This window comes from Mus caroli, unplaced genomic scaffold (assembly GCF_978045245.1).
Source record: "Mus caroli unplaced genomic scaffold, Mus_caroli_1 scaffold_9, whole genome shotgun sequence".
Classification (NCBI taxonomy): domain Eukaryota; kingdom Metazoa; phylum Chordata; class Mammalia; order Rodentia; family Muridae; genus Mus; species Mus caroli.
Window position 1 is genome coordinate 122,570,399 of NW_028227264.1, and position 144,179 is coordinate 122,714,577.

The 144,179-nt window shown below is 43.1% G+C and overlaps 1 protein-coding gene across 5 annotated transcripts; it reads right to left on the reverse strand.

The window, feature by feature from the left end:
- Window positions 1-24,563: 24,563 nt before the first annotated feature.
- Window positions 24,564-109,384, reverse strand: Mon2 (MON2 regulator of endosome-to-Golgi trafficking). 5 transcript variants are annotated; one of them, XM_029482364.2, is made up of 35 exons: window positions 108,878-109,384; window positions 98,458-98,521; window positions 91,438-91,565; window positions 90,899-91,030; window positions 86,707-86,836; window positions 83,314-83,408; window positions 82,579-82,704; window positions 72,885-73,079; window positions 70,221-70,345; window positions 69,687-69,823; window positions 68,570-68,723; window positions 64,976-65,202; window positions 63,551-63,632; window positions 62,596-62,780; window positions 61,583-61,695; window positions 59,364-59,468; window positions 58,973-59,053; window positions 58,820-58,893; window positions 58,646-58,736; window positions 56,556-56,657; window positions 55,443-55,553; window positions 52,729-52,904; window positions 50,491-50,653; window positions 48,662-48,955; window positions 47,354-47,552; window positions 43,824-44,446; window positions 38,798-38,941; window positions 38,228-38,245; window positions 37,816-37,944; window positions 36,425-36,615; window positions 35,256-35,316; window positions 34,298-34,421; window positions 31,018-31,225; window positions 27,831-27,913; window positions 24,564-25,240 (listed from the first exon to the last, which is right to left on the reverse strand). In XM_029482364.2, exons 1-35 carry the CDS (start codon window positions 108,986-108,988, stop codon window positions 25,077-25,079), a joined length of 5,145 nt encoding a protein of 1,714 aa, XP_029338224.1. In that variant the 5' UTR covers window positions 108,989-109,384; the 3' UTR covers window positions 24,564-25,076. The 5 variants fall into 5 exon arrangements, with proteins under 5 accessions (XP_029338224.1, XP_029338223.1, XP_021029395.1 ...); XM_029482363.2 differs by having other exon boundaries at window positions 63,551-63,635; XM_021173736.2 differs by lacking the exon at window positions 38,228-38,245.
- Between the last annotated feature and the right edge of the window lie 34,795 nt (window positions 109,385-144,179).

The window sequence follows — 144,179 nt, forward strand, 5'->3', positions numbered from 1 at the left end:
CTATCTATATATCTACTTATTTATCCAGATAGAGTTGGATACAACCATATCTATCTATCTATCTATTTATCTATCTATCTACTTACCTATTTATCATCTGCCTGTCTATCCATCTATCTATCATCCTACTTATATAGCTATCCTAACTATATATCTTCCTTCCTTCCTTCCTTCCTATCTACCTATATAGCTACCTGTCCTCTATTTAATGTGTATTAGTGTTTTGTCTTCATGCATGAACATTTGTGCACCACCTTCATGCTTGGTGCCTTCGGAGTCCAGAAAAGGGCACCAGGCTCCTCTGGAACTAGAGTAACGGATCATTATAAGCTGCCAAATGGGTTCTGGGAGCCAAAATCTGTGTCCTCTAGAAAAGCAGCAACCAGTGAGTGCTCTTTATTGCTGAGCCATCTCTCCAGTTCCAGGTAATTCATAAGTGGGGGAAATTTAAATTCAAGTAATTATCAACTTTAATTCCACCTACAATATGTATGTGTTGTTGTTGTTGCTGTTATTTAGTGTACATTTCTGTATGTGTGTGTATGTGTGTGTGTGTGTGTGTGTGTGTGTGTGTGTGTGTGTGTGCGCCATGGACCACCCATGGAGGTCAGAGAACAATTTACAGTGGTCAGTTCTCTCCTTTTTACCATGTGGGTTGAAGGGACCAAGCACTGCTCACCAGGCTTAGAATCAAGTGCCCTGACCCACAGAGCCATCTTGCAAATCCCATCTACAAAGTTAATTTCCTTTTGCTATGCTACCTAACATTCTGGACATTGCAAGATTTGGACATCAGGGCACTCACACTCTGTGGACCACAAGTACTGTGGACCTCATAGGAACTATATGCTGTCCATCTTTCCCTAGTGTGCTGGTTAGTCTTTGTCAACTTGACACAAGTGAAGGCCACTGGGAAGAGAGACCTCGATGGAGAAAAACGCCTCCATCAGACTGGTCTCTGCAAACATTTTCCTGATTAGTGGCTCATGTGGAAGGTACCATCCACTGTAGGCAGTGCCACATCTTAGCAGGCAGTTTAGGTTCTATAAGAACGCAGGCTGAGCAAGCCAGTATAGGGCACTCCTCCATGGCTTCTGCTTCAGTTCCTGCCTGCAAATTTCTACCTCAAATTCCTGACCTGACCTCCCTTCATGATGGCCTGTAAGATGTAAGCTTAAATAAGCCCTCCCATCCCCAGGTGGCTTCTGGTCATGATGTGTCTCGCAGCCACATAAGACAAGTTAGGGCGTTTAGTGATCTTGAAAACCAAGAACTATGAATGTTGGTTGTTTTCCTCTTAAGGGTGTGCTGGGAACAGAAGTAACTACCCCAGCCTGTCCTTTTGCTTACAGACGAGTACCAGGGAAATCAGGAGCATTAATCATGCAGGATTGGCTCCTCAACAGAGTTGTACACCTGTCTTTCACCCAGAAGGCTGAGAGCGGTCCTAGTTAATAGCCTGCTGACCTGTACTCTCTGTAGGGCCAGGCCGCATGCACACGCCCCACACTCTCCCTCCCTAGACCTTCATGTTGAGCACTGTTTCATTAGAACTCATCCTTAGATGCCACATGTACTTAGCTTGATGATTCTGTGATGACCGAGACTATACCAGACCCTTCTGTAGGTAGGCCCTCAAGCTTCAGGATCTAACCTTATGGAACAGGTCACATGTGCTTTGCAAATGTGTTTTGACCTAGCCATACCACCCTAAGCTTTATTGTGTGATAATTGTCACCGGAAAACTTCCCCCCCCCAAAGGTGTACCATATGTACTATGTCTAAAATAAACTGCCCAGTGTCAGACTCTGAAAGTTTGAGCCAACAGTGGCTATGGAGTCATGTTGAATTGGATCTTCTTCTTGCCTCCCATTTGTAGAAACCCCAACACAAACCAAGGATGAGATGATGAGATGGATTCATTATTTTTTAATAAAAGGGCATAACTTCAGCATGCCACCTGGCTCCTCCCTCCCTCTTCACACCAGCCTGGAGTGTGGCTCTGTGTCCTGGCCCTGGAGGAGCAGTTTACACACCACAGTCCCAGGGGCTCAACCATTTATTCTGGTCAGTTCAGTGATGACTGTAGACTGGAAGGCTGTCATGCAAGGTGATTCTCAGCTATTTATTTGCCCCCCTTTAAAGATTTGTTTGTTTATTTATTTATTTATTTATTTATTTATTTATTTATTTATTTTTATGAGTATACTGTTGCTGTCTTGAGACACTCCAGAAGAGGGCATCAGATCTAATTACAGATGGTTGTGAGCCACCATATGGTTTCTGGGATTTGAACTCAGGACCTTTGGAAGAGTAGTCAGTGCTCTTAACCACTGAGCCATCTCTCCAGCCCATTTTTTGCCTCTCTAGTCAGTGCCACACAGTTGCTGCAGCCACTGTTCCCAAGCCAGTGTGGTCTCAAGTCACACATTGATTAGACTTCAGTCAGCAAGAAATGTCTTAGACCGGCTGGGTTTGGTTTTTGTCTTTCTACAAAGTTGACATCAAAACCTAGAAAGACTGAACTGAAATGATGAAAGAGTCATTCTCAAAGAGAATAATAATTTCTGCTCGTTGTTTCTCTGAGCTGTCTCCTGATTATTACTTTAAGCTGGTAACGAGTGCTATTTCCCTGACTACAGAAAACCTCCACTCAGAGTCAGCAATGGTAAACACTTCTGCAGGATACAGAAGAAAGCAAAGGGAGTGAGAGAGAAATTTATGGGTGTATATTAAACCAAAAAAAAAAATGCCTTTTCGAGTACATCAACCAGCAAGCGTCTGTAAACCACCTTCCCTGTATAAGAACTTTGGGGGACATATTAAGGCTATTCTCTGTGCTCTGCGGAACCAATTCTCACTGCAGGTATTACAAACGAGACAACTGAAGATGAATTCACCTGATGCTGTTAAATGTCAGAGGGTCATGCATGGCCCCCAGGTTACCTGAGGCTAAAATCCTTGCCTGCTCTTGTACAAAGGAGCTCACTGGACAAGCATCCAGGTGCCTGTAAGGGAAGCAATATTGATGGACCACCATGCAGAAGTTCCATTGGTGAAGGCCTGAACTCACCTCCCTGGTCACTAACTCCCTGAACAGCATTAATGATCTCCACTTCACAATGTAAGACTTGACTGGAGGATCAGACTGACTCCCTGAGTCCCAGAATGTAATTTAAATTTGTCCCTTGTAATGGGTGTGTGTCATTTCTTCGAAAATGTTGCCACAGGGCTAGCAAAAGTCTTGATCCCCCAAGTTGTCTCCTGAGCTAGACAGACAGACAGACAGACACACACACACATAGAGTAGCATGTGGGCCTCCTTTGCCAGAGCAGGAATAAATAAATGTAATTGAAACAAATAAACAAAAGGAAGCATGAATTATTTAGTAAGAAATGAGCAAATAAAACAAAAAGACAAAGAGGGAAGAAATGAACTGAACAAATAAAAAGATATAAAATAGAAACAGGGAATCACTCAATCTTGTACAAAAATAGCAAGACCAAAAAGGTTCTCTGCACACAGGGCTTGCCAGGGAAGACTGGAGAACACTGCTCTGCAAAAACTCAGATCTCTGATTTCCCATTATTTACTTAGCTCTTCCAGATCACATTCTCTGGGGAAATGTGTCCTTGAACTCAAATTCAGCATTTGATCAAACCAATTAAAAACACTAATTAAATCCAAACAAAGTCAAGACCAACAATAGCCTAAATATTAGGGGAAATTCCTTTTGTGACTTAAACTAATTTAGTAATAAATTCATTCCTAAAGTTAGCCAGTCTCTTTTCTATTAAAGCTTTGCAAGCTTTTAGTTTATGGGAAGATGCTAGTGGCAGAATTCAGTTTTCCTGAGAGATTTTGTTTTTGTTGTTGTTGTTGTTCTAGGAATGCACACTGCAGCAGTCAGACACATGGACACATGGTCTAACACCACACAAAAAAACTTCCCCTGAGGTATGGTGGGCCAGCATTTCCAGGCCTCTACAGGGCACAGCTAAGCTGCTGTTGAACCCAGACCTTCAAATTAAGGGGTCTCTCAAATTTATCTTACCTCTGCAAATCGCTAGTATACTTAGGGGTCGCATCGAAAATACTGGTTTTGTGTGTGTGTGTGTGTGTGTGTGTGTGTGTGTGTGTGTGTGTGTGGTATATTCACTAACTCACATCACTATATGTACATATTCATTTTCCAAGAGAAAACAATTCCAGGATGCCCGTTCTTCTCTGTTCTGGCTCCCTTTCCTTCACAAGGCTTTTTCCTTCTCTTCCAAAACTGCTGTGGACATTCATTTTACTATAGTCTGATAAGAACAGACACACAGATTATGGGAGACTAAAGACAAACTCGACTCTGAAATGTCTTGGAGGTTCTAGACCACGGAAAGCAGCCAGATTGTAGCATGGTCTCCCACTTTGCAATGTAGCCCTTAAACAAGGCAGCTGTCAGAAGGAACAGGAGGTCCTGGCTTGGGTAGCAGCTTCAGGGCCTTAGTCAGAGCAGATCAGGTGCTGCATACCGCTGCAGGAAAGATTTTGTCCCCCACCCCCACCCCCCTCTAGCATTATTCCCATCCGTTACCTAGTCCTCCTGTGAGATTTCTTTAAAAAAAAAAAAAAAAAAAAGGTAACCAAATTCAGAATCTGCAGTAAGATCTGGAGCAAGTATCCGGAGCATTTGGTTAGGCCAAAAGGTGGTGGGGCTCATGGGGACCGGGAGGAGTGACTGAACCACAGGTAAAGATAAATGCCACTGACAGTGGAAAAGGAAATTAATGTGCCCCTCCCACTCAACCGAGTTTGGTTAGCCATGTATAATCAGGAGACTCAGAGGAAATAGTTTGTCCTTATGCATGCCGTGTGTGTGTGTGTGTGTGTGTGTGTGTGTGTGTGTGTGTGCGCGCGCGCGCACACACACACACACACACACACACACACAAGCATCCATGAGAGTCCAGGAGCAGGATGAGGAGAGGAGAATGAGTCAGAAAATCTAAGGTGTTAGCCAACTGTCCTGCAGGTTGAATGTGAGAAAGGCCTGCTTTTGAATGACCTACAAGCTAAGACTTTTTTTTTAGAGAGAAGAAAGAAATGAAGAAACAAAAGATTGTAGCCGCAAAAAGACGAAGTGGGAAAGCAGAAGAGCTCTTCTGCCCACAGAGCCCGAAGTCTTGGCCGTCGGACTCTCTGGTTTTAAATCTTTCAGATGTGTGTTCCGTGGGGTTCATAGAGTAACGACCTCCAAGGTGCTCTCTTTGTTTTTGAGGCAGGGGCTCACCGTGTGGCTTTCCTTGGCCTTAAATCCAAAATTTGCCTTCTTCTCAAGGGCTGGGGTTAAAGTAGCGTGCCACCACACCTGGCTTTACTGTGCTTTTTTTAAAAGTTCACTTTACATCCTGGTGGAAGCTACCCACTCCTCCCAGTCCCATCCTCCTATCACCTCCCCTATTTCCTCCTCCCCTTTTCCTTAGAGAAGAGGTGCACCCCCTGCCCTGTTCCCCATCCCCCACCCCATGGGTACCAAACTTCCCTGGCACATCTAGCTGCAGCAGGACTAAGCGCATCCTCTCCCCCTGAGGCCAGACAAGGCAGCCCAGCTAGGAGGTCCAAAATCAGGCAACAGAGTCAGAAATAGCCCCACTCAAATTGTCAGGGGACCTACCTGAAGACAGGGCTGCACACCTGCTAGGAATGTGCAGGACCTTAGGCCCAGCCCCTGCATGCTCTTTGGTTGGTGGTTCAGTCTCCCGGAGCCCCATGGGCTCAGGCTAGATAACTCTGCAAGTCTTTTTTTGTCCCTGACCCCTTCATGATTTTTAACATGGAAATTTTCTTAATAAAATGGACTGATACTTTTACTAATAAAAAGCTTTGTTGAATCCATTACATATATGTATCTGTGTGTTTTTTATCTTACCTTTTTATATTCTCTCCTTTTCCTCTGTCCACACATTCCTTCATTCTTGCCATACCGAGACAAGCTTATTTCACATTCTCTGTGCTGATCACCTCTTGATCCTGGCCTGTGTTCTACATTCCTGGTCTGCACAGCCCTTGCTCTATTGTTTACAGCTATTTACATGCATGCTTCCTTAGATACAGCATGTCCCTAGGGCAAGCGCTGCATCGTAGCTATCTCTCATCTGCTTAGTACACAACCAAATGTTTAAAGGTGAGTTCAGACAGGACCTTGCTATGGGGTCCAGGATGGCCTTGAACTTGTGATCTTCCTACCTGCTCCTCAACGAGGGAAGAGGTCGTATTGAGTTTAAGAGATGAGTGAATTCCTCCATCGTTGACCCCACAGGCTCAAGCAGATGGGGAAGAATCGGTTTGAGTCTGAAGTGTTTCCAATACGCTCATATTTTGGGCACTTGGTGGTGGTGGTAGAGAACTGGAGGGAAATGGAATGTAGCTGGCAGACACGGGCAGACAGGTATTCCTACCTCCTGTTCTGCAGTACCCGTTTCCTACTGGATTCATTGTTAGCATCTGCCTCATGCTCCTGTCATTGGAAATACATAATTCATAAAGCCGCAGCTGCAGCTGCCACGCCTTTCTGCTGGATGGGATAGGGACAGGCCTCTGACACCGCAAACCAAGGTGAGCGCCTTGTCTGCTGTTCCTATGGGTATTTTGTCAGAGTAAAGAGAACAGTAAGGTTGATGGTAGTAGTAGAAACTCCTCCGCAAATATTAATATTGCTAATACCCCTGTAAGACCAATAGGTCCCAGGAGTAATAGAAAATGCCTACATATTTAGAGGGCAAGGTCACGGTTAAATTTACAATCTAAGTCCAGACTATAGCTTACTGATGTAAGCAGAGTAAGAGGTACAAAGGTAAAGTCCGAGGGATGTATACCGTAAAATAAAAGCCACCTGAGTGTCTCTGCATTCAAGAGAATGTCATCTACACTCACTCCTTCAATAAAACGTATGGCTTACTTAACGTGTGTGCGTGCGCATGCGCACACAAGGTAGTAACATGATTTCTGTCTCTAGCAAAATGTAAAATCATGGTTTCCTGTCACCCAAAGCAAACTGCTGGTTCTATATATTATAAAATCATTAGTGCCTCTGTGTTCAAAGAACAGCAATTATTTAATTATTAGACTAGTAACAATGGTATATGTAAGAACAGCTAAATATTTAATAAAAAGTAGCTTATGTTAGTGAGGACCCCACCTACCACACGGATAAAACACATGAAAGGTAATGGAAGATAACATCACTACATAGAAACAGAGAGAGAATGACTACAGTGGGCTATTTACAAAGAAAAACATTCTGACCTTGGCAACAACGGGGTAAACCCGGAGACGTGGTCTGAACTGTTCTGGCCTAACTGCATTAAGCCAGGCACTGGAAGGTAAAGACTATCTCATTTACAGACAGAATGGTGGTTTCCAGGGTCTTCTGTGTGTCTAGGGAGGACATGTGGGCTGACAGGAGGTGTCAGGAAGAATAAACAAACACACAAACAAAACAAAACAAGTATTGAAGGCTGGGGTCGGGGGTGGGGGGGGCACACAAAGTGAAATCCTTCCTGCTAACTGATTAGCTTCAGTTTGTAAGAACAAATTTTAAAGTAAATACGGCCAGAGGACCCACAAAGTAGACCCAAAGATGCAAAATTATTAAGGTATTTTACATAAGCATCCAGTTCAAGTTCTAGACAGTCTTTATTCTTGATTTTGATAATTATAAGCAATGATACTTTGTGAGCATGTACAAATTTCTACTGTAAAATGAATAAGATCAAACTGGAAATATTATACACACACATATGTATATACACACACATATGTGTATACACACACACACACACACACACACACACGTATATACATCCCGATCCCGTGTGGCATTCTGAACTCACAGAAGCATCTGAGGGTCTGGGAAGACAGCCGTGCACACGCACCAGTTGCTTACTGACTGTGTGTGTGTGTGTGTGTATGAGCATGTGTTTAGTGTGTGTATATGAGCATGTGTTTAGTGTGTGTATATGAGCATGTGTTTAGTGTGTGTGTATATGAGCATGTGTTTAGTGTGTGTGTGTATATGAACATGTGTTTAGTGTGTGTGTATATGAGCATGTGTTTAGTGTGTGTGTGTGTGTATATGAGCATGTGTTTAGTGTATTCTGGCATTTTGCCTTGTGCCTGTGGAGGCCAGAAGAGGGTGTTAGATCACCAGGAAGGACAAATGGTTGAGAGCCACCATGTCGGTGCTGGGAATGGAACCTGGATCCTCTGGAAGGGCAGCCAGTGTTTTTAAGTGCTGAGTCATCTCTCCAGCCCCTACTCTGTATAGACTTACATGTTCTCAGTTCTCTTGGTTTTTCTTCAACCACTGGAATTTTGTTGCTTCAAAGTTATGAAAAAGTCCAAAGTTTACAAAAAGTAGAAGAGCCTGACCCTTCCTTGACCCACTGCCCCACATTAGTAAACACAAGATCAAGGTTTTCATTCAGTCTTGGTACACACGTCCATGACACCAACCTTTCACCACTATTAATGGCCAATTCTTTAATATGAACGCCCTAAAAAGATAAAGGTTTAAATAAGGAAGCATCATTATCAAAAATTAACATCAAAATATATTTATTTCAAGCCAGGCATAGCAACATACCCCTTTAATTCCAGCACTTGGGAAGGCAGAGGCAGGGGGATCTCTGAGTTTAAGGCCAGCTTGATCCACAGAAAGAGAACCAGGACAGCCAGGGCCACCAGAGAACCCTGTTTTCGAAAACAAAAACGATTTCATTTTACACGTATGGGCGTTTTGCCTGCTTTGGTGTCTGTGCACCATGCATGTGTAGTGCCTGCAGAAGCCGGAAGGCAGCATCAGATGCCTTGGGATTGGATTTATAGCTGTTTCAAGTTTCCATGTGCGTGATAGGAACTGAACCTAAGTCCTCTGCAGAAGCACCCACTGCTCATAACCGATGACCCATCTCTCTGGGCCCCCGTGAACGCATTCCACACAGTATTCATTAGTCTTTCTACCCAAGTGTCTGACCAAATGACAATCTAAAAAGACCTTACACTATCCTTTAAGTTCATATTCATATGGTTTCCCTCATTTTACTTTGCAATTTAGTTTTATAAGTTAAAACTTAGATTCATTCATTTTCCTGTTTTGCCTGCAGGCATGTATGTGTAACACACACATGCTTGGTACCAAGATCCCCCGGAACTGGAGTTCTGGGTGGCTGTGAAGCACCACGGGAGTCTAGGAATCAAACCCAGGTCATATGCAAGAGCCAGTGCTCTTAACTACCAAGCCCTTACTCTTTACAAATCAGGTTGTTTGTCCAGTAGGATTGTCTAGTGTGGTTTTGCTGCATTAGAAACTCACTGGGCTTCTAGACTCAGTTCTTTATGCTTCATAGGCAGTGGTCTTCTATCGCAAGACCTGGCAGAATGTCTCCCGTATGAAGTGTGAAGACTGCCCGGAGTCCAGGTGTTGTATCATCTGTGAATTAAATCCTACCCACCAGCACTTTATGTAATGGTTCATCTATGAAGAGATCTAGCTTTATTACTTCATTAGCTGTTGTAAATGTTAGCATTCTATCATAATTTCTGGATTATTAAACTGAAATTATTCAACGAGAAAATTCCCCTGCAGGCACCCATACTTTGAGGTTGGGGTAAAGGCAGGATAAATACGGCAGCGGGATCCTTCTCTCCTCTTCTCCAGCCCAGAAAGGTCCGTAGTCTGCTGGTTCCATTAAAATCATGTAACACTCCTGTAGTCTCGGAGCAATGCCTTCCCTACCCCTCAACACTACTCAGTGTGCTATTGCCTCTTTGAATGCTTAACCTTTAGGACAGGCGCTGCAGAGTGGCGCCTGCCTGTACAGCCTTACATTTTCTGTCTGGGTAGAAATCTCCATAAGGCAGCCCGGCACATCTACAACTTCATGACGCTCCTAAAGGTCTTCTGTAAACTCACAAACATCCCTGGCTGTGCCATCCGCTTTGGTGGGGATTTCTTTTTCTAATACAGTCTTGTGTAATCCAAGAGGGACTATACAGCAGAGAAGTTGAACTTTTGATCTGCCAGCCTCGGCTCCCAAGGGCTGAGATTAAGGTGTATGCTAGGTCCAATAAACTTTTAAAATAAGGATGCAATTGTTAACAAAATAAAAGGGTTTTATCTCCAGTACAATCATCATATCAACAGATTCTGGACTGAGGACCCTTCAGAAGTCACATGAGTTGAATTTGGGTTTGAATAAAAAACACAAGTAGGCCAGGGATATGATTTAATAATGGAAGGATGTGTTCTCATTAGCATATAAATACGACAGTGACTTGGAAAATCCAATGTTTCTCTCTACTGCCCAGAGTACATCAGGTACAAATGCAATGTATCTACTGGGATAAGATTTAGTCACTTGTTAAAAGTAAAATGGATGGCTGGGCGTGGTGGCGCAACGCCTATAATCCCAGCAGATTTCTGAGTTTGAGGCCAGCCTGGTCTACAAAGTGAGTTCCAGGACAGTCAGGGCTACACAGAGAAACCCTGTCTCAAACCAAAAAAAAAAAAAAAAAAAAAAAAAAAAAAGTGAAATGGATGAAAGTCTTTAATCCCAAAACTCAGGAGGGCAGAGGCAGGTGATTTTTTGTGAGTTCAAGGACAGCAAGGGGCACACACAGTGAAATCCTGTCTCAAAACAGGAAGAAACAGAATAAGGAATTCAGCTGCGACTAGTATTCAGACAACTCATGCACTCTTAGTTAACAATATGCACGCTTTCAAAAGAAAAAATAACTAGCCAGGTGGTACATTCTTTTAATACCAGAACTCGGGAGACAGGCAGGTGGATCTCAGAGTTTGAGGCCAGCCTGGTCTACAATGTGAGTTCCAAGATAGTAAGAGCTACACAGAGAGACCCTGACTTGAAAAAAAAAAATTAAAGAGAAAAAACCAAAAATGATCTTTTTTATTTACTAGTGTATTTTAGTTATCTTTCTATAGTCTATCACAGTACTATTACACCAGTGTTACATGTTACTAGAGCTTTAAAATACACTGTGCGGATTAAAATAGCAGCCTCTGGATAGCTAGATAGCCCATTGGTAGTTACTCAGACCTTTTTATTATTCAGCCAAGAAGCAGTTGAGAGTGCTTGCCTAACACTACAGCAACTTTATCCAAGTGGTCTGAGCTGCCTTGTGGACAGGGCACATTAGCATCCTAAGAAATCCTGATTTCCACAGTAATATATAACCAATTATAATAAAACTAAGAATTTGAAATCAACTCAAAGTGAGTAGTCTATTTTCAGAAACTGGTAATGAATAGAGAAAACTTTTTAAACTAACACACTTATATTTATAGTGTACACATACTAATATATGTATATATTATGTGATAATACCAATATTAGTATATATATGATATATCATATATATCAACATATATAACTATATATTAGTAAAATTTAGTAAACCTAAGTCACCAATAGTTACCATCTACAGCCGTCTCCAGGATTCCAGATAACACACATATGCATGAGAACTTACTCAACTACTCCAAGTGATAACAGAACTCTGCACAGCTTTTAACATGTGAACACCAGTCATGTAGGTCATCAATGTTTTACCCACCCACATTCTGACTCTTAGTCATTCCAGTCATGCTCTGCTGTCCCTTGGGGGCAGGAATCCAGCTACACTACTTTGCTTCCCTCATGGTGCCTAGCGTGGGATCTGACAAAACCACTCAGTGAATTTTTCACTAACCACACAAGTAACTTTAACATTCTTAATTATTCTGTGGCACCAATGTCTTTTTATATTTTGTGATGCAAATAAATCCTGCTTTTGGATAGCATTAACCTGATGCAATTCATTTTTGAGGATGACGGCTCCATTTGCTTTCTGAATGCAGAAATAACGGGGACTGACTGTTCGGTGAGAGTCTAGTTCCTCCCCTGTTAGGTTATCATGCAGGCGGTGGGATAATCAACACGAGGAGGAAATACAGTTATGAAGTCACATAGCCTTCTTGACATCTGTGTTCTACACTTAAGAGCTATTTGGGGTGGGGGTGTAATCCTACAACACAAAGATGTTTTCCACACCAGCCAGAAGGTAATTGTATGCTAAACTGCCTTATTTATGAATTTTTCATATATACAATTAACAATCAGGGACACTGGGGCATGAAGCAAAACTGTCACCAATAATCTTTTCCACATGGTACATCCAGAACACCCTAACATCCCTCTGCTTCCAATTGGAGATGGCATTTATTTAAATCTCATCGGAATGGCCTATCCACTCTTTGGTTCAGTACTTGAGAAGGGCACTCAAAACACTGTCTTATCCTTCCTATCAATGGCTTTGTACAACTACAAATTACTTAAAGGCCTGACAGTAGACCTTTAACAGAAAAGTTAATTGCATTAGTAAATGTCATCGATGCTGACTGTAAAGTTGTATTTTTGTTAGGTAAACTCACTCCGCCTGTCAACTGTAAAAATAGTTGGTAGTTATCACTGCCACAGAGAATTCAAAAGTGGAAAGCTGATTTGCGTCTACGGAGAGGGAGCGAGAGCAGAAATGTAAGCATGGGGGTAGTCTCCCTTACAGCAGCAAACAGAAACATATGGAAGCACTTATAGATCCCATTATACAAGTATGTTCTCTGTGGGCAGCCTAGTTTTGGATGAAACTTACTTTAAAAGCACAAGAACTACAAAGGGAACGAGCTAGAATTCAGGATTACGAACAAAATTTACTCTCTGTTGTATACAACAGAATCTACTGGCTCACTGTAAAGATGTTAATTAACAGTATGTAGTAGGCAGATCGGCTTCAATGAAGAGTTTTGGAAAACGAATCTGTAGTACAATTAGAATTCTACTATCCATTTCCACCACAAATCAAGATTTCCCATGGTAGACATCGGGCTTACATCACTGAAAAAGAAGTACTTAAGAGTCCTGAACTTCCATTGCCCTATCGAGAAAAGCGAGCCTAAAGCCAGTGCTCAAGTCCTGCCTGAATGCTGAAATTCTTGCGTCTTTCCTGTCCTTCCTACAGTGAGGCGGCCCTATCCTGATTAAAGTATATTAAGGCTGCCTTCAAGGTCTAAAACTAAGCTTCATCAAGGCACTGCATCATTTTTAAATTACAAAAGCACCAGACTCCTATCGAAAGGGTCAGGAGATACAGACTTGCTTTCAACAGTGTTTTCTTTTTTTAGCAAAGAATTGCCCCCCACCCCCCCCAGAAAGCAAACATCCAAGTGCCACAGAAAATTTACTACACTGCATTAAAACCATTATGCACAAATCAAAGAGGAAGGTTGGAAAAGCAAAAGAACTACAACTTACCATCATATGTCTCCTCTTGGAGAAATAAAACTAGAAAATACAAGTTCTTCCACACAGAGTTCCGGGTAGTTTCCATTAATTATCTAAACTACACTTTTTCTACAAAACCTGTACTTTACTAGTAGAGGTTAAGAATCAAATGTCATTAGACATTAATACTCGGCTCTCTCGGAACTCGTACCTCCAACTCTGATCTACTCGCCTTTAATAAAATGCAGACATAGAGAAGCATAGTAACATAAAAGTCTAAGGCTGGCCCTCCCCCACACCAGCATGGCCATTCGAGCTTCCAAAGTTAAACCAAAAGGAAAAAAAAAAATAGAAAAAAACAAAACCACAGCACTCAGTAAAAATAATTTATTTAGCGTTATACATTAAAAAAAAAAAAAGACCCGAATAGTGCATTCAACTATAAAGTCAACCCTGTTTAAAGAGTTACAAACAATTAAAACCAAAACTCTACTTTGCTTTAGGCTTACATTTTAAAACTCTTAAACGAAGCGGTCCTATAGAAACCCAGACCCCTAAAACGTTACGACGTGAAAGTTTGGAATTCCAGCGTTGACTGTTCTGACCGCGACCGCAGTCGTGCATCGCGGAGCCGCTCGCCCACTCCGCCGCGCACCTCGGGAACGAAACCCAACAACAGACAAACTAAAACCCGGCACGAGTCAAAACCCTTCCAGGCGGAAAGTTGTGCCGCGGCTGCCGCGGCTCCTCTCGGGGAGCAAATCGCGAAGGCTTCGCTCTCCCCACGGGCTCCGGAAGGCGCCGCGGCCGCCGCCTCGGCCCGCAGCCCCTGCGGGAATGCGGGGAGCTAACGGTTTCCGCGCCGGCCGTGCGATCCCCGCGCCCCGGAAAACAAAGGGGATCCCCGGCCATTGTCCTCCGCGGCGCTGAGCATCACCAGCACTAGCAAGGCAGTAGCTTGCGCAGTTATCTCCACAGCGGGCAATGTCACAACCCGACCAACAGCACAAACTACTACCTCAGCCAGGGCCATGGTGTGGGAGCCGGCGGACCACGCGGAGCGCAGCGGCGCCTCGTCCTCCTCTCCGCCGCCGGCCGGCAGCGCGCGCGGGGCGCCCCAGGGCGGAGGCTCCCTCCGTCCCTCCCTCCCTCCGGCGGGCCGGCCGCGCCCTCTGCCCGAGCGGAGCTGCACTCACTCGCCCGCCCGCCCGCGCGCGCGCGCCACGCCACGCCGCGCCGCTCCGCCCCCGCCCGCCGCGCCGCACCCCGGAAGTCCCCGCGGACGCGCCCCGCACCCCCCGGGAGACCCCGGCGGCTCCGCGCGCACCCCGTCTCGCGCTCCTGCTCCACTGCGGCCGGGCGAACCATAGAGATCCCTTAAAGAGGCTGGCGCGCTCCCCACCACGTGACCGTCCGCCGTGTGTCTCTCTCTCTCCCCCCCCTCCATCCCCGCCGCCATCTTACATCCGGGTCCCCGCGCCCGCTCTCCGCCCCGGCGAGCCTCGGGCTCGCGGGAAAGGCGGTCACGGGCTGGGGACTCCTGCTGCACGCCGGGGCCTGCGGGGGCCTCGGGCCGGGCTCCGTCCGCTCGGCGCGCTGGGCCGGGCCCCGGTGCTCCCGGCGGGCGCTGTAAAGATGGCGGCGGGCGGGCGAGCCACGTTGTGCCCCGGCCGGCAGGGAAAGTTCCGGCACCTCCTTCCCGCTCCGGCCGCGGCTGCTCGCCGCAGAAACTGGCGGGAAAGCCGTGCCCGGAGAGTCTAGTGCGCAGGCTCGCCGAACGTGGGGCGCCTGCCTTCTCCCTATTTTTAGGCACGGTTTGGAAGAGAGCTGGCTGCAGTAGGGCTTCACCTCCGCGTGGCCCGCCCACATAACTTTTTCGTTTTGCTCCTCTTTTACAGGTTTTTAAAAGGCTTAATTTTTTTTTTTCAAAGTCACTGAGATTTGTCAGATAAAATCCAGGATGTCTTGCTAAACTGGAATTCCACGTAAAGGAATGCTCCTTTTCTACATGTGTAGATTGAGTATACTAAAAGGGGGATGGTATCTGAATTTCAAACTTATCTGCCTATCTCCTTTATTTAGTGTTATTTGGCAATCCCATTAGTCATAAAGTTGCTGGAAATCCACAGTACACAAGACAAATACAGACCGGTTGGTTAGAGAAATGAGTATCTTCGGTTGCAATCTGGGAAGTTTCTCTAGACTTTAATCTCTTTACAGCCCCCAGATCACAAACATCTGGAGCAAAATTTGGTAAAAACATGCGCGAATACATATATTTAATTCATTTTGGAGACTCACCCCACCTCACACCCACCCAGTCCAGTACAATTTAGCACAACAGACCCTGGAGTCAGTACTAACACGAATTAACTTTCACTTAGAAAGTATACAGGACCCAATTATTTGAAGTACAAATTTTCAATTTTACCAACCCGCCTACACGTTTCATACATACATATTCAAACTACCTGCCTGTTTAGGCTACGGACAAGTTTCAGTATTATACTAATCTTAGTATTTAAAGCCATCGCAAATGTTCAGTTATTTCTAATTAATTTTTTTATTTGAGTGCTTGTGTAACATACTTGCAACGAAATGCTAATTTACTGTCTGCCATACTGATACGTACAGCATCTTTTCTTAAACAATAACGGGGCTAACTTGCTGCACAGTGGGTCATGTTAATTTGCGCTATGCCAAGTTAGCTGGCCACTGTAGCGTGGAGTTAAAGTGGCTATCAAGTGTACGTTTGGTCTAAAAGGTAAGTTTCTAACTAAACCTGGTTCCGGTGTTGCACTGCCTTATTTCGGACAAGTCCGACATCAATACAGTCACCCCATACATTGTCCTGTCACCACCAGCATTCTCTCCATCACTACCATCCAAGTATGTACAAATACGTAATTCATCCTAACTCCCCCTTTGAGACATTTTCTCACGATCTAGACCTGGTTTGCTCACAACTTGCAACTATCTTCGTCTGCCTGGCTCTCCAGTGCAAGGGTGGCAGGGTGATGGTGTGCAGCGCCTTCTCCTCTGTGCATCCTTGCAAACACAGCACTCTTAGCTTCTCTACCATCACCTCAGCAGGAACACTAACCCCCAGCTGGTTTCCCTACCCCTATGCCACCTATACTCTACACATCACAGATTTATCTTCCTTAGTTTTGGGTTAAAAGTAAACCTCTGCCGTTCCAAAGTTTTTGGCTTTTAAGGAGTTTAATGATTAGGTTTCAGTTCCTCAAAGCCAACCTCCCCCCTTCACCCCGCCCTCACCATATCAAAGCTCACAGTTGCCAGTTCTACTAAAAACACACACCTTTCTCTTAGTGCTGGAAAGATGGCTCAACAGTCGCTCTTGCAGAGGACCTGTAAGTCCAGCTCCAGGAGACCTTGAGCCTTCTTCCAGATTTCCCAGGCATCTATACTGGTGTACATATCCCTTTCCCATATACACACACAATTAAAATCTTCAAAAAAGAAAAGAGGCCCCCCCGCCATCATCCATCTTTTTTCAGTATCTCCCCACATCCTGCCGTTTATAGATGCAGCATTCCTAGCCATCAAAACTGAAAGTTCCATATTCAGCACCGAGCCTCTCCTTTTGCCCTTTTGAATATGAAGAGCAGTATTAACCTGAAGCACCACAGGGGATTTAGTAATCGTGTGCCTTTCCTCTCTAAGGCAGTAACAAGGGCACAGCCGTGTTGTGGCCACACCAGAGCTTGACTACATCGCCTTCCATTCAGCATTATTTGAGGTAGAAGGTTTTCTCATCTAGCTACAATCTCCAGTCACATGACAAGGAGACACTCAGAGGACCATGCCTGATGGCTGTGCAGTCAAAGACAAGGAAGAGGCTGTCTGTTTCCTCGCCCACTTTCTGAACTGTGTGTTTTATTCCTATCACAACTAAAATCTTGCCAAGGACAGTCACAGTGCTTTCTAAAATTCCTTGTCAAGATATATTTAATAACCACATATTAGTCACTACTATTGATTCCATTTCATAGACAAGAACACCAAAACGGGCTGATTAACTTGCTCAGGTAACAGATTCAGCAAACAACAGGAGCTGAGTTTAGGAAGACTCTTGGCCTTTTAACCACTGTACTAATGCTGACACAAAACGAGCAAAGCCCAGAGGCTTTAAACAAATGCCTTAGACCTGCACCAGTGAAAAAGTCACCCACACGGAGGTGAGCTGGTATACAATTTCTCCTCAGTATTTGAACTTCATGTAATATTTGTGTATATTTTTCCCAAATGCACAGTCGCAAAAACAGTGATTTATGTCAGTAAGATATTAATGCAACGAGACATTTTTGCTAACGACCATTTATCGCCGAAGAAATGGGTCTTCAAGTGAGCCGTGCTGGGTTAGGTCTGTGACTCTAGAAAGTGACCTCTGAGCTTTGCTGTCCTCACCCTAACTTCCTACTATAAGGACTAAAGGAGAAGAAATGCTTTGTTACCCAAGCACTCCACAGCAGCAATTTAGAAGTTACTGCACACTAAATGATAGAGGAATTTTCAAAGCAGGAATTTTTGTTTTTTTCCCTCCTTGCCTCGTGAACTATAGACGTATAGTTACAGCTATATGTCTAGTCAAAAAAGAAAATATGAAACAGAATTTGAGCTGTGGATGGATGGCTTAGCACTCACTGATACAGATGGGCAGTCTCAAAATAGCTGCCTCAAATTAAAAACCACCATCTACACCACCACCACCACCACCACCACCACCACCACCAAACTCTTAAAATATTATAATAGGGTGTAAGCCAGACTGGGGAGCTAAGTATTTTACTTAGCAGGCACAAGGTCCTAATAAGTTCAGAACTGCTCCCCCACCTCCCCTCAATGTAACCCACATGAGGGTGCGTGCTTTCAACCGGACCTTGGGTTTTTAAAGATTCTCACAACTATGTACATTCACTGTTTTCACTTTATATATCAACAGCTTTAACAAGTATCTCTCCATCCTTTCATCTTACAGTTCCTTCCAGATCTACTGTTTATATACATTGGTTGAGGCTAACTAGTAGGACAGGGACAAAACACGTGGGTTCACCTGTGTGAGAACCGAATGCAAACGGAGTGCCGATGCACTCAACGGTTCTAACTATGGAGCGCTGAAGAAACACCTACCCCAGATTACAAAGACTTGGACTGGAAGCCAAGAAACTTTTCTGATTGTGTTGCATAACTGATATAGCTCAACAGCATGGGGATTGTAAGGAACACGTACAGAAACAGTGGTATGGTATTACTTTCGAGAACTGTGTTAGAAGCTAAAAAAGGAATCTCGCAAAATGAGATAAATATATCCAGTCTGACATAAACACCATATGGCAGCTGCCTTGAGGAAGAAGTTGAGTGCTGTGAGCTAGAATTATGACACAGAGGGAGTAAAAGCTGGGGAGAAAATGGAGCTCCCACTTAGGTCTAAATCTTAATATCTTGGTTGCTTAGCTAAGCGGAGTGAGACTGTAACAGTGTCTCTTTCAAGTCTTCCTTATATCTTGGTTGCTTAGATAAGCGGAGTGAGACTGTAACAGTGTCTCTTTCAAGTCTTCCTTATATCTTAGTTGCTTAGATAAGCAGAGTAAGACTGTAACAGTGTCTCTTTCGAGTCTTCCTTATATCTTGGTTGCTTAGATAAGGGAGTGAGACTGTAACAGTGTCTCTTTCAAGTCTTCCTTATATCTTAGTTGCTTAGATAAGGGAGTAAGACTGTAACAGTGTCTCTTTCAAGTCTTCCTTATATCTTGGTTGCTTAGATAAGGGAGTGAGACTGTAACAGTGTCTCTTTCGAGTCTTCTTTATATCTTGGTTGCTTAGATAAGGGAGTAAGACTGTAACAGTGTCTCTTTCGAGTCTTCCTTATATCTTGGTTGCTTAGATAAGGGAGTAAGACTGTAACAGTGTCTCTTTCGAGTCTTCCTTATATCTTGGTTGCTTAGATAAGCGGAGTGAGACTGTAACAGTGTCTCTTTCAAGTCTTCCTTATATCTTGGTTGCTTATATAAGGGAGTGAGACTGTAACAGTGTCTCTTTCAAGTCTTCCTTATATCTTGGTTGCTTAGATAAGGGAGTGAGACTGTAACAGTGTCTCTTTCAAATCTTCTTTATATCTTGGTTGCTTAGATAAGCAGAGTAAGACTGTAACAGTGTCTCTTTCAAGTCTTCCTTATATCTTGGTTGCTTAGATAAGCAGAGTGAGACTGTAACAGTGTCTCTTTCAAGTCTTCCTTATATCTTAGTTGCTTAGATAAGCAGAGTAAGACTGTAACAGTGTCTCTTTCAAGTCTTCCTTATATCTTAGTTGCTTAGATAAGCAGAGTGAGACTGTAACAGTGTCTCTTTCAAGTCTTCCTTATATCTTGGTTGCTTAGATAAGCAGAGTGAGACTGTAACAGTGTCTCTTATATCTTGGTTGCTTAGATAAGCGGAGTGAGACTGTAACAGAGTCTCTTATATCTTGGTTGCTTAGATAAGGGAGTCAGACTGTAACAGTGTCTCTTATATCTTGGTTGCTTAGATAAGCGAGTAAGACTGTAACAGTGTCTCTTTCGAGTCTTCCTTGCACCCAGTCAACGTCACAGTAAAGTAGTAATGCGATTAGGCTACAGTAGTTTTGCAAATAATGGCACGGTTTAAGAGATCTTTTGTGGCTACACTATTTACTGAGTTTTAGTTTAAAATAAAACTTTAGGTAATTGTATTTGTAGCAACTGAAAATGATCTCAAAATTCAGTAATGTTCCTTTTCTTAGTCAAAGACCCCATCATTCCCAGCAGTGGACTAGAGTCTGTCACCACGAGCAACGGTAGATACCAACATATCCCAGATACTCAGAAACAAGAGAGAACACTCTGCTCTTCCATCAAGATTGTGAGCTACAGGGTTTAATTGTGTTTGTGCATAGTGTGTGTGTACATAGTTTGCGTGCATGTATGCCTGCTCACCACGTGTGTGCATGGTGGCCAGGCAGGCCTGAAGAGGGCGTCCTTTCCCCTGGAACTGGAGTTAGATGGTTGTGAGCCGCCATGTGGTTGCTGAGAATTGAACTTTGGTCCTCTGGAAGAGCAGCCAGTGCTCCTGACTGCTGAGCTGTCTCACTATCTTCTAACCTACTGCTTTGTAATAGAAACGCAGACAGAGATGAAACAGAAATGACAACACTCCCTGGAAGCAAGCAGCGCACATATCACCAGGATGTAGTATTTAGATGACATAAACTTACCCACATTCAAAGTGTTTACCTCCCAAAACTGGAACTTCCCCAAAGCCAAAACAACCCTGCTCCAAAAGCCACAACAGAAATGCCTACAAGTTTTAAATACCCCCTTTAAAGAGAAGTGGCACCGTTTCGCTGTTCGCGGCAGTGCAGGCCTAACTGTTCCAAGTTTAGCTACTGAATCCAGTTATTTATAGCAATCCCATTCTGTGTCTTGGCAGCAGAATCACAGACTCAGACATACAGTAGGCAACAGCCTCAAACTGCTTCACATTGTCCTGTTGTTTAAAATGGTAGGGGACTTCAGCACAGTAAACAGGTAACAGTGGCCGAAGTGAAGGCACGCTACAATCTCATAAAATAAGAAGGCTGTCGCCAGGGTCTCTGTCAGAGTCCTCTGAAGAGAGAACTGGCGAGTGGGGATGGTAGAGAATAAAAAGGACTGCAGAGATAAATAAAGGTTAGGAGGAAGTGAGGCAAACTTATAATCTAGACAGGACGGAATGACAGTGCTGCCCAAAGGAAAAAAAACAGTCAGATCCTCTTTGGCCGTAAGAGTGCATCACCACACAGCCCGAGCGAGCCCCCACGGGTGCCACTTTGCCCTCGAGTCCATTCACAGTAAGCATCTGCCTACAGAACCAGTGACTTGTCATCATCACTGTCTGAGACACAGGAAAGAGCAGCTTAGAGGATGTGCTTAAAGGTGAACTGGGAGGTAGGACCTCTGCCCACCACATTGAGATCACGGAGGATTGAGTTCCAGTGAGACGCAGCACCGCTCTGTCTGCTTTCTGAGCGAGGCCTCCCTGTGTAGTGCTAGCTGGCCTGGACTCCGCGTGGGAATCTCTTGAGCGCCGCTGGGCTTACAGGCCTGAGCCACAACATCCAGCTTATCCACACGGCTAAGCCGACACTGCTAACACAGTAAAAACGACTGGATTTAGTGAAAGTCTTCTGAGGGGGGTTACGTGTAAATTAGGAGCCGTCACAACTTTCTTTCCCACTTACAAAAACTGAGCATTAGAATAAAGGCACCACTCTACTCTCCAGAGATACAAACTGTTTAATTCAAATGACCATAAAGGATTAAAAACTATTCCTTCACCATACGTAAGTCAGCAATACAATGTGTCATAGAATTCCTGTTCTTCTTATGAATAACTTAAAAACAAAACAAAACAAAAAAACCCAAATAACCAGTTCAGTCTAATGAAGAGAGCCTTGTAGCACTAAGCATAGTCAACTGCGGTACTTTTGACAAGTAGCTCCAACAGCCAACTCTGCAGGGAAGTGGGAGCACTCTCGGCTCCTGGCAATGCTTCTGAATCCAGACTGGTTTTTGTCTACCTCTGAGGTAGTTTCCTAGAAAAGCCTATAATTCACAATATTCTGAGGCTGAAAATTAATCTATCTTGGCTCTTGATTTCCAGTTCATTTCAGTGGCAGTCACAGGTAAGTATTTCCTGAAAGTGTTCTATTTTAGCGGCCCTTAGCCAACTCTTAAGGATTTGGTTCTACACATGAATTATTCTACATTTGAGGAGAGTATTCAGTGGCGCCTTTTAATGACATGACTGTAATGCGTGTTTCATTACAAGGGATGTATTTGCAATGTTCTCTAGTTTACTAGTTCACTTGCAGCTTTTTAGCTGACCATTGGCCAAATGCTCACCTGGGACGAGGTGGCACCAAATTGACAATAACTATAACATTCTAAACACTGTAGGAGAAGGGACAGATAACTGTTACTGGCTGCTGCGTAAAGCGACTTGGTCACTATGGTAACATAAAGAAAATAAATTCTCCACTGTTTTCTTCTGATGCTCTCTATAATTTAAGGAATGTTGGCTTAATAACCATTTGTGAGGAAACAACTGAGACCATCAGTGTTAGTGTAATAAAAATATAAACAAGTTAAAAGCACTTCTTTTCTAGTTAGACTTAATAACAAGTTTTCCCCCACCTTTGGCACACAATAGGCTTTTAATAGAGGGTATGCAAAATGCATACAGTAAAACAAAACCTTAAGATTAATCGTGAAGAACTGAACCACTACGGAATTGCCCTTTCTCCCTTGATAGTGGTTGTACCACCAGAGCCCAAAGGACGACCTGTGCCAGCAAACAGTTCTATTGAGCCCTCCATGACTGTACCGCTGTAGTACAGCCTGGCGTTCAGTGGTCTAACAGAGGGGGTCAGTGGTGAAGACTCTGAGATTTAAAACTCACTGCACTGAGACGGGGGTGGGGTGGGGGGGCAGTAGGCAATGAAGGGGATTCAACTTTGTGCTTCATGGTGGAGGCTTTTAGAGATTTCCTTGCATCTCGTAACCCCATGCAGTCAGTTCTTGTACTGACTGAAGAACCCAAGTCATGTTTACAGGACAAGGACACCATATTAACCACTCTGAGGCCAGCACATTTCAGAAAATGTAGCCTAGAAGCATGTGTGACCCAAAAGCATTAATGACTGGGACTCATTCCTTGCGGGTTGAGAGGGATTGGGGGGGGGGCTGTTATTCTACCAAGGGAGTGGCCCGCTTGCTTGGCATTGAGACTGGCACTGGTTAGTGCACATTAACACAGTATGTGTTTTTATGTTTTGAACTATACAGCATGATGCTCACTGGTATTGAAAACTAATACTGCATTAGCTCAAATTACCAATGTAATGGTATGCTGCAGAGCCTTAACTCACAGATATCCTTCAGAGGAGAAGAATTGTTCAGATTGCAATTGATCTGTTACTTCTCACGAACAGACACTTACTTTATAGAAACCCATGGCAATATTTTCAAAATGTTGCCACTGTTATTATTTTGATACTTTATCAGTGATAGTCCTATTCTTTAATTCACAAGTGAATATATCAAAATATAAAAAATACACGGCTTGAGTCATTTTTTTACACTTTTAAGAAAACACTGACAGCAGAGTCTATGAAATACCATGTTTTACCTTAACCCTAAGTAAAATAATAAAATAGAAATTCATTGATTCATGTGAGTAAAAATAATATTCCTTCAAAATAGGCCTTGCCACACATATAAAGAATATAGTGCAAATTAAATCATTACATAATTACAATAGCCTCAAAACTGTATCTCAGTGATTACTCAACTCTAACACCTCCTTATAGGTTTATGATTATTTTGGAGAGACCAAAATTTATAATCTTGTTAAAGTCAAAAGCTTTCTAGTGCATTAAAATAATATTAACCTCACCATCACTTCTTATTAATAGCAACAGTTTCAACATGTTTCATGTCTCCAGCACTTGTGAAATAAAATTTTAACTTGGAAAAAATATTGTAACAGCATAATTAATTTAAAAAACTACAGCGAGCTAGGTCAACGTGAGTTTCGTGAGAGGCCCGTGCTCTGCTGCAGGCCTCTCCTGAGGGCAGCAGGAGCTCCCTCCTGAGCACAGCGAGCCTCTGCTCTCCTCCAGCACTCGCCTGCCCTGGAACACGTGCTTTAGACTGTGGGTCAGCCTCATGCTGGTTCCTCTTGGGAGGAACCCAGAAAAGGAAGAACGGAGAAGAACAAAACCTCACAGAAAAGTTTCATGAAGTATAAAGTCATCTTGCCTTTCAGATGTTGAAAGCATAGTAATAGAAAATATGAAAAGTCTTTAAAATTCAGACAGCAGTGTAAAAACAGAGGCATGAAAGTTCAGAGAGAGGCTGAAAGGAGTGAGGTATGACCGGTCATCCTGCTACAACGTGTCTCTGTTACGTTAGGATCTGCATTCCAGAGGTGCAGTCAGCCATCATACCTCTGCTGCTGCACTCCCGCGCTCCTTCTCGTCACCAACAACGCATGTAAACAGCATGAAGCCATCTGTACGAGTACACGGTAAGCTTATCTGCCCCACAAGAAGGCAAATCAGAAGTAGAAACGTAAGCAAACAAGTTTGTATTAATAATAAATACAGCTTCGAGCATTTAACATCATCAGTATTTTAAAATTTTAAATAAATGCAACTATTTTATACAGAACTGTACTATTTATTATACACACAGTCTTATCAGTTCCCTTTGCTCACAAAGGCTGGTTGTAGATAGTATGGAATGTTACAGTACCACCTTGCATAAAATTTTAGTACGATTCTGTACTTGAAAAAGGGTGCAAAACACCAGCCTCAAAAATCTGAATGGAAATATCGTTTTTTTCTTTTTAAAAAGTACATCATTAACACATACACAACAAACTGTACATAAGCTCACTTTTCAGTCACCAACTGAAGACATGGTAGCAGGTGTGATGTAGTGCTCACTGTCCCTCCCAGCATAGTCACCCAGGCCAAGGCTCAGCTCCTCCAGGAGCCCGGGTTAACATGGAGGCTTTTGTATGAATTACTGTACCCAGATAATTACACTATAATTTAAAGAAGGCAAACACAGCTGCCAAGAGTGACTTCAGTAGAGCGTCCTTCCTCTACAAGACTCAGGGGAAGGCGTTCCTCAGGGTATCTCTTCCTCCACACGTGCTGCAGCTGCTCAAGACTCTCCATTTTGAACTCTGGATGCTGGCGGCTGCATGAAATCCTTAAAGGGAGCCAGTGCCTCTTTAAGGGCAGAGCAGACTTCTGAGGATGAGCAGGTGATACACTCCACTAACGTCGGGTATAAGGCAATTACTTGTGCCCAGGTATTTCCATCAACTGCAGTCAAAAAATACAAATAAAAATGTCTCAAAATATAGTGGAGATCACAGTACAGTCACCCAACTTACATAAACAATTAAAAATATAACAGAAATGGTTCTATAAGCATCTTTTAATTTCTTAATTTTATAAGACTTCATGATATAATTAGTAAAGTATGAAAAAGGAAATAACAGAGTATTGTGTACTTAGAAATTAGGTAAGAAAATCAGGGCTGAAGATGGCTCCGTGGTTAAGAGCACTGGCTGCTCTTGCAGAAGACTGGGGTTTGGTTCTCAGCACCCATATGGCAGCTCACAGCTATTTCTAATTTCAGCCTCAGGGAATCCAATGCCCTCTTCTGGCAAGCATTCATGCACAGAAGATAAACATAAGTAAACTCTTACGAGGAAGAGAGAAATGACCAGTGAGGACAGCCGTAGAGACCAACCAACTTTGCAAGTTAACAAAGCAACACAATGCTCCAAAATGCTATTTTCTGCATAGTTGTCAGAAAATATATTGTGCTGTCAAGAACAAATTGAAACCTTTTTATGCACTTTCCTACTCAGCAATGCCCTTGGTAGCGATTTGAATTTCAAGTCACTGAACAGATGCAGCCATCTTACAGAGCTTGCTAGTCTTTAATGCACATCACGAGACTGGGCAGATGAGCCAGCCTGCTTTCCTAACCTCATCCACCAACAGGATGCTCTTCATCAGGTGGGTAGAGTGACCCACCTGAACCAGTAATCTGCTCATACTGAAGTCACAGGGTACTTTTATAGAACCTATTGTTTGTTTATACTGAAATCACGGGGTACTTTTATAGAACCTATTGTTTGCTGGGGTCTGGCCCAGAGTCATGTACACACAAGTGTTATATATACTGCTAATCTGAACCTTGGGCCCTCTTTTTGTTTGTTTGTTTGTTTTTTGGTTTTTCGAGACAGGGTTTCTCTGTGTAGCCCTGACTGTCCTGGAACTCACTCTGTAGACCAGGCTGGCCTCAAACTCAGAAATCTGCCTGTCTCTGCCTCCCGAGTGCTGGGATTAAAGGTGTGTGCCACCATACCTGGCTCAAGAACTTTTTATAATTATTCCATACTTTAGTCTAATTTACTAGGTGGTAACATTCCCCCCCTCGCCCTGCCCCGAAATAAGGCAGAGCGTGGTCACGTCAGGGAACTGTTCTGTCTCAGCTCTTCGGGTTCAGTTCTTACAGCATGTTTATTCTAAAGCCCACTGTGATTTCTGCGGGACTTCCTGACAGAAAGCCAGGTGTACCAGCACATGCCTGTACCCCAGGACTGGGAGGTAGAGGAAAAAGGTTAGTCACTCAAGGTCACCCTCTGCTGAGAGGTAGCAGTTCAAGGCCATCCTGACTTATATGTGACTCTGCTTCCCAGCCCTCAAACTACAAAAAGAATATTAAAGAGACGCATGTATTGATACAAAAGAATATACATAATGTTTAAGTGAAAAATAGACAGGAAAAAGGGGATTACAAACAGGGGATATTGTTATTTATTTGTCTGGAAAGCTGGGGGTGACTGGAGTATGTATTTTATATTTACGCGATTGTGGGAACTGACTTTCTCCTCCTATCATATTGTCACTGAACTCAAGTTCTCAGGTTTGGTGCAGGTGCCCTTACCCAGCGAGAACCTCTGTTTTAAGTTATTTATATGTATATAGCCTACTAAAAACTTACCATCAAATAAATAATAAAAACAAAACCTCTTAAAAAATGTTAAGTCTCCAAAGGCCTCACTTCCAGCAACAACACTATAGTAAGACAATAAAGTTTAAATAGATGTGGAGCCTGATAGCCAATCTCCTGCATCAGGCTTGGACTGGCTATGCAATCCACATGATTGGGACAGAATAGCAGGCATCCTTACATTCTTCTTGATGAAGCCTGCTATACTTTTCTCATCTATCACCATAATTTACGGCTCCATCAAAATAACAAACTCACTTCATCTGTTTAGAGCATAATTCCAACTGCTATGTTTTCTATATTTGTGCATTATATACATGTATGTGTGTGAGTGCATGTATGAGTGGAGGCCAGATAGCACCTCAGGTGTTCTTCAGGTACTATTGTCTTAAAAATAAAATGTTTTATAATTTTTTATCATTGCGTCTCTGATATAAATGTTTAGATTTGCACAGAGTTGGTTCTCCTCTATTCTTATCAGAGTCAGGGTGTCTGTCGCCGAGGGTGTCGCCGAGGGTGTCTGTCAGCCGAGGGTGTCTGTCGCCGAGGGTGTCTGTCAGCCGAGGGTGTCTGTCAGCCGAGGGTGTCTGTCAGCCGAGGGTGTCTGTCAGCCGAGGGTGTCTGTCAGCCGAGGGTGTCTGTCAGCCGAGGGTGTCAGCCGAGGGTGTTGTCTCGTAGGCATACCAGCTTTCAAGTTAATTTTACTGAGTTGACATGACTTGAGTTTTTGTCATGGAGAGGACGGGAGAACAAAGAACACAATGGTGCTACATTCTCACATTTCCCTACCTTAGTGACAACACAAAGGTATCACACAGTGATAACCCTGACAGAGAGGACAGATGTGGAATGTCTTGTAGGACAGCCAAGTTCTCAAGCACCTACCATTCTCAGGCTGGGTCTTCTTCAGTGAGTCGATGAGAGTGCTGACAGCTTTTAGAACAAATATGATTTCTGTCACTTGCTGCCTAAAAAGGATGAGAGATGATTTCCATTAGGATTTTTTAAGATACAACAAATAATTTTTTTCTCCCAAAGTTTGTACAAATAGATATAATTTCAGAAAAATATTGACTACAATAAAATAAAAAGAGGTTAAAATTCTTATAAAAGGCAAACTCATCAAGCTTATAACAATCCACACGTCAGTGCCATGGTCGCTACCTGTCTGTAGTTACCTCACCAAGTCTGATTTGTAGTTAAGCTTACCAAATTATCAGTGGGGCAATTCAATTCCTGAAAACCTGCATTCACAGGGCAGCCCTGCCACTAGCTATAGTTACTTTTGTTTTGTTTTGTTTTGTTTTGTTTTGTTTTGTTGACGCAGGGTTTTTCCTGGGTTATCTTGCTGTCCTGGAACTCGATTTGTAGACCAGGTTAGCCTCAAACTCAGAGATCTGCCTGCCTCTGCCTTCTGAGAGTGGGGATTAAAGGATTCTATAACACATGCTTTAAAACTTCCTACAACATGATGCTTTGTTTTCTGGTTAAAATTAATAGAAATCTGCCAAAGATGAAATGGGAAAGCTCCTTCTAATCCCTGCTCTGTATTTTATACTGCTGCTGAAAGAGCTCTCAGAACTGCAGTGACGCTGGTGTGTTTCTCCAAAGATGAAATGGGAAAGCTCCTTCTAATCCCTGCTCTGTATTTTATACTGCTGCTGAAAGAGCTCTCAGAACTGCAGTGACGCTGGTGTGTTTCTCCTCTCCTTGCTGTACTGTTACGATGACAATCATGAAGCAAGCCAGACATTAATTCTGAGACGGCCAATTAGCGGTATTTAACAATAACCAATAAGCATGTAATGAAGGATGCAAAGATCCCATGGGTTGCTGATACAGATCTGGATCCCACAGGGAGCCTGGCCATCCAGTGTGGCACAGGGCACTACATCAAGCCCACATTCTCCAGGCTGAATTCAAACTTGTAACTGGGGATGACTTTGAATTACTGATTCTCCTGCCTCACTCAGTCTCCTGTCTGCTGAGATGAGAAGCTTCACTAGCAGGCCCTGGTGATGTGGTTTTGGGGACTAAACTGCATCCCCAGACACCAAATGGTCTGTGCAAGCACACTGATGTTGGAATGTCACTTGTAGAAGCACATAATGCTGTGTGTGACACAGAATGAAACAGCTTCATCAGATGACTATAAATCGAGCTGATGACAGAGAGCAGGTAGAGTGGGGAGGCAGCTCAGTGGTTAAGACCGTGGACTGCTCTTGCAGATGATCTGCGCTCGATTCTGAGAACCTACATCCCACGGCTCACACTGCCTACAGCTCTAGCTTCAGGACAGTACACACTCACCCCTGGTTTCTTCAGCCACTTGTACTAATGTCCACATACTAACACATAAATAAAAATGACAAAAATAAAATTTAAAAGAAATATTAAAGAAGCTATTAAATCTTCAACACAATAAATGAAAAAAAAAGATGTTTTCTGAACTAATATTTATGATCTAGTAATACTATCCACTCAAAGCAGCTTTTATCTCTGTACTTTCATGTATATATCAGGAATCAACTTTAATCATGTCCATAATCAAATTACTAGTAAGCTGCCTCAGGATGTTTCGGTATATACGTCTGAAGGCAGAGGCCTATAATTTATGATCTAGAAATTTAAAATTCAAGATTGTAGAGAGTTAATAAGCATTGGTCATTTTTTAAAATGTAATTTTGTGACTTCACTCATCAAATTAGAAAACTGTAAAATAAACTCTAAATGAGTAAAGAATTTTAAAATCTTAAAAACTGAGGGAAAGGCATTCATATCATCCTGGGGAGATCTAACCTGGAACGGACCTGCAGCGAGCAAGCTAGTAAGACACGGGCACGATGAAGCAAGAAGACCACATCCTCTGTCAGATCACTTCCAACTTCAGAAACAAACAAGGGACCATGGCTGATTGGTTTCTACCAGAACCTCGTCATGAGGGGCTCGCTGTCCCCAATTCTTTCCTGACCTGGGGATGTCTGCCCTTTCATACTTACTGTTTCCTTTGACTTACACTCCAGTTTCTACATTAAACAAAACAAAATACACCCCCACACACCCCCACACAGACTTAAACCCCAGTTTCTACATTAAAACGGATATATATATATATATATGTATATGTATACATACATACATACATACATACATATATATATATATATATATATATATATATATATATATCTGTTGTTGAATTCCAGTCTATAGCTCAACTGAGATCAGCCCTGCAGCCCCTGCCACAAATACAAGCTGGATATACAAGAAGGGGTCAGTGTAGGGGCAGGGGCTTTGTTAAACAGATTAGAAAAAACAGATTTAAGACAGGAACAGGTGGGCTGGAGAGATGGCTCAGTGGTTAAAAGCACTGACTGCTCTTCTGAGGTCCTGAGTTCAATTCCCAGCAACCACATGGTGGCTCACAATCATCTATGGTTGTGATGGGATCTGATGCCCTCTTCTGGTGTGTCTGAAGACAGCTACAGTGTACTCATTAAAAAAAAAAAAAAAAAAAAAAAAGACAGGAATAGGTGACAGAAATCAAGAAATGTCAATCAAAAATAACCTAGAAGAAATTAATCTCTTAGTTTCTCTTTATAGAAAAAGATTGTGTTTTCATGCCCAGCCACAGTTCTCATGCAGAAGCCTCTGTCAGAGGATCGACTTTCAGATTCAATATTCTTTAGGTTCGAAAGGTAATATGATACATTTATCACATAGTTTTTTGGTTTGGGTTTTGGTTTTTCGAGACAGGGTTTCTCTGTGTAGATCGGGCTGGCCTCAGAAGTCCGCCTGCCTCTGCCTCCCAAGTGCTGGGATTAAAGGCATGCGACCGCCCAGCTATCACGTAGTTCTTAATCTACAAGAAAGGCCTGGAGCATCATCATCACCATCAAAAGTATTATGTGTCTGCAGCAAAACCTATGAATATTGACTTATGCTGTAGAGAACACATACAGTTACCAATGACCTCAGTTCCATCTAGTTCTCTTAAGAAATCTCTTGGTTTTGAGCAATCTTTGCTACTCATTATGATATCAATGTATTTCCTCCTTAATGAAATGCGTACCTTGGGAGAGGGCATTTTCCACTCAGCCTCTCATCCTCTATGTAGCGATGCAGAACATCCTGCGACCTCTTTAAAAGCACAGAGAGTGCCATTCGTGAGATGTAGCCTTCCTGAGGTGTTGTGACTTTGTTACTGAAGGAAAACTGGAGCAATGTTTCAAAACACATTTTAGAAAATTCTTCTCTCAAACGAATGTCAATCTCTGCTTCTGTAAAATTAGCAATATTTGATTATTAAAAAACGTTAACACGGTGCACATTAATAACGAGCCTAGCAAGCTAGCAATAAAGATATCAATAAGATGAAAGGCACTGATGAACAACCTATTGTTAATAATATTTAGTAAATATCTAGTAAATAACAATTTTTCCTCTAGGAATGTGAAAAGCGAGGCTGCCCATAATCACCATGTTCTTTTTGGTTTTCCTTTGTTTAGAGTGTGTTTGCACATGTGTGCGTGTGCATGTGCATGTGTGTATGTGTGTGCATGCATGTGTGTGCACATGTGCACATGCCACATTATACATGTGGAAGTCAAAAGACAACCTGCAGGAGTCAGTTCTCTCCATGTGCGTTCTAGTGACTGCGCTTAAGGCTTCAGGCTTGGTGGCCAGTATCTATCTGTTGGTCCCAACATTTTTCTCATCTTGTGACAAGGCTATAAAGTGAGTTTTAAGGGCAAGGAATGTCCCCTGGTTGGCAGAATGCTTGCCTAGTGCACACGAGGCTCTGCGTTTGGTTTCTAGGTTCAATCCCCAGTACTACATAAAGTAGACATGGTAGCATGTCGGCAACTCCAGCATGAGAATGAAAAGCTTAAGGTCACTCTAGGCTGCACAGGAAGTTTGGTGCCAGTCATTGAGGTATGCATTTTTGAGGACAGTTTGGGGTATCTGAGATGACACCTTAAACAACAATGACAAAACCCGAACAAACTTCTCAAGAGTTTCATCTAAGTCAAAAGTCACACTTACTGCCTTTTCTGTCTTACTATCTTTTCTCCGTCCCTAGCCACATGTCTTTCAGGAGCATGAGCCTGCTCTGCTCTGGACTAGCTCTTCCTAGTCAACTTCTTTAGCCATAACTGGCCAACGCCATTCTCCCTCAAGTCTCCCAGAACCCTAGCTTCCTGCTTTCTCGGTTTACCCTGCTTCCATGAAGATATTTGGAAGTGGCTTCCTAAGAAGGGATGGAGGAAAATAAATCTTTGTTGTTCTTCTGAGGCTGCCATTACTTTATTGTGGTAGGAGATAAGGCTGGCTCCTAGCTGCTCGAGAGCCATTGTGGGAAGTGGGAACTCTCCTATCCCACCCTGTGTGAGGCAGAAACCCTGGGAACATGACACCCCTTCTGCTAAAGTATGAGAACTACTATTCTATACTCAGACCTGCCCAGCTGTGCCTAGGTACACACCTCCATGGTGAGAACTCTCCATTTCTAGCCACCATGTCAAGTCTTTGAGAAATGTGCAGTTCCTATGAGAACTTGTAGGCCATTTGAAAAGTTGTTGCGGCTGAAAGTGTGACTGATCTTCTTTTTATGGTAAGTATGTGAATATTATGTGATCTGTCTTACTGGGGCCTTTTATCCTTCATTGTTTTGGGCACAGAGTTATCATCTCTAATGTGAGGATATCTTTAGTCTTCAGTAATTCCCTTTTCTATATTTCTGTTCCCTTCTGGAAGATGCAGTTATCAGAGGTACCTGATAAACACCTCTGACTAATTTTCTTTCTTTCTGATCTTAGTTTAGCACAAATTTCCCCACTGGTTTCTGCTCTATGTTCTTGGTCACTCCTGTGGTTTGAGCAACAGTCTCTGGCACTTGAACACTGCACACTCCACAGGCAGAAGTACTGTTGGGGACTCTTAGGAGGCGTGGCCTCAGTGAGGAGGTGTCACTAGGGGTGGGCTTTGAGGTTTCAGAGCCACACCCGACTCCCAGCACACACATGTTCTCTCTCTCAGTTGGCTCCCCTCTAACCCTTGATTTCACTCTCAGTCTCCAGCCTGGGGTTGAGTTGTTCTCAGCTCACTGCTCCACTGCTGTGCCTGCCCGCACCACACTTTCCCCTGGTAGTCTCTTTCACCCCTCTGGAAGAAACTCTTTCTTTTATTTACTTCTTTCTTTTGGCCTTTGCCCTGAGAGTCTGTGAAGTTTGGCCATCAGGTCATGCTAAAGATCCAAGAACCAAGTGATCCTAGGAACTTGCTTAGCATGGGATGTCTTTCTGTGTGTGTTTACAGAAAACTCAAAGGTAAAGCTGAGACAACATGTTCTTTATGCAGTCCTTGGAGTGTGTGTGAGTACCTGCCTTCCTTTCAGTGTTGGTGTGCTCACACCACACACGGTAGGCAGGGCTACCTGGACTTGGTACACTTCACACCATACTTGGTAGGTGGGGCTATCAGAAAACCTGATCATTCAGCCCTTGGAATATTTGTACCTAATTTTAATTGTACTCTATTAGAATATCTACCATTTTAAATGTAAGTATTACATAAAAAATAAGCCCACTTAATTATTTTTCTCTGAAATTCCCATGCTGTGCAGGTCAGTTTTTTGAAATGCTGGGGCGAGTGGAAAAAAAAACTCCACAAAACCCTTGGCTTGTGAAGTAAGCAGCAAGAGAGCCATCTAGTGGTCAAACTGTATAAATGGTCAGGGTAGCTCTAGTAAAGGTTGGGACTAAGGATAGAAAATAACCTGCAAAAATAAAAATGTATGACCTCACAGAAAAAAACCCATTGTGTCATAGTTACTTCTGAGATCTGAATACATGTTTTAATAACCAGAAATTATAACAAAATTTAGACATATTAGAGGGCATAATGAATGGAGTGTGTTCTTTCTCATGACCAAGTTTTTTCAATCCCACACACTCCTTTCTCTAATACTGTGGTATGTATCCTCAGAAATGTTTCCAAGAATGAGATGCCTCTCTAGCACAGTGTGGTACATAGTAGGCACTCACTGTTTGCTCCGTTAAGAAATGTTAAGAAACTTTTTCCCTACTAAAACCAACATTGTAAGTGGCAGAATATTTTTTTTTCTATACTATACTCTTTACAATAATCCATGACTTCAAAAATCTAGTAAATTCTGTCACCATGCGTAATTCATCCGACTGCAGAAGTCCCATGTGATTCACTTAATCAGAGCTTACGTATATGAGCACACCTCCATTTCCCCGTATAACCCTCACACTCTACTTCCCACTCCGAAGCATGACTTACACATGTAACTGTCCTCGGGCTGTGAGCGGCCCCGAGTCACGCACCTGTGAATGAGCACGGCTGAGAGTGGATGGAGCCCTTGTTGAGCATGGTCATCATCTGACCCACGAACGCTTTAGGAATGAGGTTGGCGTACGGGAGGATTTCCGCACTGATGAGCTGAACAACCTACAGCAAAGGAGAGAGAGCCAAATCTACTCTTCCCTGGGAAGAGATGGCCGATTCAAATGAGATTTTCTAGAGTAAAAGCTAAATTTTACTTTTTGAAAAAGTAACGAACCTTCTCTGATCGAAGTAACGTTTTACTGTTACTACAACATGACCACTAGCCTGCCTCTTCATCCATCTTACCTATAAGGAGAGTCAACACTAAGGTTTACTGTGCTACAGTTTGAACATAATGTTGATCTTCACCCAACCACAAATATATAGGAAAATGCTCAGCCATATATGAGACTCACCCACGCTTAAATATCCAAAATTAATGTTAAACTTATTTTCCATAACCAGAAATTATGAACTATGAGAAATTAAAGTCATACTCATTTTTGTAGCATACCGTGTCCTAACATAGAGTTTATTTTATCCTCTAAAGGAAAAAAGAGCTTACATGAGGCTTAAACAGCAATGGCACAGAGGCGAGACTTTGACAATAGCTACACTTTCAAGTCTACACGGGAAAATAATGTATTTGATTTATGTAAACATTCAGCTACCTCAAAGATAACAGATCCAACCTCCTTCTCCAACCAAAGCTTCACAGCTAAAACCCCTCAAGGCTGGCAAGATGGCTCAGCAGGTACTGAACCCATGTAAAAGTGGAAGGTTCCACAAAGCTGTCCTCTGACCCACATATAGGTATATACAGACACACACACACACAGACACACACACACAGACACACACATGTGACCTTCCCTACTAACATTAAAATCTTTACATTCCATTTATCATCCTCAAATACAGTATAAAACACAGGAAAAATTTTCTAAGCTTGCTTACTTCAACATCAATACTTTCATTTCTTTGAAATTCTTGAATAGAGAGATTATCTGGAGGTATGCTAAAAAGAAAAAAAGAAAGACTTGATTTCATTTCCTGGACAAACTGGAGATAAACAGTATTCAATGATAAAATATTAGCTCTTCCTGCTCGGGCTGAGACATTATGGCTCACTTAAAAGAAGCCGCTGTTAAATTACAGTACTTACTGTAAATGATCTGTTAGAATACTCGGAGCGATCTTGAGCTGAACATCTGTAAAACTAAACTTCTCCCGGTAGAATGTATGAATAAGAAAGGCATCGCCACAACTAAAATCACCACTGAGAGGACATCTGATTTTATTTATGCTATCTGATAGTGACATAAAAGACCCTCAATCAAGCCCATTATTATTTTGTAAGACAATACATTAAATTATTTAGAGTAAATATTAGAGAACATTCATAAAGAAAAGGCCTAATTTAATTTTCTAAAGCAAAGTTATTACAGCAAGAACAGATAAGTCAATAGTTCTGAGAGAATCAAGGTGGAGTCTAGACTTTCTGATTCATGGATAGTAAGATAATCACAAATGTGTAGGATATTGAAGTATTAACTGTTTAAGAACAGCTTAAGTATTAAGTGTTGCTGGAATCAGCCAGTGTTTGTAAGAGCTTTGTCTGCATTACTCTCATGTGTCCTCACTGCAGCCCCAAGAACTAAGCAGTATCATCCTAGTCAACAGAAGAGAAGACCAAAGCTGTGCATGCCTAAGAACGCATCTGCAAGCAATCCCCAGTAAGTGCAAGGCTTCAATAGGAACCTTTGTTATCTGACATCTAAGTCTATATAATTTTCTTTTATGTTATATGTATAAAATAGCATCAATGCATTTAGTTTAGAGGTGTAGTATACATATACCTACAGCTAGATGGCCAGCAGGCCTTGTTTTATTTGTACACTTTAAATGTAAAAATATACTGAGCACCAGGTCCCCTGCATCAAGCACTAGTCTTCCCACCACAGTGACAAAGTACCCAAGACACAGACACATCTTCCAGTCGTGTGTGCAGCACAGCAGTCAGTGACTGTCAATGGAGAAAGAGTAAGACCCACATCTGAACAGGTGTAGACATAGTCTCCCATCTCCTTAAAGGCTCTTGCTCCATTTTAGACCAATGAGCTGACCTTTTAGTAAAGAGAAAGTCTTCAAGCGTGCTGGCTAACTCTGGCCACATGCTGTCAAATTTCCCAGAGGAAGCATGCTGTCGGGCAACAGGCAGTCCGATGGACAGGACTTTGAGGAGAGAAGCTACCGCCAGTTTCCACGTGCTTTCAGAAGGGCATGAATACTTCAAACTGAGAGGAACCCTGAGGGTCTGGAGACAAAGTTCAGTTTGGTTAAAATCCACACAGCGACATTCAAAACTAAATGTCAGGTAAATCCATGAAAGCACAGCATAAAGATTTTCACTGAAAGACAGTCAAGAAAGACTGACGCTCCTGGACAGACACACTTCGTATTGTTTGGAATTGAGAACTAGACCCAGGGCCTTCTGTATGCCAAGAATGACCAGTACCACTGAGCTAACCTCAGCTCTAAGAGCAGCACGTGTGTGTTTTTAATTGGACAGAATCTTACTAATGTAGTTCAGGCTGTACTCAAATCACTATCCTCCTGTCTCAGCCTCCCAAGTACTGGGTAACATCTGTGCTGCAACCATAAGCTCTACCACGGCCTCATCTAAGCATGAGTCATTAACTACTTCTTTGAACCTCAGTTCTCTTTCTTTAAAATCACAATAAGGATACTATTACAAAGAGTTTGAACAAACTGTCCTGCTGCGGCTCTCCCAGCAGAAAGCATAGCCCCTAAAGGTCTCCTGTCTGCCCAAAAGAGGCCAATGCTGCCTATGTGTTCCCAGTGGCCAGGGGAGAGGGAACAACCTGAGATACTTTCATGTTTGAGAACTAAAATTCATTGAGTTTTACACTTTACTCAAATGTTTCAATGTACTTTTTCTAATACTGCAATAAATTACTTATGCAAGAATATGAAACCTAGAAAAGGAGTTTAGCTTTAGACTTGTCCTAAAAAAAAAAAAAAAAAAAAAAAAGGAAAGTGAAGAAATAAGGAGAAACCTAGTGAACAAATGTTTAATCTTTAAAGAGAAACCCAAACGTGGTGCTCTGCATATGGCCTCTGGAGACAAGTCTTCATCAACAGTTAAGCCGACTCCACACTCCCTCTGAGTACCTGAGTTCTGAGCTCCCATGAGACTTGAGGACTCTTTTAAGGACTATATCACATCGACCTTGCCAGGCTAGAGGTAGAATTCAGCAGAAAAGCATTTCCTGGCATTTTAGAGGCTCTGGGTTCAAGCCCTACTACTGAGGTACCCTCCCTCCACTCCAAAACATCCCATATAATAAAAAATGTGCTTGCCAAATACAATCCATGTATTTGAAGTCACTATAAATAACAAATGTTCTATTCATTTATCCCAATATACTGCCTAGAGAGATTTCAATAATCTTATAATACCATATAAAATTATAGAGATAAAAAGGTACATTACCTTAATAATATTCTGGAGGACTTTCTCATTCACCACTGCTTTATGACAAGCCGTTTTCTGATACAAATCCACAACTACTTCTAAAGATCTTTCAGCAAACGGTACATAATTCAAGGCTACCCATTCCGCCTAGAAAGTAATATTTTCACATGCAGTTAGAGGGGAAGGGACTGAAGGAAATGATACTGTTTTTGAGAAGGAAGCTCTTTTTCCTTACAAGTTCAGGCCTTGGTTCTAGATCAGATCACATTACATGCAAAGTTTTCAAAAAAACAAATGCACTTCATAAAAAAGAATTCTCATTCAGACAAAAGTTCCAACTACTGGGAAAGCACAGAGAGCACTCTATGAAGACTGGGAAGATGCACTGTGTTGGCAGCAGGTTAGGACAGGTTTAGGAAATTTAACTCACCGGTGCAAATAGTTGGATCTATTGGGATTCCATTGTGATGCAAGACAAATAGAATGAGAAAAATTAATACACATTAGAACTACTTTTCGGACTCTATAAATTATAACTCTCATGTTGAGTGAAGAAAGTCAGCAGTGCGTGCGTTCAAAAATCTACTCTTGTTATAAATAAGCCAAAGGTATAATCTGCCAGCTAAGGTGATGGGATGTATGTAAAATCCAACTAAATTTCACACCAGCAATGGACAACTTGTTTAGTACACACAGATTTCTTCATCTTGCATTGTAGATATCTGCTTAAAGGTAAGATCAGGCCTAGGGGTTTACACCCAATTTGTAGAGTGGGGCTGCAAAGAGAAAGGGTGGAAAGGAGCTCTCGCTTCTGAAGAAACAAGGGAGCGGCAGGGCGGCCTCTGAGAAGGACCCTCTGGAGAGAGAGATGTCTCGGGTAACACTTGTGCTCTGTAAGGGACACCTGAGCATGGAGGAGCGCTTCCTTAGGTAACCACAGTCTATCTCCACTGGAACTCATCTAGAACTTACTACAGAACAGACACAGTTTGTGAGCTACCTGGTTGTACTTGGCATTTGCAATGTGCTTTGTTTCCAGCTGTCCATACTGTGGAGGTTTACAGGAAAACTCTACGAACGCCAGCAACTGGTCAAATATAGCCGGGTACATGATCTGCATGTTTTCTGGTCCAACGCAGATGGCCTGGGAAGCAAAGTGTGAACATTAGGATGCATTCCGCCCTGTGGGTGCTGCACATCCTCCCTGTGGTGCTGCACATCCTCCCTGTGGGTGCTGCACATCCTCCCTGTGGTGCTGCACATCCTCCCTGTGGTGCTGCACATCCTCCCTGTGGTGCTGCACATCCGCCCTGTGGGTGCTGCACATCCGCCCTGTGGGTGCTGCACATCCTCCCTGTGGGTGCTGCACATCCGCCCTGTGGGTGCTGCACATCCGCCCTGTGGGTGCTGCACATCCGCCCTGTGGGTGCTGCACATCCTCCCTGTGGGTGCTGCACATCCTCCCTGTGGTGCTGCACATCCGCCCTGTGGGTGCTGCACATCCTCCCTGTGGTGCTGCACATCCTCCCTGTGGTGCTGCACATCCTCCCTGTGGTGCTGCACATCCGCCCTGTGGGTGTTGCACATCCGCCCTGTGGTGCTGCACATCCGCCCTGTGGGTGCTGCACATCCTCCCTGTGGGTGCTGCACATCCGCCCTGTGGGTGCTGCACATCCGCCCTGTGGGTGCTGCACATCCGCCCTGTGGGTGCTGCACATCCTCCCTGTGGTGCTGCACATCCTCCCGGTGGTGCTGCACATCCTCCCTGTGGTGCTGCACATCCTCCCTGTGGTGCTGCACATCCGCCCTGTGGGTGCTGCACATCCTCCCTGTGGTGCTGCACATCCGCCCTGTGGTGCTGCACATCCGCCCTGTGGGTGCTGCACATCCTCCCTGTGGTGCTGCACATCCTCCCTGTGGTGCTGCACATCCGCCCTGTGGTGCTGCACATCCTCCCTGTGGTGCTGCACATCCTCCCTGTGGTGCTGCACATCCTCCCTGTGGATGCTGCACATCCTCCCTGTGGTGCTGCACATCCGCCCTGTGGGTGCTGCACATCCTCCCTGTGGGTGCTGCACATCCTCCCTGTGGGTGCTGCACATCCTCCCTGTGGGTGCTGCACATCCTCCCTGTGGGTGCTGCACATCCTCCCTGTGGGTGCTGCACATCCTCCCTGTGGGTGCTGCACATCCGCCCTGTGGGTGCTGCACATCCGCCCTGTGGGTGCTGCACATCCGCCCTGTGGGTGCTGCACATCCGCCCTGTGGGTGCTGCACATCCGCCCTGTGGTGCTGCACATCCTCCCTGTGGTGCTGCACATCCTCCCTGTGGTGCTGCACATCCGCCCTGTGGTGCTGCACATCCTCCCTGTGGGTGCTGCACATCCTCCCTGTGGGTGCTGCACATCCTCCCTGTGGGTGCTGCACATCCTCCCTGTGGGTGCTGCACATCCTCCCTGTGGGTGCTGCACATCCTCCCTGTGGGTGCTGCACATCCGCCCTGTGGGTGCTGCACATCCGCCCTGTGGGTGCTGCACATCCTCCCTGTGGTGCTGCACATCCTCCCTGTGGTGCTGCACATCCTCCCTGTGGTGCTGCACATCCGCCCTGTGGTGCTGCACATCCTCCCTGTGGTGCTGCACATCCTCCCTGTGGTGCTGCACATCCTCCCTGTGGTGCTGCACATCCTCCCTGTGGGTGCTGCACATCCGCCCTGTGGTGCTGCACATCCTCCCTGTGGTGCTGCACATCCTCCCTGTGGTGCTGCACATCCGCCCTGTGGTGCTGCACATCTGCCCTGTGGTGCTGCACATCCGCCCTGTGGGTGCTGCACATCCTCCCTGTGGTGCTGCACATCCTCCCTGTGGTGCTGCACATCCGCCCTGTGGTGCTGCACATCCTCCCTGTGGTGCTGCACATCCTCCCTGTGGTGCTGCACATCCTCCCTGTGGTGCTGCACATCCTCCCTGTGGTGCTGCACATCTGCCCTGTGGTGCTGCACATCCGCCCTGTGGGTGCTGCACATCCTCCCTGTGGTGCTGCACATCCTCCCTGTGGATGCTGCACATCCGCCCTGTGGGTGCTGCACATCCTCCCTGTGGTGCTGCACATCCTCCCTGTGGTGCTGCACATCCTCCCTGTGGTGCTGCACATCCTCCCTGTGGTGCTGCACATCCTCCCTGTGGATGCTGCACATCCTCCCTGTGGGTGCTGCACATCCGCCCTGTGGGTGCTGCACATCCTCCCTGTGGTGCTGCACATCCTCCCTGTGGTGCTGCACATCCTCCCTGTGGTGCTGCACATCCTCCCTGTGGGTGCTGCACATCCGCCCTGTGGTGCTGCACATCCTCCCTGTGGTGCTGCACATCCTCCCTGTGGTGCTGCACATCCTCCCTGTGGGTGCTGCACATCCGCCCTGTGGTGCTGCACATCCTCCCTGTGGGTGCATTTGCTCACCCAGACTCTTGAGAATCCCATGTGCTCTGCTGTCTTTTCACACTGGGAACTCAAGCTTCCTAAACAGTGACTAAACAAAAGGCAGCCTCACACTGTTTAGTCAGGTTAAAGATGCTCTTAGTGAAGTCATACTTACTCTCTAACACAGAGGGGCAAGTTCAAGCCTTGTATGACAAGTAGGTGAGACTGGGGTGTGCATCTGACATTTGCTACAAAGACCAGCAGTGGGTCAAGATGAAGCTGACTTCTCTCTAATGCTGTAAGCTCATGGACACAACAGCTGATTTCTGCCCCACACCCGGTCTACATACTCACAGGCATTAGAGCTGAAACATAAATACATCTTTGAAACAATTATGTAGAATGCTTCTAGTGACAGGAATGAGTTTTCAGGTTTGGAATGACATTACATTTTGTTTTCAGAATCAAAGCTCAGATAAATTCCCAGTAGCCACAATGAATAATTGTATTTGTTCTTTTTCTGCTAAAGCAGTTATTCAAAAGTAAACTTTCATGGTTTTCCTTGAAATTAAAGGGTGTGTGCTGTTTTTTATTACCTTCCATGCATATATAACAACCCTGAATGAGCAGTTAAGGGAGTCCAAGAATTTGGAAATTCTCCAAATGACAACATTTTTCTGATAGAAACCCTTTTTCATTCACTTCAGGGAAATGCATAAGCAATATAGCTGTGTGATCTAGTCAGAGGGAAAGTATTGTGGTCTGAATAGGCTTGGTCCCCACACACTCATGTGTTTGAATGCTTGGCCCATGAGTGGCACTATTAGGAGGTGTGGCCCTGTTGGAGGAAGTGTGTCACTGTGGAAAGAGGGCTTTGAGGTGTCATATGTATCTCAAGTTAGGCCAGTGTGGATGACAGTCTCCTCCTGGCTGCCTGTGGATCAAGATGTAGAATACTCAGCTCCTGTGATGTCTGCCTGTAAGCTGCCATACATCCTGCCTGGATGATAATGGAGTGAACATCTAAAACTATGAACCAGGCCCAGCTAAATGTTGTCCTTAATACGAGTTGTCTTGGTCATGTTGTCCATTCACAGCAATAAAACCCTAATACAAGTATGATGAACTACAAACTTATTTTGAGTCATAGAAATTCATGTCCCTCAAACAGTATTGAATGTCAGATTCTGTTAATTTCTCAGCTTATTCAAAATTTGTTTCCTGAACAATGGAACTATGGTTAAATAGATAAAGACTATTGCTTGGTCTGCCTGCCTTCAGAGCAGTGTAGGGGTGCTGTGGTCATGTCCAGGGACAGTGTAGCGGTGCTGAGGTTATGTCCAGGGGCAGTGTAGGGGTGCTGTGGTTATTAGCAGAAACATCACCAGAGTTTCCATCATTCCAGCTGGGAATAAAGGAGCCATGACTAGAGAGTAGGACTGTCTCCTTACAAATGAGCCTTGATGACAGACCATGACTCTCTCACGTCTTGGCTGATTACTGAGTTGGCCTTTTCTCTTAATGTTTGCTTCCTGACATAGTCTCACACTGTAATCAAGGGTGGGCTCAAACTTCATGCAAACCTTCCTGTAGCAGATTTCCAAGTGCTGGAAATGCAACTTTTCTTCTTTTCTTAGCACATTTATACATGTATATGTTCATACCTTGTAATGGGTGTGGAGGGCACAACAACTTTTGGAAGTTCTCCTGCCATGTGGGTCCTAGGGACCATAAGGCTTGGCAGCAAGCTCCTTTACCTGCTTAGCCATCCTGTTAGCCCTTGTTTAGGATCTTGATTGTTATGAACTGAGGTAGCAATTTCCTGGATAATCTAAAAAAATGCTTTTATTTTGATATGGTCTTGCTTCCCAGTCTGGATTTATTCACGATTTTTCATATCTATTTACTGATTTGTTGTAAAAAAACAAGACACACTGCTAAAAATACAGAATTTAAATCTGCAGTAAGAAAGCCACTTTTTCAAGCTCACCCTTGTGTCTTGGCATAAGCTACCCACCGTTCAGAATTAACTTTGACTGGAGGTAGCGGCCACAGCAGCTTCTTTTTTTTTTTTTTCTTTTTCTTTTTTTCTTTTTTTTTTTTTTAAGGTTTATTTATTATTATTTTATCTAAGTACACTGTAGCTGCCTTCAGATGCACCAGAAGAGGGCATCAGATCTCATTACGGATGGTTGTGAGCCACCATGTGGTTGCTGGGATTTGAACTCAGGACCTTCGGAAGAGCAGTTGGTGCTCTTAACCACTGAGCCATCTCTCCAGTCCATGAAGGCATTTTACTTTTTTTTTTTTTTGGTTTTTCAAGACAGGGTTTCTCTGTATAGCCCTGTCTGTCCTGGAACTCACTCTGTAGACCAGGCTGGCCTCGAACTCAGAAATCCGCCTGTCTCTGCCTCCCAAGTGCTAGGATTAAAGGAGTGCGCCGTTTTAAAAATCTTGACAATCTTAAATTTATCCCAAAGTGTACGTACATAGCAATCCAGAAAGTCCTAAATTTATCTTCTGAAATTTACCACAAAACAATATAATAAAATAAAAATCCAAAGCATCCTATTCATCACTGCTTTTACACAAGCACTGAAGTCACCTTACCTTCTGGAGAACATCTAAGGCCGTAAGCACGGCTTCCTGTAAACTTGTCAGGACTGCTTCTGTGTAAGACGGGAGGATGAAAGGAGAGGCATCAGAACTGATGGGGACAGAGACAGCGCTGTGCAGGATGACGCCCAGCTTCTGCAAGTCGGCCATGCTGAAGCCAGCTTTTATGTGCTGGTAGAGGGCAGGGAAGATCTGAATTAAGGCTGTAAGGAAAGGCTGGCTGGGGATAAACGTCAGCTCATCGACAGTGCTGGGCGGCTCTGTGCTTTCAGAACCCGTCCTGTGCCAGGTGTTCCAGGCAGCCCACCAGAGCTTCAGATCTTCGAGTTCGTCAGTCACCACAGGAGTCTCCGAGCTGCATCTGCCAAGCTTTTCTCCAATGGAGTCTGTCCTCACAAACGGCCTGCTCAGGCCTGGGCCTGGAAGGTTTCCCAGAAGGACAGGTACGGGCACACTAACTGCAGGGGTCTCGGGCTTCTCTGAGTCTCGGACAGGGGACACAATCTGTAATATTTCCTGGAAGCTTTTCAGAGCGGCGAGGGACACTTCATTGTTTTTACTGAGTGCAGCTGACTGGATGTGGTCAAGAAGAACATCCCAAGCTCTTGAGAAGTCTCCTGTATCAATGAGAGGGGGTGGGGTGTCAATCAGTGTCACTGAGCAGATCCTCTCCGGTACTCTGAAGCAGGGTTGCTTTATCTTCTGCTTACACTGACAGAGAAGTCAAAAGCATAAAACTAGGATCTAACATACTAAAACTATGACCCATGGCTGAGCAGAGAGGCACTTGCCACACAAGACTCACAACTGAGCCTCATCCACAGAACCACAATGCCTGACGGGCAGCCTGCCTCCACAATCCAGACACTCCTACAGTGAGACACCAGGTGCAGTCAGGACAGCCACACAGTGTGGCTTCCCAATTCCCTCAAGCCAACCTCCACTTCCACCACTCATGTGAGGCAGAATGCCCACACATGCCCTCCCATACATAATAAAAATGATAGTTAAAAATACCACATCCCGGGCTTGAGAGATGGCTCAGTGGTTAAGAGCACTGACTGCCCTTCCTAAGGTCCTGAGTTCAAACCCCTGCAACCACATGGTGGCTCACAACCATCCTTAATGAGATCTGACGCCCTCTTCTGGTGCATCTGAAGACAGCTACAGTGTACTTACATATAATAATAAAACTTTAGGCCGGAGTGCAAGGCCAACCGGAGCGAGCAACCTTCATTCCCAGCAACCACATGATGGCTCACAACCATCAGTACAGCTACAGTGTACTCATAGGCATAAAATAAAATCTCTATCAATAGGAATGTATATGTTAAGTGGGGAACATACCTCCTTAGAGGTTTTATTTTCTTCTGCCTAAGGAGACTAGAATAAAAATATAGGTGATAAAAGAAGCACTCTCAGCGGCGCTGTGGCTATACATCTACCTTTATTAATGATTTAAACACACAGCCCCCTGCCCACCACCACCTTTTTCCCAGGATTAAAGGCTGAACTGGCATTTCCATGGATGGCAGGCAAGTGGCTATAACTGACCTCTCTGCAGCCTAAGATGTTCTCATTCCTAGTCTCCAGGGAAAAGTTACTACTCACAACTGCATGACACATGATTTCCATGTCTCAATGTCTAAAACATGCTATGTATCATGCTTCATAAAATTCACTGTCGTCTTCATATACAATTCCCTTATGCCTCTGCATTTTCTTAGACATTTTTCAGTGGGCTAGCAGGATGACTGAAGCTGATGACTAGCTTCAGTTCTCATGGCCCACATGGTAGAAGGAGAGGACTTATCCCTGAACGTTTCCCTCTGACCTTCTCTCTCTCTCTCTCTCTCTCTCTCTCTCTCTCTCTCTCTCTCTCTCTCTCTCTCTCTCTATCTATCTATATGGTATGGCATATGTGTGTGCTCCCTGCCACATACACACAATAAACACTGAAAGAAAGCACCAACCAGTAAGTTAGCTTTGTAAAAGTCTACATATAATTATGTATTGCATATGGGTCTGTTAAAAGCAAATTCACTAGTGTTCACATTATAAAAAATTATTCAGGCCTCCTGAGATGGCTTATGTCTGTTGGCATAAAGTAAACACAGATGTTAAAAGTGACGTTTTGTATGTTCCTTCATATGTAAATATGATGTATATTTGTATTCCCATCATATGTAAATCATACATAAAGAAAAAAAACAAATTAAACAAAAATACACTAGGTATGGTGGCACACAACTTTAATCCCAACACTTGAGAGATAAAGGCAGCCCGGTCTACAGAGTGAGTTCCAAGGACATCCAAGGCTGTCTACAAAGACCCAGTGTCAAAAACAAACAAAAACACTAGAGGAGGCTGGAGAAATGGTCCATTTGTTAACGTGCCTGCCAGGCAGGTAAAGGAGGGCCTAAGTTTGAGCTTAATCTCCAGAACATATGTTAAACAATCAAACAACAAACAAACAAACAAAAAACAGGTGCAGTGGGTATGAGCTTTAATTGCAGAGTGCTTGCTATCTACGTATAAAGGTCAGAGTTCAAATCCCTGACCCCTATATAAAAGCTAGGTGTGGCTGCATGTGATTCTGTAACTTCAGCACTGGGGGACTCAGAGTCCGAGTGCGCAGGGAATGGGTAGAGGGTGATGGCAGGACATCCAGTGCTGCCTCCTGACCCCCACATGTTGCACTCGCTCACACGCTTGGGCAGCACTGTGGTCCAGCAGTACCGCCGTCCATTTCTCCATACTCTCCCCAACACTGCCATTCAAACCAAAAGCATTACAACCTCCCCTTGGGTTCTCAGTCACACAGCCACTGGCATCCCTAACTGGACGCTCTTTGTTTGGGGCACTTCTTGCACACTCTGGGATGCACTCATTACCGCTTGCACCACCTACTACTACACTCCAGGCGACCGAAGCACTCTCCGGACCCTAGTGCTACAATACAGTCTCCAGAGTTAATACGTCCTCTATAAAATGAGCCTAAGCTTGCCGTGCTTGAGAGCCACCGATCTGATCTGCATGAACAGCCTCCTCAGCAGTCAGCCATGCCCTTTAATTCACACCCCCCTTCCTTCCTCCCCCCCCCCCCCACCTGTCCTCACCTCTCCTTCTGAGCTGATGAGGTCACCTCCCTGTGACCTCAGGCACAGTGCTGTCTTCTCGGGCTGCCATGCAGGCTCAGAACCCACTCTAGACTCACAGTCATTAACTGTCTTTGTGGCATGTATCACTGTGGCCACTTTGGGTTTAAGGGCATAATTATGGCTCTTCTCTCAAGTCCAGCCTTGTGTGTATTCTCTTCACCACTGGACTCTGAAAGATGCGTCCAGAGCAGGTTCTTTCCCTCGATGAAATGAGCATGCACACCACACTAAGTCAGGCCTACAGTTAAGACTGCTGACTATTCTAGTACAATATATCAATTCCCAAAGAATTTCCTAAGTATGTTCCAAATTTCCTTTAACACAGATTAGTTGTATAAGCAGAAAAAGACAATATTTGCACACCTAGAGGCTGCAGCAAGTATCTCCTGGTGTTGAAGATCCGTGCTACTCCAGCCAATGTCAATACCCAGGTCTCAGCCCACTGCTTCTCTGCCGTGTCTCTTGAGTGATGAATTAAAATATTTCCACCTCCAGACTCAATCTTTTCTTTGTCTGCAGTTGTAGAAGATTCTCGAACTCGGTCCAGTAGATGAAAGAGTACCTAAATATTTATTTTAAAGATCATATAAAAATATTGATGAGTTAGCTTAAGATATGGCAATAGAAAATAAAAGTTATAAAAATATGTAACAGTTTTATCAATCCACATAAATTAGAGAAATTGACTAAAAAACACAATTGTGTATTCTTAAACTTATCCTTAAGTTCATGGAATTAGAAAGTAAATTAACAGATAGAGCACTAGCCAGGACTTGTTATCAGTGGAAACATCTCTGGGATTATAACTGAGACAAGAATCCAGGCAGAAAGTATTACCATGGGATGTCCAGACCTCAGGACCAAATGAGATGTTGGGAAAACCAACCAACAAGCAAAACTTAGCTACAACTTGGAGAGTTTTTACACTCAAAGGAAAATAAGAACAAACGGGGGAGGAGCTCTGAACAGAGTAGATGTGTCTATGAAACAGAAAATGTCACAGACAAGATGAACTAATAGTTTAGGCACATGGTCCTGGGTTCAAGACCCAGCACAGACACAAAAAGAGAAAGAAGGACAGGAGAGTATAGGAGAGGAAAGAGAAATCGGAGGAGGAAAAGCAGGAAGCTGAAGCAGTGGTAACTGTGGTGGCGGTTTTACATGCAGCATTAAGGAACTAGTGACCCTCTCAGGGAGAAAGAATGGACTAGTGAATGGAGATAAAAGTGTCTAGCTTTTGTGGGAACCTCTGCTCTTGTGTGCCTCTCTCTCTCTCTCTCTCTCTCTCTCTCTCTCTCTCTCTCTCTCTCTCTCTCTCACACACACACACACACACACACACACACTCATGCGTCCACATGCATATATACACACACACACAGTAAAAATAATGAAAATCAATCTTTAAAAATTAATTTGTTTGGGCTGGAGAGTTGGCTCAGTGGTTAAGAGCACTGGCTGCTCTTCCAGAGGTCCTGAGTTCAATTCCCAACTACTACATGGTGGCTCACAACCATCTGTAATGGGATCTGATGCCCTCTTCTGGTGTGTCTAAGGACAGTGACAGTGTACTCACATACGTAAAAGAAACAAACGTCTAGGAATGACTGTTTAGAAAGTGTACACATGTGACTGAAAGCGGAAAACGAGCAGCCCCACCGTCCCCAGTACCTTCCAAATAACGGTGTGCCAGGTGGAGTGCTGCAGCAGGGTCCCGTGCGCTCCGATCGTGGAGAACAGGGTCTGCCCCGCGCTCTTCCTCACGGCAGGGCGGGGGTCCACGCAAAGCTCCCCCAGCTTGGCATAGAGACATAGCCACAAGCAGTCGAATGGCGGCGCGGGGTGGAACGGCCGGTTCAGAGACACTCCTTTCTCCTCGGCCTGCTTCTGCTGAGCTGCCTCTTCTTTATTTAATTCTTTTTCAATCGTTTCCCCTCTTTGGAAAAAATAATCTGAAATATTCCACTAAAAAGAAAAGTATAGAAACATAATTTTATTCACGAATTTTGTTCTAAGCTTCAGAAGAGATTCAATACAAGCATTTCCCTCATCAGTGCCTCTAATTTCAAGAAAAGGTGGCTAATTATTTTGTCTTATCATTAACTTTTATTGTCCTGTACTTTTTATTATGAAAACTTTTCAACTGTATGTAGAAAGAAATCATTAATTTCAATGTGTTGATATATATATATATATATATATATATATATATAGCATCTAGGCATTATAATTCTTTTTTGTCATTATAATTCTTAACTATACAATATACATTAAGATCTTAACTAAAACAATAGCATCACAACATAATTGTATCACTTAATAACTTCTAATATCATACAAAACCCAGTTCTTATCTTCACATAGCACAGACTATTATTCTCAGCGGTGGTGAAGTATGTGAGTTAATGACGACAGCGCTGTGACCATCCACAGGAAGTGAGGGAAGGCCTTGAGTGCTGTTAGAGCGCACAGTCAGTCAGCTGCTCTGCTCTTTGACAGCAGGGAGTGTCTGACCGAGTAGTCTTCCATGGCCATGGTTTTCATAGAAAAATACCAAGTTAACTACTTTGTGTGAGAAATTTAAAGTTCAACTTTATGGAATTTCTGAGTCACAATAAACACTTAGGAGATCCTAGATAAACTACTTAACTAACTTGGGAGAGAAACATAATTTCAGCTTTACACACTCTCGCAACTGTAACATGAGGTCAGAAAATCTAAACAATTTCCTTAGATAAACTACAGACACTGGGGGCAGTTCTCCTCATATCTGATTCATATGAAACACTTGCAATACGCTAACATACTAATTCCATATTCAAGATATGTGAAATGAGATTTAAATGTCCATAATTCAAGAATCCACAAGTACTAAAGATACACAGAGCCTTCCACTACAACATGCTGTCTCCTGTGTCTAACAGTTTTGTTGACAGACTATGGGTCTATACAAATAGTAAATAAAGCTTTGTTATTAAATAGTCTATGAAAAAATGTTACAAAAGTAATATTTTAGGTCACTTAATCTGTACACTACATCAATCATGATTTTTTATAAGATTTATTTATTTTATGTATATGAATACACCATCACTATTTTCAGACACACCAGAAGAGGACTCAGATCCCATTACAGATGATTGTGAGCCACCATGTGGTTGCTGGGGTTTGAACTCAGGACCTCTGGAAGAATAATAAGTGCTCTTAACTGCTAAGCCATCTCTCCAGGCCATGATTTTCTTTATATGCATTTACTATTATTGTTTCACAAAGTTCTCTCATAAACTCAGCAAAACTCAAAGGTCAGTATATCAAAATTGTTTCAAATGTCCCACCACTAATGGACTGTTTCCGAAATTATTTACTAATTCATGGAGGATATGCTTGGTACTTAATAGTCAGTAAAACTGTCAAGTGTCTACCCTGTATTTGTAAGCATTCCCTGTTAACTACATAAGTCATGTAAAAGGGTCTCACCATGACAAGGCAGTAGTACTTACCAGTAAGCCTATTGACGTTAAGCTGATGTTAAGTTCTTGGTTATGCAGTCCAAAGCTACCTGCAACATCTACAACTATCTGTAGGCAAGAACAAGGCATTGTGGGTAGGAAGTCTGTCACAACCAACTGAAGACACTGAAAGGCAGTTCTTATTAATGATTCTCTGAAAACAAAAGAAACGGGAAATGTGAACAGAAAAGAAAGGGGGTGGGAAAACTTTACAATAATCTGAACCCAGCAAACTTTTATTTTAGAATTTTAACAGGGATGCCCTCCCTGGTTGCACAGTACCTCAACAGCCACATAATTACTTATGCTTTCTCAAATACACAAGAGTAAAGGGACCTTGATGAGATTAACAAATAAGATTAGATTCAATCCCGGCATTTGGGAAGCAGAGACGGGGAAATCAGTGTTAGCACTGAGCACCAACCAACGACCCGACCCAGGACCCCTGCGACAGCGCACTGAGGGGAGGCTGCCACAGCCCCTTTCTCCCTCATGCACCAAAGCTGTCTTCTGTGGCCCAGTGCATGCACAAGTGTGCTTACTCAGTAGCCGAGGGTAAGTGCCTCTGCTACGGCTGTTTTTAATATCTACACAGTACCTCTTAAAAGTACCTAAGCACAATTACAGATCTGTCCTGTGAGAAAAGTACAGTATAACGTTCACAAGAGGTAGATGGTCTTGGAGAAAAAGTTCGGTGGTATTCTGGCTAGTTCTTTAGTCCACCCTACAGACTAGAGTCATCTCAGGAGAGAACTGTAATTGAGGGGCTATCTCCATCAGCTGGCCTGCAGGTGACTGATGCGGGCGGGACCCTTTGCACTATGGCCTGTGTCACCCCTGGACAGGTGGTCCTGGGCTGTAAGAGAAAGCCTACTCAGCAGTCTATGGACAGCAGGCCAGTAAGCAGTGTCCCCATGGGTTCTGGGGCAGTTCCTGCCTTGGCTTCTCTTCATGGTGGACTCTGACTGTGACGTGTAAGCCCAGTAACTCAAGTTTCTTTAGGCCATGGTGTTTATCATAGCCAGTGAAGGTCACCTGGAACAAATGGTAAGTAACGTAAATAATGGAGCCTTCAATGTTCCAGAGTTTCTCAGCACTGGATGCACATGGACTCCTGCCACTTTACTGCACACATTCTACTCTGTGCTGTGAGTTAAGAAAGTCAGCTTCAACTTGACGCACACTGGTCTTTTTTACTTTAATAATCTCAGAGTGTTGGACTATAAGGACATTTACTATTACAAATACTTAAACATTTAATTTCTCTAATACTATCATTAATTGTCTCTGTAGTTTTAACATAACACTGCAGTGCCCCTGTCGCTAGAGTGTGTGTGACAGTGTGATCTCAGACACGAATACCCAGGACCTGTTTAATTTCTTCACTGATGTTCTACCCTAAGCTAAGTAAAATCCCACATCCCATTCTACTGTGCTCTTCCTTCTGTATCCCTATTTATTTAATGGGATTTGACTATTTACCTATGCCCTAAGTGTGAGGATCATTCTAGACTGCACTTCTCCCTTTGTCCCCAGTCAATCTGTTACATACCTCAAACACCTGTCACTTCTAGGAAGCACCTGTCAGTCCGCCCACACTTGCTGCTCTCTCTCCGTGCCCTTGTCACAGTGGACTCTGTCAAATGCACATCTGACTACAACTCTCCCGTGTAAACTCCTCACTTGCCTCTCAGGCATACTCAAAGTAAATGCAAATAGCCTTTAGACACACAGGATGCCGTATGCTGTGGCTCCACCCCCTCCACTGGGGCTTTGCCTGGCTTACAGTAAAGTGCTCTCTTCCCTGTATTCTCCTTCTAGGGGAGTGGCCATTTATTTGTGTACTCAGAACAGCCCACAAGCTCAGTTCTGGGAACACAGTAAGCACAGAATAAATGTTTAAGAAACAAATAAATAGTCATTTTAAAGCAATTTCTTAAGAATTTCCTAATATATGGAGTCCTTAATACATTATAAAATGTTAAGTTATTTATCTTATAATAAGATCTTATATTCTAATATAAATGGCACGAAACAGCAAATCTTCTATCCCTTTAAAAGCAAAACAATACTTGCGAGTTCCCAGAACTGCCTGGGTAGGTTATGAAGCACTGTGACAGGGAGAGCTAGGGCATGAGCAGCAGGGCAGAGATAAAAATTCTCACTGCAGGCCATCAGGATGGCACCCTCTGACCTCTTACACGTTGCGTATCCATTTTAAACACTTACCCTTGATCATTTCTGATTGCTCCCATGACTCCAAGAACTAACGGCCACCCAGGCCCAAGACTGTCTCCCTGGCTTTGCAGAATCTGCAACACACATTCTAATTGCTTGAGTCGAATATCTGGATGGTTAATATTGGACATCTCTTTTAATGGGTTCAATAAAAGCAGCTGTAGTCTCTAAAAAGGGAACAAGAAGGTAATTAGGCAAAGATGTCCAAAACACGGCAGGTAGCCTTATTACAACTGCCACTGCCCCCCTCCCATCTTTCTGCAATGCCCTCTCTATGCTGCCCAGTTGGACTTGAGCTCAAGTGATCTCGTGCCTCAGTTTCCCAAGTGCTGTGACTACCGAGTGTAGCACCCATCTCTGCTGTTCCTGTGAGGTTCAGATTCACCTCCATTCACAATACTGCAGTAAACAGAAATTTTCTAGTAAAAGAACAGAATATGATTTCTCTAGCAATGATCTTTAGAGTTTTGCCACTTGTCTGCTTTCCTTCAGTGTGTACAATTTCAGGGGAAATGTGGGGCTACCTCTCCCCATAGACCTTGCTAAAGGAAATATATCCTTAGCTACACTTAAAGAAAATAATTCCCAATATCTAGTATTATCTTTCATTTACTGTATTAATGTATAGCATGTATTTAAATGTAAAATTATCAAGTATGATACAATAAGATCTAACTATAAAGTCTGAAATGATATGCTTTAATAACAATTATTAACATAAATGACAAAAGCCACAAAACTTGCTGAGACAAAAAGTACTCTGTGTTACCTCTTTTGACATGTTAAAAGCACTTCACTATTTAATTTTCTTCTCTCCAAACTTTGTTCTTTGTGGCTGACTTACTAAACACATATTTAGTAAGCTTTTACCATGCAATGAATATTGATCAGACATTGAGGATATTGAAGCAAGTAGAAAAGGAGTCTAATTGGTCTTTATCACTACTGATTAGTGTTTATGAGTGTGTACCATATCATACATGTGCAAGTCGGAGAACAGCTTGCAGGAGTCAGCTCTCTCTTGCGACATGTAAGTCCTGGGAATTGAACTCAGGTTGTCAGAATTGACGGCAATCACCTTTGCCCACTGAGCCATTTTGTCAGCCATGACTTTATATTTTTTTAAAGCCTTCTTTTTTTTTTTTGTTTTTTTGGTTTTTTCGAGACAGAGTTTCTCTGTATAGCCCTGGCTGTCCTGGAACTCACTTTGTAGACCAGGCTGGCCTCGAACTCAGAAATCCGCCTGCCTCTGCCTCCCGAGTGCTGGGATTAAAGGTGTACTCCAGAGCTACCAGGTTTAGTGACATATATTCACAGTTTCAGTACTCAGGAGGCAAAGGCAGGAGGACTGAAAGTCTGAAGCCAGCCAGGATTCTACAGAAAGACCCTATCTTTTTTTTTTTTTTTTTTTTTTTTTTTTTGGTTTTTCGAGACAGGGTTTCTCTGTATAGCCCTGGCTGTCCTGGAACTCACTCTGTAGACCAGGCTGGCCTCGAACTCAGAAATCCGCCTGCCTCTGCCTCCCGAGTGCTGGGATTAAAGGCGTGCGCCACCACGCCCGGCAAGACCCTATCTTTAAACATCAAGAGCAGTGGGTGTCCTGAGTGTTAGGGTGGAAACAAACAAACAAACAAGAAAACAAAAAACAAAAAAAGAAGAAGAAGAAGAAGAAACAAGCAAAACAAGCCCTTTAAGCTATAGCGGAGGAAAAGGAAATCACTAAGAAGCAAGCTCCACAAGAGCAGAGGTCTCTCTGTCCTGCCAGCCACCCTGTCCTGTTCTAAAGGTGACAGTCAACAATGGTGTGCTGAAGTCATGTGTAGAATACAGCTACCAGACAATGAGATGGTAAGGGGACTGGTGATGGCCGACAGATACTCAAGTTTACTCAGTGTTGAAACCCTGAAACTTCAGTGAACTTAAAAACAAACACTCCACTGTAAAATTCGTGTGAATGGCAAAAATTCTGCCAGTATAAAGTGACAAAAAGATTTATGGATGAAATCTCTTTTATTGGAGCTGGGGCCTTGCCGAGTAAGCCTGAGCATGGAGTCCAGACCTACATAAGAAGGCAGGCGGCACAGCAACCACCCTCAGCCCCGGTGCTCACTGCAGCCTGTGGGTGGAGCAGTCCCGCTGCTTTGGGGAGCTCCAGATTCACTGAGAGATTGTCTCAAGAGTGAAGCAAGCCCTGCCTGGTGGTGCGCGCCTTTTATCCAAGCAAGTGCTCGGGAGGCAGAAGCTGTGAGTTCAAGGCCAGCCTGATCTACAGAAAGTAAACTGAGTCATGGTAGAGGAAGACGTGCAGTGTGACCCCAACTTCACGTGCTTGCTGCTGCAACACATGCTTTGTCCCTGGGTCGTGAGAGGGAGGCCCAGAGCTGCAGTAACTTAATTCAGCATCATCTAGACTCTTTTATGAAGACCGCCATAAAACTCTGAGTGATCCGTAACCGACATGTAAAATAGAGTATTAAGTTTAAGGATTCTGTTTTAGATATTGGCTTGGAGCATACATCCTAAAATCCCAGCACTTGGAAGGGGAGGGCAGGAGGCCCAAGAATTCACGGTCATCCTTGGCTATAAACTAAGGCCTGCCTGTGCTACATTAAGACAGTCTCACGAAAGCAAGGCTATGCTAGAGTGTCACGAGGTGACACTAACATAAAACTGCCCCTGCAGTGGCCTGCAGACAGCACTTTTACCTGGTTCTGTGAAAGGGGAGGCTCGTGGCTAAACGTCAGCCCCGCTCTAATGAGTGCCGTCAAAGCTTCGGCTCCCCACTCTCGCATCCGAGAGTTTGGATGCTGGCAGACCTGAAGAGACACACGCTGGGTAAGCTTACGTTCAAGTACACACGTGAGGTGAGAAATACACATTAACCCGAGAACAGAAAAAACAAAAGGGTATTGCAGCTTTTGTTACGTTTTTATAACATAAAAATATCATGTATTCAGTAAAGAGTAAAAGAAAAATTATACCTAATTATTTTCTGTGCGCTTACCTTCTGAATAAAGGCAAGGGAAGCAAGAGAGAAAAAACAAAGACAAGATGAAACCAGAACAAGTCACAGGAAAGGAAGGAGAGAGGTGTGAGAGCGCAGTGAGCTGACCCTAAGGGTGTCAGCTGTTCCTCGTTCCCATTGGCCCGAGGGCTCGGCCCTCGCTAAGGCAAGCTCAGTTTACACAGCACTATGCTCAGTTCAGTCTCACCCAAGCCGGCTAAGCCATAAAACAGTCTCATATGTTAGTAACATCCTTCCTTAGTAAATTTAATCCCAATAAAATGAGTAAAGTCTTAGGAAGAAGGGCAGTATCGTTCTCAGGCCTCGAAGGTGACATGAAATGATCATGGTCCCCAGCACACACAAGCCGCTGGAGGTAAGCGCCAGCTCACTATCTGGGCGTGTCTCTCCACCAGATCCTCACTCACTGTCTGTGACCTAGTGTCAGCCCAACAGCTCTCTCCTCTCCTGCTACCTCCACAGCAGCAAACTTGTGAACAAGTTATTTGTAACTCACTCTCATCCCAAATTGCTTCAAAACTTCAGAACTCCCTGGAGTGGAGCAAGAGACTGTGATGTAAGGAAGCAGACGCTAACACACACCTGACAGCACTGCCATTTTACAAGGTAAACACTTACCCATTGTTTACAAGATTCACCCTTCCCCAAGCTAAGCACAGCACAACTATAGTCCTCTGAAAAAATACACTGCGTGAGGAAGGGGGTCAGCTAATATGTCATTATGTTGGATCATAAGATCAATGGACATGATTTTATCAGTAAACAATGATAGTATTTAAGCAAGACACTTCACCTCAAGTAGATGGCCAGTCAGAGGTCTCCATAAAATCTCTATCCTGTGCATATTAACCAGGCCAGTTTCTAATAGTTTGGCAACAGCAAATAGAGACGGTTCCTAAGGAGGAAGCATATTACACTTTGATACATTGAAGAGAATTCTGTGATGACTAATAATAAAATACAACACAACAGTGATTCAATTGTGATTAGTTTGTGCATGTAAAGTTAGCAGGAAATACAGTAGACCCTGTTATCATGAGACAAATCTTTCTGACACTCTAAATCAACTCCTAAAGTTACCACCAAAGTGTACTGGCAGAGAAGTGACTAAGTTACAGATCTTAGAGACCTACAAATCTACGTTTTTTTAAAAAATTCTGCATTCTTAATATTTTTATGGTGTTGAAAATAAAAATTTTTAAAAAGAAAACATTTGCAACATGGGAATGTTTAATAGTATCTTTTCCTTTCCTAATGCAGGTTACACTAGGGATTCAAGACAAGTGTGGCATGGTCTAATCTATAGATGCCCTGAGGGTTGGGGTAGAAAATTGCTATTTATGGGTAAATAAGGTACAAGTTTAAGACTGATGCCTACAAACCGCCTGGTATCTCATCTTGGCTAGACCACTGAATAGCTACATAACTTACATAAATTACAGTATCTAGTGAAATTTTTGTGTATAAAATGGAGATATTACTATACAATTAGATTGTGTCAGAAAGTCAGTCTCCCCGAGGAATGGCTCCCTAGGGTCAGCACTTCTCTGTCCTCCTCATTTAATGAGGTGGACATCATAATGATCTGTAGCATTTCAAACAACATATACATGTTCTGCATTCATACCTGAAGATTTTTTAGAGAAGATATTTTAACAACTTTTTTTGTTTGTTTGTTTTTTCAAGACAAGACAGGGTTTCTCTGTGTATCCCTGGCTGTCCTGGAACTCACTCTGTAGAGCAGGCTGGCCTTGAACCTGCCTCTGCCTCCTGAGTGCTAGAATTAAAGGCATGTGCCACTGGCTTGTCTTCATATTTGGAAGTGATCAGACTGTGCTAATTTTTAAATGTAGAGGGGGCTAGAGAGATGGCTCACTGGTTAAGAGTTATTTTTAAATGTAGAGGGGGCTAGAGGGATGGCTCATTGGTTAAGAGTGCTGGTTGCTCCTGCAGAGGATTGAAGTGTAGTTCCGAGAGCCCACACTGGTGGCTTATACTACCTATAATTCCAGGGGATCTTACATCTCCTGGCCTGCAAGGGCATAGGGCCTGTGCACATGCGCGCGCGCGCGCGCGCGCGCGCGCGCGCACACACACACACACACACACAGACACAGGTATAAAGGGTTCCATTCCATTTTTATATAGAGCTAGGACCTCAGGACAATCAGACAAGCACTGTGAGTTGCTCTCTCACCTAACAATTTTTTTTTCTGTATATATTTTTGCTGTGATTGAATCAAACCCAAGACCTCCTACAACGTTGGCAAGTGCTTTACCACTCAATGCTGTTAGCCTCAAACATTCCATTTCAAATAGCAATTTCTAAAATATGGTTAAGTTCAATTTTTTCTGTGCTTTACAAATTTAATAGAAAATATTCTGAGTACAGAAAGAAATGTTCTTGAATGCTAATATGCAGAAGTCCTAGTCTATCCTTACCTAGCAGGAAGGACAGAGTCCTGTTCTATTTACTCAATTAGTAGACAATAAAAATGTTTAATCTTAAGATGAGGAGAATCATTATCTTCAGAAGAAACAATTAGTTTCTGATTTTCCACTCCAATGAGGGCAAAGCCACCACCAAAATCTACAGCCCACGTCCTAACTGCAGTCTTGTGTTTCCTGCATCGTAAGTGGTCCTGGCAAGCACTGTCAAGATAGTTTGTGACAGCTCCGTATAAAAGCTGTGTTGCATATAAGAAAGAAGGGACATAACTTTAAGCCCACTACACACATGGACAATCAGCAGCTACATCGTGCCGTCTTTACTCCTGCTAAACATCTGACAGGCCACTGCAACCAAAGCCCCAGCCCTACCAGTCAAACACTAGGGTGACTTTTATACCTTGTATAACTAAAAAGAAATGTAGATTACCACACCTTATTATTTCCATAGGCCATATCCATTGCTTCTAGAGATAAGGAACAAAGTGCATTTATTAAATGATGCAAAGATACGTCATCAAGATACCTAAAATGAAAATGAAAAAGACAATTTCATCTCAAATATACAGCTCAAAACAGTGTAGCTGTCAGTTTACAACAGGGTCTTACTGTGAGCTTTCAAACAGTCTAGAAAGGATGTTGGAGATCACCGGCAAGTCTGTCATCACCGCTGTTGTCAGAACCTAGAAGAAGGGGGACGTCAGTGTAGAGTGTGCGTGACATTTCAGGAAGCCCCCACCAACCACAGGGGCTGCCACTTACTGTGCTGGGCCCTTCCACTGCTCTGCCAGGCTTCAAGGCACCACCACTACTAGGCTTTAGTCCCAGAATCCACACAAGATGCTAAAATCAAAACAAGATAAAACCATAAAAGTTTTAATAACTAAAATCAATGGTAATAGCTCACAATGAAAACTAAACACAGTAATATCCTAATAATTAGCAGCATTCACATGAAATAATGATAGCATGAGCAGTAGAGTCTATGACACTGTGCGCAGAGTCCATTGCTTCCTGATGCATTGCCAACACTTGCTTACTTCTTGTCACGTATCTGCCTCATACTATCTCTTAGGCCTTCCTAAAGGGCCAGCAGGCATTGCTTAACTGTTAGCAGCCATACATCTAGAATCCAACACTGCAGCAGATATACCTGAAGAGTTGCCAAGACAAGTTGCCACGATGTTCCGAGAACAGCGCCGTGACAGTGGGCCAAGTTCAGCAGAGTCCGCATGCACTGGATATTTTTGGAAGTCAGCTATGTTGAAAAGAAACAGATGTAGCAACTGCTATAGATTCTTAAAAGTTAACAGCTTACAGATCAGCAGGAATGCATTCAAAGACTGTCTTAAATGGAAACCAAGAATACTAGGAAAAGAAGTTTGGGTGGTTTTATAAAACACAAAGTTGTGTTACTATAGCTGGAGTGACAGTTTGCTGAGGAAACTGTTTGCCACATTGCCAAATGGCTTTAGAACTCATGAAACGCAGCCCACCTGTTACCATAGCCACACAGGTGAGCCTCAGTGTGGCACAGCCCGAGGACCAGTGTCCTGAGGACTTGATGCTGTTATGCAGTTCTGCTCTGCTTGCTGCCTTCACATCCCTCCTAATCTAAGAAATGTATGAAGACTCGAAAGGGACTTCCAGCCCCTCACTGGGCCGTGCCTCTGGCGCTCACAGTACTAATGCTTGATCTCTCTCAGGCACTGCGGCTGGGGCAGGTTAATGATTCAATCACCACGCTAGAGAAGAACTTAGATACTTAGATTGTCAGCAATGCCTACTGCCTTTAGAAGACATTTGGAAAAATACAGTTGTTAGTGAAGCTAGGTTGAAATGTTTTTGCTACTTACTGGCTCTGATGTAGAAAATCTTAGGGAACCATATCAAGTTCAGAAAGGCGCAGTCTTATTACTTAGCCTAGGGACCTTTTGTAGTCAGGGGCGAGAACACTGGCAGCACTGGCAGCACTGGCGACCCGACCCTCACTGAGGCTGGACTGGTGGTGATTAGCTTCCTGTACCCATGATTGCCCTCAGTTTCCTGATATGACTTAAGATAAGCTGATGAATAGATATGCATTCTGAGGATTTAAGGTGGATATGACTGATTTTTATATAAAGGTTTAGATCTGTGACTCAAGGATTTTACAAGACTACTTTTAAAGATACATAATAAAATAATTACTCCTTTCTTTGTAACCGCAAATTGCTGCCTGCCAGTAAGAGAACCTGGCTGAGAAAACCCCCTTGCTGGCTTACACTTTGTTAATATATAACAAGTCGCTGAGCTATGAATATACGTGGGTTTACCTGGGTTTGGGGAATAATTTGTTTTCGTTACCTGTCACTACTTTAACTTTATTTCTTGTAAAGGTGCAGGGGACACACTGTGTTTTCACAATCATTTACCAGAAGAAAACCAAAATGTGACCGCACTGGGATTCTATACTGCTTCAAAGATCTTGCTGGGATGGACAAACTATGGAAGAAAGACCAGAGTGGAGAGCTGGAACACTGTTCCCTCCATTCATCGCCTATGTGTATGTGTGCATATATCGAAAGCTTGTGTGGGTGTGTGCTGCAGCTTGCTCCATCCACCAACTGGGTGGATATATGTACTGCTTGCTGGAGCTTTCTTCTAACTATTCAATGTGTGAATGTGAATATATCTGTCTGTCTGTCTGTCTGCATGCGTGTATGTAAATATTTGAGTGTATGAAGTTACTGGACTCTGCCTTTTGTTTCATCCACTGTTCCACTGTTCCTTCAGAGAAAAGTCTGCTGAATAACTTCTCTACTCGCAGGCTGTCATTGCGATCAGCCCCTGTAGGTATCTGAATCCACTGCCATCAGCGGCTCTAAGCACTGACCCCCAACAACTGCCTGCCTCAGTTTACCCACCAGCTGGATGCCAAAGCCACATAGGTGTGAGGGTTGAAGTTCAGAACCCCATAATCCATGTTAATGCTGGGAGAGCACGGTGACTCATCTATAACCCCAGCAGCTGGAGATGGAGATGGGCCACCTAGACTAGCAGGAGGCTCTAGATTCAGTGAGTTAGAAACCGTGCATCAGCAGATAATGTGAAGCAGCAGAGGAAGACCTCTGGTCTCATACACAAACATATACGCACACTTGCTGCTACACATGTGCTTACATACATAGCAATGGGCACACACACATGCATGCACAAAGAAAGTTAAATTAGTATACTGGCTATAATCATGTCAAGAAAATAAATAATTACTATGTTCAGGAAAAGGAAACTCAGAAAGTAATACCATTTGGAAAGTACAAAACTGGAGCACAACAGAGGCCCTTGACCACTAACTGGTAACCACAATAACCCCAACCCTAGTCAAATTACCATCACTGTTCCTTGAGGCTGCACTGCAAGAGGCTGACCCACGGCCACAACTTGCTGGTGAGACTCGCTGGACGGGCTGATCATCATAACACTTTGGCCCTGGATAGAATATGCTAGAACACAACAGAAAGCCTCAGTGCATAATAGAGCTCACGTTTCTGCCAAGGTACTATTATATTGTAAAAGATTAATCGGAATAAAGTTCAGTTCAGCCCTTCCAATTAAACAGCAGCACTGCCATTCAGATGTATGTGAACACCTGACGCCTAGGTGCAAAACGCAACAGAAGCAAACGTGAAGGAATCTTCCATGTAAGTTGTAATTATAAAATGCTAGTAGCACGTTTTATGAGCAAAACAGAACTAGAACACATGAAGTATTTTAAACATGAATCAATGTGTTCTTTTCTAGTTATAGGCAAATAAATTTTTAGTGTGAAATCTGGGTATCACATTGAAATATATAAAAATTAAATGTAACAAATCTTAGCGTTCTCAACGTATTAGCCAAGATAATTAGTTTTTTTTACCGTTAGTATAATGTAAGTGGTGGAAATATTATAGTTGTACTAGGCTAAACAGAAAACCAGTAGTCATCATTCCAACAACGTACTATAGTTACAAAGGAAGGCCATAGTTATAGCACATATCTTTTTTTTTTTTTTTTTGCACATATCTTTATAACATATAATTATTACTTAACATTGCAATTACAATTTAATCTCTCCACCTTTTTTTTTTTTAAGGATGAGCAGAAGAAAAGAGATATATTCTATGTAGCCACATGGGAAAGAGAAACAAAGAGTCCAATGACCCTAAGTCTCATTTTCTCTCTTCCCTTTCAGGAGATAAAAGAACTGTTTTGAAAAGGACAAAATGGAAAGGCAGGAGCACACCTGCCCGGAGGGAGCACCGTCCATGCACAGGATGGAAGGAGCCTGAACGTGGAGTTCCTATCCCCCTTCTCTGTTGGCACCCCAGCAGATGGAGGAAGCTGTGCAGCTTAGTGCTTACATTTATTGGAGAGTGTCGCTGCAGTGGTGGCGTTCAGCACAGTCAGAGCATAGTGTGGCGGCAAGGAGCCTTTGCATATTGCAGTTATAAAGGCGTCTCTCGAGGTCACAAGGCCCAGTCTTCCACAGAGAGCAGCCATGGTCAGTTCAGCCTTCAAAATGTTCTCGGTGGCAGCCTCATCTGTGCTGGAAGACAAGCGCTCGGTTTATCTTACCAGCTTATCTCAGTTACGCTTTAGAACAAGATTCGGGCGTATGTACTCAGGGAGGTTTCAAGAAAAGCTAAAACCAATGTACTTAGGATGGAATTTTAATCAAGTAATCAAATATCTAAAGCCTGACCTATACTATGTGATAATTCATAGGTGGAATAAAGAACTTAAAGATTAAACTAAAAATATCAAGCATTCTCTGTGTTTACTGAGACAGGGTATTTATTCAGGCTGGCCTCAAACTCATTCCAATCCAGCTTCACCAACCTCCCAAGTGCTGGGTTACAGGCAGGAACCACACCTGGCATCAAACATCTTAACGTCAGCTAATTCTGGGGAGAAATAGCAAGCAAATGATCATCACTGCTAGGCAGTGGCAAGCCTTGACATGACCCAGAGCTCCATAGTTTGAAAACTGTATCTCTGATGAAAGCATCAGGACTATTCTGGTGGGAGTGCGGAGCAAACTCAGGCTTGGTGTGTGTGTGTGTGTGTGTGTGTGTGTGTGTGTGTGTGTGTGTGTGTGTGTGATGTTCTTACAGAAAGAAGGAGACAGCAATGCTAATCACCCCAGCTTCATCACGACAGTGTGCACACAAGTTATCATACTGTACATGGAATTTAATTCTACTCACACGGAAAACTAGGCATAGGAAATAAATGCCTGGGACACAGGGAAGTTACTGTAGCGTTGGCTTTAACTGCAATGACACAATGTAAAGCTTACAGACGTAGACGTAGTACCTGGCGTCGAGGAGGAGTGAGAGCGCAGCGAGAAGGCCACACCAGCAAGCGCTCACCATCTCTTCCCAAACAGCTCTGCTCACTGCTAAGGAAATAACAGTTAATCAGGTGACACCATTACAGCGAGCTGGCAGTCTGTGAGTCAATAACTCAGTTATTAGGTATCACACACTAATATGTGCAATACCCAGATAATGAAAATGCAGAAGCTGTGATAGTTCCATTATAAAAAAAAAAGTCTTGAAGTTGTTTTAAAACATGAGAGTTAAAACATGATAGTCCACTATGCAGTTAAGAAATATCTTTTTAAAGGTACATAATGCCAGTTCCATTTCCTTCAGTAGCCAAGCTGTCTATCTGTGTGATCAACTGGAAATTAGTGTGGACTAGCGTCTAAAGGTTTGCTCAGCTAGAACACCATTATATATGTTGAAAACGAAGCATAAGTAAATACACTGAATCGAATGGCACTCGGCACCTCACAGTTGGAGATGAGATTTACAAATATGTAAAGCTAGAACTGACCTTGTAGAAATGACCTAGAAACAGAACCTGGGGTGACTTCATGGTCTTTAGTACAAGGAAGCAGACATTTCAAATCCAGACACTTGATAGGTGTCGTGCCCACAGGTCAGTCTCAGTTCTGTCTACCTGGGCTCCCTGGAAAACTGATCAACACCTGGACTGGACTGGAAACATGAGCTCACTTGAGAGCATCTTGTGTTGAGTTGTAAGGGGACGGAGGAACATGAGACACGTCAAAAGAACACTATCCAGCCTACAAGAGCAGCACACTAAAAAAAAAGGACAGCCAGTGAGTATAATTCAATAAAAATCCAGGTATATTCAAAAGTGAACATCTCCAAAACCTGGTATTTTTGCTTCCTCACATACTGATATATCAAACTAGTAGCCAATTAAACATAGGAATAACCCTGTGTTAATCTTAGAGTGAATAAACCAACTTGGGATACATCCTTCTAACAAGGTCATATAGAACAAGAGCTGAAGAACTGTGCTCCACATTGTAGGAAAATATCCTCACACAGCAATATATTAAAAAACAAGGGACCACAAGGAGAAACACTGGGACAACTGGTAAATACGAATAAGACCTAGGTTAATATTAAATACTAGATTGATCCTAATTTCTGATATGACTGCATCAGAATCGGGGAGACTATGATTGGTTTTAGAAAACCACGTCCAAGTATTGAGCGGCAGTGAGACAGCACGTCTAGACTTCATCTTAAGTAGCTCAGAAAAAAATACAGTGACATGTGTACAAAAGCAAGAGGAAGAAAGAGCAGCATGGTGACGTGTCAGTATCGGGGAAATGATAGCACAGGGACACTCCCTCAATTCTCCCCAAAGTTCAAAGGACTGAAGAGTAGCAGCAGTGACAAGCAGGGAGCCACAGCACACCTGTTTCCTGGTCCATCGGGTCTGATGCCGCCTGCTCGTCTCGCCGTTCTGAGGACTGTGAAGAGGCTCCCTCTGTGACACTGGGACCCTCTGCTTCCACCTCTCCCAACTCTCCTTCTATCATGGTGGTGATTCCGCGGACGAGATCCAACAGGCAGTGGAAGGCCACGGACATGGCATAGCCTTCTGGGATAGTTGGGGGTTCAACTTTGTCCAGCATCTCTAGGCTGAAATCACCAGAAATACAAGCACTAATGAGAAGCCACAGGAAAGAACCACAGAAAACCATTTCCATAATTTGTAGACTCTAAAAATTACTAATAGGAAGGAAAAGAAAAAAGGGAGGGGCTTTACTGAGCTGTTTCATTTGGAGAAGGATCTCCAGAACTTTAAAATGATCTGAGGGGCTAGAGAGATGGCTCTGTGGATAAAAGGTGATTGTTGCAAAGCCTTGAGATCTGAGTTTGATCCCCAGACCCACATGATGGAGGAGGGAACTGACTCCTGCAAGCAGTACCCTAACCTTCACACATGTGCTACAGCACACATACATGTGTACACACACACAATGTATTTTTTTTAATGTAAAAAAAAGATCAGAAAAATTATGGCCTCCGTGACATCTTCACTATTCTTTGGTGCGAGGAATATAAAAACCAACAGAAAATGCACTAACATAGATTATGGCACTTCTCAGCCTCTTACCTTTAGAGTGACATAGAAGATAAAATAAACCCACAAAGAGGAAGATGCTTTCCCTCAGAGAAAGCACAACCCCGAGATGTTCAGAGAGCACTGAGGGGGGGCATGTGTGTGTCCAGTTCACATCCACTGCACAGGAGCAAGTGTTCAGAGAGCACTGAGGGGGGGCATGTGTGTGCCCAGTTCACATCCACTGCACAGGAGCAAGTGTTCAGAGAGCACTGAGGGGGGGCATGTGTGTGTCCAGTTCACATCCACTGCACAGGAGCAAGTGTTCAGAGAGCACTGAGGGGGGGCATGTGTGTGTCCAGTTCACATCCACTGCACAGGAGCAAGTGTTCAGAGAGCACTGAGGGGCATGTGTGTGCCCAGTTCACATCCACTGCACAGGAGCAAGTGTTCAGAGAGCACTGAGGGGGGGCATGTGTGTGCCAAGTTCACATCCACTGCACAGGAGCAAGTGTTCAGAGAGCACTGAGGGGGGCATGTGTGTGTCCAGTTCACATCCACTGCACAGGAGCAAGTGTTCAGAGAGCACTGAGGGGCATGTGTGTGCCCAGTTCACATCCACTGCACAGGAGCAAGTGTTCAGAGAGCACTGAGGGGCATGTGTGTGTCCAGTTCACATCCACTGCACAGGAGCAAGTGTTCAGAGAGCACTGAGGGGGGCATGTGTGTGTCCAGTTCACATCCACTGCACAGGAGCAAGTGTTCAGAGAGCACTGAGGGGCATGTGTGTGTCCAGTTCACATCCACTGCACAGGAGCAAGTGTTCAGAGAGCACTGAGGGGCATGTGTGTGTCCAGTTCACATCCACTGCACAGGAGCAAGTGTTCAGAGAGCACTGAGGGGGGCATGTGTGTGTCCAGTTCACATCCACTGCACAGGAGCAAGTGTTCAGAGAGCACTGAGGGGGGCATGTGTGTGCCCAGTTCACATCCACTGCACAGGAGCAAGTGTTCAGAGAGCACTGAGGGGGGGCATGTGTGTGCCCAGTTCACATCCACTGCACAGGAGCAAGTGTTCAGAGAGCACTGAGGGGGGCATGTGTGTGTCCAGTTCACATCCACTGCACAGGAGCAAGTGTTCAGAGAGCACTGAGGGGCATGTGTGTGTCCAGTTCACATCCACTGCACAGGAGCAAGTGTTCAGAGAGCACTGAGGGGGGGCATGTGTGTGTCCAGTTCACATCCACTGCACAGGAGCAAGTGTTCAGAGAGCACTGAGGGGCATGTGTGTGTCCAGTTCACATCCACTGCACAGGAGCAAGTGTTCAGAGAGCACTGAGGGGGGGCATGTGTGTGTCCAGTTCACATCCACTGCACAGGAGCAAGTGTTCAGAGAGCACTGAGGGGGGCATGTGTGTGTCCAGTTCACATCCACTGCACAGGAGCAAGTGTTCAGAGAGCACTGAGGGGCATGTGTGTGTCCAGTTCACATCCACTGCACAGGAGCAAGTGTTCAGAGAGCACTGAGGGGGGGGCATGTGTGTGTCCAGTTCACATCCACTGCACAGGAGCAAGTGTTCAGAGAGCACTGAGGGGGGGCATGTGTGTGCCCAGTTCACATCCACTGCACAGGAGCAAGTGTTCAGAGAGCACTGAGGGGGGCATGTGTGTGTCCAGTTCACATCCACTGCACAGGAGCAAGTGTTCAGAGAGCACTGAGGGGCATGTGTGTGCCCAGTTCACATCCACTGCACAGGAGCAAGTGTTCAGAGAGCACTGAGGGGGGCATGTGTGTGTCCAGTTCACATCCACTGCACAGGAGCAAGTGTTCAGAGAGCACTGAGGGGGGGCATGTGTGTGTCCAGTTCACATCCACTGCACAGGAGCAAGTGTTCAGAGAGCACTGAGGGGGGGGCATGTGTGTGCCCAGTTCACATCCACTGCACAGGAGCAAGTGTTCAGAGAGCACTGAGGGGCATGTGTGTGTCCAGTTCACATCCACTGCACAGGAGCAAGTGTTCAGAGAGCACTGAGGGGCATGTGTGTGCCCAGTTCACATCCACTGCACAGGAGCAAGTGTTCAGAGAGCAGACAAACACGCTCACGAGCTGAGTTAGGAAAAATGAGGAACTAAGGTCCTAGAGCCCTCAAAATGGCCATTACTCAAGCTAAGAACATAGACAGACGAATTCACCAGCAAAGAATGAAAGGTAATAGTTATAAGTTGTATTCACATACAAAGAAAAGGAGATGTCAGAGCCCGATCCTTGTACACAAAACTAACTTGAAATGCATCAGTGACCTACATATAAAAGGAATTACAAAACTCTTAACATGTATGCTTATGTTTCTTCCCATGATTTATGCCTCTGTCTCTTCTCCCAACAACTTGTTAGATATAACACCAAAACACAATTAAAAAAATAGGTAAACTGACTCCACCAAAATTGAAAAACACTGTTACATGGGCAGTAGCAAGAAAAAGACAACTTACTGAACAGCAGAATGCTTCTGTAACTCATGTGGACACAAGAATTACACATGTGGACACAGAATTACTCATGTGGACACAAGAATTACACATTTGTACACAAGAAAGTCCTAGAATTTAGCTCTGTGACCACTTCCATCTCATTGATTAATTAGGTCAAATAAAGTTGAATTTGCCAAAGGGAACTCTGTTCTAGATGAGCTAGGTCCACGAGGTCTAAGGGTCAAGCCACACACTGAATTACAACTCCGGTAAATAAATGGCATTTTGCTTATAGTGCTATTTAGAACCCTACAAGTAGAAAATTTAGTGCTGTTTAAAATTCTCAGAATATAACAAAGTAAGCTCCAAAATATATTAGCAATATTAGATATAATGCAGACAGAAGTACTTCAGAATTAAGTATCATCTTCATGGTATTGTTTGTTATAAAACCATGCTGCTGCTACTTACTAGGTGGCTTTAGCACTGCCTTGAACGGTAACGGTCAGGATGGGTATCCAGGCTCCTCGGTACTCAAAGGCTGGCAGCAGAGTAACGCCCCCACCGACGCCCACCACCCCCGAGTTAGCTGGTGCTGAGGCTGGGCCGCCAGCATTATTGTTTCCTGTAAGGAAAGGAGGAGAAGCAAGCAGAACAACTTACTCCCTGATTACAAGTCAATACATCCCAATGCCACTCAGACTAGAGAAGGATTCTGCGCTCTCAAGTGTGATACCTACAAATGACATCTGTTGACTCTGTTTTACCCAGAGAGTCTATTTTCTTTAAATAACCACTTAATTCTTAATATAAGAATGACTAAAAAGCCTGAATAGGTAGCTCTGTTGGTAAAGCCTTTGTCACTCAGGCATGAGGACTCGAGTTTGCTCTCCAGTACACTAAGATGTGTGTGTGTCTTAAAGAAAATGGTGGGGCTGGTGAGATGGCTCAGTGGGTAAGAGCACCCGACTGCTCTTCCAAAGGTCCAGAGTTCAAATCCCAGCAACCACATGGTGGCTCACAACCATCCGTAACGAGATCTGGCGCCCTCTTCTGGAGTGTCTGAAGACAGCTACAGTGTACTTACATATAATAAATAAATAAATCTTTAAAAAAAAAAAAAAAAAGAAAATGGTGGAAGTTACTTTTACCTCAGCCTCACAGTAAATGAAGAAACCATGCAACTGGACAGAGAAATCGCAACATGAACAAACTGATGGACATATGAAGGAGTGCTTATTTCACTCCTCAGGACCCACAAAACCCTGGCTTGGTGATACACATATGCAATCTCAGCACTGGGGAGGCAGAGCCAGCACCCTGCTAGCCATCCAGCTCACCTAACAAATGAGCCCCAGGTCCCAGTCACACACACATACAACCTGTACCTGCACATATATAAACACATACAGGTATAGGAATAAACAAAAATACAAATCGTTTGTATATATTTTACAAAATTTATATTTTATAAAAAAATATAAATTTTTACTCTCAATAGGTGGTTTAAATTTGTATAGCACAAACTTCTCTCATAACACTGACTCCTGTAAACCATGGGAGAAAGTGAAGACAACGACAACGTTACCAGCTTGGTTGGCTGTGGCAGGATTTCCAGTAGGAGGGACAAGAAACAGAGACTGGATAAAAGACCCCAGCGCATTCACAATGTCTCGGAAAACCTTGGTGGAATGTTGCTTCATGTCATACGACTGACAAAATGACCTGCAAAATAATTTTAAACATTTCTGAGAAAAGCATTTTAATGTATTTTAATATTAGCCAGTGATATTGCCTAGTATTTACAATTCCATATTTGGTGTCATTCTTTATGCCTGAGTGGTTTCTCTAATTTGGGTTAGAAGCAAAGGTTTATCTGACAAAGGTCGGAACAAAACAAAAGAGAAAAGGACATGTTGGCTTCATTTGCTTAGTCAATGGCGGCTCACTACCCACGTGTCTGAGCTCTCGCAGGTCCTCCTGAGCTCACCCTGCAGTGACCTCGTGCACATAAACACAATTTATTTGGGAAGCAGCACTCTTACACACAGGCACTGAGCTCTTCTGAACTCAGTCCAAGGTTATCGGGCTATCTGTTTAACAGAATCCTGCTGCGACTTACCTTAGTAACTGAGGCTGCACACAGAGCCTGTGTATCGATTCCACTGCAACAGCTCGAAGCCACTGTGGCTTATCTGCATCCAGGAACTTCACCAGAAGTGACAGAAATATTTCACACTCAGTCACCTAAAAAGAACAGATTTTTAAACATTCAAGCCAAAAAGAAATGATAACAACAACCATGGCTTCTCTCTAACTATAAGCCTAAAATACTAATGGTCTGCTAAAACAGTTCATTCCTGGCCCTTATCTTTAGAAACCATGGTACACCATCTTGCCCTCTCTAGCCCTACAAACTGCTAACAGATGTGTGGTCTAACCTTCAGTGATACTCCACACACCATCTTGCCCTCTCTAGCCCTACAAACTGCTAACAGATGTATGGTCTAACCTTCAGTGATACTCCACACACCATCTTGCCCCCTCTAGCCCTACAAACTGCTAACAGATGTATGGTCTAACCTTCAGTGATACTCCACACACCATCTTGCCCTCTCTAGCCCTACAAACTGCTAACAGATGTATGGTCTAACCTTCAGTGATACTCCACACATATGCTAGAAAGCAAAGAGGCAGTTTGGTGTTGTGGTGGCTTAACTAGACACATATGTTTCAATGTCTGGCCCATAGCGAGTGGCATTATTAGGCAGTATGGCCTTGTTGGAGAAGTGTGTCACTATGGAGGCAGGCTTTGAGATCTCATATAAGCTCAAGCTATGCCCAGTGACTCAGTCTCCTTCTGCTGCCTGGGAATTGAGTCAAGGACATTAGAAAGGGATTATAAAATCTCCTTCGGGCAGGGCGTGGTGGTGCACGCCTTTAATCCCAGCACTTGGGAGGCAGAGGAAGGTGAATTTCTGAGTTCGAGGCCAGCCTGGTCTACAGTAGAGTGAGTTCCAGGACAGCCAGGGCTATACAGAGAAACCCTGTTTCAAAAAACAAAAAAACAAAAAAACAAAAAAACAAAAAAAAAAAAAAAATCTCCCTCTGGGACTCAGGAAAGCCACAGAGACCAGGCACAATGAGTGTGTGTGGGGGGGGGGGGGGCGGGGGGGCGGGGGGGGTACCACAGCACAGAGGCCCACAGGGCGGTTGGGAAGCTGGGGAGGTAAAGCCTAATTGCCTTGGAGACCCCGTGATGCTGGAGAAGCCAGAGTCGTGGGGTATCTACCAAGGAAAGCTGCTAACAGGAAGTGGAAGCAGCCCAAGAGAAAGAAGAGTGCTGCAGGGCTGCAGAGGCTCAGCGGGTAAGACGGCTCAGCGGGTAAGAGCACCGACTGCTCTTCCACAGGTCCCGAGTTCAATTCCCAGCAACCACATGGTGGCCCACAACCTTTGGTAATGAGGTCTGATGCCCTCTTCTGGTGTGTCTGAAGACAGCTACAATGAATTCATACAAATAAAATAAATAAATCTTTAGGGAAAAAAAAAGAAGTGTGTTACAGTCAACAACGCTGAGAGGACTTGGAGATCTGAAGAGCATTGACATCAGACATGGAGATTGAGAGTTTATAGCTTGCTAGCTGGTTTCTGGTCTTGCCTTTGTCCAGTATTTCCTCACTATGATGGTTTGGAACAGTAATGTATATCTTGTGCCACGATGGTAGAAAATATGTATCTTTTTTTTTATTTCATAGAGGATTACAGTTAAGAGACTGCATGAGTCTCAGAAGAGACTTTGCACTTTGGATTTTTAAACAAGTTTGAGACTGTTAAGGGCTGTGGGGAGTTTTGAAGTTGAGCTGAATGTATTTTTGCATTATGTTATGGCTACAAGCCTATGGAGGCCAAGGAGTGGAATGTGGTGGTTTAAATAGGTTTGTACCCCACAGACTCATGTGTTTGAATGCTAGGCCCACAGGGAGTGGCACTATTAGGAGGTATGGCCTTGTTGGGGGAAGTGTGTCACTATGGAGACAGGCTCAAGGTCTCATATAAGCTCAAGATAGTTTATGGGAATGTATGAGGTCAAATGAATTTTCATAATAATACTATTACGATTGTTATTTTCAGTGTAGTGAAACTTGATCTGATAGTATAAAAGCAATAGTATTACAACAGTAAATGTCTTGGCAGGAATCATGGAAACAAAAGCAAACTGTACTAGTATCAATACATCTTCACTGTCATACATAAATAAAAGATGTATATTATACACACACACACACACACATATAATATTATAACATATATACATCTATCTAATTTATTTAAAAACAACTGATGTTGGATTTCCACTGTTAACTTGATTGAATTAAGAAAACACCTAGGGCGTTCGCTCCTGAGGTCTGTGTTTGGGTACACGTGTGAGGGTATTCTCAAAGAGGATCGATGAATGGAAGGGCAGTTCACCTTGCATGCGGGTGAGCCCTCCACCAAAAGCTGGGAACTCAGGTGGAATAAAAGGGGCAAGGGAGGAGGCCTGCTACCACAGGCACCATCAGTCTGCTGCTTCCGGCTACCATGAGATAAGTGGCTTTGGTGACGTCCCCCAAACCTAACTCAGGCCCCAAGTAATACAATGAGCTTTCTAAGGACCAAAGCCTTTGAAACCATGAGCCAAGGAGTAAGCCTTCTCTCCTTTAAGTCTGCAGCTCGGGTATTCTGTCAGAGAAACAAGAATACATGCAATACATATAAAACATGCCCAGAAATGAACACTTACCAAGAGGCTGTAAAACTGCTTGATCAGAACAGACACCACTCTCAGTAAACGCATGCAAATAGGAAAATAGGGTTTTTCAACGGGTGCTGGAGAAGATGACGTACTGGAACCTTGTCTGAACTTGATATTTGGAGAAAAGAGCTTGATCACAAGCGGACACACCCGTTCTTTGAGGAGAAAACTGAATTCTTGATGCTGTTTGCAAAGGAAAAAAAACACTGCGTTTGTAGTGATACTTCTAAAAAATGAGATTATCGTAAAGGATCTAAATTAATGAGTTTACCTTTTTCTTAGTAAGGTTTGCTTTTTGACAGCTTTGTAATGTAAATACATTCTGGTTTCTCTCTACTTTTTCTTACTTCTCTCCTATGCCTACTATGCCCCTCCCCAATCCATCTCACACCCCATTCACACATTTCTTTCCCACATTCACTGTCTCTTGTTTGTCTTCCAAAGATTTTAACTAGCATTGTTTGTGTGATCTGGTTCTATTTAATTGATCTAGCTGATCACCTGAAATCTGAATGATTAAAATAAAAAGACACCTTCAATAAGACAAAAAGGCCACCAACAGATTGGGAAAGGATCTTTACCTGTCCTAAATCAGATAGGGGACTAATATCCAATATATATAAAGAACTCAAGAAGGTGGACTCCAGAAAATCAAATAACCCCATTAAAAAATGGGGCTCAGAGCTAAACAAAGAATTCTCACCTGAGGAATACCGAATGGCTGAGAAACACCTGAAAAAATGTTCAGAATCCTTAATCATCAGGGAAATGCAAATCAAAACAACCCTCAGATTCCACCTCACACCAATCAGAATGGCTAAGATCAAAAATTCAGGTGACAGCAGATGCTGGCGAGGATGTGGAGAAAGAGGAACGCTCCTCCATTGTTGGTGGGATTGCAAGCTTGTACAACCACTCTGGAAATCAGTCTGGCGGTTCCTCAGAAAATTGGACATGGTACTACCGGAGGATCCCGCAATAACTCTCCTGGGCATATATCCAGAAGATGTCCCAACCGGTAAGAAGGACACATGCTCCACTATGTTCATAGCAGCCTTATTTATAATAGCCAGAAGCTGGAAAGAACCCAGATGCCCCTCAACAGAGTAATGAATACAAAAATTGTGGTACATTTACACAATTTACATTTACTCAGCTATTAAAAAAATGAATTTATGAAATTCCTAGGCAAATGGATGGATCTGGAGGGATCATCCTGAGTGAGGTAACCCAATCACAAAAGAACTCAAAAGATATACTCACTGATAAGTGGATATTAGCCCAGAAACTTAGAATACCCAAGATATAAGTTACAATTTGCAAAACACATGAAACTCAAGAAGAATGAAGACCAAAGTGTGGACACTTTGCCCCTTCTTAGAATTGGGAATAAAACACCCATGGAAGGAGTTACAGAGACAAAGTTTGGAGCTGAGACAAAAGGATAGACCATCTAGAGACTGCCATATCCAGGGATCCATCCCATAATCAGCCTCCAAACGCTGACACCATTGCATACACTAGCAAGATTTTGCTGAAAGGACCCTGATATAGCTGTCTCTTGTGAGACTATGCCGGGGCCTAGCAAACACAGAAGTGGATGCTCACAGTCAGCTATTGGATGGATCACAGGGCCCCCAATGGAGGAGCTAGAGAAAGTACCCAAGGAGCTAAAGGGGTCTGCAACCCTATAGGAGAAACAACATTATGAATTAACCAGGACCCCGGAGCTCTTGACTCTAGCTGCGTATGTATCAAAAGATGGCCTAGTCGGCCATCACTGGAAAGAGAGGCCCATTGGACTTGCAAACTTTATATGCCCCAGTACAGGGGAACGCCAGGGCCAAAAAGTGGGAGTGGATGGGTAGGGGAGTGGGGGGTAGGGTATGGGGGACTTTTGGGATAGCATTGGAAATGTAAATGAGGAAAATACCTAATAAATAAATAAATAAATGTATTTGAAATTCACCATTAAATACAGATTAAGCCTCTATTTTCACTCAAGTGAAGACTACTCGTCACTATCAATCATATCTAATTAATATTTTCAAACCAGGTAACATTGGGTAAGATATTTCACTGTTGGGTAAGATGCTTGCCCCTCTCCCAGAATCTGAAAAGTAGTATTGTCTCATGAGGCCCTTTGTATATTTTACAAAGAGGTTTGAAATATGTGCTGTTCTTACATGGACTAAACACAAACTAAAAATATTTCAAGAAGTTTTTAAAAAATCAATGTATATTTTAAAAAGAGAGCATACATGATTTTATAATTTTTAGTGTTTATTAATAAGATTATAAAGCATTTAAGTTAACACAAGATTATAAAGCATTTAAAATAAGAGGAGTAAACATTTAGTTAATAAAGTATTATTATTTATCATAAAGTATATATTTCTCTGAAGTTATTTTACAAAAATAATTTTACTCATGTAAAGATGATTTAAAGACTAACTTGAAAAATATCTATTTGATTGCTCCAACAGACCACATAACATCCATAAGAAGCAAGCATAACTATTTTACATGTTGAGAATTCCATAAATAATAGTACAGTTTTATTTAAAGTGACTATAAGTCAGGTGAAAGGCTTCCTTAACTTGCTAGTTTTCCACTAATGTCAGTTAAGAGCAGTCTCACTCACTCTGCTGGCCATCTGGCCATCTCCCCTGTCTCTCCTCATACCTGATCCTAATGAGAATGAATGGAAATCAATAGCTGGGGGAGGGAGAGGTCAGGATACAGAGACCTATGGAAGGGGAGGCTCCAAGAATCAATGGGATGACCTTAGCTGAGACTCACAGCAGTGGGGTATGAACCTGAAAAGGTCACCTCCTGGAGCCAGGCAGGAAGGAACCACAGTGGAGCGATGGGGACACCAACCCACTCATAAAACTTTTGAACCAAAATCTGTCCTGTCTACAAGAGATGTACAGCTGGGAAATGGAGACGGAGCAGAGACTGAGGGGATAGCCAAGCCATAACTAAAGACCCATCCCATGGCAAGCCCCAATCCCTGGCACTATTAATCCTCTGTTATGCTTACAGACAGGAGTTTAGCATGGCTCTACCCAGCAGCTGACTGAAACAGATGCAGAATCCCACAGCAAACATGAGATGGAGCCTGGGACTCTTAGAGAAGAGTAGGGGGAAGAAGATAAGAATTCCTCAGAAAGACTGACAGAGTCAACTAACCTGGACCCTTGGGGGCTCTCAGAGTGTGAACCACCAACCAAAGAACATACATGGACTGGACCTAGGCCCCCACACATATGTACCAGATGTGCAGCTTGGTCTTCATGTGGGTCCCGAACAACTGCAGTGGGGGCTGTCCCAACAGCTGTTGCCAGTGTGGAATGTGTTCTTCTAGCTGGGCTGCCTTGTCTGACCTCAGTGGGAGAGGATACACCTAGCCTTGCATCAACCTGATGTGCCAACGTGGGGGAATACCTGGAGGGGGGCCTCCACTCTCTTAAATGAAAAGAGGAAGGGAGATGGGGGAGGGACTGTGAGGGGGTGACCAGGAAGGGGGACATCAACTGGGATGTAAAGGGAAAACAAAAGACAAACAAACAAAAGAGCAGTCTCACTTTAGTGACAGTATATGGCTTAAGTCTGCATTTAATAATTAACTTCAAATATATTTTATTATTTTAACCATTCGGATTTCATTAAGACCATGAAAGAATCATTAAAAAAAAAATCACCCAACTTAATAATTTAATGTTACAGAAAAATAAGCAAGTTATCGGTAATTAGTTTGCTCAGTAAATATTAAAAACAACCAAACAAACAAAACCAGAAAACTGCCTTCACTAATCTCATTTCCTGGATGTGAGCTAATAATCAGTTATGCTCTTATGGTTTTTTCACATATATTTTAATGTATGTGTTAATTCTTTCCGTGTAAAAAGGGATAGTGAGAGTGATTGAAAATTTGATTCTAATATTTGTGTCAGTTTCTCTTATTGCCAAATAAAAACTATGCTTGAGAACATTTGTGAAACCTGTCACTCTCACTGTCTGTGTGAGAAAAGCACCTTCCTAAGTGTGCAGAGCACACTAAAGTCCACTGGGCACCCACACTCTCCCACCCTCCTATTTCTCCCTGCACAGCTACCACTTTCATTCAGTATTCACACCTGATTTTACCTGACTATGAAATCCTATGGACAAAAAAATGAGGGAGACACGGTGTCTGTTTTCCAAAATTTGCCATAAACTCAGTCTCATGACTTGTGCTATTTTTGATTAGAGAATTGAGACCATTACTATACAGTTATAAATGAAAATTGAACATTAATTCCTATTGATTTTGAAGGATTTAGATTTTCCTATTCCTTATTCCATACTCCAGCATGATTACTCTTCTTGAAGAATTTCTTCAAGTATCTTCCTTATGGTGGCTTAGTGGTCATGAGTTTCTTTAGTTTTTAACCACAGGAGGTTTTTCCTTACCCTTAAGTATAACAGACAGTGTTGCTGGGATAGGAGCAGTGTGTGCTAGCAGATTACAAACAGTGTTGCTGGGATAGGAGCAGTGTGTGCTAGCAGATTACAGACAGTGTTGCTGAGATAGGAGCAGTGTGTACTAGCAGATTACAAATGGTGTTGCTGGGATAGGAGCAGTGTGTGCTAGCAGATTACAGACAGTGTTGCTGGGATAGGAGCAGTGTGTGCTAGCAGATTACAGACAGTGTTGCTGGGATAGGAGCAGTGTGTACTAGCAGATTACAGACAGTGTTGCTGGGATAGGAGCAGTGTGTACTAGCAGATTACAGACAGTGTTGCTGGGATAGGAGCAGTGAGTACTAGCAGATTACAGACAGTGTTGCTGGGATAGGAGCAGTGTGTGCTAGCAGATTACAGACGGTGTTGCTGGGATAGGAGCAGTGTGTGCTAGCAGATTACAGACAGTGTTGCTGGGATAGGAGCAGTGTGTGCTAGCAGATTACAGACTGTGTTGCTGGGATAGGAGCAGTGTGTGCTAGCAGATTACACAGTGTTGCTGGGATAGGAGCAGTGTGTGCTAGCAGATTACAGACAGTGTAGCTGGGATAGGAGCAGTGTGTACTAGCAGATTACAGACTGTGTTGCTGGGATAGGAGCAGTGTGTACTAGCAGATTACAGACAGTGTTGCTGGGATAGGAGCAGTGTGTACTAGCAGATTACAGACTGTGTTGCTGGGATAGGAGCAGTGTGTGCTAGCAGATTACACAGTGTTGCTGGGATAGGAGCAGTGTGTGCTAGCAGATTACAGACAGTGTAGCTGGGATAGGAGCAGTGTGTACTAGCAGATTACAGACGGTGTTGCTGGGATAGGAGCAGTGTGTGCTAGTAGATTACAGACAGTGTTGCTGGGATAGGAGCAGTGTGTGCTAGCAGATTACAGACAGTGTAGCTGGGATAGGAGCAGTGTGTACTATCAGATTACAGACAGTGTTGCTGGGATAGGAGCAGTGTGTGCTAGCAAATTACAGACAGTGTTGCTGGGATAGGAGCAGTGTGTGCTAGCAGATTACAGACAGTGTTGCTGGGATAGGAGCAGTGTGTACTAGCAGATTACAGACGGTGTTGCTGGGATAGGAGCAGTGTGTGCTAGCAGATTACAGACGGTGTTGCTGGGATAGGAGCAGTGTGTGCTAGCAGATTACAGACAGTGTTGCTGGGATAGGAGCAGTGTGTGCTAGCAGATTACAGACAGTGTTGCTGGGATAGGAGCAGTGTGTACTAGCAGATTACAGACTGTGTTGCTGGGATAGGAGCAGTGTGTGCTAGCAGATTACAGACAGTGTTGCTGGGATAGGAGCAGTGTGTGCTAGCAGATTACAGACAGTGTTTCTGGGTAGGAGCAGTGTGTGCTAGCAGATTACAGACAGTGTTTCTGGGATAGGAGCAGTGTGTACTAGCAGATTACAGACAGTGATGCTGGGATAGGAGCAGTGTGTGCTAGCAGATTACAGACAGTGTTGCTGGGATAGGAGCAGTGTGTACTAGCAGATTACAGACAGTGTTGCTGGGATAGGAGCAGTGTGTGCTAGCAGATTACAGACAGTGTTGCTGGGATAGGAGCAGTGTGTGCTAGCAGATTACAGACAGTGTTGCTGGGATAGGAGCAGTGTGTGCTAGCAGATTACAGACGGTGTTGCTGGGATAGGAGCAGTGTGTGCTAGCAGATTACAGACAGTGTAGCTGGGATAGGAGCAGTGTGTGCTAGCAGATTACAGACAGTGTTGCTGGGATAGGAGCAGTGTGTGCTAGCAGATTACAGACAGTGTTGCTGGGATAGGAGCAGTGTGTACTAGCAGATTACAGACAGTGTTGCTGGGATAGGAGCAGTGTGTACTAGCAGATTACAAACAGTGTTGCTGGGATAGGAGCAGTGAGTACTAGCAGATTACAGACAGTGTTGCTGGGATAGGAACAGTGTGTGCTAGCAGATTACAGACAGTGTAGCTGGGATAGGAGCAGTGTGTGCTAGCAGATTACAGACAGTGTTGCTGGGATAGGAGCAGTGTGTACTAGCAGATTACAGACTGTGTTGCTGGGATAGGAGCAGTGTGTGCTAGCAGATTACAGACGGTGTTGCTGGGTTAGGAGCAGTGTGTACTAGCAGATTACAGACGGTGTTGCTGGGATAGGAGCAGTGTGTGCTAGCAGATTACAGACAGTGTTGCTGAGATAGGAGCAGTGTGTACTAGTATATTACAGACGGTGTTGCTGGGATAGGAGCAGTGTGTACTAGTATATTACAGACGGTGTTGCTGGGATAGGAGCAGTGTGTACTAGCAGATTACAGACAGTGTTGCTGGGATAGGAGCAGTTTGTACTAGCAGATTACAGACGGTGTTGCTGGGATAGGAGCAGTGTGTGCTAGCAGATTACACAGTGTTGCTGGGATAGGAGCAGTGTGTGCTAGCAGATTACAGACAGTGTAGCTGGGATAGGAGCACTGTGTACTAGCAGATTACAGACAGTGTTGCTGGGATAGGAGCAGTGTGTGCTAGCAGATTACAGACAGTGTTGCTGGGATAGGAGCAGTGTGTGCTAGCAGATTACAGACAGTGTAGCTGGGATAGGAGCAGTGTGTACTAGCAGATTACAGACAGTGTTGCTGGGATAGGAGCAGTGTGTACTAGCAGATTACAGACAGTGTTGCTGGGATAGGAGCAGTGTGTACTAGCAGATTACAGACAGTGTTGCTGGGATAGGAACAGTGTGTGCTAGCAGATTACAGACAGTGTAGCTGGGATAGGAGCAGTGTGTGCTAGCCGATTACAGACAGTGTTGCTGGGATAGGAGCAGTGTGTACTAGCAGATTACAGACTGTGTTGCTGGGATAGGAGCAGTGTGTGCTAGCAGATTACAGACGGTGTTGCTGGGATAGGAGCAGTGTGTGCTAGCAGATTACAGACAGTGTAGCTGGGATAGGAGCAGTGTGTACTAGCAGATTACAGACGGTGTTGCTGGGATAGGAGCAGTGTGTGCTAGTAGATTACAGACAGTGTTGCTGGGATAGGAGCAGTGTGTGCTAGCAGATTACAGACAGTGTAGCTGGGATAGGAGCAGTGTGTACTAGCAGATTACAGACAGTGTTGCTGGGATAGGAGCAGTGTGTGCTAGCAGATTACAGACAGTGTTGCTGGGATAGGAGCAGTGTGTGCTAGCAGATTACAGACAGTGTAGCTGGGATAGGAGCAGTGTGTGCTAGCCGATTACAGACAGTGTTGCTGGGATAGGAGCAGTGTGTACTAGCAGATTACAGACTGTGTTGCTGGGATAGGAGCAGTGTGTGCTAGCAGATTACAGACGGTGTTGCTGGGATAGGAGCAGTGTGTGCTAGCAGATTACAGACAGTGTAGCTGGGATAGGAGCAGTGTGTACTAGCAGATTACAGACGGTGTTGCTGGGATAGGAGCAGTGTGTGCTAGTAGATTACAGACAGTGTTGCTGGGATAGGAGCAGTGTGTGCTAGCAGATTACAGACAGTGTAGCTGGGATAGGAGCAGTGTGTACTAGCAGATTACAGACAGTGTTGCTGGGATAGGAGCAGTGTGTGCTAGCAGATTACAGACAGTGTTGCTGGGATAGGAGCAGTGTGTGCTAGCAGATTACAGACAGTGTTGCTGGGATAGGAGCAGTGTGTACTAGTATATTACAGATGGTGTTGCTGGGATAGGAGCAGTGTGTACTAGCAGATTACAGACAGTGTTGCTGGGATAGGAGCAGTGTGTGATAGCAGATTACAGACAGTGTTGCTGGGATAGGAGCAGTTTGTACTAGCAGATTACAGACGGTGTTGCTGGGATAGGAGCAGTGTGTGCTAGCAGATTACAGACAGTGTAGCTGGGATAGGAGCAGTGTGTACTAGCAGATTACAGACAGTGTTGCTGGGATAGGAGCAGTGTGTGCTAGCAGATTATAGACAGTTTTGCTGGGATAGGAGCAGTTTGTACTAGCAGATTACAGACGGAGTTGCTGGGATAGGAGCAGTGTGTGCTAGCAGATTACAGACAGTGTTGCTGGGATAGGAGCAGTGTGTACTAGCAGATTACAGACAGTGTTGCTGGGATAGGAGCAGTGTGTGCTAGCAGATTACAGACAGTGTTGCTGGGATAGGAGCAGTGTGTACTAGCAGATTACAGACAGTGTTGCTGGGATAGGAGCAGTGTGTGCTAGCAGATTACAGACAGTTTTGCTGGGATAGGAGCAGTGTGTACTAGCAGATTACAGACAGTGTTGCTGGGATAGGAGCAGTGTGTACTAGCAGATTACAGACAGTGTTGCTGGGATAGGAGCAGTGTGTACTAGCAGATTACAGACAGTGTTGCTGGGATAGGAGCAGTGTTTGCTAGCAGATTACCGACAGTGTTGCTGGGATAGGAGCAGTGTGTACTAGCAGATTACAGACAGTGTTGCTGGGATAGGAGCAGTGTGTGCTAGCAGATTACAGACAGTATTGCTGGGATAGGAGCAGTGTGTGCTAGCAGATTACTTTCAGAACTTGAGGACATAATTATGCAGTAATACTGGCTTGCATGGATTCGGCTCAGAAATGACTTATATTGGTGCTGGCGAGAGGGCTCGTGGTTAGGAGCATTAGCTGCTCCTCCACAGGACCCAGGTTTGGGTCCTAGCCCCCACATGATGGCTAAAAATCATGTGTAACTTCAGCTCCAGAATCAGACATCCTCGTCTGGCATCCATGGACACTGAATGCATGTGGTCCATAGACACACATGCAGACAAAACAACCACAGATGCTGAAAAAAGAAAAGAAAAAGAAACAGCGTGTTTTCACATGTCTTTCTTAACTCTGTAGCTTGGGGAAATTTGCCTAAATAAGTTTCTAAGATTTATTCTAATAATAAAGTTTTAAAATGTTGGGGGGTAATTACAAAAAACAACACTAAATCAAAATTAGACCGATGGCTGTCTTTATTCCTATAGCCCATCCTCAGGAGCGTGAGGCAGCTGCACGTGTAGAGCCTTATCATAGAAGAACAGAAAACCACCGAGAAAGGCAAACCGCACACTGCAAACGAGCAGCTCAGACAAGGCAGCTCCGGTCTAAAGCCTAAAGCACACCTGTATCTTCTAATATAGAGGAAACACATGCTCATCCCTTGACAGATAGCTATGAAAAACTATTTTGTGACAAACTAATATCGATTGGCTTACCTGTAAAAACACTTGTGGAAAATCATTGAGGACAGACTCTAGCAACTCAAGGCCAAATGTCCGAGTCATTTCCGTCATACCCACTAGCCAGTAAGGGGCGTCAGCGTTAACCAACTGACAGAGGTCCTGCGAAATTAAACAAAAAAGTGTCATGTAATATGATAACGTACGCTTTCCACGACTCAGTTTATAAAACAAACGAAACAAACCTCTTTTTCTTAAAAATTAAGCATTAGCGATTCTAATTTTGACAAATTGTACATGCAGTAGATTAGTAAACCCCTATAGAAGTACGTAACTACAGACAACAAACAGCTATAGACAAGTATTTATGTTATTTTAATAAGGAATAAACACTTAATCTTACTATACCTCAAAGGATTTAGTCTGCCAACTGATGTGAGAAGCAGGCATTTGTGTATCAGATTACATTAAGTAAACAGCCAATCTATCCCTTAACCTTTTCCCATTGAAGGAACGCTCGTCATCACTAATATACCCATTTCTCTAGTTCTGAGTTGAGTTTCGCTTCCTTAAGGTGTGGCCCAACATTTTATCATGCTAGTTAGGTATACAGTAATCTTTTTTCAGCCTTTTAGAATTACTTTAATATAAAAGACTACTTTTAATTTTATGCAATTTTTTGGATTAAAATCACATTAGACATAAATTCTACAATAAAACACTTGCACAGGCTGTATGTTACAGTGAGGATTCCTCTGTCAGCTGAAGTACCTGGAAGAGCATGTATGCGTCCTTAGCACAGGGTCTCAGCGAGCTGACAGACCTTCTGTTACTGTTTCCTTGGATCGGCACTGGAGGTTCTATATCTGCAAAACAGGCCAGAAACTCAAGTTCAAATGCCCTTCTACAAACCACATACTATGTTTAAATCATCATAATATTTTACATAACCTTGGTTCCTGTTTGAAGAACCATGTCTTCAAACAAGATATTTTTATAAAAATTACAGTAACAATTGCTCATTTTCTTACATATACTTTAACAAGCTTATTATTTTTATTACACACTTGATTTTCCCAGTTTCTTATTTTTCAGCTTTTATCACATGATCTCTGAATCTGTATTAAATATCAAGCATAAAGTTTACACATAGTCATTTCTTCTGCCTTTTATCACGTTCAAAAAGATTAACTGTTTGGTCTGCCATGGTTGCTGTCAGTCATGGGAGCATCAGCTAAGAATCAGCTAGAGCGGTTTTTCCCTGCTCAGCACCTGTCTTTTTAACATTAGTAGGGAAGATCCCATTCTCTGGGCCGGTGACATGGTTGGTGAGCAAAGGTGCCTGATACCAAGCCTGAGGGTCTGAGTTCGATGCCCAGGATGGACATGGTAGACGATAAGGACTAATTCTCACCATTTATCCTCTGACCTCCACCTGTGTGCCTGTGTGCCTGCATGTGAATGTGTGCACACGTGTACATGCTCATACACACATACATACGAGTGTAATAATTTTTTAAAGGACACAGTCTTTATAAATTATAGCAGCTTGTTTTAAAATCAGTGTTGATTTAATAAATAATTGAAAACTGTTCTTGATAATTTTTTCTGTATTATTAAACTAGGAAACAGCAAATGGTATACTAGCCTTTAGAGAAATTTGGATAAAAATACTACTCCAGGAATTACATCAAGGTTATGAATATAAGACATTTGCACTAGGAAACTGTCCTGTTCTTAATGCGACTCTGAGTATCTCCCTGACACTTACAGCTACTGAGACTGTCTTTGTGCTTGTCCTCAAAGGGAACTGCAGAGAAACCATGTTCCAACACCAGTGGGAACATTCTAGAAAACCAACAGTGAAGACCAGCCAATCTAAACACAAAAACTTTAATCATCCGTCAGCTCAGGAAAGACAAGGTCATTCTTGGAGGATGCACAACGGCCATATTTCCCAATATCCCATACACACACCAGCTTCAAAGACCCACTGTGTAAAGGGAAAAGCAGCTAAGCAGGCCCAGGGCTACAGATGCTCCACAGGTGAAGGTGCCTGTGGCCAAGCAAGCTGACCTGCACTCCATCCCTGGGATAGAACTCAGGGGGGGCACGCACGTGGACCTCCACGTTTGTGCTGTGCTATGCCTGCCTGCACACACCTGAACACACAATAAATAATAAAATTACACACACACACACAATTTTTCTTGCTTGACAAAAAAAGCCAGGTTGTTCATGACTGCAGCACGTTAAGATCTTTGCCACAGCAGGTGGAAAAATCATTTGTAATCCAAAAAAGGTCACTCCTGTGAATTCTCTAAAAGAATGTTTCTGACTTAAGAATAATTTTAAATCTCAAAGAAATACCTCACTATAATCAGAGTATTTAATAAGATGTGAAACATTAACATACACCAGTAACTTCGGATAGGTGTAGGGTGTATGTAGGCAAAGATTCACTCGAGGAGCTATGCGTGGGAACTGAACTCTCTGTGGCGACCACTGAAAGCACAGGTGGAGATACTCAAGGCAGCTCTACAACCCAGCCCTCCACAGGACCTAGCAGGAGCTGCTCACTGCATTAGAGCACAGCCTCACAGTATAGGCCAACTATTAAAATGTAAACTAACAGATAAAAGAACCCCACAAATACTCATAGGATATGTTTGCATAAAATATATGCAATATAATATTTCATTAAATTGTGAAATCATCATCCTCAGTGGGGGTGGGCTACACACACGTTAAAACTTACGATGGAAAATGAGACGTCTACCCAGAGTGATAAGATCGTGAACCATTTGTTTGTCTGTTTGCTTGGGTGTCTGAAACAGGGTGTCTCTGTATGTCGCTCTGACTTTCCTGGGACCTGTAAGGCCCACCGGCCTCCACCTCCCAGGGCTGGGACTAAAGGCAGGTGCCACCATGGCCAGCTGAATAATTTATTTTAAGTTCTCCTCAAGTGTGGTGGTTTGAATAAGAATGGCCCCTATCCACTAATGTGCTTGAATACTTGGCCATAGCATGTGGCAGTATTAGGAGGTGTGGCCCTTTTGGAGGAAGTGTGTCACTCTGGGGGCAGACTCTGAGGCCTCCATGCTTAACCTACGCCAGTGTGTCAGTCTCCTGCTGCCTGCATATCCTCTTGGTTCCTCCAGGACCATGTCTGTTTACACGCTGCCATGCTTACTGCCATAAGATAATGGACTAAACCTGAACTATAAGCCAGCCCAGTTCAATGTTGTCCTTTATAGGAGTTGCTGTGGCTAAGGTGTTTGAGCAATAAAACTGAAACTAAGAATTAAGTAACATGTATATGTGTATGTATGTGTTACATACGTGCACACACACTCACACTCACACACACACTCACAAATACACACACACACACACACATACAGACACACACATACACACACACACACACACAGACACACACACACAGACACACACACTCACATACACACTCACACACATACACACACTCACACACACTATAACTGTCATGGTTCCTGATTGTTAACTTGACAAGTTTTGGAATCACCTTCAAGGACAGGAGCTCCTGGCCATGCCTGTGAGGGAGCTGCTAGATTAAAGTGACCTGGGAAAGCTGCCATAATGCACCTGTTCTGTAAGCAAGGATCCTGAACACAGCCCCTCCCTCCCTCCCTCCTTCCCTCCTTCCCTCCCTTCCTCCCCCCTCCCCTCTCCTTCCTGACCACGGTATGGTTTGCTGCCACTTTCCATCCCTGCCATACACCTTCACCATTGGATCCCCTCAAAGGATAAACGGTCCCTCCTCGGGCTGCTTCTGTCAGAAAATTCACCAAATTAACAAAAAAGAAAAGGAACTTAACCCATATATAAACACACCTGTATCTACCACACTCACAGACATATCTGTACACATGAATGTGTGCATTTACATGTGTGTGTATGAGTTTTCAGGTATTTTTGAGAGCATTCTTTAAGACTGTTCTCTTGCTGGTCTTAAACTAATGATCCTGATCCTGTTGAGGCTGGGTTTACAGTGTGTGTAACAGTTAAACTGTTCTAGCTTTGGGTGTCACTAGTTTCCGGGGTAAATGTAAAAGTGAGTAAGAATTAGACCTTGCACATGGGAACCATTCACAACAAAAGGAGACAGCTGTCAGCCTTTACCTCTGTGCCGGTCATCTTCAGCCACCATCCTCTCGAAGACGACAGTCACGACCTGTCGGACTGTAGCAGCAGCTGTGTTATTTGTAATATTGTCCTTTGTGAAGTGTAGTCGAAAACAAAGAACTATGGCCTAGAAAAAAAATTCCTTAGCATGAAGTAAAACTGAAGAGCAGAATCTATGAGATGACACTAAAGTCAAATAATTTGTTTTACTCAAACATGAAAAGTTCCACCTTTTTATAAAACTACAAAAATCCTCAGATTTCAAAATAGTTCAATCTCAGTAAATTACATAGCTATGTAAGTAAGACAGCTACAACAGCTCAGAATCCTTTTTGCAAATGTACGTCATTTACTGTATATGAGTGTGTCGTGTTTTATTTTTCCAGAGTGACTTGCTTTAGAAATAGCAAGTGTTCATGTTTGTTATATCACTAAATACTTAGAGAAGTTCTATATAAATTGCTAAAACTAAAAATATAAATAAAATAAATAAAAGTGTACTATTATTACAAGAGTGCCACACTTTTCTCTTTAAAAAGCAACTTTATTATTAAGAAAACTTGTATATGCTGAGTTGTACTTCTTTAAGGCATATAATCCCATGAGTTCTGCCTGCTCCATATGGATGTGGCCATGGAGCACGCTGCATGATGGAGCACACTGCAGTGATGGCACACTTCTGTTACTCTAGTGCACTTTCTTGAATACCTCTGCACCCACTTCCTCTCCTGAACCATGGAAACTGTCACTTTTTTTTTCACAACTCAGCATTTTCTACAATTTTATATGAAAGATTCATCCATTATGGTTTGTGTCTGGCTTCTTCCATTTAGAACTGATGCATGGAACTCGTGTGCTGTCCTGTGTATCCATCAGCACAAGACCCCTTTCTCCTGCTGAGGGATTATACGGTGAGCTTGTCACCATTTCTGGGGATGGACGTCTGGACAGTTTGGAATCTGGTGCTCCTCTGAGTAAGGCTGCTATGAACACTCAAATACAAGTCTCTGTGAAGACAGGCATTTTCCTCTGCATTAGATAAACACCTAGGCATGGCATGACTAGGTCAGAGGGTAATGCAGGCTGACTTTTAAAGAAACTCCATCTTTCTAAAGGACATCTACAGTGCTGTAGCTCAGAGCAATCCCACCCGCAGCACTATGTGATGGTGGCATCTGTCAAAGTCTGCTGCTCTAACGTGCAGGGACACACAACACTGGGATTTTAGCTCTCCTTTCACTAGCCTCTCCCTACACATCTGCTGCCACTGAGTGCCACAATCCATAAGTGTCTTTAGAGTCCTTTGTCAATTCTTCATGTGGTAGTTTTGTCCTGGGGAATAATACTTTAAACAGCTCTTTACAAGCACAGTGTGTCCTTTGTCAGAGAGCTGCAACTGTTTTCCTCTACCCTGTGACTTATTTTATGGTTCATGGACCATAAAATCTGAGCTCTGTATCTGCAATTGTTTTCTTCTGCCCTGTGACTTATCTTATGGTTCATGGACCACAAAATTCAAGCTCTGAGAAATGGTTACATACACCAGTATCATAAAGATCTTCTAAAAGTTTAATCGTTTGAAATAGTTGTCACTCTCGGAAGAAATAAAAAATTCTGTGCCTTATCAACTCATCAACGTTTTTAAAAGAATTATTTTTCATTTTATATTAAGTGCTTTGCCTTCATGAAAGAACACTACCTACATGCCTGGTGCCTGAGCAGGCCAGAAGGGTGCTGGATACCAAACCCAGGTCCTTTGCAAAAGCAACTAGTATGCTTTCTGCTTGTTTTGTCAAGACAGGGTTTCTCTGTGTAATCCTGACTATCCTAGAATTCACTCTGTAGAACAGGCAGGCCTTGAACTCAAGATCTACCTGCCTCTGCCTCCCAAGTGCTGGGATTAAATGCATGACCTTCTCCTGCTAGTGCTTTTAACCACTGGGCCATCTCTTCAATGCTCTTACATTCAGTTTTTAAGTGACACACCCTTTAACAGAAAAATTACGCTATATCTCAACTTCAAAAAAGTATATTATGTTGTTACACAGAAACCTTTATGTTGATCAAGTTTGTATTATACCTTTCTACTTCAATTTTATTAGCCAATACTTCATTTTCAACTAGGTAGCATACTAAAATAAATGCTATAATTACTCCTTTCTGTATGTGTGTGTGTGTAGGAGTGCACATGTGAGTGTCTGAGTTCAGGTGCCCACAGTGTGCACAGGTGTGTGAAGGCCAGTCCATCCACCTTGCTTTTGAGACTGGGTCTCTCATTGGAACTTGCCTCCTAGTCTAGACTGGCTTACAGTGGTTCTCAGTGTGATGGTCAGGGTTTTTTAACTTAACACAAGCTAGAGTAGCCTAGGAAGAGGAAACCTCCATTGAGGAAATGCCTCATTAGAATGGCCTCTGGGCATGTCTGTGGGGCAGCTTCTTGATGAATGGCTGATCTGAAGGGTCTACTCCACTGTGTGTGGGCTGTATAAGAAAGCAAGCTGAGCAAGCCAGTGGACAGCACTCCTCCATGGTCTGTTTCAGTTCCTGCCTCAAGTGTCCTTGATGATTGTCTTAGTCAGGGTTTCTATTCCTGCACAAACATCGTGACCAAGAAGCAAGTTGGGGAGGAAAGGGTTTATTCAGCTTACACTTCCACATTGCTGTTCATCATCAAAGGAAGTCAGGGCTGGAACACAAGCAGGTCAGAAAGCAGGAGCTAATGCAGAGGCCATGGAGTGATGTTCTTTACTAGCTTGCTTCCCCTGGCTTGCTCAGCCTGCTCTCTTATAGAACCAAGACTACCAGCCCAGAGCTGGTCCCACCCACAAGAGGCCTTTCCCCCAGATCACTAATTGAGAAATTGCCTTACAGTTGGATCTCATGGAGGCATTTCCTCAACTGAAGCTCCTTTCTCTGTGATAACTCCAGCTGTGTCAAGTTGACACAAAACTTGCCAGTACAATGATGTTCTATAACCTGAGCTCAAGCAACTCTTTTCTTCCCCACGTTACTTGTAGACATGGAGTTGACCAAAAGGAACCTAATCAGGGCACCGAGGGGTCGCCTGTCTGTTTCCACACTGAGCATAAGCCAGCACACACTTGGTCCCACCCTTCTCACGTGGGTACTAGAGATGCGCCTCAGGTCCCCATGCTTGTATGGCAAACGCTTTGCTGACTGAACCATCTCCCAAGCCCCAGTTCTTCTTCTTTAGTATGTCAATGGTATCATTTTATACATTTTAAATATAGTTATTACAAGAATAACTGAATAGCAAGAAACCAGATGGAACTGCACACAAGCACTCCACTTAGTAGACAGGGCCTGGAAGAATGAAAGCTGTTATGCTCTAGAACACCAAGGTAACATCTAGGAAGGATGAATACCCAGAACCACCTAAGATAGTGTGCATATTGAGTCTGTAGACATCTCTCTTTTATCAACTATCCTTCCTTAAAAGCACAAACATTATGAAACAAAGTTGGCCATGGTGGCACTTAATCCCAGCACTCAGGAGGCAGAGGCAAGCACATCTCTGTGAGTTTGAGGCTAGCCTCGTCTACATATCAAGTTCCAGGCCATCCAAGGCCACATAGTGAGACTTTATCTCAACAAACAAAGAAGTTCAAAACACTCGTAGAGGATAAACTATGAGCTGAGGACTGTATTATGTTGCTTTCTGTTCTACAAAAACATTTCATGATTTTATATTCCAAAGAGGATGGGAGAAGGGAAGAAAGTAAAAACTAGCTAGGAAACCTCATGTGGTATTAAGTGCTCAAAGAAGGGTTTTGGCCACTTACGAGACAGGCCCGAGCTTTTTGGTTTCCTAACATAATGCATACAGGCAGCTTCAAAGCAGGAGAATTGAGGAGCAAACATGGAGAAATCCCAAAGCCGACACAATGAAGGCACCGTCCGCCCTTCCTCTCACATCCCTTCTCAACGCTGCTCTACAGCCGCTCTTCTCCCACTCAGCATTCCTCACTAAACTCATTGCAGCCACAGGCTGGTTAACGGATGTCCTCTCATCTGGAGGGACTAACTCACAAGGCCGACCACCACAGTAACTGTGGAGAAGTGAGTGAGTTGTGCTTCACTCCAATGGCTCTAGGCGTCTATCTTTTAATCAGCTTATCCAAACACTACCTCAAAACATTTATAAACACCAATTAAATGGGTTTCTTACCTTGGAAAGTGCCTCGTCATGAACTACCGTGTTGGTTGTTAAAAGAACAAGAACTGTTTGAAGCAGCTTAAGTTCTTCAAGGCTGTTTTCCATTAGCTGCCAAAGCATGTTAATTATGTTTCCAGCAGCAGTCTGTGAATCAGAGGACGGCACACAAAATCAACTCAGATCTGAGAGATGATGGAGATTCACAATAATACTATTTATTTTCCACCATCAAGTGAGATACAAACAAAATACTTACATTAATGAGTAACTATCAATTCAGATAATCTACACTTTAAAATATGAATTATATTCTGTACCTATTCTATGACACTGAAAACTTGATTCTAAAATCAGTGCCTGTACTATGAACTCTGCCTTAGATTACAAGTAGCTCACTGGAGTGCAGCTCATCTTTAATGTTAGCTTCATTTTTAAGTTATTCTTCTTTCATAAAACTGCCTTCCAGGAGAAATCAGGCATGCTTTAATCTTCCCATGAACGCTACTGACGTGACTCTTTAACAAGCAATTCAGATAAAATCTTCAACCTACCTCAGACACCACTTCATGGGACATGAGTCTCTGGATGGCGGCCAAACACAACTGTGTGATCTTTGGTTCCTTGGTCCCACACCCCATTAGGAAAGGCTGCACGACCTCTGAGCTGTTCTCTTTCAATGCTTTATTCAGAAAACACAGCAGATGACTTACTGATCTATTCATGGTGAGGAACGTTTGTCTACGTACTTAGAACCTATGACAATTCTTTTTATATAAAGTAAATATCCAAACAGAAACAAGTCATAAGAATTCAGGAGATTCAGATGTACAGTCTTTACCTCGACTACAGGAGTACCAGGCTTTCTCTAACATGGGATTCTGGGTCATCCCATCTGCTACTTACTCTTTGAGAACATGAACTCTTACAAGTTCAGAAATTAACATTTCTTCATGTTATACAAGAGTAGAATAAACAAGAATTCACATTACAGAGCAGAAAGTGGTTCAAATTGTATGTACATCATGCCTTCCATAGTTCATAGGTGCCCTACATTATTTTTATATGCTGTGAATGTTTATAACACTAATTTCTTCAGGAAGTAAACACAATTCTTAGACAACAATAGCATTCTTCCTGTTATTATGGAAAGGGCATTTTAAATTAAGTACTAAATATACAAACTTTTATTCCTAATCTTAACTTAATTCTACCGACTCTAGAAATTTTAAAGTAGTGATAATAATTAAATTCAATTGAACACTTCATTTATAACATAAAATTTAAAAATTGCTTAAAGGCAAAAAAGATAAAAAAAAGGTTTGTCGTTTTCAGAGAAACGAAATAAATAGCATGGAATTTTAAGTAAAGGGAACATTAAAGTTAGGAGTTTCATAGCTGTTTTCAAGGAAATAAAACTCATTAATTAACTACATGTATATCTGAGTCAGAAAATAATTTTTCAGAAGAACTTGAAAGAAAATCATTCATAATCATGACTGAAAGTAAAAAGACCACCTCAGCCATTGTTTCCTTCTTACTGTGCTTACAGTACCAGATATGAATTTCCTCTATGGATCAGGCCCCAATTCCAACCAGAGAAGAGCTGATTTTACCCATAACACTCACACCACTCTTGCCCAGACAGGTGGGTGTCTCATGCCTGGCAGCCTGGCCTTGTGGACTGTAGGAGTCACAGGGAGGGGTGTGAAACACAAGTGCCATTTAGGGAAGGGCACGCACGTCACTCTGACCATCTGTGACCTTCCGTATTATCTTATCTACAAATCTCATCATTTCATTTTTCTTTACAGATGGACAAAATTCCACTGTGTATTATGTACCATAATTTTATTATACATCTTGGGCTCTACCGGTGGATGCTACGCTAACTTCTAAATATTTGTGTTTATAACCACAGACAAATGCTACTCACTCCCAGACTCCCTATGCAGAAGACGGGGTCAACAATGTAAGAGTAATATAGGGAGAAGATCTGAAATATGAAATGCCATTTCTGGGCGTGGCACAGCCAGTGCAAATGAGACCACACAGCATCTGTGGCACCTATGATGTAAGAGCCCACAGAAAACTGGACCTGTCAAAAGTCAAGCACAGATTAGGGAGGGTGTGCACATGTCCCTACCCTTCCCTGTTGAAGTATTGACTACTAATGCACTCTGGGCAAGAGCCAGCAATTATTGTCCATTGGGCACCAAGTTCGAAGTCCACGTTCACACAGATAATCTTAAACATACACAAACATACACTCACACACACATGCATGTGCAAGAAATGCAAGACATGACTGTTTCAAAGGGAAGCAAAGGGAGGTGGAGAGGTAACCACAACATACTTTACACAAGTGTGGCATAAAAGTGTAAAGTGAGTGTTTTTTAAATTTTGGTACTGAATATTTAAGTCTACTTTCTGCCTTCCAAAGTACACACTATGGAATGATAAACTAAGACCACAACTTTCGACAATATTCTGAAGTTACTAATTCAGCACAGGTTAGAGAAGGGAATCACACTGGAAGAGAGTAACAGCGCCCTAAGGGTTTCTCTCCTATTCCCTGACTTTCTAGGGCATGGAGGTTTTAACTCAAACATGGAGAAAATAATTTCACAACAATATTGCAAATATATTGAAGTAAGCTATTAAAATATGATTTTGGAACTGATATAATTCTGTATATTATGGAATCATAATGGAATAAAATTAGAAATTAATAAGAGAAATCACAAGAAAGCCACAGATGTTTAGAGATCAAACAGCACATTCTTAAATGGCCAGTGGGTAATTAAAATAATCAGGAACAACATTTTCCTGTGATCAAATAAATGATAATACAGGTTATTTCAGATGCAGAAAACAAAAAGAAAAGAAAAAAAAAAACAAAACAACCATGACTACAACAACAAAGCCAGCAGTTTCAACTGGAAGTTTATAGTTATGAACGCTTACATTTTAACATCATAAAGATTTGAGATAACTGAACAATGAACTTCAGTGTCCTAGATAAACAACTGAAACCCAAAAAAGCAGATAGGAAGAAATAATAAAGTTCAGAGGAGAATTTAATATAGAACCAACAAAGCAAAGAAAAACAGAAAAAAAAAACACTAATAAAACCAGAAAAAAATGGAATATAAATACCAATGAAATCCAGAATATTATTCGAGAATACTTTGAAAATACATCTTCCAATAAACTAGAAAATAGTCAAGAATAATATTTGAATATTTGAGAAAATGTTAAGAACATATACCATAATCCAGTACAGGTCATGCAAGACACAAAGGTATTCAGCGTCTATAACCAACAAGCTGAACAGAGCACAGAGACAGGCGATGTCCCAGTAGGTACAGAAAGTCTGTGCTGTGCCACGGTGAGCATCCCTCCCTTCATGGTCCTAAGTGACGAGCAGGAGCACAATCAATACAATTCTCAAAATATTAGCTAGAACAATAAACCATGAGAAAGAAAGAAAAGGGATAAAACAGAAAAGAAAGAAGTCAAAGATCCCTATTCGCACATGGGAGGATTTTATTCTTAAAACTCGACCCTAAATATTCTACCATAAAACTCTCAGATGTGGTAGAGAACATGCGTTGTTCTCTTCCTGCTCTTGTGAGCAGTGCTAGACGTCAGGACCGGACCCCTGAATCTCCTCCACCCCTAGCTGCCAACAGCTCTGCGTTTCTTCCAATTACACGTAATCATGACATATCAGTTTGACAAGTGACACATGAACCTATTTTGACAAGATGGTCTTCACACAATCATGTTTCTGAGGAGACAATGGGGGCCAGAGAGTGCCTGTAGTCCTTTTTCAGACTTTATGATCAGACAACACTCCAAGTGTATACCCAAATAGCATTAGGCTGGTTCTGTGATATAATTCGCAGCCTACATTAAGGAAGGGCTCAGTGTTGCCATGTAATATAAACTCTGGCAACAAAAGAAACAACAAAATGTTGGTTCTAGTTCTAGAAAGCTTGTCATGTTAGAAGGAAACTTTCCGGCAAGGAAGACACCACGAGGGAGCAGGCGAGTGAATGGGATGGAATGGGATGGAATGGGATGGAGGCCGCAGCGCAGGAAGCAGACAGCACAGCTGGAGCACAGCTGCCGTCTTTCTTTCTCCTGTGATTCTGAGGAGCTCTTTACTTCCAAGGACTATGTTGCATGTATCCTTTAGGTGTTAAACACCTACACAACTCAAGAGATGGCTCAGCAGTTAAGACGCCATTTCAGCTCCCAGTACCCAAACAGAGGCTCAGAACTGCCTGGAACTCTAGTTCCTACCCTACTAGTTGCCTACTCCTGGGGCTTCCTGTGCATCAGGCACATACATGGTACATATACTGAGATACAGGAAAAATATTCATACACATAAAATTAAAAAATACATTTTTAAGATATCACAAATACATATACTGATATACTATACTAAAACAAACAGGTAAATTGCTTTTTATGTCATAAAAAAATTCTGAAGTATATTTGCTCATTGCTATAGAGACCTCTTAGCATTAAGGCTATGTAGACAGAAAAAGACAAGGAGAACTATGAGAAGCTATCCCAGTCACAGGTAATGATTATGTTTTTGCATGTGTACTGACACGAGTTGAAAGCAGCCATGGTAAATGTGATCACTAGGGTTTGGACTAAGAGTTAGATATTGAACTTTCAAAGATATTACAACTTGATAAGATTTCTTGATAAGCAGAATATAACTTTTATGTTACACATGCCTTCTGGAACTTTAGTAGCTTGTAATCTAGGATAATAAATCAGCTGTAACACAGAGCAGTCAGGAGTCAGACTAAGGCGTTTGGTTTTGTAATGAAAGTCTTTACATTGTCATCTCTCACTCGGTGTGACATAAAAGGGGGAGGTAAAGGTGTGTGCATCTGCTCAGGCTGGCATTACCTGGCATAGCCTTTCCACTCATGTCAGCATTCATGACAGCAGAGAGAACAAAGAGAAGCAGCCATTAAAAGAGGATGCTGAGAAAGGGGCTCCCCTGGGAGCTAAGAGACCACAGCTGACTAGAAACAGGGCTGAACATCACTAAAGTCGGCTTGAGGGTCTGAATCAAAGGTTCTAACTTTCACCACAACTCTGCATGGTTTCTGAACATACAGAGACATGTAAGAATGCGGTATCCTGGCTCACTGGAGTGTCCTCAATTATTTGGGAACTTTGATATTTGTTATAGGACCAAATTAATATCCCATAATCTCGAGGCTTATTTAAAAAAATTCTCAGGGAATTAAAATAGTAAAATCTTTCTCAGTTTTAATTGTATTCTGAACTAACTAGGTAATTTAGAAACTGCATCCTGGCCAGTTTAAAGCTATGCAAGTAAGAGCCTTTGATTTTAAAAATGACAAGATTATCAGTTAAGTCTCTATTTTAAAAATGACAAGATTATCAGTTAAGTCTCTATACGTAGGTATCAACTGTTATAAATACATCATTAAAAATGCTAGGACAAGGCTGGAGAGATGGCTTAGCTGTTAAGAGCACTGGCCACTCTTCTAGAGGTCCTGAGTTCAATTCCCAGTAACCACATGGTGGCTCACAGCCATCTATAAGGGGATCTGATGGCCTCTTCTGGCATGCAGATGTATGTGCAACAGAGCACTCATACATTAAATAAATAAAATAAAAACAGTAAATAAATAAACATGCTAGGACAAGTTTAAATGCTGATCTATCTCCTTAAGTAAATGGTCCTAGAAAATATGTAGCTTAAAGTATAAAGATTTGTGATGTGAAAATATGGCTACCTATATTACAGTGAAATCAATAATGCAGCTATATATTAAAATGTCTTATTCTTTAAAATATTTATGTATTTATTAATTAATTAATTTATAATTTTATGTGCAGAGGGGTGTGCCTGTGCCACAGCACACATGTGGAAGTCAGAAAATAACCTGCAACCGTCTGTTCTTTCCTCTCATCATGTGGGTGTCAAAAATGGAAGGGAAGGCCTCAGGCTTGGGGCATGCACCTTCACCCCCTCAGCCATCTCAAAAACTCTAAAATCTCTTATTCTTCTGCAAGCTTAGATATTTCACTCTGCACACAGTACTAGAATACATAGTGATTCTTTGAAGATCTTCTATCAACTATAAGAACAATGAAAATTATTACTGAATAATTGATGATTATTAATAATAATTAATAATTTGTTATACTACCAGCAAAGGTAAATATTTTACAACGGTACTCTGATTCAACTGTAATAAGTCTCCATGTTCAAAAATCCAGGCCATAAATTACCTTTAAACATGCGCTCCCTCACAGAGGATAAACAGCCAGCCCACCCAACATGCACCTCCCAGAACCTCCTTGTCCACTGTTTCCATCCCAAACACACACCTTTGCTTTTACCCTTCACACACACACACAGAGCATGGTGTATTTGAGAAACAGTTAAGTAACAAGGAAGAAGCTATGTGAGAAAGATATGACTTAGGAAAACTAACCTATTGGCCAATTTCCAGTGAAGTGGAGAAGTCTAAGGGAGATCCACCCTTGTTTAAGTCTTTATGTCATGTTGTAATGGGATGACATTTCTAAATTAGAAACTCCCAATTGTTTAAATTATGTTTTATGTACAGACTGTAATACTTAAGCTGTGTGGGCAAGCCTGCCTTTCTCCAGCACTGCTGGGCTGCGAGGCTGGTGGAGCTGCAATAGAGCGGGTCTGAGGACATAAGCTGTGGCTGAGCAGAAAGCACTTGGAGGGGGCCTAGCATGGAGCCCTGAAACACCGAGGCGGCATACTGCAAACACCCTGATTCAGTCTGACCCTGCTGCTTACTCGGGTACCTTAATCTGCTGAGCCAAGAAGACACTATATGGTTCTCTAGACTCCCAGCTCCCAGCTCACCCATGCCCATTGCTGTGCAAAGATGGAAGGGACCAAAAAAAAAAACCAAAAGAGCAGACAGAGGAGAAGAGCTGGTCAGAGAGAAGCCCCTGGCAATCCCTCCCTCCCAAAAACCCAGTCCAACAAAGGTTTGCAAACACAAAGCAAACAAACCCCTTTGTTTTCTTGTCTTCCCATCTTGTGATCATGGCCCTGGGTCCAGAACTCAAACTGTATGTCAGTATACGTCAGTGTATGTCAACGTACATCAGTGTATGTCAGTGTACGTACATACACACCCAATATCTCTTCATGAACTGTCCATATGACACTAATGGTGTGCTAAGAACAGCATGTCAGTCAACACAGTGAACACTCTCCACGGATAGAGGGTGTCAGCTGAGCTCTGGTGGAGGAGGAGAAAGCAAAGGTGAATAAGAAAACCCTTGATTCAAAAGAACTGGTATCTTTAAGGTCTCTCATTTCAAGGAATTTTACAGCTTTCACCTCTGGGAATTACAATCAGTTCACAATTAGGGGCACTCGCATGTTCTGTATCATGCGTATGAATACCATACTCGGGTGCAGGAAGTAGATGCTCAAAAAACTGATGGTTTTAAGAGTCTATTTAACTATTAGTAAAATCTTCACTACTAATTGAATTCAATGCAAAAAAAATTACCTGCCAAAATTTCCGTGTTTCTTGCAGCTATTGTTTTAACTTTTATTATTCCTGATTCAGCAGCCTGTAGGAACAAAAATAATTAGAAAATAAAACTTACTATAAACAGGAATTCTGTGTGAGAAATAAACACAAAGTGCCACTACTATGTTTGTTTTGCAAATACTAGAGGCCCAGTAGTGGCACACACAACACACAACGCATAACACACAACACCTAAGAGAACCCCCGTCATCGGGGTTACTCACATGCAAACTGCACTTTGCCTGACGCCTTCCTGTGCTCTAAGGCCTACCTCAGTGGAATGCCTGAACACTGTACAGACTGTGTATTCAGAACCAGAACAAACAAAAACCCAATCAGAAGAACTCAATTCTTCTCCTCTTTGTACACATCTCCCCCCCTCGCCCCCCACACACTGTAAAGCCTCAAAATCAAGTGAATTTACTGTCATGAACTAACGGGTCAATTCTGTTTTTTCCTTTCTCTCTCTCTCTCCCTCTCCCTCTCCCTCCCCCCCCCTCTATATATATATATATATATTTATATTTATATATTTTTTTAATCAAACAAGTTTAATTCGTTTCCTTTTCACAGCACATTTACATTTCTGTTGGGATACATCATCACATCCACTCGGTTACTTTTGAAGCATTTTATGGCAATACATTACAATAAAACAAAATTGGAATTATTATAGGTGGTACAGAGAACCCACCACCCCCTGATGGACTGGGGACCGACAGAGCTTATAGACTGGTTGCAACTACAAGGAGTGGATGCCAATACAATAGAAAAGGTAAATTTCTAAATCAAAGTATTCCTATGATATTGTTGAAAAGCTGCTTATCCATACATTGAATCTTTCAGATTGTTGAAGGGGATTATACACATTCTGATCTTCTCAATGATATCACTAAGGAAACCTACGGTGCCTCAGACTGTGGTAAGAGCCTCCAACATCCTTTCTATATTTTAAAGATTTATTTTATTTTATTTTATTTATATGTAGGTGTTTGTGGGGAGTCATAGAGGTCAGAGAGAGCACTCAGCCACCTGGAACTGGAGTTATAAGTGCATGTGAGCCACTGAATGTGGGTACTACAGTGTAATGTCAAGTCATGACTGCATAAGAACACACATACACACATGCACACGAAAAGAAAAGAAGGGGGAGTCACATTTATCTCTATATTTAAGGAATCACCAGACTATTTGCTGCCTAAGACATTAGACCTACTTCATGATTCCCCATTGTTTACAACATGTGTTTCTAGAAAATTTTACTAAACATGTTTATTTTTAAAATACATGTATCAAAGTCCCCCAACCCCAACTGTAGCATTACTTCATGCCATAGTAATGCTAGTATAGCCTACATAGTCTAGTGAAGTGGAAACTTGAGGGTGCTTTGGAAAGTCGGTTGGATGGTGTTTGCTGGGGCAAACAAGTGAAGGAACATTTCCTTAAAGTGGACACAGATGTGAAAGGCTCAGGCAGACTCCGGAAGGACACTGTGCTGAGGCAGACACAGGAGAGAGGCTGTTCTGCTAAAGCAAGCACATGAAAGGACACGTGACGAAGGATTCTTTACTAACAACGTGCATGGACTGGTCCCCCTTGCAGTGTGTGGTTGGGCTACATTTGTCAGGAAGCCATAGAGAGAAACACACCAAAAAAACTTCTGGTGTGCTGGAGTTCTTCTACGTACTGGGATTGATTGTATACACATACAGAGTCAAGAACCATGCTGAAGGAAGACCCGTGGGGACACGTGATGTGTGGAGGGTATAAATAGGACTCCATGGAGTGACAGAGACAGGGCTTGGCTTGCTGGTACAGCTAGCTGAGCAATGCTGTGGTCTCACATTTTTGCTGATGTTCACTTCCCTAAGAAAGGCACAGCCAAGAACTTCTCCCTCCTGGTCCCTACTGCTGACTTTAGTTGAGGCTAAGGCTTGGCTGTCTGCTAGGTAGTGTCACCACTGTTGCTAACCCGACTCTACCAAACTGGACCGCTGGTATATCTGTGAGGTGTTTGCAAGTGAACTGAGTTGCTGCTGTCTGCTACCCTGTGAACTGAACTGCCGATTCCAGATAACATAGATGGGAGTTGCTCCAAAGAACCTTTCAAACAGGTCCACTTCCCCCATATCCTTTCTTTCCCATTTCCTCTGGTGGGTGGTAGGCTAGAAGGGAGGTTAAAGCATTTAAGAACCATCATTAAAAATAAAGTTTGAAAGCCGGGCGTGGTGGCACACGCCTTTAATCCCAGCACTCAGGAAGCAGAGGCAGGCGGATTTCTGAATTCGAGGCCATCCTGGTCTACAAAGTGAGTTCCAGCACAGCCAGGGCTACACAGAGAAACCCTGTCTCGAAAAACCAAAACAAAAGTTTGAAAAGCTTCAAGTTAGAATCTAGAGGCACCAGTAGAAGATGGGGTCTTTAGAAACAAGTATCTATGTACAAAGGCTTAGAGGTGTGGGGAGAGTGTCTCCTGCTAGGCATGGTGGCTAACCCTATTCTCACTACGCTGGAAGAATGAAGCAGGGTGGATGCCCTTGCTGAGCCAGTTTAGGCTGTAAGTGAAACACTAGCCCAAAACAAAACAACAAAAACTAAGACTGGAGAAACAGCTCAGCTCAGCAGTTAAGAGCACTGGTTACTCTATCAAAGGACCTGGGTTCAACAAAACCCGTAACTCCAGTTTCAGGGGATATAACAACCTCTTCCGGCCTCCATGGAAATACATACACACGGTGCACAGACAGACATGCAGGCAAACACCCACACATATAAAAGTAAAAAGATCTGTTATAATTTTAATAAAAGTGTAATGTATTTCCTATGATCACTGACTGTATAAACCAACTGTAAACATAGCCAATTTTTCTCCTGTGTTCAGTAAGAGTCAGGGAAAAGTTGCCAGTTCTGAGACCTGAACAGATGATGCGGGCATGTTTCTGAGGGCACTGAGAGTTGGGGAGACAAAGGAAGTCTTCCATGCCTTGCTGCATTTAACACTCTTCACGCTTGAGATCAGAGTCTCTTCTAGTCACTGTACTTCTCTGATCCTTTCCCAGAACCACCCACTTGGCCTCATTCTGACTCCAAAAACTCTTCCTGACCAATCCCATAATTTTATGATTTTAATGATTTTCAAAATGCTTAAGAATCCTAAATCATATCTCTGTTCTTGACCCATATCCTACAGAGCAGGAGTTAATAAACTTGGGTGTTTATGCTTAAGTTCAGGGCACAAAATAAACAAACAACAAATAACTAAGCCGCCACCTTCCTCTACTCTGAACCGCCACCTCCTCAGCCGGTGAACTGGGCTTCACCTTGCTCAAATCCTCACTTATTTCTAAACAGTAGCATTCATTATCCACGTGGCCAACAACCATGACTGCGAGCTTCATCATCCTACAAACACGGACCACAATCATTAACCCATCTTGGAGTTTTTCCTCTTACTTACCCACCTCAGTTCAAACTTATTTTCCCTACCTATCATGTTCTCCATTATTCAATGCCTTAACTGTCATCCACCCTTATTAGCATATCTCAGAATTATGGGCTGGGGGTGTAGGTGGGTGGTAGTGTACTGCCTAGCATACATGTTCTTGGGTTCAGTACATAACACGGCAAATAAATGAATGGGCAAACAGACAAATGAAGTATTTCTCAAAATTAAGCAGTGTAGGGAAATCTTCTACAAGGAAAAATTTACTAGAGCTGCTCTGACAAACTAAGTCTATACAGACACAGCAAAGAACTCCGTCTTTGGGTTGGAGATGTAACTGAGTCACAGAGCACTTCCTATTCTGCAGAAAGCACTGAAGTAGGGAAGCAAGCAAACAAAACAAACAACAAGAAACAGCCAGAGAAGAAACTCTAGACTTCTTAAAATTACAACATTTACACAGTCACAAATGCAAACCCTAAATCTCACAGCACTGCCAACAACATGGGGACTGTGGTGCATCACAGTGGGATGTGGGCACTGTTTTAGCATCACCAGCTATTCACATCTAATTCACACATGACTAAAGGCTCTTCACCTTCAGTACTGTCCAGACCTTTCAACAGGGATGCTTCACCCATTCATCATAAGCCCTTACCTTATTAGTGCTTATCACGACGCCTTCTTTTAAATAAGTAGCCACATAATAAAGGTTTTTAAATAAAAAGTCAACGTGGTACAAAAATACAAACTCACTCAAAAGAAAGGTGCTTCACGAAAAGAAAAAAAAAAATCCCAAGAACTCTGATCCACAGATTCACAAATCTACTAGATCTATTGTCTACTTCTCTGTCATTCTCGTGTTGGTTCTGTCTTCAATCTTGGCAACAAAAATAACTGCACTTATTCAACACCCCAGCATTCCTATGGCACTAACTAGACAGAAAGCTGAGTCTTTCAGTAGCTTTTGACCTGGAAGCCTTTTTATTTTTTTATTTTTAACTAGGCATATGGTTCATGTTGTGAGGTTAACTGTGTATGAGTGCCGTGCCTGCATGTGTGTGTGTGCACCATGCACATGCTCAATACCTACAGAAGTGAGGTTAACTGTGTATGAGTGCCGTGCCTGCATGTGTGTATGTGTGTGCACCATGCACATGCTCAATACCTACAGAAGTGAGGTTAACTGTGTATGAGTGCCGTGCCTGCATGTGTGCATGTGTGTGCACCATGCACATGCTCAATACCCACAGCAGTCAGAAGATGGTGCTGGATACTCTGGAACTGGACTTAAGGCTGGGTGGGAACTGCCATGTGGGTGCTGGAAACCAAACCTGAGTTCTCTATAGGAGCAATAAGTATTCTTAACCAATGAGCCACCTCTCCAGCCACAAGGTGGAGAGCAGAACTAGATTAAGCCAACAAAGCACTCAGTAGGTAGAATTAAATTAGTTCACCTACATCCGGAGGGTTCTAGGTGAAGAATGCAGATTACCAATGAAGGAAGGAAAATAATGTATGCTCCAGAAGGAATGGACATGCCCATTACTAGAACTACTACAGATTACGTTTCTTTCATGCTTATACATTGGGAATGGTGGCACGTGTCTATTATCCCAACAGGTGGGTGAAGGAAGCAGGAGGTTCAGGAGTTCAAGGCCAGCTTCACCCAAAAATAAGTTCAAGGCCAGCCTGGGGTACACGAGACTGTTTTAAAAACAATAACTAACAACTGGTTTTAAATGTTGCTTCCTTTCATAAAAACTCATGCTTCTGCTTTTAACAAATATATCCTTTGCACCTCATGAGAAAAATAATCTAAAGTTAAAGCAAAAATTTCGAAAAATCCTAATTAATTATTCATAGAGCACAGCAGTGAAATGGAAATTAAAGAAAACTGTGAAATTTAACTGATTTTCAACTTAGATAGTATAATGTATTCAAGAGACACAAAGGAAGTATGGGGATGCCTTGAGACTTTTTACCTGTCAGGCAAATGCTAGGAGATAAAGCCAAATACACACCTGAGAGTGCTAAAAGGGCTCAGAACGCCCCTTAAGGGACAATGTGCTCATAAAACAATTACAATTGAAACCAAAAAGATGTTCTGTAACATTCAATTATCCTACAATTACAGTTTCAACTACCACATGACATTTTATTCCAAACTCATGGTTTCTAAGAAATACACTTTCTTTAGTTAGTAATGGAAGGCTGGAGTGCAGGGTGCAGAGAGGTGGCTAATATCCATACAGTGCGCCTTTCTCTTTCCCAGCCTTTTCTTCCAACTTTAAACTTCAATAAAGGCTCTAGTTCATAAGTCCCAGGTATACAGTTTTATGCTATAGTGGCTGGATTAGATGTGATGCAATAGTAATCCTTACAAAAAAGCAGGAAAAACTCAAAAGTACAACAGAAGGTAAAATGTAAGAGATAAAGAAAATAGTTTATGCCAGGCAGTGGTGGTGCACACCTTTAGTCCCAGCACTTGGGAGGCAGAGACAGGAGGTCTTCTGAGTTCAAGGCCAGCCTGGTCTACAGAGTGAGTTCCAGGACAGCCAGGGCTACACAGAGAAACCCTGTCTCGAAAAACAAACAAGATAGAAAGAAAGAAAGAAAGAAAGAAAGAAAGAAAGAAAGAAAGAACAAAAAAAATAACTTATGTAATAAGATTAAGAGAAAGGTTTTTTGGTTTGGGGGTCAAGCAGGTATGAGTGCTATCCTAAGAAACTTAATGATCACATGGTAGCAAACAAGAGTGCTAATTTACTTATGTCCTTGATACACATCAAAAGTCAGGTATGATATTAAAACCCGGTGTAGGATAGTACATGAGAAAATAGGGAAGGAAAAGAAAGCTAGTAAGGACAGGAGGCAGCAGGAGAGCCAAGGCAGCCTTACACAGTAACATAAGCAAATGATGTAACCATAACAAGACAAAGGACTAGGGCATACTAACACAGAGGTGGTTCAGTGACAAGAAGTCTATCTGAACTATGTGGGAGATATCCTGGTAGGTGTTACACAGGCTGACGGAAACCAGAGTGGATGACACAGATAAAGCCCTGGCATCACAGTAAGGCCAAAGGCCAGGGGAGTGGCAGCAAGCAGGGAAGAGCATGAGGAAAGCCTTGGAGACAAACCAGGATGCGCTCACACATGAACAACAGGACTCCTGAGAGAGGAGACACACTCACAGTGTGCTACAAATCTCAAAATGAGAAAGTGTCAGGGGGAAGAACAGTCAATAGCCTAAGTAATGATGTAGACAGGCAATGGTAACAGCGAGGCATCTGTAGGATGCTATTATGAGAAGAGGAAACTTACAGAAGTACTGATTTAGTTCTTTGAGACAGTGTCTTACTATGTAGCCCAGGCCAGCCTGAAACTATGTAGATCAGGCAGGCCTCAACCACTTCTGCCTCCCAAGTGCTGTAGGTGATACTACGCCTGCCTTCGTTTTCTTCTGAGACAGAGTCTGGTGATGTAGCTCAGTCTGGTATAGAACTTGAGATCCTCCTGCCTCAGCCTTCTAAGTGCTAGGTTCTAAGTGTGCCTCACTATAAAATATTTAAAGTGGCATGTTAAAAGATGCAAACTTTCCTACACTGTTGTAAAGGTTATATTTTATCCGATCAAACTCATTTCATGAAGAGAAAGATAGTTTCTATTTTCGTTACGTTTTTTCCCATGTTTTATTCATAAGAGATTAATAAGGTGGTCTGGACTAACGAGTAGCACAAATTTGCTTTGCTCTTGGTTAAAAGTAAGCTACCTTGGAGAAAGAGAGAAAAAGACTAAAGATGATTTGAAGTCATACACAGTGTCTTTATTTCTATGTGATCAAAGCACAATGCCATTAAGTAATCAATACAATGCAAATACTTATGTATTTGTCTCTATTATGATTTCAAAACATAAGACAGGAATTTATACTATTTTACTCGTGAGAGAAAGACCACCCTCATGGAGGAAATAACTACTACATTATAAACTTCTACACTAAAACAGCTTTCAACTAAGCACAGTTAGATTAGCCAGCCTCTCTTCTTCACTGTCCTGAAAATGAACTCAGAATCCACACACAGAGGCAAGAACCTTCGCCTCAGATCCCTAATAAAAGGACAGAGAACCCTGCTGTGGCAATAGAAGGCATTCTGTCACCAGGTCTTCAGCAGCCACCAATTAACACAGAACCAAAGCTCTGCCATGGGGAACTTCTGATTTAGGCAAAAACTCTGCCACGGCGCCAGATAATAACAGAAAACCTTGAAAGTACACAGCCTAGAACCACTATTTGTTATTTATGCTTTGTGGATTCTGTGATATCAAGAGAGATGGGGTCTGCAGGATGGCTCTGTAGTAGAGGTGCTTATCACCAGGTGTGACAGTGTAAGTCTGCCTGTATGTGGATCTCATGTGCCCGGTGCCAGTGAAGGCCGGAGGAGGGCATCCGGTCCTCTTCAATTCAAGTAACAGAGTTTAGAGCGCCATATGGGTGCTGGGAATCAACCCAGGTCCTCTGGAAGAACAGCCAGTGCTCTTAACCATTGAGCCATCTGTCCAGCCCCAGGAAGACTCTCACTCAGCAAATCCTTATGGAACATGCAGCATAAACGAGATGGTATCTTAGAGACAATCAGGAGAATGATGCTTGCAAGGCTGGAAGCCATTACTAAGTAGCTGTCTGGGCAGTGCTCTAGGAGAAACTAAGGAGCTGTCATGAGAGCTCCAGGGCTAGGAATGCGGTGAGTTCTAGAACTCTGTAACTTACCTGCTGGAAGATTTTCCCAATATAAATACCACAGAAGATATCAATTCAATTCCAAGGTTAAAGCACAGAAGCCGATAGCACAGAGGAGACACAGCTCTATAAATTACGCTGAAAGTACAGTAGGGATTGATGGTTTCTTTCTTCTTTTCTTTTTTTTTTTTTTTTTTTTTCAGAGACAGGGTTTCTCTGTGTAGCCCTAGCTGTCCTGGAACTCACTTTGTAGACCAGACTGGCTTCGAACTCAGAAATTCACCTGCCTCTGCCTCCCAAGTGCTGGGACTAAAGGCGTGTGCCACCATGCCCAGCTGGATTTGATGTTTTCTATACGGTTTTTACAGTAAAAATTACCTCTCTGTTTCTGCACGGTGTGTATGTCTGTGTGTGTATGTGACAGAGAGACAGAGAGAAAGAGAGACAGACTGAGAGAGAGACAGAGAGAGTGAAAGAGAACAAGCACACATGTGCAGGGGTGGGGATATTTCAACAGGATCCCACTCTCTAGCCCCAGGCTGGCCTCAAATTCATGTCCACCCTCCAGCCTCATCGTCCTAGAAGCTGGAATTACAGGTATGACCCATCAAAGCTGGTAAAACACCCTAGTTCTTTAAAATTATCTGCTGTAACTTTCAACAGACAGATGATACAGAGACAACAAAGAAAATCAATGCCAAAGCAAATTAGTCGTTCTCTGAAATAAAACATAGTATCTTCCTCACAGTGATACCTACGACCTCCATCTTGGGTAGTAGCTCTTTAAAGAAACTGGAACAAACAGGTAGAAGCAAGGCACTCACGGAAAACTTCAAGATTCCTGACAAGTCTGCATTCTAAACTTTACTAGTCAAGTTCTAATGATAAAACTTCTTACAGTCTGCATAAAGATAGTTGTAAATAGAAAAATATGAACTCACTCTGTAACATTCAATAGCAAGTAGTATGATAAACTTCGGGTATACTAAGTAAGCTATATTAACTAGGAAATAAAATTAACTATTTTTACATATCTTTGAACTACATTATTTTTAAAGTTTTTTTAAAGATGTATTCATTTTTGTTTTATTTGTATGGGTGTTTTGCTTGTACGTATGCCTGCACACCACATGTGTGCCTGGTGTCTTTGGAGGCCAGAAGAAAGAGGTCAGATCCCTTGAAACTGGAATTATACAAGATTGTGAGCCACCATGTAGGTGCTGGGAATTGAACAAGGGACTTCTGGAAGGGACTTCTGGAAAAGCAGAAAGTGCTCTTAACTGCTGAGCCTGCCCCCTGAACTACAATAGTTTTAAAATGTGAAAGGGCAGTTCTTAAAATATTTCAACAAAAATGGAATCTTAAAAGAAAAAAAATCAGGCATTAGTGACTAAACTCAATTTTTCAATTCAATATCTGGAAATTTTTATTAGCATACATTGAGCTTCCTGATACTCGTCCTGTGAGCCCCAGTCATCATCACCACCACCACCACCATCGGTTTTGGAAACAAGGTCTCTTTATGTACCCTGGTTGTCCTGGTGTCCACTCTCTAACTCACAGAGATCCGCTTGCATCTGAGTATTGGAGTTAAAAGTTTGGCTACCACACCCGGCCTCCTATACTGGTACCACATTTTTTCAGCTATTCTACAGCTGAAAAACAACAACAACAACAAACTTATGCACCCAAGAGGCTATATATACTCAGGTGCATTTGTTTTGCGAAGCATCCTACTAGAATACTGCTTGTGCAGGGCTTAACATGGTTATCGTAGGCCTTGACCATTTGCTGTAATTTGAGGCTCTAGTTTATCACGACGATGAGATTTTTAGGTGGGCTGAATAACACAGACAAGAAGGAAATGTTCCCACACACTATGCCCACCTAAGTGTAGAGTACGGATTCCGCTACAGCGGTGGATACTCATTCTTAGGAGCAATATACCTGACTCGAGTGTCACCAAACCGGCTCACTCAAGGAACTTCGCTCCGAAATAAACATAACAAGAGAATGGAAGAAATCAAATCTCCTTGGAACTCTCAAAAGAATTCTACGAACAGTATTTGTTGGGCAATCACCAAACTTAACTGGCGGAATGAAAATTAGTATAGGTGTTGGGGAATCGAGGAAAGCGGTCTATGAGGACCAGGGAGCGCTCCTGACGTCCCCCCCACCCCCGCCCGCCCCTGACGTCGCCTGGGACCTACCTCCTTGACAGGTGGGAACTTCTTCTTGCATTCTAGTGACAAGGCCCGCAGGTCGCTCTGCATATTCTCCAGCAGCTTCTTCACAGCCTCGGGGCTGTTGGTGCAGGACATGGTCCCTCCAGGTCACCGCCGATCTGGGACCAGCACTTCCAAGCAGGCACTGTCAGCAGCTTGCGCGGCCCGCAGCCAGCCGGCGGCTCCTCAGTCTTCCGCAGCCGGGGCCCAGGGCTCGGCGGGCGCACGGCCGGAGCCGGGCTGCGTCTCCCGAGGCGTGCCCGAGTTCCCCCCGGGCCGCCCCGCACCGCCGCCGGCGGCTCGCCGAAACCTGCCCGCAGCCGTGCAGCCCCACCAGGCTCCACCGGCGCCGGCTCAGGAGCCCACCAGACGGGCAGGTCCCTCCCGCTGCCGCGGGGCCTGGCCACGGCGGGCGTCACCGGCCGAGCTGGCCACAAGCTTCAGCGATGCCCGCCCCGGGTGCCCAAACCCGCCGACGCCATTAGCCCAGTCGCCCACAATTCCGAGCGCGGCCCGGACACGTCAGCCGCACTTCCGGACTCCGGGCCCCGCCCCCGCCCGAGCCAATCCGGAGGCGAGTCTCTGGAGGGGCGGGGCCGAGCGAGAAGCCCAGGACGAGCTCCAGCTGGGCAGCGCGGACCCCGCCCCCGCCGTCCACGCAGGTGGCCCGCACAGCTGCGCAGGCGCGTCCTGCTTCCTTTTGCCTGGCTGGTAACCTGGGGATGATCGGAGGTGTCTCCCTACGTCTGTTTGTGATCCATTCTCTTCTATAAATATTTGCTTTTTTTAAAAAAATGAATTTGTCTTGTCCGTCACTTCTGCCTCCTTGATCCCCATCCCCCTGACTTAAAACACAAATCAGCGTCTTGCTCCTACCTCCCCGGCCTGGGGAACCTAAACGACAATCATGCGGAGTTATACAAATCGACTTTGGTTTATTTAACTGCGGAGTCCCCCCTTATTTTCCTTATCTGTTACAAGACTCCTCCTGCTCCCCGCCCCCCGCCCCACCTTCCACCGACAGATCCCTTTTATGTTTTTATTTTGCTTTGTTTTTGTTATCTCCCCGCCCCACCCACCCACCTCCCTGACTGTATAGCTGGAACGTACTAGGTAATTGACGCGCAAATAAGGAACCAGTTCATTAGATCAGAAGTGCCAAATAAATGTAAGGCAAAAACTAACGTGAGCTTTTTCAGTGATCCAGGTGAGTCTATTTTTGCCCAAGACATTTCTCTGTTGTAATAAGCAGGAAGCAGAAATAATTTCAGCGTATTGTTCGGATGAGCAAAGCCAGCCTGCCTGTGTGGATTGAAGTTGGAAGAGGTGGAAGCTATGTCTGTGTTAAGGGCTCTGTGAGACTGATTGGAACGTCTTGATTATGGGAAACTGGAATGTTGCAAGTCTAGAATCTAATTATCTTGGTTATCTTTTGCCCCCAGGTATCCACTTACTGTCATCTCTTGTGTTTGACCTAACACTCTTGTCTTTTTTTTTTTTTTTTTTTTTTTTGGAATGTGCCATCAGATTTCTAACTTCCAGTGACTCAAAGGCGATCACTATCAGACAGTCCCTGAGGGGCATGACAGAAAGTTTCCATCCAGTTTTGCTGTAACTCACCTACCTGATGTTCTCAACCTCTGAGTGGAACTACCCTTTCACAGGGGTGGGTGGCCTAAGACCGTCAGATATTTATGTTATTGTTCATAACAGTAGCAAGATTAGAGTTACAAAGTAGCATTGAAGATAATTTTCTGGCTGGGAGTCAGCCCAACCTGAGGAACTGTGTTAAATGGTTGCAGCATTAGGAAGGTTGGGAACCCCTGCTCTAATGCATTTGCCAAATGCCTTAAGAGATTCTTTGCTTTGTTATAAAAACTTGATGAAAATGCTACTGTGTTGAATGATGGTGTTTGGGAGCAACCTGAATCTGTCTTCCTGAGTCTTGGTCATTCATGTTGGGCTACAGAACAGATTGGGTCTTACTTTCTTTGAGTTGGGAGCTGTATTTTGAAGTTTTCTGAAATTATCTAATAACTGAGCTACTAACACAGATTCTAACACAATGTTTTGGGTTTATTATAGATAGCTTTGGCACAACTTACTGAAAATAATTTTCTTTCATCTTTGACATCTTTGTAGAGTTGAGGAATTCAAGTTGAAATTTTGTTTTGTTGTTGTTGTTTTGTTTTGTTTTGTTTTGTTTGAGACAGGGTCTCGCTGTGTAGCTCTGGATGTCCTGAAACTCACTAGGTAGACCAGGCCAGCCTCAGACTCACAGAGCTCTGCCTGCCTCTGCCTCTGCCTCTGCCTCTGCCTCTGCCTCTGCCTCTGCCTCTGCCTCTGCCTCTGCCTCTGCCTCTGCCTCTGCCTCTGCCTCTGCCTCTGCCTCTGCCTCTGCCTCTGCCTCTGCCTCTGCCTCTGCCTCTGCCTCTGCCTCTGCCTCTGCCTCTGCCTCTGCCTCTGCCTCTGCCTCTGCCTCTGCCTCTGCCTCTGCCTCTGCCTCTGCCTTTGCCTCTCCAGAGCTGAGAGAAAAGATGTGTGCTTTAAAGTGATGTTAGACAATAAGGTTTCAAAAAAATAAAAAATAAAAAAAACTAAGGGCTCATTACAGGTCATCACTCACACAGTTCTTCTGTGGTGTCCAAACATAATAATCAGTGAGGTTCTTTTTTTCTTGATGTTCCCTCTTCACATTGAAAAATGGGAAGTCAGTCTGTTCTCCTGGTACCTTTTTAGAATATTTTGATTAGTTTACTTATTTTTGTCAGCTTCATATGTGTGTATAGTAGGTTGTAACAATTTCCATCTTCATTACTATCTGATTCTCCCATTCCTCCTCCCTATGCTGAAACTCTCCTTCCTAAGAAGTTTCCTCTAATTTTCATATTGTGTATGTGTGCACATGTGTGCTTGTTTGTGTGCATGTGTGCATATGTGTATATGTGTGCATATGTTTGTGCTTATTTGTGCATGTGTGCATATGTGTGCATAAGTGTGTGCTTGTTTGTGCAAGCGTGCATATGTGTGCATAAGTGTGTGCTTGTTTGTGCAAGCGTGCATATTTGTGTGCATGTGTGCACATGTGCATGTGTATGCATGTGTGTGTGTCACCGAGTTTATCCATGCATGAGCATGGATAAGAGATTATTTCTGCAGCATGGGCTACTTTCCAGTAGGTACAACTGCCAAAGGAAATAGCACCTCTCCCCCTGCAACCGCCAGTTGCCACTAGGTCCCTAAACTTTTATCTCTTTAACAATGAGCCAGATGGCTCAGTGGTTAAGAGCACTGTCTGCTCTTCTAGAGTTTCCTGAGTTCAATTCCCAGCAACCACATGATGGCTCAAAACCACCTGTAATTGAGATCTGATGTCTGCTTCTGGTGTGTCTGAAGACAGCAACAGTATATTCACATACATAAAAAAAATAATCTTAAAAACAACAACAAGCGATTATTCACCTATAACAGAAAAACTTGTCCAATGTCATTCTGAAATATCTGTCTCAGTCAAAGGACAGAATGCAAATGTCACTCAGCCTAATTTTATATTTGTCCAGTCCTGGAGGCTTGAACACCATTAATGTTCTTTTTCTGTATCTTAGACACTGGTGTTTCCCAGAATTCCATTCTTGGCACTCTTCTCAGTTTATTCTCTCCGTGACGTTATTCGCACCGATGATTTCAGTGACTGCTTCCCTACTTGTGTTACTCTCTATAACCCCATACTGACAGACAGCAGTGAACACTGCGGATCGACAGGAATGTTCCGCCATACACACCATTTGAGTTTGCTCCAGCGTGAGATAACCCCAAGACTTCATTATAGCATTATATAGATACTGAGTACTATATGAAAGTACAAGCTTCTAAACCTTCCAAATATCCAACGCTCCTGCAGTACAGACATCAGATACCATGGAACCTCCAGGCACCAGTTTGCCTAGGCAGGCTAGCTCATCCATCTCAGTTACAAAGTACAGAATGTGGCTGTCAAGGATATTTAGACATGAGCCCTCCCCTCCCCTGGGGTCACAAAGCCTCACTTAAATTCTTAAATTTAGCACTGTGGAAATAAAATAATAATAATAACAGCCTGTCACCTCGCTCTTTCTGAAAGTTGTCTCATCAAGCTGTTACTGAAAGTCCTTCGCAAGAGGAGACATAAGCAGCGTCTACCCCTCATCCTGGGGTTCTGAACACACACACACTGAGGCACAATCTCAGGAAGCTCACCCAGCTGTTAAGTATATCGGGCTTCCTTGCAGCGCATCGGTAGGGGGAGGGTTGTTACGGGTCTGCGTATGCTCTTACCACGAAAAGGTCATACCTGGAAAGCCAGCCGGGGCGAGGGCTTTACTGTAGCAGAACAGATGGAGCTCCCCTCTCCAGTGTAAACCTCTCCAGCCTCTCTCAGAGGCCACAGAGGCTATGCAGAATTGAGGCAGAGTTGAGGGGTCTGGATACTCAGGTGGGGGGCGGGGGGCTTCTGAGCTTCCCCAATCCCTTCATATGGGAAGGTAAACAGCCAACAATACCAGGTGGGGTACTTTAACACAGAAACACAGCCAAACTCCCCAAGATATTGCTTGCTTGGCTTGGAGGAGAGTCACTCACAACATGGTCCTGACATGAGCACTCAACTGACCATAGACACCTTGGCCTGCATGCCTCATGAAGGCCTCAGGTTCCTCCCACTCCCAGAGGAATGGCCCTCACATCCATTTGCCCAAATATCTGAACAAATGACTCTCCCTGCTACCTCACCTGCCACATCTATGATGGATGCAGCTCCGTTGTTTCATCCTTCATAACTTCTAAGCCATTCATGTCTGTTTACTCTGAAAAGTTTACTCCTGTCCTCTCTCCTCCATGTCTAACTTCTGTTCCTGGTATACTGACCCTCTTTATGTATCGCACTCCTGTTTTTAAAGAAAAATGGTCTAAGCGGTTCAGAATATGGAACACGTGTGGAGAATTCCAATTTTGCTCTGGCTTTTGTGGGACTGCTCCTCCCACTCCCCGTCACTAAAAAGAATGCAAGTCATTTGTCTGTGGGGTAGAGGATACTAAGTAGATGGTGTAAGCATCTTCATTAGGATCGTTAGCTTCTGTGGCCAACTTGATAAACTCACGTGGGGCATAATGCAGCTATCTTTAACAAAGAAGCTAGATCGGATGTTCATCATATAAGTTAACAAAAATCTTTACCTGTCAATGTCTAAATGGTTACTTTCCCATTTGGGGCCTGTAATCACACCTTAGATAGTGTTTATAGTATGAAGTTCTTGCGTTTGTGAATTACAATTGGGTTAAACGTATGGCTGAGAGCTCTCATTGAAACACAATGTGTTGTTAGTGGTCCAGTATTACTTTTTTCATCGTCATCACTAAATCCCTCTCTGGATTTACCTTTCCTAAAATCATCTCGTTCCTATACATTTTTTCCTCAAAGAGCCTTACCTAGTCCAAGAGTGGTTGGTTAGTCTCTGATGCCAACCGGTGTATACTCTATGTGATGGGCAGCTGTAAATGGCACACCTGGGACCATCTGAGAGAAGGGGAATTATCCAGATGGAGGTTGGGCAGGCTTGTGGAGGTTAGTCTTGATGCTGTTAGTTCCTGTAGGAATGACCTGCCCTTAAGGTCCCACCTGTAGGAAAGTGAGGAAAGCTCATTGAGCTGAGGCATTTCTCAAGCTAGGATGCATTTATTCTGTACTTGGTCCCGACTGCGGATATAATATGACTAACGGCTTGAGTTCCTGCCCTAGGTCACCTGAATTCACAGAAAGGAAGGAAGCTACTCTGTGACGTTGTCCTCTGCCCTCCACGTGCATGTCATGGCACATGCTTTCACCACCACAAACATCATGCACACACAGAGATTGTGCATGTGTGTGCGTGCGTGAGAAATACATACTTAGCATTGTAGTTTTGTCTCTCTTGCTATTATAACACAACCAACAACATTAGAAAAGAAACGCGCCAAGCGTGGTGGTGCATGCCTTTAATCCCAGCACTTGGGAGGCAGAGGTAGGTGAATTTCTGAGTTCGAGGCCAGCCTGTTTTACAGAGTGAGTTCCAGGACAGCCAGGGCTACACAGAGAAACCCTGTCTTAAAAAAAACAAAAAACAAAAGAAGAAGAAGTAGAAGGAGGAGGAGGAGGAGGAGGAGGAGGAGAAATGCTTTATTTGGCTTACCCCTTATCCATCCGTAAGTATTTCTTAAGATGTATACTCAAGAGTCTGATTTTCAGAATTAGGTATTGTTACTTGTATCTGTCATAAATTACATGCCAGTGGGAGAGTACAGATGATTTTTTTCCTTTTTGTTTAACAGATGATTTCTTTAGAGAATAGAAACATTATTACAAAAAGTGAATTATGGCGAGAACCTATAATTTACTATTTGTAACACAGTCTTTCCTAAGAAACTTGTTTATATGTTTCTTATAGTTACTTTTAAAAAATTAAATATTATTCTCTTTATTTTAATAGGTTTCAAACCAAAACATAAAAATCATTCTGAGGAGTGTGACTCTGTTTGTGTGAATATGTGTGTGTGTCTGTGTGTGAGACTCTGTGTGTGTGAGTATGTAAGTGTGTGTCTGTGTGTGAGACTCTGTGTGTGTGAATATGTGTGTGTGTCTGTGTGTGAGACTCTGTGTGTGTGAATATGTGTGTGTGTCTGTGTGTGAGACTCTGTGTGTGTGAATATGTGTGTGTGTCTGTGTGTGAGACTCTGTGTGTGTGAATATGTGTGTGTGTCTGTGTGTGTGAATATGTGTGTGTGTCTGTGTGTGAGACTCTGTGTGTGTGAATATGTGTGTGTGTCTGTGTGTGAGACTCTGTGTGTGTGAATATGTGTGTGTGTCTGTGTGTGTGAATATGTGTGTGTGTCTGTGTGTGAGACTCTGTGTGTGTGAATATGTGTGTGTGTCTGTGTGTGAGACTCTGTGTGTGTGAATATGTGTGTGTGTCTGTGTGTGAGACTCTGTGTGTGTGAATATGTGTGTGTGTCTGTGTGTGAGACTCTGTGTGTGTGAATATGTGTGTGTGTCTGTGTGTGAGACTCTGTGTGTGTGAATATGTGTGTGTGTCTGTGTGTGAGACTCTGTGTGTGTGAATATGTGTGTGTGTCTGTGTGTGTGTCTGTGTGTGAGACTCTGTGTGTGTGAATATGTGTGTGTGTCTGTGTGTGAGACTCTGTGTGTGTGAATATGTGTGTGTGTCTGTGTGTGAGACTCTGTGTGTGTGAGTATGTAAGTGTGTGTGTGAGACTCTGTGTGTGTATGAGTATGTGTGTAAGTGTGTCTGTGTGTGAGACTCTGTGTGTGTATGAGTATGTGTGTAAGTGTGTCTGTGTGTGAGAGACTCTGTGTGTGTATGAGTATGTGTGTGTGTCTGTGTGTGAGACTCTGTGTGTGTATGAGTATGTGTGTAAGTGTGTCTGTGTGTGAGACTCTGTGTGTGTGAGTATGTAAGTGTGTGTGTGAGACTCTGTGTGTGTATGAGTATGTAAGTGTGTGTGTGAGACTCTGTGTGTGTATGAGTATGTGTGTAAGTGTGTCTGTGTGTGTGTGAGACTCTGTGTGTGTATGAGTATGTGTGTGAGAGACTCTGTGTGTGTATGAGTATGTGTGTGTGTCTGTGTGTGAGACTCTGTGTGTGTGAGTATGTAAGTGTGTGTGTGAGACTCTGTGTGTGTATGAGTATGTGTGTAAGTGTGTCTGTGTGTGTGTGAGACTCTGTGTGTGTATGAGTATGTGTGTAAGTGTGTCTGTGTGTGTGTGAGACTCTGTGTGTGTATGAGTATGTGTGTAAGTGTGTCTGTGTGTGTGAGACTCTGTGTGTGTATGAGTATGTGTGTAAGTGTGTCTGTGTGTGTGTGAGACTCTGTGTGTGTATGAGTATGTGTGTAAGTGTGTCTGTGTGTGTGAGAGACTCTGTGTGTGTATGAGTATGTATGTAAGTGTGTCTGTGTGTGTGAGACTCTGTGTGTGTATGAGTATGTGTGTAAGTGTGTCTGTGTGTGAGACTGTGTGTGTGAGTATTTGTGTAAGTGTGTCTGTGTGTATGAATATGTGTGTAAGTGTGTCTGTGTGTGTGTGAGACTCTGTGTGTATGAGTATGTGTGTAAGTGTGTCTGTGTGTGTGTGAGACTCTGTGTGTGTATGAGTATGTGTGTAAGTGTGTCTGTGTGTGTGAGAGACTCTGTGTGTGTATGAGTATGTGTGTAAGTGTGTCTCTGTGTGTGAGACTCTGTGTGTGTATGAGTATGTGTGTAAGTGTGTCTGTGTGTGAGACTCTGTGTGTGTGAGTATTTGTGTAAGTGTGTCTGTGTGTATGAATATGTGTGTAAGTGTGTCTGTGTGTGAGAGACTCTGTGTGTGTATGAGTATGTGTGTAAGTGTGTCTGTGTGTGTGTGAGACTCTGTGTGTGTATGAGTATGTGTGTAAGTGTGTCTGTGTGTATGAGTATGTGTGTAAGTGTGTCTGTGTGTGTGAGAGACTCTGTGTGTGTATGAGTATGTGTGTAAGTGTGTCTGTGTGTGAGTATGTGTGTAAGTGTGTCTGTGTGTGTGTGAGACTCTGTGTGTATGAGTATGTGTGTAAGTGTGTCTGTGTGTGTGAGACTCTGTGTGTGTATGAGTATGTGTGTAAGTGTCTGTGTGTGTGTGAGACTCTGTGTGTGTATGAGTATGTGTGTAAGTGTGTCTGTGTGTGTGAGAGACTCTGTGTGTGTATGAGTATGTGTATAAGTGTGTCTGTGTGTGTATGAGTAGGTGTGTAAGTATGTCTGTGTGTGAGACTCTGTGTGTGTATGAGTATGTGTGTAAGTGTGTCTGTGTGTGTGAGACTCTGTGTGTGTATGAGTATGTGTGTAAGTGTGTCTGTGTGTGAGACTCTGTGTGTGTATGAGTATGTGTGTAAGTGTGTCTGTGTGTGTGTGAGACTCTGTGTGTGTATGAGTATGTGTGTAAGTGTGTCTGTGTGTATGAGTATCTGTGTAAGTGTGTCTGTGTGTGAGAGACTCTGTGTATGAGTATGTGTGTGTGTCTGTGTGTGTGAGACTGTGTGTGTATGAGTATGTGTGTGTGTCTGTGTGTGTGAGAGACTCTGTGTGTGTATGAGTATGTGTTTGAGAGTGTGTTCTTGTATGTGTGTGCCTGAGTGTTTGTATATGTGTTTGTGTGTGTGTGTGTATGAGCATGTGTGTGACTGTGTGTGTGAGTATGTGTGTGTCTGTGTGTTTATATGTGTTTGTTTGTATGTGTGTATGACTATGTATGTGAGTGTGTCAGTGTGTGTATTAGTGTTTGTATTTGTGTTTGAGTGTGTGTGTGTGTGAGTGTGTGTGTGTGTGTGTGTGTGTGTGAAGTTATTACTGGACAGCCTTAACTATCCTGGAACTCACCATATAGACCAGGCTGGAGGCAAACTCCGAGAGCTTCCCTAGTGCTGGATCTAAAGAAACGATCAGGACACCTGGCATACCTCACTCCATACCCTTCTTACATCACTACATCAAAGTTTGGTCCCTCTTGTGAGGAAAGGTGGTGACAATGAAGAACAAGGAAACAAGTTTTTGATGAGCTTTAAATCAAACCTCGTCTCCTCTGGGCCATCTTTACATCAGCTGGCCACCGGAACACAAAAGCTGTAGAAACAGCTCTGCCTTGGAGAGGGAGCAGTGGCCGCCTGGGTCCATTACCTTCATACCAAGGTTTCAACGGATGTTTAAAGCAGAAGAGGGAGAGGAGCCAGTGCAGATCTCAGCAAGATGTGTGTGTGTGTGTGTGTGTGTGTGTGTGTGTGTGTGTGTGTGTAGAAGTAGAGATGGAAGCATAGTATCCACAGCAGTGTGCTCACAGCTCTGAAGACTGAAGACTCCATTTTATTTTACATCCCAAATGCTGCCCACCCCGACTCCCCAGCCAGAGTCCCTCCCCCCATCCCCTTTCCCTTCTCCCTTCTCCCTTCTCTGAGAAGGTAGGACTCCACTTGCTATCCCCCACCCTGGTGCATCAAGACTCTGCAGGGTTAGGTACATCTCCTCTCCCACTGAGGCCAGACAAGACAGCCCAGCTAGAAGAACATTTTCCACAGACAGGCTACAGCTTTTTGATAGCCTCCCCTCCCCTGCCTCAGTTGTTCGGGACCCACAAGAAGACCAAGCTGCACATTTGCTACATATGGGGCGGGGAGAGCATACACAGTCCAGCTTGTGCATGCTCTTTGGTTGGTGGCTCAGTCTCTGGAAGTCCTCAAGGGTCCAGTTTAGTTTGTCTCTGTTGGTCTTCCTGTGGAGTCCCTATCCCCTTTGGGGTCCTCAATTCTTCCCCCAAATCTTCCATAAGAGTCCCCAAACTCCATCCACTGTTTGTCTGAGGGTGTTTCTACCTGTCTGAGTCAGCTGCTGGGTGAAGCCTTTCAGTTATATTAGGCTCCTGTCTGCAAGCACAAGAGAATATCAATAATGTCAGGGATTTGTGCTTGCTCTTGGGATGGGTTTCAAGTTGGGCTGGTTATTGGCTAGCCATTCCTTCATTCTCTGCTCCATTTTTGTCCCTGAATTGCTTATTAGAGGGGACAATTGCTTATTAGACTCCTTCATTTTATAACTAAATTCTCTGGAGATACTTGATGCTAACAGATGGTGTTTGTCCGAATGGGCATTTCGTTAACAATTCTGCTATTTCTGTACTATTCTAAGCTCTTGCGCTCTCATTTTTATCTTATTGGCTCCATTTCAGCTTCAATCTGCCCATTCTCCATTCTTTCCACTTCTGCCCCTCTTCCCCTCAAACTGTAGAAGCTTCTTGTTGCTATGGCTGCTGCCATGGTTATGGTCGCCGGGAAGGTGCTACCACCAGCAGCCAACGGAGAAGCCTCTTCTCTTCTGCAACTCACCAGTGCTTCTGAGCATGCTGCCCCTCTCTTGGCTCTGCCTGCCAGCCGCTGGGTTCTACTCCTTTGTAAAGCTCACAGCCTGACTCGCTTGGCACTCTGCTGCTTGCTTCATTTTGAGGCTCAGTTTATCCCACTGTAAGTAAACCTTGTGTCAGGCCCAATGTTGCACCGCCAAAGAAGGCTGTAATGCCTCCTGTGATGGAGGCCATCACCTAACAGGCTCACTGAGATCGCTGAACAGTTTGCTGCCGTAATCAGAAAGGGGGGTGTTTGTGGCAATCATAGCAGACGTTTGTGCAGACAAAGGTCCATGTTTAACAATAATCATAGTATTGTTCCTTTTCTACCAGGCACAGCAATCCCTCAATTGTGCCTCCCTTAGGTCTGAGCAATGAGTGCAGACAAAACCCCGTGTAGGCTGCTTGGAATAGTTGTGTCTCAGGCTGCACCCACAGGTGCTGAAGCAAGCAGCCGTGGTTGTTTTATAGCTTTCCCAAGCATCTGCAGAGTGTTCCAGAGAGACAGCACTGTTTATAAAGATGGTCAGCTGGCTGATTTTGTGTGTGTGTGTGGGGGGGGGGGGTCGGGGAGTGTCTCTTTTCCTTTTTCCAGGGAAGCAAAGAGCGCATCCATTGGCTGCTACAGAGTCAAATCACCCTGTACCCTGACATCTGTTCATTTACAGGGGAAATGAAAAGGGCTTAGCCACCGTTGTTTCCTTAAGAAGACAGCTCTGCACACACTGCCTTCCTAGCTTGTTCTTTCCTGCAGCTGCTTCAGCCGTAAACTTCTCTATTTCAGGCTTACGTCAGGCCTGGAGGGAAAACAGCCCCGTGCCTTCTTCACATAAATGGCATGGCTTTTCATTTACTGCAGGAAATAGTCGCAAGATTGCCAGAGTCAGCATACGGCAAACGTTGAGGACAATTGCTGGCAATTCTGACAGTATGATTCTTCTTTAGTTCCCCAGTTCAACACGGGTGTCCTTTGATCTGAAGAACACTTTGAACTTGATGGGGAGTTGAGACCTTGACTGAGTATCCCAGAGTAACAACCAACACAGCACTAGCTCTTAAGCACACCTGGTGTCTTAGTCAGGGTTTGTATTCCTGCACAAACATCATGACCAAGAAGCAGTTGGGGAGGAAAGGGTTTATTTAGCTTACACTTCCACATTGCTGTTCATCACCAAAGGAAGTCAGGACTGGAACTCAAGCAGGTCAGGAAGCAGGAGCTGATGCAGAGACCATGGAGGGATGTTCCTTACTGGCTTGCTTCTCCTGGCTTGCTCAGCTTGCTCTGTTATGGAACCTAAGACTACTAGCCCAGGGATGGCACCACCTACAATGGGCCCTCCTCTCTTGATCACCAACTGAGGAAATGTCCCACAGCTGGATCTCATGGAGGCATTTTCCCAACCGAAGCTTCTTTCTCTGTGATATCTCCAGCCTGTGTCAAGTTGATACACAAAACCAGCCAGTATACCCGGCCACCTGAAAACTGCAGAGTTGTTGGGAGAAAGAAACTACAAGTCTGACATTGTCCCCAAGTTGGAGGTGAGGACTCCAACGCCTCACTGTGACTCTGCCATACCATACTCCTTTTTACTTCTATAAAAGGCTTTTCTAAATCAGGGGTCTCCAATGCTGGGGCCAATAACAGTAGTTCCGTTAGCTTTTGAAAACTTCTCCATGTTCATCTGTTTAGTGTTTACAGTCTGGTCCTGTACAGTACAGTACAGCCCCCACGAAGCTACTTAGCTATTATACCAAAATATGAAGCCCAGATTAGGCAGGACTTAGGCATGCCTTCACAGTCTTGGAGCTGTCTTTTGATTTTTAGTGGCTTTTATTTGTTACTTTTCTTTTCGTTGTCTGTTGTGTGATAGAATATCCCAGGGAGACACCACACACACACACACAGACACACACACACACATACACACACACACGAGTCTACTCACCCCAAATAGGGACCGTATAACAGAATAAAGTACTGATGCCATCAAAGTCCAACTTGATAAACCAATGAGTTTTATTGAGGTTACTTACTGGAATTTGGGTGAGGGTTCCTTACAGGGTCAGAAATGACGTGGAGACAGCCACATCACTTAAGCCCTCCCTAGCATGGATGCCACCACACAAAGCTGGGAGCCTGGAGCACACTACTTACCTGTAGGCAGCTCAGCAGGTTGGACAGTGTCCTTTTCCAGGTGACTTAGTTGCTCTGAGCCTCTTCTGGCTTTTCTGGTATTCTCTGAGAGCGACTCTCAACGGTCTTTTATTCTTTACTCTTGAGAGGGAGGGGCCTAATGAATCTGGTCAGTTTCACAGTTTGGTGCAATGTTTCAAGCTGAAAGGAAACTGTTATAAGGAAACAAAGGAAACTGCAACACAGCATCCACCACTGGAGGAAAGAGGGGAGGCGTTGCTTTGGCTCAAAGTTCAAAGAGGCATGGTGAACAAGATGGCTGGTTGTCTTGTAACCAATCAGGAAGCAGAGAGAGATGGACACAGTGTTTCTGTGTGCTCCCCATTCTCCTTTCGCATTATTTCTTTTTATTTATTTATTTATTTATTTATTATATGTAAGTACACTGTAGCTGTCTTCAGACACTCCAGAAGAGGGTGCCAGATCTCGTTATGGATGGTTGTGAGCCACCATGTGGTTGCTGGGATTTGAACTCTGGACCTTCGGAAGAGCAGTCGGGTGCTCTTACCCACTGAGCCATCTCACCAGCCCCTCGCATTATTTCTGAGAGCCTAGCTGCTTTCAAGATGGATCTTTCCTCCTTAGCTGAAAATTGAAACACCCTCAGGGACACACCTCAAAGTCTGTTTCCTCCGTGATTCTAAGTCCAGTCAAGTTGACCAGGAAGATTAATAAGCACACAGTCCTATATTTGAGAGAGCTTCCTTTCTTCCAGAAGCCAAAGCCTATTGCTCTAGACCATTAGTTCTCAACCTGTGGGTCGCAACCCCTTTGGAGGATCAAATGACCCTTTCACAGGGGTCACCCAAGACCATCTGCATATCAGATATTTACATTATGATTCATAACAGTAGCAAAAACGAACTATTGAGGAAATAATTTTATGGATGGGGGGGTCACAATCTGAGGAACTGTATTGATGGGTTGCAGCATTAGGAAGGTTGAGAACCAGTGCTCTAGACTCCAGCTTACTAACACTAGAGGATAGGGACAGTGTATGTCCTAAACAGTTTACCCTTTTTGAGAGACTTGTGCTTTTGGTGGAGATACTTATTGTCCTGAAACTCTCAGAAACAAAACTTGAATAGTTCTTTCATCAAAGTCTAATTTTATTAGACCACAAAGAAGATCGTCTACATACCAAAGTAAACTATTATTCTTTGGAATTTAGGAACGAATTCTTTAGCTAGTACATTTCCAAGCAGACAAGGAATTATATTTAATTTCCTAGCAATCCAATCCAAATATATTGAACTTTTTTCACAGTGTCACAGTCAGTGCATTCAAAGGCAAACAGATACTGCAATTTAGGACCTAACAGAATACCGGTTGAGGTTCACTCCTCTGAGATGACTCTTGCTTGTGTCAAGTTGATGTAAAGCTAGCCACCACACACACACACACACCACATACACACATGTACAGATACATATGCACACACTCACTCTCACAAGCATGTGCATGCATATATATCTAGACTTCACAGTGTTGACTTCCTTATTCCCAGGTTATACACTCGTCATGGTATTGGGTGTTCCTTTAGCTCAGGTGGCCAGATTCCCTCCAGGCCCCAGAGCTCTGAGCAGACAGACCATGCTGTTCCAAGTAACAATGGTTTCTAAAGACACAGTGACATATACACAACAGTTGAGTTTTAAGGTGTCATGAAATGAGAACCTACTTCAGGGCTAGGTGTTACTGTGGTTAAGATGGAAACCAAGAGAATTTTCCTGTGAGTGCGACTAGCTTATCATAAACAGGAGTAATTAGAGAGAAAAGTATTATTCTGAATTTATTTGGTCCCATGACCAAAGAGGAGGACTCTCCTCTTACTGTTTACATTTCAGGAGCATGCACACACAGAGAGAAATAGGCCGAGAAAGGGTTACTGTTGATCTAAGACAGAGCACAATGGCTTTTTGTCTGAAATGGAGGTCTGCCCCCCACCTCCATGAGAATGTATCTGAATGAGATATCAAAGCAGCAAACTAAAATTTCAGATGGCCCCTTCTTCCAAATACTGCTGCTTAATTAAAATGGTGGCAAAAGTCAGATATTCAGGAAGTGTAAAGTCTGAAGCAGTCATTTTGCAAAACAGTTTCTAGAAAAGGGCATGGCTAGCTTCTTTATACCGGAGACTGGGTGATTTACCAAAGGCAATCGGTAAGGAATAAGGAGACCAATAGAAACGTTTTAGTGTCCATGGAAAGAAGACAGGGATATTTATATACTAGACAAAGAGTTGATCTTATCAGTATACTGCCTAGGGTCTGTTAACCTCAAGAGGGTCATGGGCAGTGATCTTGCAAGTAAGAGAGTCACTTAGGATATCAGTTGATCAGTGCATATGATGCTGTCTTCTTGGATGAGCCATGTTTATTTAACCTGACCCAGAAACAGGGTAGGGCAACGTTCTACTTAGGTCTCTATTGCAGTGATAAGACACCATAACTAAATGTAACCTGGGAAGGAAAGGGTTTATTTCAGCTTATCAAGAAGGGAAGTCAGGGCGGGACCTCAAGACAGGAACCTGGAAGCAGCATCATCAGGGCCCTGCTTACTGGCTTGCTCCCCGTGGCCTGCTCAGCCTGCTTTCTTAGACAACCCACAAACACCAGCCCAACGCTGGCCCCACCCACATAGAGTAAGGCCTTTCAGGCTATCAGGAACGCAAAGTCCTCTGTGTTATTGCTCTGTCGTCAAGCCTCCCAGTCTAACTAGAGGAAACAAAGGTGAGAAGAAAGGGAACGCCCTCTTAAATGAAGTTTGCTAGCTTTGCGTGTAATTTATTGCATCTGTACTTATTGGCTAGAGCCTGAGTCACATGACCAGAGAAGGCTGCAACTTCAGATCAGGGGCCAAAGACTTGGGAAGCAAAGAACAGCTCCGGGTGGAGATTATTCTCTCTGCCATGCATGCCGTGCGGTCCCCAAGCCCACTCTCTCGCTGATAGAACCGAACATACGAAAGCGTTGGCAATGGTTATTGCATGAAAAAAAAAATGGAAAAAAAGGAGGACATGACTGTTCCTAGGTATGGTGAGGAGGTTTATTGTAGATATAAGGGAGACATAGACAGAAGCATCTGGAAGGGTCCAGATGCCATGAGATGAGAGGAAGACCAGGGAGAGTGACAGAAGAGAGAGGGAGGGACCCGGAGCCAAGCAAGAGATAGGCTAGCTAAAATGGCTGGGCTAATAGGGGAAAGGCAGGAGGGGGAGTCTGGTCGGGAGACTTTATGGTGGGGGGGGGGGAGGACTGGGAGGGGGGGCAGGATATGCCTGCCTGCCAGGATGTCTCTGTAACAGATAACAGAGGTGCTGAGAGAGGTTGGGAGAGATCGTCCGCTTTGGTTATGTTACTGTTAGCCATTTGTTTCGGAGGTTTGAGACCTAACAGTTATCACTAGTTAGTGTGAGATGCTGAACATTTTTTACTTTAACCACGTGACTTAAGTTTTAAAATTATTTTTAAACAAGACTATAACCGTCAAGATAAATAAGAAACAAAAGATTGAATGCGTTCTCTGTACCGGATCTTTTTATTTAAAAAAAAAAAAGCATTAAAAGAGAGAGAGAGAGAGAGAGAGAGAGAGAGAGAGAAAGAGAATTTAAAGAAAAGCTTAAAATACACAAACGAAAGCTGTAACAAATGCTCCACATGCTAGACATATATGCTGTGTAGAAAGGTGAAGTGAAGTTTACATAAAACAATGAAACTAAAAAAGGAGAAACTGTTTCCCTGGAAACACATACACACAGTTTTTTTTTGTTTTGTTTTAAGCCAAGGTGCTCTGGAGCAGGCTGGCCTTAACCCCTGCTGCCTCCAGAGTGCCAGGGCCCCAGACAAGGCAAATAACTTCTATACACAGAGCTGATCTGGACTTTCTTGGCCAGTGCACAGCCTCTATCGGGCTGTGGTAAATGCAGAAAGCAAGTGCTCAGGACACAGGGTGACATCCTTGGATTTTATTGTCATGCTGGGGACTGCCTTATCTTGTCCCCAGTCCCTAACAGGTGTATTCCGCCCACCCCAGCCTAGCCTGCCTTTAGCTACTTTCTGCAAGTGTCTTAAGCAAAAACTCAAATAAGTTAAATAAGAAGTCAGGAGTCAGGGCTGGGCAGCTGATGTCACTGCCTTCCTTGAGAGAATGATTTATGATTTTCCATGTCCACAACTGAGAATATTTGATGAATGTGAAAAACAAACAACAACAACAAAAAAAAAAAAAACGAAAAAAACAAAACAAAACAAAAAACAAAACAAAACAAAACAAAAAAACAGAAACAAGCAACCAAACAAACCAAATTTTTAGCCTTTTAGTTTCTTAGCCTTTTAGTTTCTTACAGATCTGAGGCAAGCTGGACTTTCGGGTAACATTAGCATCAGTTAGATACAGTTTCCCAGTACTAACAGGACAGAACCAACAGTCTTTTCTCCCCCTGCTGCCAGGCACCAACAGTATAGTTTAAGTACTTGATGATCCAACTCTAAACAAGCCAGAGATCAGTCCCTCTGTGTGCTCTGGCAAGGAACAGTGGAACCATGAGGGTTTCTATAGCTGGACATTGCTACCCCCTACTGGCCAGAACTGGTGACAACCAGGTGATCATTTGCTAACTTTCTCACCCCTTTTAAGTGCAACACCCTCCTGTAGCCCCACTAATCAATTTCCTAGTGTGTTTTCTTCAGGAGGGAGGAGGAGGGGGACAGAGAAAATGATGGAACAGCACAACCTAGCATAGAATAGAATGAAATGGAATAGACTAGCCTAGCCTAGCCTAGAATAGAATAGAATGGAATAGACTAGAATAGCATAGCATGGCATGGCATGGCATGGCATAGCACAGCACAGCACAGCACAGCACAGACTAGACTAGCATAGCATGGAATGGAATGTGTACTGGCTATTTTTGTGTCAACTTGACACAGTTGGAGTTATCACAGAGAAAGGAGCTTCAGTTGAGGAAATGCCTCCACGATATCCAACTGTAAGGCATTTTCTCAATTAGTGATCAAGGGGGAAAGGCCCCTTGTGGGTGGGACCATCCCTGGGCTGGTAGTCTTGGGTTCTATAAAGGAGTAGGCTGAGCAAGCCAGGGGAGGCAAGCCAGTAAAGAACATCCCTCCATGGCCTCTGCATCAGCTCCTGCTTCCTGACCTGCTTGAGTTCCAGTCCTGACTTCCTTTGGTGATGAACAGCAGTATGGAAGTGTAAGCCGAATAAACCCTTTCCTCCCCAACTTGCTTCTTGGTCATGATGTTTGTGCAGGAATAGAAACCCTGACTAAGACAGAATGGAATGGACTAGACTAGACTAGACCAGAATAGCTTAGCATAGCATAGCATAGCATAGCATAGCATAGCATAGCATAGCATAGCATAGCATGGCATGGAACGGTATGGATAGAATTTAAAAAGATCAGAACAGAATAAACTAGCTTAGCATAGCATGGCATAGAACAGAATGGGATAGACTAGAATAGCATAGCATAGCATAGCATAGCATGGCATGGCATGGCATGGCATGGCATGGCATAGCATGGAATGGAATGGATAGATTAGACTAGATTAGACTAGACTAGCTTAGCATAGCATAGCTTGGAATGGGATGGAATGGAATGGAAGAATAGATTGCCTTGTATTTCTGCCTTCCCTTCTCTTCAGCTCATCCCTTGCATTAGACTGCTTAAGTATTGATTTATTTTGTTATATGGTAAGAATGGAAGGACAAGGCTTTTAAATTTTGAGCTTAGCCAGACTAACATAGTGTAAAATACAGTAGATGTTTGTTAAGCCACCAGAAGGCAGGCAGACAGAGACAGCTGCGAAGACTTAGGAGGAAGCAGAGAAGAGGAAGCTACTTCTACTTAGGAAGTTCCTTACTTAATGGATGAGGTTCCTTAATGAGATTCACATGACTCTTAGGAGGTGCAGGTAAATAGGTATCCAAGTTCATATAAGTTGCCATTGTCTTAAGCACTTTATAGATATTCCTTTCTTAAAAATATTTTTTACCTTAATTTTCATTTTGTGTGTATGGGTTTTGTCAGCATATATGTCTGTGCTCCACTTGCATGCAGTGGCCACAGAAGCTGGAAAAGGACATCGGATCGCCTGGGACTGGAGTTACAGATGATTGTGAACTGCCATGTGGGTGCTGGGACTTGAGGCAACGTCTCCATAAAAGCATCCGGTGCTCTTAACTGCTGAACTATGTCTCTGGTCCCTCATTACAGACATCCCTACATAGTCCTATGCTAATGCTATCTGGTTGTGTATCTTTCTCCAGATGCGGAGATTCAAGCTGGAAGAGATTGAGTCAAGTTTCCTCAGTGTTAAAACCCAATGGGTGGGGCTGATCCTTGAACTCAGCGAGTTCAACTCCACAGTTGGGAGCAAGGTATCTCTAAAGACAAAGGAAGAGCAGAGTCAGAGAAGATACATTGTATAAAAGGACTTGCAAGTATAAAAGAAGCTTTCCATGACAGTAGCCTGCCTGCCTGCCGAGCACTAATACACCAGAGATGATGATGCCACTATAGCAGGGACCTGGCTTCACCCACTTGCTCCCCACACTCCAACAAAAGACCTATGGAGGAAGTGAAGCACATGAGGGGTGGTTTACAGAGACAAAGATCCTAACAGTTCTCTCTAAGAGTTTAACAACAGTTCTCTTTCCATCCAACTGGTCTTTTTGCTGTAGAATATTTAAAAAAAATTACCACTGAGTGACAGGGATATTCGGGCTCTGCAGGGCATACACCTTGGGACTCTGCGGTGGTGCTCATTCTGGTGTGAAGGCACAGCTACAAGCTTTCCCTTTGTACAGAAGCTCCCCAACCCTCTAGATAAATTTAAGAAGGGGAGCTGCTAAAACGAGCGGTGGTGTCCATCGCAAAGAAACTTTGTTTAGACTCGCAAAGAAACTTTGTTTAGACTCGAAAGTTTCACATCATCTTGAAAGGTAGGATTCTCATGATTGGACTCAGCTAGCATTAAAGATGCCTTCAAGTAAGATTTTTCCATTTATTGAAAATAACCCCCCCTTACATAATATATCCTGATTACAATTCCTCCTCACTTTACTCCCAGTTCTTCCCCACCTCCCCTCCCATTCAAATCCACCCCCTTTCTGTTTCTCATTAGAAAACAAACAGGCTTCTAATGGAATATGATGTGATATGATATGAAATGAAATGATATCGAAAACAAAAAACTAACACATCAGAATTGGGGAGAAAAACAGAAGAAAAAGAACTCAAGAGAAGGCACAAGAAACAGAGACCTATACACCTCCTAACAGCACTATACAGAAAGCCATAATATATACACAAAGGGTCCTTAAGAATACTTTGTTTCAGCTGGGCATTGGTGGCGCACACCTTTAATCCCAGCACTTGGGAGGCAAAGGCAGGCGGATTTCTGAGTTCAAGGCCAGCCTGGTCTACAAAGTGAGTTCCTGGACGGCCAGGGCTTTATAGAGAAACCCTGTGTCCAAAAAACAAAAAACAAAACAAAAAAACCCACCACCACCAACAACAACAACAAAAAACTTTGTTTCCCCAGTGAGATATTGTTTGTTGACTCCCACAAGCTTTGTGCCACCACTGTCCAAGCGTTTTGTATCTTGCACGCAGGACACCATTGTAAATCAAATGGTTTGCGGCGCTCCACCGATGTGCAAGTTGGACTTCTCCCTGTTCACTGAGTTGTGGGGGTTTTGTCTTCATCAGTGGGGCATTGCTGTCAGTTTGTGGGAAGCAATGTCTACTCTTGGCAACAGCCTGGAATGTTTGGGGATTTCCACGTGACTTGTTTTGCACAACTCAAGTTAGATGTAATCCAATCCCACGTGTGATTTCTTCTGTTGGTTCTAGAGCATTCAGGTCCTGTTAGGTTACTACTATGAAGTCTCTCCAACTTTTTTATATAGGCACTTAGTTCTATGAACTTGCCTCTTGGAACTGCTTTCATTGTGTCCCATGAGTTTGCCTATGTTGTGTATTTATTTTCTCATTTAACTCTAGAACGTCTTTAATTTTTTTCTTAGCTTCTGTTCTGACCCATTTTTCATTCAGTAGTGAGTTGTTCAGTTTCCATGAGTTTGCTTTCTGTTGTTTATTGTTAATATCCAACTTTTATCCGTGGTGGTCTTATAGGATGCAGGGTATTCTTTTAATTTTCTTCAATAATGTCTTGCCTTATATTTACTTGTTTTTATTAACCATATCATATATATATATCAATGTGCTTTATGTATTATGTAACATTATTGTAGAATGATTTGATAAGTTTTAAATAGAAGGAACAAGGGAAAAAAATTCAGTTTCCAAAGCTCCTCTTCCCCAAAACAAATTTTTTAAAGAATATACTTTTTTAAATGGATAAATGTGACAGATGTACCTAGTGGTTAGTCATGTGTGATTCCTATTACACTAGTGGTCAATGAGATGCAAAAGAAAGCCCGACTTTCACGGTCACTGCCACAGAGAACAAACAGTTGTTGGAGTCATTTGGAATGTAAAATAGTTCCCACATCTTTAATACACAGAAAGTTGAATTCGTTTATCTGACATAAAAAAGCTCCCAAATGAAAAAAAAAAAACTGTGACATAGATGAATCTAGAAAGTTAGCTTTATATCACATACTTTTGTGGCTTAAATGTCTATTTCCCTTACATTCCTCTCATCACCTAAGAATGTCTTCCTTTTTTTTTTTTTATTGGATATTTTATGTTTACATTTCAAGTGTTATCCACTTTCCCAGTTTCCCCTGTGCAACCCCCCTATTCTATCCCTCCTTACCCTGCTTCTGTGGGGGTGCTCCTCGACCCACCCACCCACCTACCCACTCCTGCCTCACTGCTCTAGCATTCCTCTACACTGGGGCATCAAGCCTTCACAGGACCAAAGCCTCCCCTCCCATTGATGCCAAATAAGGCCCCTTTAGCTCCTTCAGTCCTTCTCCTAACTCCTCCATTGGGGACCCCATGCTCAGTCCTATAGTTGGTTTCAAGCACCCTCATCTTTATTGTCAGGATCTGGCAGAGCCTCTCAGGAGACAGCTGTATCAGGCTCCTGTCAGCAAGCACTTCTTGGCATCCACAATGGTGTCTGGGTTTGATGTCTGTACATGGGATGGATCCCCAGGTGGGGCAGTCTCTGGATGGCCTTTCCTTCAGTCTCTGCTCTACTCTTTGTCCCTGTATTTCCCTTAGACAGGAACAATTCTGGGTTAAAATTTTGGAGATGTATGGGTGGCCCCATCCCTCAACTGGGGGTGGGGCACACCTAACCTCTGGATATGGTCTCAGCAGGTTTCCCTCCCCTTTCTGAGGTATTTCAGCTAATGTCATCCCTGTGAGGTCCTGGGAGGCTCTTGCTTTCCTGGCATCTGGGACTTTCTGGTTGCTATCCCCAGTTCCTCATCCCCCATTGCTACACACCTCTGTTCAATTTCCTGACCCTCTGTACATCTCCTCCATCTCCTCCCATACCTGATTCTGCCCCTCTTTCCCCCCTCACCCTCCTCTCTTCCTCCCAAGTCTCTCCCACCCTCTGCTTTCCTTGATTATATTGTTCCCTGTTCTAAGTAGGACTGAAGCATCCACTCTTTGGTCTTCTGCCTCTTGAGCTTCATGTGGTCTGTGAGTTGTATCATGGGTATTTCATGCTCTTTGCCTAATATCCACGTATCAGTGAGTGCACACCACACCTAATATCCACGTATCAGTGAGTGCACACCACGTGACTAGGATGTGGTTAGGTTACCTCACTCAGGATGATATTTTCAGGTTCCATCCATTTGCCTGCAAATTTCATGAATTCATTGTTTTTAATAGCTGAGTAGTAGTCCATTGTGTAAATGTACAACATGTTCTATATCTATCCCTAAATCCATTTGGTTCATAACTTCTGTTAGTTTCTCTGTGTCTCTGTTTAGTTTCTATTTCCATGATCTGTCCATTGATGAGAGTAGGGTGTTGAAGTCTCCCATTATTATTGTGTGAAGTGCAATGTGTGCTTTGAGCTTTAGTAAAGTTACTTTTTTTTTTCCATTTTTTATTAGGTATTTAGCTCATTTACATTTCCAATGCTATACCAAAAGTCCCCCATACCCACCCCCCCTCCCCTTTTTTGGCCCTGGTGTTCCTCTGTACTGGGGCATATAAAGTTTGCAAGGCCAGTGGGCCTCTCTTTCAAGTGATGGCCTATTAGGCCATCTTTTGATACATATGCAGCTAGAGACAAGAGCTCCAGGGTACTGGTTAGTTCATATTGTTGTTGCACCTATAGGGTTGCAGTTCCCTTTAGTTCCTTGGGTGCTTTCTCTAGCTCCTCCATTGGGGGTCCTGTGATCCATCCAATAGCTGACTGTGAGAATCCACTTCTGTGTTTGCTAGGCCCTGGCATAGTCTCATAAGAGACAGCTATATCTGGGTCCTTTCAGCAAAATCTTGCTAGTGTATGCAATGGTGTCAGCGTTTGGAAGCTGATCATGGGATGGATCCCTGGATATGGCAATCACTAGATGGTCCATCCTTTCGTCACACTTCCAAATTTTGTCTCTGTAACTCCTTCCATGGGTGCCTTGTTCCCTATTCTAAGAAGGGACAAAGTGTCCACACTTTGGTCTTCGTTCTCTTGAGTTTAATGTGTTTGGCAAATTGTATCTTATATCTTGGGTATCCTAAGTTTCTGGGCTAATATCCATTTATCAGTGAGTACATATTGTGAGAGTTCCTTTGTGATTGGGTTACCTCACTCAGGATGATGCCCTCCAGGTCCATCCATTTGCCTAGGAATTTCATAAATTCATTCTTTTTAATAGCTGAGTAGTACTCCATTAGGTAAATGTACCACATTTTCTGTATCCATTCCTCTGTAGAGGGGCATCTGGGTTCTTTCCAGCTTCTGGCTATTATAAGTAAGGCTGCTATGAACATAGTGGAGCATGTGTCCTTCTTACCGGTTGGGACATCTTCTGGATATATGCCCAGGAGAGGTATTGCTGGATCCTCCGGTAGTACTATGTCCAATTTTCTGAGGAACCGCCAGACTGATTTCCAGAGTGGTTGTACAAGCTTGCAATCCCACCAACAATGGAGGAGCGTTCCTCTTTCTCCACATCCTCGCCAGCATCTGCTGTCACCTGAATATTTCATCTTAGCCATTCTGACTGGTGTGAGGTGGAATCTCAGGGTTGTTTTGATTTACATTTCCCTGATGATTAAGGATGTTGAACATTTTTTCAGGTGCTTCTCTGCCATTCGGTATTCCTCGAGTGAGAATTCTTTGTTCAGTTCTGAGCCCCGTTTTTTAATGGGGTTATTTGATTTTATGGAGTCCACCTTCTTGAGTTCTTTATATATATTGGATATTAGTCCCCTATCCAATTTGGGATAGGTAAAGATCCTTTCCCAATCTGTTGGTGGCCTTTTTGTCTTATTGACGGTGTCTTTTGCATTGCAGAGGCTTTGCAATTTTATGAAGTCCCATTTATCGATTCTCGATCTTACAGCACAAGCCATTGCTGTTCTATTCAGGAATTTTTCCCCTGTACCCATATCTTCGAGGCTTTTCCCTACTTTCTCCTCTATAAGTTTCAGTGTCTCTGGTTTTATGTGGAGTTCCTTAATCCACTTAGATTTGGCCTTAGTACAAGGAGATAGTAATGGATCAATTCGCAATCTTCTACATGATAACAGCCAGTTGTGCCAGCACCATTTGTTGAAAATGCTGTCTTTTTTCCACTGGATGGTTTTAGCTCCCTTGTCAAAGATCAAGTGACCATAGGTGTGTGGGTTCATCTCTGGGTCTTCAATTTTGTTCCATTGGTCTACTTGTCTGTCACTATACCAGTACCATGCAGTTTTTATCACAATTGCTCTGTAGTACAGCTTTAGGTCGGGCATGGTGATTCCACCAGAGGTTCTTTTATCCTTGAGAAGAGTTTTTGCTATCCTAGGGTTTTGTTATTCCAGATGAATCTGCCGATTGCCCTTTTTAATTCATTGAGGAATTGAGTTGGAATTTTGATGGGGATTGCATTGAATCTGTAAATTGCTTTTGGCAAGATAGCCATTTTTACTATATTGATCCTTCCAATCCATGAGCATGGGGGATCTTTCCATCTTCTGAGATCTTCTTTAATTTCTTTCTTCAGAGACATGAAGTTCTTGTCATACAGATCTTTCACTTCCTTAGTTAGAGTCACACCTAGGTATTTTATATTATTTGTGGCTATTGAGGAGGGTGTTGTTTCCCTAATTTCATTCTCAGCCTGTTTGTTCTTTGTGTAGAGAAAGGCCATTGACTTGTTTGAGTTAACTTTATATCCCGCTACTTCACTGAAGCTGTTTATCAGGCTTAGGAGTTCTCTGGTGAATTTTTTTTTTTTGTTTGTTTGTTTTTCGAGACAGGGTTTCTCTGTGTAGCCTTGGCTGTCCTGGAACTCACTCTGTAGACCAGGCTGGCCTCGAACTCAGAAATCCGCCTGCCTCTGCCTCCCGAGTGCTGGTCTGGTGAAATTTTTAGGGTCACTTATATATACTATCATATCATCTGCAAAAAGTGATATTTTGACTTCTTCCTTTCCAATTTGTATCCCTTTGATCTCCTTTTGTTGTCGAATTGCTCTGGCTAGGACTTCAAGTACAATGTTGAATAGGTAGGGAGAGAGTGGACAGCCTTGTATAGTCCCTGATTTTAGTGGGATTGCTTCCAGCTTCTCACCATTTACTTTGATGCTGGCTACTGGTTTGCTGTAGATTGCTTTTATCATGTTTAGGTATGGGCCTTGAATTCCTGATCTTTCCAAGACTTTTATCATGAATGGGTGTTGGATTTTGTCAAATGCTTTCTCAGCATCTAACGAGCTGATCATGTGGTTTTTGTCTTTGAGTTTGTTTATATACTGGATTACGTTGATGGATTTCCGTATATTGAACCATCTCTGCATCCCTGGGATGAAACCTACTTGGTCAGGATGGATGATTGTTTTGATGTGTTCTTGGATTCGGTTAGCAAGAACTTTATTGAGGATTTTTGCATCAATATTCATAAGGGATATTGGTCTGAAGTTCTCTACCTTTGTGGGGTCTTTTTGTGGTTTAGGTATCAGAGTAATTGTGGATTCATAGAATGAGTTGGGTAGAGTACCTTTTATTTCTATTTTGTGGAATAGTTTGTGAAGAACTGGGATTAGATCTTCTTTGAAGGTCTGATAGAACTCTGCACTAAACCCATCTGGTCCTGGGCTTTTTTTGGTTGGAAGACTATTAATGACTGCTTCTATTTCTTTGGGGGATATAGGGCTGTTTAGATCATTAACCTGATCTTGATTCAACTTTGGTACCTGGTATCTGTCTAGAAACTTCTCCATTTCTTCCAGGTTCTCCAGTTTTGTTGAGTATAGCCTTTTGTAGAAGGATCTGTTTTGGATTTCTTCAGGATCTGTTGTTATGTCTCCCTTTTCATTTCTGATTTTGTTAATTAGAATGCTTTCCCTGTGCCCTCTAGTGAGTCTGGCTAAGGGTTTGTCTATCTTGTTGATTTTCTCAAAGAACCAGCTCCTCGATTGGTTGATTCTTTGAATAGTTCTTCTTGTTTCCACTTGGTTGATTTCACCCCTGAGTTTGATTATTTCCTGCCGTCTACTCCTCTTGGGAGAATTTGCTTCCTTTTGTTCTAGAGCTTTTAGGTGTGTTGTCAAGCTGCTAATGTGTGCTCTCTCTAGTTTCTTTTTGGAGGCACTCAGAGCTATGAGTTTTCCTCTTAGAAATGCTTTCATTGTGTCCCATAAGTTTGGGTATGTTGTGGCTTCATTTTCATTGAACTCTAAAAAGTCCTTAATTTCTTTCTTTATTCCTTCCTTGACCAAGTTATCATTGAGAAGAGTGTTGTTCAGTTTCCACGTGAATGTTGGCTTTCTATTATTTATTTTGTTATTGAAGATCAGCCTTAGTCCATTGTGATTTGATAGGATGCATGGGAAAATTTCAATATTTTTGTATCTGTTGAGGCCTGTTTTGTGACCTATTATGTGGTCAATTTTGGAGAAGGTACCATGGAGTGCTGAGAAGAGGGTATATCCTTTTGTTTTAGGATAAAATGTTCTGTAGATATCTGTCAGATCCATTTGTTTCATAACTTCTGTTAGTTTCACTGTGTCCCTGTTTAGTTTCTGTTTCCATGATCTCTCCATTGGTGTAAGTGGTGTGTTGAAGTCTCCCACTATTATTGTGTGCGGTGCAATGCGTGCTTTGAACTTTACTAAAGTTTCTTTAATGAATGTGGCTGCCCTTGTATTTGGAGCATATATATTCAGAATTGATAGTTCCTCTTGGAGGATTTTACCTTTGATGAGAATGAAGTGCCCCTCCTTGTCTTTTTTGATGACTTTGGGTTGGAAGTCAATCTTATCAGATATTAGAATGGCTACTCCGGCTTGTTTCTTCATAACATTTGCTTGGAAAATTGTTTTCCAGCCTTTCATTCTGAGGTAGTGTCTATCTTTTTCTCTGAGATGAGTTTCCTGTAAGCAGCAAAATGTTGGGTCTGTTTGTGTAGCCAGTTTGTTAGTCTATGTCTTCTTATTGGGGAGTTGAGACCATTGATATTAAAAGATATTAAGGAAAAGTAATTGTTGGTTCCTGTTATTTTTGTTGTTAAAGTTGGCATTCTGTTCTTGTGGCTGTCTTCTTTTAGGTTTGTTGAGGGATTACCTTCTTGTTTTTTCTAGGGCGTGGTTCCCGTCCTTGTATTGTTTTTTTTTTTTCTGTTATTATCCTTTGAAGGGATGGATTCGTGGAAAGATAATGTGTGAATTTGGTTTTGTCGTGGAATACTTTGGTTTCTCCATCTATGGTAATTGAGAGTTTGTCTGGGTATAGTAGCCTTGGCTGGAATTTGTGTTCTCTTAGTGTCTGTATAGCATCTGTCCAGGTTCTTCTGGCTTTCATAGTCTCTGGTGAAAAATCTGGTGTAATTCTGATAGGCTTGCCTTTATATGTTACTTGACCTTTTTCCCTTACTGCTTTTAGTATTCTATCTTTATTTAGTGCATTTGTTGTCCTGATTATTACGTGTCGGGAGGAATTTCTTTTCTGGTCCAGTCTATTTGGAGTTCTGTAGGCTTCTTGTATGTTCATGGGCATCTCTTTCTTTAGATTTGGGAAGTTTTCTTCTATAATTTTGTTGAAGATATTTGCTGGTCCTTTGAGTTGAAAATCTTCATTCTCATCCACTCCTATTATCCATAGGTTTGGTCTTCTCATTGTGTCCTGGATTTCCTGGATGTTTTGAGTTAGGATCTTTTTGCATTTTCCATTTTCTTTGATTGTTGTGCCGATGTTCTCTATGGAATCTTCTGCACCTGAGATTCTCTCTTCCATCTCTTGTATTCTGTTGCTGATGCTCGCATCTATGGTTCCAGATTCCTTTCCTAGGGTTTCTATCTCCAGCGTTGCCTCACTTTGAGTTTTCTTTATTGTGTCTACTTCCCTTTTTAGGTCTAGTATGGTTTTGTTCATTTCCATCACCTGTTTGGATGTGTTTTCCTGTTTTTCTCTAAGGACTTCTACCTCTTTGGTTGTGTTTTCCTGTTTTTCTTTAAGGACTTGTAACTCTTTAGCAGTGTTCTCCTGTATTTCTTTAAGTGAGTTATAAAAGTCCTTCTTGATGTCCTCTACCATCATCATGAGATATGCTTTTAAATCCGGGTCTAGCTTTTCGGGTGTGTTGGGGTGCCCTGGACTGGGCGAAGTGGGAGTGCTGGGTTCTGATGATGGTGAGTGGTCTTGGTTCCTGTTAGTAAGATTCTTACGTTTACCTTTTGCCATCTGGTAATCTCTGGAGTTAGTTGTTATACTTGACTCTGTTTAGAGATTGTTCTTCTGGTGATTCTGTTACCGTCTATCAGCAGACCTGGGAGACAGGCTCTCTCCTCTGAGTTTCAGTGGTCCGAGCACTCTCTGCTGGCAAGCTCTCCTCTTACAGGGAAGGTACACAGATATTTTGCATTTGGACCTCCTCCTGGCCGAAGAAGAAGGCCCAAAACAGGACCTTTCCCAGAAGCTGTGTTGCTTTGGCAGGTCACAGAAGCTGTCAGCTTCTGTGGTGCACACTCTCACCTGTGCAGACTAAGTTCCTAAGTTCGGCTGAGTCCCGGAACCAAGTTGGCGCCTGCTGCTCCTGAGGCAGAGGGCTTCTGAGCCAGGCGGATACCTGTCCTCTGGCCGGGAGGGTGGCTGGATGTCTGTGGCCCGAAAAGGGTGCCGCCTCAGCGGCTCTGTGGCTCCAGCCTGTCCCTGAAGCTGTCTGCTTCTGTGGTGCACACTCTCACCTGTGCAGACTAAGTTCCTAAGTTCAGCGGAGTCCCGGAACCAAGATGGCGCCCGCTGCCGTAAAGTTACTTTTATGAATGTGTGTGCCCTTGCATTTGGAGCATAGATGTTCAGAATTGAGAGTTCTTCTTGGTATATTTTTCTTTTGATGGGTATGAAGTGTCCTTCCTTACCTTTTTTGATAACTTTTCATTGAAAGCCGATTTTATTCAATATTAGAATGGCTACTCCAGCTTGTTTCTTGGGACCATTTGCTTAGAAAATTGTTTTCCAGCCTTTTACTCTGAGGTAGTGTCTGTCCTTTTCCCTGAGGTGGGTTTCCTGCATGCAGCAAAATGCTGGATTCTGTTTACATATCCAGCCTGTTAGTCTATGTCATTTTATTAGGGAATTGAATCCATTGATGTTAAGAGATATTAAGGAAAAGTGATTGTTCCTTCCTATTATTTTTGATAGAGGTGGACTGATGTTTGTGTGGTTTTCTTCTTTTGGGTTTGTTGAAAGAAGATTACTTTCTTGCTTTTTCTGGAGTGTAGTTTCCCTCCTTGTGTTGGAATTTTCCACTTGTTATCTTTTAGGACTGGATTTGTGGAGAGATATTGTGTAAATTTTGTTTTGCCATGGAATATCTTTGTTTCTCCATCTATTGTAATTGAGATTTTGCTGGATATAGTAGCCTGGGCTGGCATTTGTGTTCTCTTAGGGCCTGTATGACATCTGCCCAGGATCTTCTAGCTTTCATAGTCTCTGGTGAGAAGTCTGGTGTAATTCTGATAGGCCTGCCTTTATATGTTACTTGACCTTTTTCCCTTACTGCTTTTAATATTCTATCTTTATTTAGTGCATTTGTTGTTTTGATTATTATGTGATGGGAAGAATTTCTTTTCTGGTCTAGTCTATTTGGAGTTCTATAGGCTTCTTGTATGTTCATGGGCATCTCTTTCTTTAGGTTAGGGAAGTTTTCTTCTATAATTTTGTTGAAGATATTTACTGGCCCTTTAAGTGGGGAATCTTCACTGTCTTCTATACCTATTACCCTTAGGTTTGGTCTTCTCATTGTGTTCTGGATTACCTGGATGTTTTGGGTTAGGTGCTTTTTGCATTTTGCATTTTCTTTGACTGATGAGTCAATGTTTTCTATGGTATCTTCTGCACCTGAGATTCTCTCTTCTATCTCTTTTATTCTGTTGGTGATGCTTGCATCTATGACTCCTGATCTCTTTCCTAGGTTTTTTATCTCCAGAGTTGTCTCCCTTTGTGATTTCTTTATTGTTTCTATTTCCATCTTTAGATTCTGGATGGTTTTGTTTAATTCCTTCACCTGTTTGGTTGTGTTTTCTTTAAGGGATTTCTGTGTTTCCTATTTAAGGGTTTCTACCTGTTTACTTGTGTTCTCCTGTACTTCTTTAAGGGAGTTATTATGTCGTTCTTAAAGTCCTCTATCATCATCATGAGATGTGATTTTAAATCAGTCTTGTTTTTCTGGTGTGTTAGGATATCCAGGGCTTGCTGTGGTAGGAGAACTGGGTTCTGATGATGCCAAGTAGCCTTGGTTTCTGTTGCTTATGTTCTTGCACTTGCCTCTTGCCGTCTGGCTATCACTGGTGTTAGCTGGTCTTGCTGTCTCTGACAGTGGCTTTGTCCCTCCTGTAAGCCTGTCAGCACTCCTGGGAGACCAGCTCTTTCTAGGGGGAAATTTGGGTATAGAGAGCTGTGGCACAGGGTCAGCTCTGGGGCACAGCCAAAAACCGGAAGGATCCTGTTCCCAGGCTGTTCCTTGGTTCCTGTGTTCTGATGGCTCTGGGCGGGATTCCTCTTGGGCCAGGAATTTGAGCAGAAGTGGTGGTCTCACCTGTGCTCTGAGGTGCATCAGCACTCCTGGAAGACCAGCTCTCTCCCTGTGGGATTTGGGTACAACGAGCTGTGGCACAGGGTCAGCTCAAGGTGCAGATGGAAACTGGAAGGAACCCTCAAGAATGTCATCTTTAACAAAAAAGATTGGTTGATATAATGACTATCATCTATCATCTATCTATCTATCTATCTATCTATCTATCTATCTATCTATCTATCTATCTATCATCTATCTATGTATCTATCATCTATGTATCTATCATCTATCTATCTATCTATGTATCTATCTATCATCTATCTATCTAACATCTATCTATCATCTATCTATCATCTATCTATCTAACATCTATCTATCATCTATCTATCATCTATCTATCTATCTATCTATCTATCTATCTATCTATCTATCTATCTATCATCTATCTATCATCTATCTATCTATCTATCTATCTATCTATCTATCTATCTATCTATCATCTATCTATCTATCATCTATCTATCTATCTATCATCTATCTATCTATCTATCTATCATCTATCTATCTATCTATCTATCTATCATCTATCTATCTATCTATCTATCTATCTATCTATCTATCTATCTATCATCTTTCTGCCTACTTATCTACTCTCTGTCATATAAGACATAGAAAATAACTTGAGACCTATGTATTTAGTGGAACTCAGTGTACTTTTTCAAAGATTTATTTCTATCTGGGTGTGGTGATTCATGCTTTTAATCTCAGCACTTGGGTGGTAGAGACAGGCTGGTCTCTGTGAGTTTGAGAGCAGCCTGGTCAACATAGTGAGTTTCAAGCCAACCAAAGCTATATAGTGAGACCGTACCTCAAAGAATGATACATTTTTAAAATTTATTTTTATTTTCATGTCTATAAATGTCTGCTTGCATATACGTACACTGTGTGTGCCTGGTGCCCATGGAGGCCAGAAGAGGGCATCAGACACCCTGGAACTAGAGTTACAGGTGGTTCTGAGTTGGGAACAGATGCCTTGTAGGTGCTGGGTACTGAATCAATGCCCTCTGCATGAGCAACACAAGTGCCCAACTTTTGGGCCATCTCCATCTACCCTTGTTAAGATTCAGTAATCAGTATTAGGAAGTACTCATTCTTTCACTGGTCAGCATGATTGTCTGGAACACAACACAAAGGTGGCTCCTTGGTGTAATGCTTCAGTCTTTGGAGTCCAAGGTGGAGTTACAGAAGTTACATGGAGAGAAGGAGGTTTGTACATGGATCATAGTCACACAAATGCATGACATGAAGAACCTGGATGCATTGCTGGTAGCAAGCATTCTCTCTGCTGTAGTGACTCTCTTGGCTAAGTTATCATTTCTTATTTATCCAAGTAGAGGGCTTTGACATATCCCCTATGGATAGAGTCTGGCAAGACTTCTCAGATTCAAGTGTCTTTGTCCTTTGTCCTTGGTCTGTATGTGGAGTATACTTTTGACAGATACAATGAATGTTTAGGAAATCAGCATATTTTCACTTTAAGTGTAGGGCATACATGGGCCATAAGAGATTAGGTGGGCTGGAATTTAGACTGAACTGCTTTATTACCTGTCTGTCTATCTGTCTGTCTGTCCGTCTGATCTCTGCTATTACTTGTTCATTTTATTGTTCAGTGGGGCTTTATTTTTTTCTGTGTTATTTCTAATGAAAGTTCCCATCTTTCCTTCAATCCCTTCCTCCAAACAGTGTTACGAATTGCAATTACACAGCTTTTGAAGCAATACCAGATAAGGCCGGTGATCACTCTCCCCTTCATAAGGTCTTGAGTTCTGTTTTAAGCCAAGATTAACAGGGACTAAATTTAGCCCCTTGTCTGGAATACCCCAAATAGAAGACAACAGTCAAGCCGATACCATCATAGGAAGATTTCTAAATGGGGAATGGCAAACAGAGCTGCTCTGGAGATTTCCTCACTTATTGCTTTGAGAGTTGGCAGAATTGTGCCAGGAAGAACTCAGTAGACACCCTAAGTTGATGGATAAAACTGGCAGTCCGTGGAAGCCAAGGTAGTGAAAATTTGCAAGACAGTTCACTAGAGAGAAGGCTTTTTATTCAGACAGCTAAATCTGGAGTATTTTCGGCAGTTGTTGGCATATAGGTGCTAACGAGCAACTGGAATGGGGTTTATGAGGAAGCATGGCCATCACAATAGCAGGTAGTCACATGGACAGCTCCTTCCCATCAGCTGTGGGAAAATCTCAAGCATGTGACACTGGAAAGAGAGTTTGGGGGAGATTGCTTCAGGAGAGGGATCATTAGTGGTAGGTGCTGGATTGGAAACTGTTCGGAAACTGCCAGGCGAGTCATAAACAGATCTGAAACAAGCAGTTTCCAAGTAATTTAATCTCATCCCAGAACAAAGCTCTGGGACATTTATAGAATTACAGAAAAATATCCATCACTCAACAGACTAAACAATTCACAAGTCTGGCATCCAGTATGAAGTGGATATGTACCAGACATAGTTGCAGAAAATAGGATCCAACATAGGAGAATGCTCACACTATCAAAACTGATTTTGAACTGATATAGACATTACAATGAGCAAAAAAAGACATTAAAATAATAAAGCCATATCCCAAATATCCTAAACTAGAGACATAGACATAGAAGATATCAGAGATAACCAAAGGACAAGAAAATGTTAAAACCCAAGATTTAAAAACTTGGCTTGTGTGATTAGCACTAGATTGGAAAGCAGAGAAGAATTTGTAAGCTTTAGCATAGCATTATAGGAATTTCTCAAAATGAAACTTTGGGAAAATAAAAACATCCCTACCTAATAATAAAAATAGATATACAGATGGCAGAGATTGGACAGACAGACAGAAAGGCAGCTAATAAAGTAGCCCAGTCCGAAATGAAAGTGGGTCACTCTCTGGGGTTGTGTGAAGTGGATTCTTACACAGAGAAAAGGATATATATATATATATATATAAAAGGAAAGAAAAAAGAGCTGAAAGTTTTCCAGACTCAGTGAAGCTAATGATTAACCCACATATAGAGAGTGGAAAACCACAGAAAACCTAGGAAATGTAACTAAAGCCACATCAAACTAGCTCATGCGCAACTGTTCAAATCCAACACAACACAGTGTTATTCTCTTTACAGTGTCCCAGCATTACAACCAAACATTTTTCCATGTTTATCTAGAAACTCTAGTACAATGTGTAATAGAAGCCATATATTTTTGCATTATTCCGTTTTTGGTGGATAGCAATTCTGAGTAAAACACATTTGAGTATTTTACTGTAAACCGTAGTGTTTTGTAGGTTTTCCCACAGACAGCCTTTATTCAACTGCGAGAAAGTACTGCTGTTCTTGGATTATTCAGAATTTTATCACTAAAGACACTAATGTTGAGTGCATTCTTCCTATTGTGTGTAGTTTTTTTTTTTTAATAAGCACATGTAAAAAAGCTGATTTTTTTTTTAAATAGAAGAACCATTTTAATCTTTTGAATAGTCATTTAGTTTTTCAGAAAGAAAACCTGGCCTAACTTTGTCCAACCATAGCTACAAATTTCCCAACCAGAAATTCTTCTGGCATCTAATGAACACATTCTCATTTGTGTTTATGTGAAAATATATTGAATTTTCTTTCAGTTTTGAAGCCATCTTCTTACAGATGAAATCCTTTGTTTCCTGTCCTATCCACCCACCTGGGTTTTAGAATCTCAATGGCTATGCCTTGTATGTGTGTGTGTGTGTGTGTGTGTGTGTGTGTGTGTGTGTGTGTGAGACCTTCCTCATTTATAATGAACTGTCAGCAGCCACATGGCTTCCTGATAATGAGACTTTCTTCCTGTGTCTATTGTCCATCCTCCTTCTTCACTGTGCTGATTTTGTTTTAATTACTATGTGTGTGTGTTTTTCTATTTATTTTACTTAGAACGCATTGGTTGGCTTTATCAGTTGATTTTTT

Excerpts from the sequence above, each read along its gene's own strand:
- Mon2 (XM_029482363.2), bottom strand. The coding sequence starts at position 108,988 with ATGTCCTGCACCAACAGCCCCGAGGCTGTGAAGAAGCTGCTGGAGAAT. Across the intron at positions 73,080-82,578 it reads TTCCACAAGTGTTTTTACAG|CATCAAGAATTCAGTTTTCT; the intron begins GTAAGCCAATCG and ends CTTTGCAAACAG. Across the intron at positions 59,469-61,582 it reads AGCCTCAAGGAACAGTGATG|CTGACTTCCAAAAATATCCA; the intron begins GTAATTTGACTA and ends TTTTCAACATAG.